Here is a 130,496-nt window from a genome sequence, read left to right as displayed (position 1 = left end):
TTACTAAAATGAAAATTTTCCTCATTACGTTTATTAATATTCATATTATTTATTAATTTGTATTAATATTAAGTTAAGTTTATTCTCATAAAATTGCAGCTTTTTTCCCATTAGTAAACAATTTTTTTCTCTTAGTATTTTGACTTCACTCTGGTAAAATTTCTGTTGTTTTCCATTTCTGCTGTTGTTTTTTTTCTTTTTGGTATAATTTTCCAATTATTTCAACTTTCTTCTTGTATATTTTTTTCTCCTAATATTTTCACTTTATTCTCATGTTATACATTTTCCCCCAACCTAAGTTTAGAAAAATTACAACTTTATTCATTGTTTTTGACTTGAAAAAAATCTGAAATATTTAAATTTTTCTTTATACTATTACTTGTGAAATTACTTGAAGAATTACTTGGCTTTTTTTCCTTGCTGGGTTACAAGTCTTCTCTTTATAAATATTTTGACTTTTGATTGATTTCCCATTTTTGCTGCTGCTGTTGTTGTTTTTTTTTTATTTCCTCGTTAAATTGCATTTTTAGTCTGTGCTGCCGGCTGCTAAAATCACTGCCGCGGGCCGCAAATGGCCCCCGGGCCGCACTTTGGACACCCTTGATATAACTACATCTAATCTACTTTAGGTCATTTTATTCCAACCTTTTTATCTTTTTTTTTTTTTCTTGGCCGACTACTTTTATTGCTTCTATGCAGACCTTTTTACTTGTGTGTGTTTTACTATTACAGGAAAATATATTACATAAAATATTCCTTTGAAGATCTTTCTTCTGATTGGCTAGGAGTGATCACATGGTTCTACTACCTTACTACCTTTACAGTGAAGTTTGTGCAATCACTTCACGATGCAACACTGTATTACTGCAACTTTCCTGACTTTGTGGCTTCTTTCGAGTCGTTTTGCTTATTTCTGTCATGCAAGGTGGCAGTTATCATTACTAACTGGTGGGAGGAGCCATTGCAATACTTACACGACACGTTGTTGTTGATTGAATTATATCACCAGCCACCCTGCACCGCTTTCCTTGTTTTTTCTTCTTTAAAATTCAAATTGAATCCCGTACTCACTGGTTAATTAAACAAAACAACACAATCCCTCCTGACATTTTCATAAAGACATTTTCACTGTGCGGAGATTAACATTAAGCAGATTTCAATCGCTAATTGCCTCCTCTGACGTGGGAGCTAATTATATTTGCATTACGTGGAGAATGCTCCAGCTTATTCCTGCAAGCGGATAAATGATTGGTCCTTGTAAGAGAGTATAAATAAATAAATACATACAAAATTAATGCATTTAGATCCGTGGTTCTCAACTGGTGGTTTGGGAGCCAAAAGTGGGTCGCCCAATGGTTGCGGGTGTTTGCCAGGGAAAATAATATGCCCTGTTTGACCCCTCGGCCCACATCGCGGTTTGAGAAAACGCAGCGGCGTTGCAGTTAATGTTGAGCCACAAGCGGGAACAAATACTGAGCAGAAATGGACAAAGAAAAGGGTGTTTTCAATGCCAAGTTTCGCTTTAAAGCCCTGGCAGATGGCTCTGTCAACAAGACCAAAGTCGTATGTGTTTGTATCTGCTGTCGCTGTGTGGTGAATTGTCACCGGAGTACACCGAATCTCAAACGCCACCTGCTGGACTCAGATGGGAAACTGAAGAATCTAGAGAATGTGCTGGAGCACTACAGGTATTGTTTATTGTCATTTGTACCTTGGTACTCGGCATACGAGTGTCCCAACTAACAAGTGTTTTTTTTCTATAAGAGCCGGCTCTCGGCTGCAAGCTAAAATTTGGATTACGAGCTGCTAGTTACTGGCAGGCTTAGCCGAAGACAGCTGTTTGGTCACCAAAGGTTTGCGAGGGAATTTATTTATTATTTTTGTTTACTGGCGATTTGTTAGTGTTTGTGCTTGAACTGCTGTGTTTGTCAAAGAGGACAGAATAAAACTAGCATGTTTTAATGTAAAAAATGAACAACAATGTGCATAAAGCAAACATATCCCGTCTCATGTTGATAGGTGTATTAAAAACTTTAAAATGATTAAATTATATTTCAAAAGGTAAACTTAATATAAAAACTTATTTCTATCTGCTATTAGTTGGGATTAATCACGAGTTAAGTACGGAGAAAATCCAATTAATCACGATGAAATATTTTTGAGTTAATCATATATGCATATTTGTTAACGCCCCCTTTCTTGTTTGCTAACTTCCTAACAACCTTTGAGACACGTTTCTCCAGGTTACTGGTGTGTGTGAGTGACAGGAAGAAAAGCTCTGCCTCACTTGGGGAGAAGTCGTTTGGCGCCACCTGGTTGGTTTGCAGGTATCAATCTCTAGACCCCAAATATAAGACAACACGTGTTTTTCTTGGGGGGAAAAAATGTCTTATATTTGGGTTTATACAGTTTACTTTATTAATCAAAAAGCTTCACATTTGAATATAATTAGAGGTAAATCTACAACCTTGAGCACACGCGCTTAATCCACTCATAAATGGAAATATTGATTAGTCGTAAATGCATTTATTGAGTAAATATAAGAGTTTTACAAGAATCCACAAGATTGCGTTTCGTCATGCAAATGAGCGTATTAGCATTTCCTCACCGAGAGCTTAATCACTTTGAACTATGGAGTCAGGGCAGACACTTCTTGCATAATAAATCAAGGGGACAATATTATCGCTGGGATTTAAGAGGTGGGAGGACGAGGTGTGTGTGTGAGTGTGTGTGTGTGTGGGGTGTTCATCATAAAAGTGTGGCTCTGACCCACCCTGCATGACGCCTAATTTCCTGTTTCGCATTTCCATTTCCCGAGGTGTTTTAATAAAGCACTTAAAAGGAGCGCTGTATGAAATCTAACGCCTTATATGCTAGCATGTGTGTTTGCGTGTACCTGCAGCTTCTGTCGGCTCCTGGGTGGTTTAGAAAGTGTGTGTCGGATTCTTCCATTTGAAAAAATGGTCCCAAAACATATCAGTGATTCCAGAAGGTTCCCAAGGAGAGCCTCATAGGACTTCATCATTTCTGGCCTAAATAGGCTTTGCTGGCATTGGCTCGCATACATTAACATTCACAAAGATTAAATCCCTCAATGGTAAAACATTTCGGAAGGATATTTTTTTTCCTGGAAATTCTTTTGGGTTTTTTTTTCCTTGCCTCTGTCACCAGAAGTGCTTGCTATGTATGAGGTTCCGAGTTCATATAGAACGTGCTCCGAGAGGTGCTTTGTAGATTTATAGTCGAGACAGACAGTCGGTTTGAGGTTTCTTCATTTAGGGGAGGTTTTCCTTAACTCTGTCACCAAAGGACTTGCCAAGAATGAGGTTTGTAGTCCATTCATATTAGTTTTGATGTGGATTGTATGGAGTTAAAATCATGCCAAAACCTCACAAACGCACTGAGTATGTGGCCAACATGCTAACCACTCGGCCACCGTGCGGCCCACGCTATATACTGTACAGTCCTGTGAAAAAATCTGGAAATACAATAATGGTGCCCCCTATGGATTGTGGTCAAAATGCTTTGGACAGCATGCTAGCATACATGTAAAACAGGTGCCCTCAAAGCTTTAGAATCGTGACACAAATGGTCAATGACTTATTCCTAAGTTGCTAAGTCTCGCCCATGCCCTTGCTTGATGACACCCACATTTTTCAACCAATCCCAATTTTATAGAAATTTGTTTGTCAGTCCCCTAAAGGCGTGTACCCAATTTTGCTGTGATTCGGCTGAACACCCTAAAGTTACAGTGGGTGTCAGGAAGACAAAAAGTTCAAAGCTCGATACTGTATGGCAACTTCCATGGTTTTCTTGATAATAACCAAAATCACTTAAGTTCTTCCATGAATAGCTCTAGCATTGTACTGCCAAAAAAATAACTCTTATGAGCAATTTGTGTTGTCATTGTTATATTTGTCCAAACAAAGGTACCTTTAGTTGTATCAGGCATTAAACTGAACAAGATGCTGAAGAAACAAGGGTGGTCTAATCATTTGTATACTGGGGTGTACACCAGGGTGTGACCTTAGTCCATTGGAGGCACGCTAACACCCCAAGCATATAAATACAGTATAACTTCACATCCTTCTCATACTTTCTGATTTAATTTACTCCCACAAAAGACCGTCACCACCTTTCACGGCATGCTACTAGAACTCCAAAAGAAAATGTCGGGTCATCAGTGTGAACGGCGCCCCAAGGCTACGCATCGTCTCAAAGCATCAACAACAAACCTTGCACAAAACAGTCTCTTTATTCCTCGTTCCCGGCCTGCTCCCTCGCCTCTTTCATTCCATTTATTTATTCAGCTCGACGCATTCCCGTGGCCTGAAAGTTGACATTTCGACGGAGATCCGCGGTATCTAAAATAGCGAGAACCATGCAGTTTCTCATGAAAGACGTTAAAAAGATCCGCCTAACAAATGGATAATAACCACGACGGCAATGTTTTTCTTTTACGGCGCCCTCCAGCATTATTGGTGGCCTTGGTAAAGATAAGCTCATTACTTTTACAGCGTTTTGGCTCGTCTTCGCCAAGGGTACCAATAACTCTGGAGGGCAATATATGTATATATCTTCCTCCTCCAGTCTGACTTATCTCATATGTTTGCAAAATGCATAACCTTTTCTTCGCAGTAAGAATTGAGTGCAAAGAACATGACGTTGTTCATGCTGCAATGAAAGGTCTGTGCTCTCTTCCTTCCGTAGACATCATGTTCAAAAGATGTTAGTTTTAACGTTTAAGAAACCAGAATTGCATGGATTCATTCTGTGGGGTGTCTGTTCAAGGTCCACTCTTGTTTCCTTTCAACACTTCTAATATTTAATGAGCAAAATGTAAAGGTTACTGTATGGAAGGAAAAAAACAGGAATGCTGATTGGGCAGTTTTTTTTTTTTCCCCCAAGTCTCTTCCTCACTCACAACAACACTTTCTCCTTATCCCGCAGGTACACTCACAGCGAGGTGCGTTGATGAACACCACAATTCAGAACAACACAAACGGGTCGTTACAGTACATAGTTGTGGGCCACATACTAAAAAAAATCTACATTTTTTAAACCATCCCATCCATCCATCCATCTTCTATGCCGCTTCTCCTCATTAGGGTCGCGGGTGCATGGTGGAGCTGACATAGCTGACAGGCGGAGTACACCCTGGACTGGTCGCCAGCCAATCGCAGGGCACATATAGACAAACAAGCATTCACACTCACATTCATACCTATGGACAATTTAGAGTCGCCAATTAACCTAACATGCATGTTTTTGGAATGTGGGAGAAAACCCACACACGCACGGAGAGAACATGCAAACCAAGCCATTTAAATATACAAAGAGGTTTTTTATATTTAAAGAAAAAAACAGCCTGCATGTCAGTTTTGTTACTGGCGACAAAGCATATTATTAGTATGAACTTTTTCTCCTGACATTACACTTTTTTGCTGTTTTTTGTCTTACAAATATTTATAGTTTTCTTGTGTAATTTATTTCTCAGAATGTTATGACTTTATTGACATAATATTGTTACTTTATTGCAGGCCTGTCACGATAACAAATGTTGCTGGTCGGTGATTGTGCTGCAAATTATTGTCGATAATCGATATTGTCGACAACATTTTTTTAGACCATTTTTTTCATTAATTCTATGGCATAATAATGCGAGTACATCTTATCAAAAGCAATAAACTTAAATTTCTCAAGAGTATTTAACATTGTAATCAGAATGTCAAGAGCTTTTAAATGAAATAAATTACACAAACATAATAAATTAAACAAAAAATAAATAAATAAATAAAATGGACTCTCAGTCTCTGAGCAAAAAATGCACTTAAACTCACAATCATAACCAAAAACAATAAAAAATAGACCTACAGTTTTTTTTTTTGTCAATAAGACATAAAATCGCATCGAGCGTAACTTTGATTGTTTTGTATTTTGTTGGCATTTGCATTTTAACCGTGGCGTTTTACAGCATCGAATCCCACATTGTTCTTCTTTATTGCTAATGGAATTCACAGCATCTTAACAGTCTGGGGAAATTCAGAGCAACACGGTTGGCCAGAGATTGATGTGAGACCCTGGAGTTGCAGTCTACTTTGCTAGCAAATTATTATTATTTTTTAATGAAAACGAGTTTTCTAAAGACAACATTTTGTGAAACCTTGACAGACTTGAGAGTTTAGATTTTGACCTCCTGCAAAGGTCCCGTCTCATGCAAAAGTGATTTTTGTAATGATGTTCTAACAGTAACGTGTGCCCCAGAGTCTGTTTATGAGCGCCAAACGTGCTGTCACTTGTTTGCACCACTTTTAAGAGAAGAGGTGCTTAAAAGGGCGCTTTTAAGGTTTTGTTTTCATGTCGTCATGTTGGAAAAAGCTCCTTTCTCAGAGACATGATACTGCTTCTGACCTGCCTCGAGCTAGATGAGCCTGCCCCTTGTATATGCAAAGAAGCAGGCTTTGCTACACATGTTAAAATAAAGCTCTGCCAACTGTATACAGTATGTGTTAGTGACATCATATTACGTTGGACAACTGCACTTACAGTCTAAATGTAAAAAGTGGATAAAGTACACAATAGTGCTTCTTGGAGACGCGCTGTCGGAGACAAGCATGGACAAACAACTCATTACCATCAAAGCTTCAGACACACAAAACATTGTGTTCCCTGTAGGGCTGACTAAAAGCGCTTTTAAACTGTCTAGATTTCAGCAACAAGGCTAGATTTTGGACAACACGCTTCCAATAGATTAAGGGGTCAAACCGTGAGAAGAAAGCGGTGCCTTATATACCAGAAATGACGGTAAACTTGTGTATGTTGACAGGTCGCAGCAGTCATGCAATTAAAAATGTCACCTGTTGTGCTTTCCCTTACATTTAACCAACCAAACTAATTGCGTGGTAATTGAACAAGCGCACAAGTCTAATGGTGCTATGGTGCATTCCTACAAAGGCTGAACTCGAAACGAAAACCTTCTCTCTCGCTCATTTCATTAGCATACCATTAAATGGGCGCTCGAGTCCTCGGGGAAAACCATTAAAATCTAATAATATACCTTTACTGGCTTACTCCACTCTCCCTCCCCCAAGCTGCGCTTTATCCATCACTGCTTCATGATGACGTTGATGATATGTTGATTGTCGTCATCGATAAGAATGAGATGACTCTGAAATTAAGTCAGAATGAAGAGGATATACTGTATATAGGGAAGAAAACGTGGCATTTCGGTGACAAGTCTGAAGTCATTAAAAAAAGCCAGGCTGCCATTCATAACTTGAGTGCTAATTATAGGCTAATGTACCGGTCGTCTCCCTACGCCGCGACAAATATGAAATGGCAAGGCATGCATGCATAAACATCACCTAGTACCCCCCGGTCCCTGTGTAAACACACATGGAGAAACACAGAAGGCAAATGGTTTAGGGGGAAAAACACCAGTGACAGAGAAGTTGAAGCTAGTGGTAATGATGCTCAACGCTCGTCTGACGGTAATTAATGCCGTGGTGACACCGGCATCTTGGTGAAAAGAGCACAGGTCTTCTGGGATTGGAAATTGAAGAATATCGTCTTTTTCCACAAGAGTTGGCTTGGTAGTTTTGGGGATTATTAGCCAGATTCTCCTCATCCGTCTCGTCGCTGAATAGGATTCAAGTCTGGTCGCTGTGGGTGTCACGAGAGACCCCGTTCACGAGACGGGACGATAAACGAGATTGGGTCCACAAGAACAGGATGATTTAACTTTACTTTTAAGAAAAGCACCATGAAAAAAATACATGAGAATATATTGCAATCCACTCATTTCTGCTAGGTTACACTCCTTCTGCACTCTGTGTGTATGCTACTGGCCTCGTATACTGACGAAAGGGCTCACTTCGTTCATGCCGTTGTTCTATGGAATAAACATACCAAGGTGCTGAAAGCAATGCACAGAGTGAACCCTCTTCCTGCCTGATGGAGGCAGGAGATGAGGAAAACAGTTCTTTTTCATTTTTTTGTATGATTAATTAATGTATTTATTATCGTCCCAGGCCTGGTGCCCACGAGACAGTTTTCTTCTGAACGAGAAATCTTGTCACGTTGTAATCTCGCGAGATCTTGTGACAACTCTACTGGTCGCACAATGTTCAGGTCCAGACTAGTTGTACGACAATTGGATGCATTTCTGGCACAAATTTGGTGAGCCTGCAGCAAAGTCACGACAAACTCCAAGAGGTTTTTTTCCCCCTCCGTCTCAAAGAGGATGAACAGACCTAAAAACATGTTACTTTATTTATTTGACTTTTAGGCACAGATGGAGCCTCACACAGACTGCTTTGTTTGCTGTTAGCATCGTTCTTTAAACAAGGCAACATGTCTTTCTCTTGGTTTTTCTTCACTTTTTCTTGATGTGACCGTTAAACAGACAGCGACATCCACAGGACTTTTTTTTTTAATATCTGTTGTGATTTTTGACGGACAGATAAAGTTTTAAAGTTTTCGTGATTGCACAAAATTCTTCGTAAAAATCAATTTGTGATTCGCATCACCTTCAGTTCCTTAGGTTTGTCTAAAATGGGTGATGATCACCTGTCTTACCACTGGTCCAAAAGTCTGAACCAAAGTGTCCCAAAACCAACCCAACTATTTGATAGAATCTGCCTCACCATTATTTCCTGTTTTTCCCTCCGTCCTTCACCGAACTCATCATTAGCCATCATTAGACGTCTCCCCCCCCCTCACCTAACTAACCCTCATCATTAGCCACCACCTGCCAGACATTGCATGCGAGTGCCTTCGTTAAGACGGTGGGAGATTGGCATTTTTGCCGTCTGTGGGGCAATTTTATGTCTCTTTTGACACAAGAAACCCAGACTGATGTATTCAGTCCATCATGATACAATCTACACTAATGTATCCCATAAAGTTTCCAGTGGCAAAAGCTGTAAAGGTCAAGTATTAAGAGTACTTTTAAGGGTACTTTACCCTTAAAGGTGTAATCATATGTTTTTTCTTCAATAACTGACTTGTTTTCCATGTCCTTTAACCTGGTTGTAGTGTTTCCTAGTGCATAGGAAACCTGTTTGACCTTGTAAATTACATTTTTACCATTATTAGAGCCCTGTAGACATGAAATAACACCCCTATAGTCACCTTTCTTATTCTCCTATTATTTTTTGTTCACACCTCATTGCCCAATTGTAATGCGCAGGCTACGGGATCACAGCAGGGACACAAGAGACGGCCGCCACTTTAAACATAGCACGCTACCGGGTTAACTACGTAGCCTCCAATTTGTTTATTCTAAACTTAAGAAAGGGTTTCAAACGGAGTGGGGAAGAAGGACAAAGTACACAGTGGTATTTTTTGACAAGAATAGGACATAATCAATCACATTATTAATTAATTTTTGAAAACTCGTGACAGAGTGAGGGAGTGATGTTCGAACCACTTTGTAGTGAGGGACTGTACTAGGACTGGCAAATTCGTTTTGTGGTGGTACTTGGCGTCCAATGTTTTTAAAAAATGCAACTGTCCCTCAAAAAAAGTTAGAGATCAAGCATTTATCAGCAATGTCAGAAAGTAACAAACACTCTCGACAGATTTTTATCAGCAAATGGACTTTGGTCATTTGTCACGAAGATCTCTTGAACTTGGAATTTGTGTGTGGAAATAACCTGAAAGTCGGATGAAGGATTTTAAAGACATGTTGATGGCAGACCATCCCCGTAAATGCGACAAGGCCCGTAATCACGGTGGCGTGGTGAATGTCGACGTATTTTGTCATTGTGTTTACACAATTAGAACCCTGACAGAGTGTCCTTGCGTGCCGGAGAGAGGCTGGTCAATTTAGCGCTAAGTGTCTAATTTGCTGTAGCCTGACAATATATAAAAGCACACCGAGTCAGCAGGCAGTAAGTACTCTGTCTGTCTGTGCTTTATTCCATTTGTAGTTGTGTCCTTCGTTGTTATGAAGATAAAGTTATTGTTTGAATTAACTAAAGAAGCACTCGCAGCATTAGTGCCAATGAAACATGTGAATAATGGCCGATAATTGCTGCTAATATATCGCACCTATCTGCAGAAAGGCTTGTCAAATCCTACTCTTAACAATACACAATTATCATATTTTTTTTGTTAGAAAACAAAGGAAACAAGTACAGAATGGACTCGGTAAATTGTAAGGATCATTGGTAGAATGACTGCCTAGAGTCATGGCAAAAAATGAAGTAGGCAACTTTGCAGATTTCACTTATTGCGGGCTATTTTGGGAACCCATCCTCGCGATAAACAAGGGAACAATGTATTGGCAATTTTTGAGTATATTTGACAGGAGCTTCAGTAGCGAACACTGCAAAAACTGAAATCTAGGCAAAATGTTATTTTTCAAAAAAAGGTTAAAAAAAATAATAAAAATGCTAAAATGACAACAATATAACTGCCATGACAGTCACAACACAGCAGCAACAGAACCAATGCTGTCATTGCAGCTGACGAGTTCATCGTAAACAACCGCACGACAAGTGTAACACCAGCAGCTTGTGTTTATGGGCATGAAACCACCACACAAAAATTGTGTTTTGAGGACAAGACATAATTAGTACAATGACAACAATATAGTAAAGTTGATCAGTGACACTTGAAAAAGTTAGCACATACCCCATGAATGTGATACAGTATATACAGTCCGCGATATATACTTGTAGCTTCCTCGTGGGACAAAAAAATTCACCGCACTGCTTGTTTGTTTTAAAAACCAAATGTCACTGTGGTAAAAAGTCATATTTGGAGTTCAAAGACCAGAAGAGTAGTCAAACTGAGAATGATTTGGTAAGGGAGCGGCATCGAATGATGTAGCCTGTGCTAGCTCAATACGAATCGCGTTATTTTGTTAGCAACCTTACGTGACACAGCAGACATGTAGGATTCACCACCGCATGCCGATCGTTTTTTGGGAACGGCTTTGAAAGGCGTTTATCGGCATACGCCGATCACACGTTTTTTTTTTTCGGTCGATTGATCGGCGCATCTCTAGTCTAATTGTTAGTATTCTGCAATTGTAACATGAATTTATAATTTCCCCCATAAAAAGGGAACGATAGGTAAAAGATTGCACTTTTGGGACCATATTGTCTTTAAGTTTTTGTGGAGTTAAACTAAAAAAAAAAAATTTAAAAAAACTACAAAAGGAGGTTGCCTACAGCCACAGCCAATGTTTTTTGACCTGGCACTAATTAGCAACCCAGACGGTTATTTGCTTTTGTAGCTCACGGGCCCTATGACTTGAGCGTTGGACTCATGATGCTGTCCTTTCACTTTTGTCTGCTACTGCCTCTCCGCTCTGTTTCAGTGTTCCTGGGGCGCAGCCACCAATTGGTTGTTTAGCCTACTTGCTATTTTTGTTCCTGACCTGTTTGCCCTTTGTTTGTACGTACTTTTGCTCTCAGCTTAATGCAGTGTGGCTTCACCCGTTTCCCAGTTTCTTGTATTTGTTTGCCTTCTGTCACTGCCCCTTTTTGTTCTACTTTTTCATGTCCCCGTGTCCACGTTTCGAGCCCTTTTTGTTGCTACATTTTTGTAAACTACTTTTTGTCCTTGTCTACGCCGGGGGTCCGACAACACGGCCTTGCCGCCCTGTGACAAGAGAGGCATTAACTGCCGCTTTTTATGGTATAGTTGACTAATCGGTGCTTTATTTTTGAACAAAATCCAACTCATTTCTTTCAGTTTGTGCAGCTTTTTTCTCATCATATTTGTTATTCAGCCAAAGAATGAATCATCAATCCAGCCAAAAGAGGAATGTCTTTCTTCCTCACCCCGCTGACTTCATGTCCTGCTGAAATTATGTGGTTTGGCACTGCAGGATGTGGTCACACCAGCACTACTGCATACTGGTCCTGCTGGGTTAATTGCTTTTCTGCCTTACTACACAGACAAAAGGAAGAAAAGAGGCACAATTTTGCTTCTTTTCTCAAAAGCAACATTGACAAGCCTCATGAGAGATGTTATAAACACCCTTTTTCGGGGTGGAGTGCCATCTCCGGGTCGAGGATGAGATCCTGCCCCAAGTGGAGGAGACAAAGTGCTCAACAGACGGATTGCTGCGGACTCTGCATCGGTGCATTGTAGTGAAGAGGGAGCATGAGCCAAAGCTCTCAATTTACTGGTCGATCTACGTTCCTACCGTCATCTGTGGTCATGAGCTGTGGGTAGTGACCGAAAGCACAAGATCATGAGTACAAGCAACCGAAAAGGGTTTTCTCTGTAGGGTGGCTGGGTTGTCCCTTAGAGGTAAGGTGAGAAGCACTGTCATCCAGGAGAAACTCGGAGTAGAACCGCTGAGGTGGCTCGGGCACCTGGTCAGGATGCTTCCCGAATGCCTCCCTGGGGATGTGTTCAGGGAACTGTGAAGAGGGAAGCTTGGGCTTCACTGCTTAGGCTGCTTCCACCGCATCTTTGAGTAAACTTTGAGTATGATTTGAGTATCTCAGTGCTGGGTTGAGTGTCCTGGATTTGTTAAAATATGGTAGAACACGTCGAAGTCTCTCTAGAAATACTTTGGAGTAAATGTACTTGACAGGAAGTTACAGCAAAGCAGGGTCCTCATTAGCGGCATGTGAGATGTGCAGCTAATGAGCCTGTTTTGATTACAGACTAACTTCCTTTCCACTTTCTTTCAACTTCATTTGAACACGCAAAAAGTTTTAGCCGCTTCCTCTGCGGTCGGTCGGCGAGTTCCGGCCTGCTTCACATCCCGGCTAATGAGCTTGATTCAAAGTGGGAGCGGCAGGCTGGATGTGGGAATTGGACACCAGGAATGGTTCAGTCTTCTTGAGCAAAGAAGAAAAAGTCCATGAGAAAAGAATTCAGACAGACTGCAGAAGAAGTAAAAGCCATTCATCTGGGGACAAAAAAAACTGCGGTTTGTCATCATGGGTGATGGGGAAAAAAAAAAAGAACCACCGGGAGCAAAAGTAGAATTCACTGACAAAGAAACAAGCGCTCAAACTCAACACAACCTCATTGTCCTTTTTTAAATCACATAAATGGCACAGTGAATGAAATGTCTCATAAACAAATAGTCTTGCCATTATGTTCATGGGAAAGGAAGTTTTCCAAAATGACACAATAATGTTTACGATACAACCAAACATACCTAAGAGTATTTTAACAAGGCCAAAACTCATGCTGCTGATTCGCAACCTAGAGGCCTCCGAGTTTGACTTGGGGGTAAACAGTCAATAAGCCACCCTTGGGTTAGCGCAGGAATAGGGAGATGTCAGAATATTATGAAGGTTTAGAGCCGAATACGCAAGCCTTTTCACAAAATAGCTGAATGTGATGAAGTGGATGCATACACTCTTACAGGAATCCACAATCCCTACGTGAGACAAGAACACGCGTCTTTTCCTTTTCTGTGCGTTCTATATAGCCGCCTCGGGCTGGCAGTTTTTCCACTAATAAGGCACATAATTGGGATTCTGCCTCTTGAAGCCCTCTAAAAAACATCCAAAAACCTCCAACAATGTTTTATATACAGTATAAACAGTATATATACGTAATCATGTAGTAACAGGCACAGTCATGCTAACATGTAATTTACAGTATAACAGGATTACAGTATTTTAGTCATCATAAGTGTTACTGTAACTTCTTTCCTGTACACATGTATTTCACAGAGCACATAGCAACTAACGCTACTTCCCTCAACAATAACAGCATAGAGGCCACGTTCTGTGTTTGCTATGGCAAACTTTGTGAGAGCCGCCACCACCGCAGTCTACTTTGAGAGAAATGAGGATCAGAGCCTTATCTTTTTGAGCCTGAATATACGGAGGATGAGCTACGGGTTTTAGAAGCTGAGCGGGCGAGGAGAGAGAGTGAAACGTCGGAACAGATGGGGGCCGAGATAGTCAGGACTGGCATGACTTGGCGCTGTAAATGTGGGGCTTGCCGAGCCATGCCGACAGATATCGAGTGTTTGTGCTGCACCGAGTGACACACAGTGTCACCATCAATGGAAAGGCTTCATGTATGGTGAGGAGGACACTGCTCCACCAGACTGCATCATAAGGATGAGTTAACGCTAACAAACCATGCAGTGGTAGGAACTTTTTTCCACCCACTCAAAATCAACTGGAAAAGACGCCCCAGGCCAGCTGGACCAGACTGACAACTGTCCTTCGAGTAAGTTAGCATGGTATTGATTCCGAAATGGCCTAGTGGTTAGCATGTTGGCCACACAGTCAGGAGATGGGGAAGATATATGCATGTTAGGTTAATTGGAGAGTCTAAATTGTCTATAGGTATGAATGTGAGTGGCTCCAGCATAGAAAATGGATGGATATCCCAGCTATATACAGTAGTCGATCTAGCCTGCAGGTAAATGGAGTGTTGTTGGCAGTTTTGGGATGTTTTTTAGAGGGCATTATAGGTGAATCCCAATTACATCCCTTCATAGCGTCCTAAGGGAAAGATGTTTGTTCTCGTCTCACATAGGGATTGTGGATGATGGGCAAAATTACAGAAAAAAGTGCAGTTTTCCTTTAAGAAATACAATTCACAACATCACCAAAGTTGACGTTTTGAACTATCTCTCATTCAAGAACTCCAAAAGTATGGCAGCACATCATTTCTTTACATCAGGTTGGAATTAGCCATTATGGCCACGAATGAGAATGTTGGACGTATTGGCGCATGGGTAAGTGCGTATTTGATGGATGTCGATGCATGCGTGAGATCTTTATTGGGGTTTGTGTGTCTGTGTTGTCAAGCAATTTGCTTATAACTTTTTCCATATTCTTCTTCTAAATATTTTTCTGTCGTCTATAACTGGGCATCTCCAGTTGCTTTAATGATGTGAAATGAATGCCTCAGTGTTTAGTTTGATTTTTTATACGTTCAGATTGTGTAGATGGCAAGCAAATATTGTCACTTTGCATACATTTTAAGTGTAAAGTTGTTTTGCTGCAATGTAAACCTGGTTTACAGTCTTTCCAAGGCAATTCTTTCTGTGCTTTCATGAGAATGTTTTGGATTTCCATCAGTATTTTAACTTTGGTTTGGTATAAATTCTGCTTGCTGTTGGTCACTGCAAACTCAAGCGTGTTCATACTCGGCTCCACTAGACGAGGGCACGGGTTCAGCAGCGCCACCGTTCTGTGTTTTTTGATTGTTCCTTCAACTTTGTTCCCCTTTTATGATGGATTATCTGAGAAACTCTGTCATATCTTTTTCCGAAATGCAGCGTTTTCACACTGATTTCACTTGACATCTAACTATGAGCCGATGGCATCCGGGCGTGACGTCACCTGTAACCCGGCAACAGGCGTAGGAAGAGTAGAAAAATTGCACCTGCAAAAATGAACTTGGAAGTAAACGAGTCGTCATTTTTTTCTTGTCTTTTTTTCTGTTAAAGCCTGCATGTGATTGGTCAAAATGTGTGGTGCCGTCCGTGTGTGTGTGTCAACGCTAAGCAGAGGGGGAGGCAGGGGTTAGACACACAACAAATTTTCAATGATGAAAATGAGCAGCAGGAAACAAAAACTGAGGCACTTAGGGTTTCTGAATGCTAATCTTCACTAAATACCAGCAGAAACGTTTACCTGGATGCTGCTTTTTCTTTAGTTTTGCATATTTTAACGTAAGCGACAAAAAACATCTGAGGAGTCGTTTGGGAGCCGAAAGGAACTGTATTGTTGATGTATGTCTGTGTTAAAGTGTGGCCAAGTGATGACTGAATAAGGGGTTAATAGGAGTTCACACAGCAGTTTTCTGCAAAAACAAGCGATGACAAGTTAAGAGCAACTTTTTAAAAAGTGCTTTGGTGTAACCCCGTAGCTGAAAGCCTTGTCGTCCAGCTTGAAAGCCGTGTTGTATCACAACGAGAGCTCGAGTGTGACGTTTGGAGGAAGCCGCCTCGGCCGGGGGAGGACGCATTGTTTGCGGTGCGAGGAAAAGTCGGATTGTAGAGGCGGCAATGTAATTAAGATGAGAGAAGAGATTAAGAGGCGAGCCTGATTGATATGATAACAGACTGCGGTGGCATCTTAGAAAGGCCAAATCAAACCACAACGAGGGGGGATGATGAAGTGTCACGCTCGATGCTTTTACGGGGACGAGGACTGAGCGCCGAACGAGCAGATGCGACTGCAAACACACACATTGTAGGGATAACGTAAAGCATAAATCAGAAAGTGACAAGGATGAACAAACACAAAGCGCGGAACTACATAGCCAAGAGGAGACAGTTTGGGAGATACGGGGGTGGGCATAGATTCTTCTTACGTCCCTTCTACTGCTGGTTCCTGTTCTAATTGTTTTTCATTTGCCTGTGGGGCAGTTATGATAGAGCCCTATGAACTCTGCCTGACAAGAAATGCCCACAGAAACGCATCACATGACCAGGTGTAAGACGTTGCAATAATTGTATTTCTATTGTTTTAGAATGATTTTTCTGTCAATGTCGTTGGTTCCGAAACTAGAATTGTATCAAGCTTTTCATCTGGCGGCGGTGCCAACCAGTAGCATAGATAGAGTATGTACAATTGCACATCGACAGTAGCCAGCAAAGTGTCCCCTTCACTTTCATACCAAGATCATCCATGTAGACCTTTCAAATGCAGGGGAAAACCACCATATTTATTTTGGAGATGCCATTTTTGAGCATGAGTCTTAAAAATGGCCCAGGGTTTAAAAGGTAAGTACGTGAGATGGTAGTTTTTAGCAGCTGGTACTCACAGCACCACTGCTAGCACCAACGCTTCATATTTGTGCATTTGTGCAGTCGGCATAAGCTCAATTCTTACTCAGTGATCTTGGATCGGATTAAAAGCAATACAGCAAAAACGTCCTAAATCACCAACAGATGTGAACATTTTGAGTAGTTGTGGCAACATGGCGATGCTAAATTGGTCTAGAGTTTGGTGTAAAGATGACGACAAAGTGTTGACAAACAGCCCGATGAAGAACAACAAAAGAAACACAAGGTATCCTACAGACACAAATCCCAGACAAAAACAAAACCTCAGTCAGACTCCAATGGCATCATCCCTTCTTCTTCAATCTTTAAGTTTCCAAAACTGCGAGTGTTTGTGTGCTTGTGAGTGACTCCACACACTTTTGGCTGCCAACACGATGCCTGAAGTTGTCATGTATATTTCATGCTTTGTTGGCCCTTGCAGCACGTTGCGCCTTGGCAGCCATCAAACATTCATCCCGCACATTTCCATATCAAGGGACACCTCTGTTCATTCGACTCGGAGCAGGTAACCCCATTATCGCTTTTTTTCCCGTATGTCTCCTTCCCCCCTAACACGCATTCGCCGTTTTGTTCTAACCCTCCTTTGTTCTAATCCTGTTAAAAGCCTCTTTGTTATTTCTTTCCTTTTGTGCTCGTTGTACTCTCACTGCCATAAAGCTTGGAGAAGGTGAACAGTGGATAAGGTGGGTCTTGATAAACAAAAGCACCAATGAGTAGCTGTGTGGTTTTAGTCTAAATGCCTTCCTCCTGTGCTCATCTTCCTCTTCCCCAATCCTCCGGTCACCTGATTTGATCAAAATATGTGTAAAAAATGATAGGTTTCAGGGCAGATCTATCCACTCAACTCCCTATGACATGACAGAAGTGTATGAGGGAGTCCACATTAATCGGGAAAAGGAGTAGGGGTTAGGAGCTAGGGTTTGACCAGCGACCAAACTAACCTTGTTTGGAGTATTGTCAAACTATTTCCTTTCTGCTGCCACTACCAGCTGCAGTCAATCACGATCACGATCAAGAAGTCAATAAGGCTTCTTGGCCTTTGTGACGTTAAAATACATTCTTCAGCGCCACTTGGAAATATTTGAAGTATTGAAGTGAACGTAAAAAGAGAAAACTATCAGCTGCAGTTAATCACAATTACTAACGACAAATGAGAATTTGACAAATATGCAACTGATAAGTGTCTGATGTAGTATAAATCGTATTTGTCTTGTCGCCTTCACGCATACTTTCTTTAGCTTTTTTTTTTTTTTTTCTTGCCATCTCATCGCTCATCTTCCCGATCTACAAGCTGAATGCTGATATCGACACCGGAAACGCAGCATAATGCATTAAAATCGGTTATAGGGTTATATTAGGCATGGGAACTAAAGATTATAGATACAGATTATAGACTGGTTTGGAATTTTCAGGCCATTATGTGTTTTGTTTTGTTTTTTTTTTACGTGGAATTTCTGTACTTTAATCTTTGTTCCTCTGAGTTTCTATCGCTCCCCTACATTCCGACTATTTCTGCAGCTCGCACGTTCCCACCGCAGGCATCGACACGCATCACTTACGCCACACGCCGTACACTGCATACACGGACGCTGCTTCCCTCTCTCTATTCCCCCCCATGGGCGCAGATATCTGACGCTTGGGTGGAGGACGCGGCTCGCTCCAGGGTAGAACACGACCACAGGAAGTGGGTTCTCTACAAGATCCCCCGGTGGGTGTATCAGCTCTCCGCTTGGCTGTACAACACCAGTCGACCATATTAAATGATAAGACAATACCGAGGGGGGGAAGTTCTTCCTCTTTCATCTTATGATGTAACACTGAAAGAAGAATCGCAGGACAACAAGCCTTTTATCAGATACGGTAATTGAAGGTAAAGAGTCTGCTGATTGGTTCTCAGCCCTCATGTGATAAATATCAGTCTCTGAAAAGGACTTTAAATGCTTCAAAATTTGCCATCTGTCCTCAAACTTGGTAGCAACACCACTAATATGTTGATTTTTAACAGTCTGACCAAAAAATATGAGGTCAAAGGTCACATCAATACCCGCCCCACTACTAAACATGACTTTCTCTAAACTTTTTCAAAGCAAATGTCAATATTCTTAAAACATGAAAGCAGCACAAGAACCTTATTGATTTTGGATGTTGTTTCATCAAAGCTATCCTGGGACCGCTGAAGCCAAAGGTCAGACGGGTACACAACAACAGCACAGAGAGCATTATTGAGTTTGAGCGTTATCGGCTCACACGTACCGCTTGGAAGACCGCCGAGGTTAAAGGTCAGATCCGGCAACTGGATAACACCGCAGCAGTTCCGACAGCCGAGCAGGTGCGTTCAAGTCACGTGTGTAGAAAAAAGACAAAGCAAGTCTAGTGAGCGATGAAGGTAAGAAAGCTTTCTATGAGTTTGTGAAATATTTAACACATCTTCTTCCCCACAGTGTCTGTCAGTGTTTGCTTCCCAACACACACTAGCAATCCCCGTTTGTGTGTTTTGTGAAGCTTTCGGTCAATCACGCACTCGTCATACTTGTGACAAAGAACCAGAATAGCCATCAGCGGGTGCTCTTCTGATACCCCCCCAAAAAAAGTAATACAAAAGAGAAAAATAATTTTTGCAAGTAAATATGCAAAGGATAGAAAAATAGAAATCAAATTGGAAAAAATACACCCACTCCTCTGAGCTGCTCTCGCTCAAGAAAAACGATGAAAGGGAGCCTGTCCGAGGTCTGAGAACTTACGGACGAGCACGGTCCTTTAAAAATCGTGGGACTGAATCACAGTTTTTTTGGACAGGGTCCAAGCAGGATTTGTGTCAGCTCTTCTTCAAGCTGTCAGGGATTATTTTCCACTTTATATTCAAGGCTGCTTGATTTGCTAGGCTAGTTAAGCTATTTAAGATATTGGGGTCAAAGGTCAAATCAACGCTTGTATCTTCCAAATGCCAGAAATAAAGCCAATTAAAGATTATTAGACTGTACTTTAAAGCAAGCAACCGTGTACGTTTTATAATCTCTATCAGGCACAATGGCTGAGAGACAGTAAGTGAAAGCTAATACGTATCTCCTGTTTGTCCTCATGTAGCCACAAAACAATGCACACGATCGCACAAAACTTAACACTATACCGAAAAACATACCGGACGCTGCCTATTTTCCACCATTTCCAGTGGTTGTATTTTAACCAACTTTTCATTACAGAATTGTAACCATGTATAGCAGACAAATGGCTGATGCTAAATTGCAAAGCGTTTAGCTTATGTCATATCATGTGGGCGGAGCTTAGCGGCAAAATTTGACCATTCTGCGAAAAACACGAAACTAACTGAGCTGCATGCATTATAATGGACTTCTGAAGCCAATAATAGGGGTGGTGAATTTATCAACCCCTGGGAGATTTGGCAGATACTGAATGTCTATCCGGCCAGGGTACACTAAAAAGTCTTCATCTCTGTCCCAAAACGTACAGAAAACGGGTTATTCCGGTTGGAGACAGCATTGTCCCCATTTAACCAATTTTTGGAATTGATATGTGACATTTTGATAGATCGGTTGCCATGTTTAGCATATGGTATGTCCAGACCCTTTCAAACATGACTGATGAATTCTGTATTTTAAGCTATATTTCCCGGAGTCAAAAGACTTGTATATAAGCCTTTCCTGCAGGTTTCGGCTTCAGGTAATAAACCGTTTGTATGAAGGTCAAACACAGCTTGACTTCCTGCTTGAACCCCCCCACTCCTCACCCCCTACTTTTCACCATGAATAATAAAATGACATTAATGAACTGTGAGTGTGCAGTACGGGCACGTGTTCCACCCTGTTCACATTATGGCAAAAAAAATATGCAAATAAATAATGTATAGTGAATCTTAGCTGCATCAGCAGGACAAGTTGACCTTATCGTGCAGCACTTTGGGTTACGTTAAATTGCTCTCCCTGTGAAATAAAAAAATAAGGTACAAAAAAAAAGAAATACACATTTTAAAATAAATAAATGTACATAAAATTTGCCTGACAAAGATTATTATATTATTATTTTAAGAATGATCTATTTGTCATTTTCATATTATTGTGGTTGTCGTATGCAGCACAGGAGAAAAAAATAGAAGTGATGAGTATGCAGTCGTCAAGTCGTCCCCTCAGAAAATATCCAAGGAGAGCATCTGTTGTCTTGCCCTGGCTTTGTTTGCAGTTTGCTAATGAATTTGCCAGAACGACAGTGAACAAGAGTTCATCAGAGCACATCCCACTGTTGATCCTCCAAATAAACATCACAACGCGGGTGCGGATTATTATTCCAAGCATTAGCAGAGAGCGAGAGAGCGATGCAAGTCAACACAGCAGAGTCAATAGATGGAGGAAAACATGTGAGAGGCGGCGCAATGACACACAGGCAGGGTGAATGGCTGCCATGGATTATCAGCATTCTGTCAGTGTGATGCATGGATGCCATTTTTCTCTGGGAAAAAGAAAAGATGGGAATCCCCTCCCCGCACACACTTCCCCAAGCCCTGGTAAGCCACAGTGTCGATCACAGATAAAGAGCTAAAGGAAAAATCGTAACAAGGAACTGATAAACTTCTGTTGTTTTTTTGTGCAATGTAAAAAGTATAACTTGTAAAAGATGATTGCTTATTTTCTACCCTCGCATTAAAGTTATTAGTAAGCTCAGACCAGCTGGCTCTAATGTTGAACTGAATTTACTTTATTTCCTTATTTACCTGTTTTTAATTGAGTTTTTTTTCTTTTTATTAACGTAATTCATATAATTTTATTTTTATTTACTTTTAAAAAACTAAACTAGCCGTGTGTCGCTGGATGCTCCATATACTTTATTTAAAAAAATATATTTAATAATAATAATTTTAAAAGTTAAAAAATTAATTATTAATGTATTAATATTTATTTTTAAACTTGTTAATTTAGGATAATATAACGGTTCGATGTTTTTTTCATTTATCTACTTAGAGTATACTATATTTATGTAACCGCCAGATGTCCTCATGTTCATATTCTTTATGTACTTAAATTAAATTAAATATGAAAAAAAATATATAAAATACAAACTTTTTTGGTTTTATTATTATATACAGTGCCTTGATTAACATCATTAATCCGTTTCAGAAGGTCCGACTCAAACCAAAACAGACTCTAACCAAAGCAAATTTTCCCATAGAAAATAATGTAAATCCAATTCATCTGTTCCAGACACCCAAAAATGTTAACACAAAACACATTTTATAGACAATAATTCTAGTTTTACATGCATAAAATGATGCAAAAATAATTACAAATGAGAAATGAATGAGGCTCCAGCATACCCCCGCAAACCTAGTGAGAACAAGTGAAAATGGATGGATGGATGGATGACAAATGAATGGACAACTGAACATTTAACATCATTTTTACCTATTTTTGTTGGAACCCCCCCCCCCCCCCCCCCCCCCATTTAACCATCAATTAACAAAATATTATTCTCCTTCAACCACAATTTACAGAAATGTAAAAAATATATCAAACTAAATGCGCGACCACATCCAAGTATCGCGAGATGTCGAGATGGCATAAACAAACCACACGGTATTTTGGACGCTAAAGAAGCGGGCAAATGCAAGCCAAGGCAAAATTTTCGTGAACATTTTGGATGTTAACCGAAAAACATGCTAACCGGGGCGGACCTTAACGGAGGTACCACTGTACTCTGCATTTTTAAGTCATATTCATAGCCAAGATCATATTGACTTGATTTTTTAAGGGAATATTCACTAAAGAGAGTGCAGGAGCCCTATTCATTTTGAATAATATCTGATTCAAAATGATAAGGATGTGCAACCTGCGGCCCATGGGCTATATGTGGCCCACAGGACCATTTGTCCGGCCCAAGGAACTGTTCTAAAAAGATTAAACACATTTAACCTACAGCCTAAACGCTGATACATTAAAAAAAAGCATTCTATTTTTGCATGGCCTCAGAGGACTGAAATGTCTCCTGATAGTAAAACGGTTCCACACTCCTTTCTGTAATTAAGTAAATACCATTTCTTTCAAACTTTTAAAATGAATGACTTGCTAATGACTTTTCATTTGACCATTTCATGCTCCATTTGCGCCTTTGGAGACAATTAAACAATGCTTGGTGGCCACCGCATACATGCAGATCAATCCCGGGTAGTAGTTGTAGTAGCCGCTAATTCGACATTAGCGTGGCCGTTCTGTCTCGCGGCTCTCGAAAATTGGAACGCGGCCACTCGTCACTAATCACCCCCACCGGCCCGACACAGGACCCCTGATGGAAGCTGCTGTCGCACCTAATGGCAGAAGGTGCATTGCGTGTTAAAACGAAGGAAGGGGGTTTGGTGGGGGGATTCCACTTCACAATAATCACAGGGGTCCTATCAAGTCGATAACGGCATTCACAGCAAGTGTCTGTCACCACCGCAGCGGGCAATTTTCTTCCTCCTGCGAGCTTTGTAGACCTATTTCACACCGGGCAAGGAGAGGGGGTGGCGAGTGAACTGGAAATTTCCCAGGAGGGCCAGGACATATTGTGAAACTCTGCCGTATTGGGTTGCATCCAACGGATTGTCGCTCAGGAGAGGGACAAAGATGCAGTTAAGTTTTTGTTTTTTTTCTTCGCAAATCTGTAGGAGGCTCTTCATGTGTGACATGACGGCATCTGCAGAAGACGGGATAAAGTAGGAAGAGCTAAGACCGCATGGTGCAAGTGCGTTGAGTCATTTTTCCTGTTGCTTTTGTGCAATTGACGCCAATCTCAGTGATTGCTGTCAAGCAGCACGAGGCTTTCCGCACAGGGATCCTGCAAAATTGGTGCATCAGAGCCATAACAGGAGACCCTGCATGTATTTAACATTTGAGGATATTTGTGTTACACAGTGGTATACAGTCAGGGCCAGCAAAGCCTTCTCTGCTGGCCTGTCTACATTGGATTTTTTTTGTCCAATCAGATTTCAGTTTCTATGTATTGCCATGTCAATGTCATTTGCCCAGGGCCTTCTGAATCAGGGGTGCCGGCCCACACATACATACTATTAGTAATAGGGCTGCTTCTTTAACCAATCAGATTTCAGATTCGCCTCTCAGGGCCTACAATCATGTCAGCGTTTTTTTGTACTGTGATCGGTTGATTGAACTGTTAAACAAACGGAGTTACGCCCACAATGGCTGACTGAGGAAGAGATTGACATCTCTGGTGAGTAGATGTATTTTTTGTCATGTTTTGTCATGTTTTTAGATCAATTTACATTCTAAACTGCTCCAGATGATGTTGTAGTGTATAGGTTTGGAGCTGTCTAAACCCTTTATCACCAAGTTGTTCCAATTATGCTTGTTACATTTTGCGCCAAATGTATCATTATTATTATTATTATTATTATGTAATGTACCGCCCACCAGTGTTATAATTTCAGGTTGTCAACGTTTTTTTATTTATTTTTTTTTATTTTGCTTGACGCACAATTATTGTGCACACGTTATGTTTGACCCTCGGCCACACCATAGTTTGAGGTAACGCAGTGGTGGAACAAATATTGAGCAGAAATGGACAAAGAAAAGTGTATTTTGAATGGTAAGTTTAGCGTCAAAGCCCTGGCAGATGGCTCACGCAACAAGACCAAAGTTATTTGTATCGTCTGTCGCTGTGAGTTGAGCACCGCCAGTAATTTTTATTGTCATTTATACAGTGGTACCTTGGCATACAAGTGTCCCAACTAACGAGTGTTTTTTAGGTGTGAACCGTCTCTCAGCTGATTTTTTGCTTCGAACCGCAAGCTACAATTTGGGTTACGAGTTGCTAGTTACCGACAGGCATAGCCAAGGACAGCTATTTAGGGGCTAGGTAAAAGTAATGTTAAATGTTCAGTTGTCCATTCATTTGTCATTTGTAATTATTTTTGCATCATTTTCTGCAGGTAAAACTATAATTATTGCCTATAAAATGGGTTTTGTGTTAACATTTACGGGTGTCTAGAACGGATTAATTGGATTTACATTATTTTCTATGGAAAAACTTGCTTTGATTAGAGTCCATTTTGGTTTGAGTCGGACCTTCTGGAACGGATTAATGACGTTAACCCAGGCACCACGGCATTTTGCATTTGCATCCGTAAGTGCTAAAACAAGCGTTCGAGGAAGTTCCAAAAGACATATCGTAAAGTTGTCAAGGTGGAGCAAGATGCTGGTGCTGGTTGGTGCTGGTCTTGCCGCATGACAGACAGATGATGTGCTTGCAAAGCCAGATAAGTATCAGTCACATGCAGCCAGAATCAATACCTTCACCTTTTGGGAAAAGATGAGATTAATCCACAGATGGAATCGACAGAAGCTTTGGGAGATTGCTTAACCATCTGTTTGCAGGTGTGTGTATGTGTGTGTGTGTGTGTGTATATGTGTATGTGTGTATGTGTGTATCCAGTCAGGGGAAAGAGAGTGTTTCTACAGCACGGGCACCAAAAGTCAGCTATGTGTGAAAAGACATTTTGCCTCATTTGGTCCTGCAGGTGACCTTGCCTGGAGCTCAGCTGACCTTAGCTGGCCTCCTTCCTGCTGAGTCATGGTCCCGGTCCAGACAATGGCCTGTGGACTGCTTGGCGAGCCAGATGGCTGCTGCTGCTGCTGCTGCTGCCGCCGCCGCTCTGGAAGATCATTTCACTTGACCTCAGCAAGTATGAAGTTTCTGAAAGAAAAATGAGAACAACCAATAATTTGGAATTTTCTTCCATTTTTCTTTGAACAAGAGCCATAGTAATGTTGATTATGCAGCCTCTTCAATCAAACAGTAGTGGTTTTATAGAAATGTGAATCCTCTCTGCGGGATAATGAATGACGCTTTTAACAAGGGAGTTTTTGGTGTTTTTGTTGAATGGCTTTGTTTAAAAAAAAATGCAAAGCAGCCTTTTTTTATACATCTTAAAGTCTGAATCTCTGCCAACTATCTGTAATTCGGTTAAAGGTCCCCTATCATGCAAAAATGTACCTTTTAATGATGTTCTAACAGTAATATGTGTGCCTAGTGCCTGTTTAGGAGCACCAAACAGGAGAAAATCCCTCTTATCTGTATAGATCAGGGGTGTCCAAACTTTTTCCAACGAGAGCCATGTACTGAACTCGGAGAGCGCCGACCTACGCCAAGCGCCATAGTTCGTATTGCGATTCACACCAAAATAAGAATTCTACATTTTTTGGATCAGTCTTTAATATTTTATAGAACCTGTTGGAAACTTCCAATCGGCATCTTCTATGCCGTTTAGCCTCACTAGGGTCGCAGAAGTATGCTGGAGCCTATCCCAGTGGCTTCCGGCGAGAGGCGGGGTACACCCTGGACTGGTTGGCAGCCAATCGCAGTCTGTTGAAAACTTGTCCGGTATTTTTTCCCCAAGTCCTCTGACCATTGTTTGTGGAGTTATTTATATGCACAAATGCCCAAAATGGTCCTATCTCGCAATGTTAAACAATCCATCCATCCATTTTCTATGCCGCTTATCCTCACTAGGGTCGCGGGTATGCTGGAGCCTATCCCAGCTGACTTCGGGCGAGATGTTAAAGAATCCTTTGAAAAAAACTTTTTTTTTTTTAAATTTTCCAAATATTTCAGCTTTCTTCTTCAATAATCTTTGTAAATTTTCTTTAGGATTTTAGTCACGTAATATTTAGATCCCATTCCCATATTATAACATTTTCCCCAAAGTAGTTTTCTAAACATTTTTACAAGTTGTTGTTTTTCATATTACGACTTCTTTTATTTTTTCCTTAATACTTCAACTCTATGCTGCTAAAAACAACATTATTTGTTATTATTTTCCCTCATAATAGTGTGAGGTTACTCGAAAAAAAAGTCAACTTTTTTTTCTTTTTACAATATGACTTCTTAATATTTTGACTTTATTCCCATGATAGTATAACTTTCCCCCCCCCCAACATTTTCCAAAAATTACAACTTTTATTTTGTTTCTTTCTCATAGAATTACAACTTTTTTTTGTTGTTAGAATACAACTTTTCTCTCAATATTTTGACTTTATTCTTGTATCTTAGTACAGCTGTTTTTTGAAAATACATTTGTGCTTCATTCATTGTTTTGTTTTTCATAATTTTATGACTTTAAAACTTTTTTTAAAAACACATGTCAACTTTATGCTACTAAAATGACGTTATTTTTCCTCATATTAGGTTATTCTCGACTTGTTCTTGTACGATTACAATTTTTTTCTCGTCATAGTTTGACTTTATTCTTGTACTGTTACTGCTGATTGGTTGAATTGAGGCAACTGGACTCGTGGAACAAGACAATCTTTGGGGGAGAGATGTCAGGACATTGTTATAAGCAGACAGTAGGCGGTGACACAAACCTCCTCCTCTGTTTAGAGAGGAGCTGTAAGCTTGATCATTTTGTTTTTCTTTGTTAAAATATAGGCTAATCTTAGCTCACACAGCTATGCTGAAATTTCAAGGCTAGATTTTGGACTTCCAATACACAAATATAATAAAATAGTCCTGTGTAAAAGCAATATAGGGCTTAACTCTTTACTCAGCTGTGAGACAGAATTGACACCTGATTGTCCATAAGGTTTTACAAATTACCCAACATGTCATGTATTTAAAAAAAAAAAGTTTTATTTCTAGCTTGGATGGGCTTTGAGTGTTTTAATAGTTCAAATTGCACACAACCGCATCGCCCGTGCACTTATAAGGTCCTGTTTGACTGCCATTTCCCTTTTAAAGCGCATGAATTAGTCGGATCCCATTAAATGAAAACTAATGGATACTGCTGCTTGGCCTGAAGCCAGCGGCCCTCCTGGGGATGGCGGCTCTATTGCCTCCCAGATAACACATCACTATTCATTTTGCTGCGGAGAAACGCTTGTCGTGGAAATTACACAGCGAGTCGCATCACTCGATTTGAGAAAGACGGGTAAATGCTTGTTTGGATGCTGCAGCGAGCGTGTGTCCGGCGCTTATGAATACTGGCGCTTGAGCTGATGACGCATGGAAGAATGAAAAGTGTTTAATTAACAATGCAGCACACAGGAGGATACAATGTGTGGATGAAGAAGCAGATGTTTGTTGCACACAGATGGACGTATGACGGAACCGTATATCCTATTGACCCGAATATAAGACATTGAAAACTTGAGATTTCCTGTGTACATGCAAACCAACAGGTGAACTTCTTTGTCTTTGTCTTTGTCTTATTATTGGCGTCATTATTGGACGTGCGCATTAAGCGCTTTAATTAGGCACACCTTGCGATGCAAACTACCTTAGTGTTCACAGCGTCAGAGAGTGACGTGAGGCTTGTTTTTCCCCATTGGAGTTAAATGTTGATGTCCAAGCAGAAGCTTTAGTAATTCTATTTTTGATCAACTTTACATAAACGTTTGTCAGATCGACCCAGGTAGATGTTGGGGCTTGTCTGCACCCTTAATCACTGAGCACTTCAATTGACACTCATGGCATTTGGCTCAGCGGCATCTTTCAAGCACCGTCAATCACTGGTCCCGTTTCATAACACACCTAATACATTTTTCTGCAGCTCTTCACAGGTTTTGGGCGAAAACCAACACATATTTAAACAATAAAACCCTCAGCAGTAATTTAACATCAGACATACTGTATTTACACATGTTTTGGCTAAACTTTTTTATCATATAAATACCTGCCTGAAAGACCTTAAAGCCACTGTCTGGTTCAAGGCCGAGACGTGTGTTATACGAGAATCGGCTGTCACGGCAACCGGGGGCGAAAGTTAACCTGCCGTGATGGAACGCTTTAGTGCCGTTTGTCCGTCGGTCGGCTGTGAAGCCTCACTGGAGATGCTGGAGGAGGGAGGAAAAAATAGAAAGAAAATCTTTCAGGCACTAAAACGTGGAGAAGGTCAGATCTCTTTTTTCACACACACACACACACACACACACACACACACACACACACACAAGATCAGTATTTCTAAGTAGTAAGTAAGTGTCAAGGTGTGCAGTCGGCAGATTTGAGGACAACACGATGCACAGTTCACTGCATAGCCAGCAAATAAGCAGTACCATTTAAAAAAAAAAAAAAAAAAAAGGACACAATTTTACAATAAATAAGACGTAATTCTAGGATGAAAAAAAAAGTTGCAGCCATTTAAAAGATATAAAATTTATAACATAATGCGGCCAGTCTGGTACCATTCTAAAAAAAAATAGAGGTTACTAATCACAAAGACCATGACAATAAAGTCATAACATTATGCTACTAAGGTAAAAAAAGAAGTATTTTGGAATAAAAATAACTAAGACCTAATCTGAGGATAAATTAATTGCAGTAATACAAGAAAAAAGGCAATTATTACAAGAGAAAAGTTGTAATTTTACCAGATTACGTTTGTAATTGAATGACAATCAATTTAAAAAAAAACAATAAAGACAAAAAATGTCATAATTTAGGATTTGTTTTAAAAACAAACAGAAAACAAACACATAATTCCAGTATAAAAAAGTTGCAATGATGGAAATAATTGTCATTGTATGACAAAAAAAGCTAATAAAAAAAAATATATGGTAAGAAAAGAAATGACTAAATTGATCAAATTTTCCCTGAGAGATGAAGTCATAATTATACTAAAGTATGGTCAAAACATTTTAGTAAAATGATGTAAAGATTTGAGAGTGATGAGAAAAACATTTCGCTAGAATAACATTGCAATAAGAAGAAATGTTTTACTCGTGTTCATGGTTGCGTTACCCCAGGATGCGGAGACATGACGGTAGGTCGGTAATAGAGTCTTTTATCCACATAAAAGGGAATCTAACAAAGGCTAACAAAAATACTAGGAAGCTCGGGAGCACATAAAGGCTCACAGTGGAAGGCGGAGGTAAAATCATTACAGGAGTGAGGAAAATGCTCACCAGAAGGCAGTAAGGTGCAAAGAGCATAAATCCATGCACCAGAGCTAGATCAAATATATCACAGCAACATGCAAAACACAAATACGTCCATGATCCGGCAACTAGCAAGGAACGATGACTCAATTAAAATAGTGAACACACGTTGCGGATGAAGATCTTCATCACACACACGCGACTGGAGAGGCGACAGTGCGCAGGGACACGGCGAGACACGGAGATTTGCGAGGTCTGATTTTTATTGAGGAGGCATTTTTGTAATGCAAATCTATCACTCTTTTCAACGCATATTGTTTTGAGAAGCCAAACTCTTGACTGAAATGACCCAGCGACTAAGCAGAACTACGTTCCTCGTCACGGAAATCCGACCAGAACTGGAGTCGCGCGACCGAACGGGGTGGGGGGTGTAAGTCACTGTTGATGTAGTCCACTGCTGATGGGGATGTCATTCAACTTCATGTCAAAAAATCCAAACTATCCCTTTAAGTTCAGAAGAAATAAATTAGAGGCTAACTGGTTAGCTCGGCGGCCAAGTGGTTAGCATGTTGGCCACACAGTCAGGAGATCAGGAAGACCTGGGTTCAAATCTCCGCTTGGGCATCTCTGTGTGGAGTTTGCATGTTCTCCCCGTGCATGCGTGGGGTTTCTCCGGGTACTCCGGTTTCCTCCCACATTCCAAAAAAAAAGTTAAGTTAATTGGCGGCTCTAAATTGTCCATAGGTATGAATGTGAGAGTGAATGGTTGTTTGTCTATATGTGCCCTGTGATTGGCTGGCGACCAGTCCAGTGTACCCCACCTCTCGCCCAAAGTCAGCTGTGATAGCCTCCAGCATGCCCCCTAATGAGGATAAGCGGCCGTCTTGAGTCCCTGCACCTTAAGAGTCGTGCAATGTGATGTAACAATGAATAATAGTTGTGTAAAGGGGACTATACGTGCGTTATTTCATGTCTACAGGTCTCAAATAATGTTAAAACCCATATTTAGAAAGTCATAAACAGGTTTTCTATGGTCTGACTACGAAAATATGAAATTTATTAACATCCTTGATCATGAAAATCTATCGCACGGTCGGGTCTGGAACCAATTAACCGACATAAACGAGGGACGACTGTGGATATGTCCATCCATCTATGCCGCTTATCCTCACTCGGGTCGAGGGTTGTCGACGACGATGCCAAGTTGGTTAGAAGTTTCACAAACAGTTACATCACAATTTTCTGAGAAATAATGTTCAAAAAAAGTGTTCAGATATGAGTAAAATTTGATGCATAGTGGAGTAACATCTAGCAAATACGCTAACAAATATGGAGCATATGTACACAAGTAGTAAACGTCGCCAGCATCTAATTTTGAGATCTTTTTTAAATTTTTTATTTTGTTTTAGTCAGTTTTTTTTTTTTTTTACAAAAATGTGTTTTAGATTTTGTCATACTTTTTAAATTTTTTATTTTGTTTTAGTAAATTTTTTTTTTTTTTTTACAAAAATGTGTTTTAGATTTCATCATACGTTTTAAATTTTTTTATTTTGTTTTAGTCATTTTTTTTTTTTTTTTTACAAAAATGTGTTTTAGATTTTGTCATACTTTTTAAATTTTTTATTTTGTTTTAGTAAATTTTTTTTTTTTTTTTACAAAAATGTGTTTTAGATTTCATCATACGTTTTAAATTTTTTTATTTTGTTTTAGTCATTTTTTTTTTTTTTTTTACAAAAATGTGTTTTAGATTTTGTCATACTTTTTAAATTTTTTATTTTGTTTTAGTAAATTTTTTTTTTTTTTTTACAAAAATGTGTTTTAGATTTCATCATACGTTTTAAATTTTTTTATTTTGTTTTAGTCATTTTTTTTTTTTTTTTTTTTTTACAAAAATGTGTTTTAGATTTCGTCCTACTTTAGTCATCCACATTGTTTTAGTCTCAGTCTAGTTTTATAGTCGACTAAATGTCACTAAACACTGCATCCAATGTCTGCTCCCTTAGGCATTCTGCACCAGGCTAATGTATCTTACACATTTTGACAAGAAAACGGTCCATACTCCACACCGCCTTTCCACTTTCAAGCTGTAATTTAAGAGGGCAAAATGGTAAAATGCATAGTTTGCATCCTGCGTGATGGATTTTGTCATTTGGAATGAGCTCTGCAGGGAAACACGTGTCGAACATATTAGCATGAGCTCAGGGTCGCCGCGCCGTGCCACTCCTGTACGTTACGAGCCGTCTAGCAAATATGCAGTGGATGCACACTGTGCCATTAAGGCAGATAGATTTGATGTAGGAGCATGCCCGAGGACACGGCGACGGGCAGGTGACGCTAATAAAGTGCTCCGGACCCAATGTGTCGGAAGGCTCCTTGCGTTTGACCTCCTTCATCTCCGTGATGAATTTGTCCAATAAAGCGGCGCACCAGCTGTGTTTAACCTTAAAAAAAACACATTTACATGACATGTTTATTATGGCGTGTGGTGTAGGGCTGCAATGCATCATATTTTGACCTTTTTGTAACACAAAATAACCAAAATATGACAGTGTTGTTTACAAAAAGAACAGTAGTGGCGATATCATAATAATCTGAGAATTATAAGAAAAAGGTGTCAAAAAAATCCATACAAATATGTAAATTTTACTAGGATAAATAAGTCAATAATGCAAGAAAGAGACTGAGAAAAATCATTAAAAATGATTAGATTATATTGTATTATATTATTTTTTAAATTAATATAATACAACTGTAGTATTTATCATGCTATGTAATATATTGCATTATATCAGATTGATGTTTATTGTCATGTAAATTAATAAAAATTCTGTTCTTGTAATATAAGGTTGTAATTTAATGAGAATAAATATGAAAAACAATAATGATGAAAAAATGAAGTCTTACGAGCAATGTTTTTTTTTTTTTAACAATACACATTTTTGTAAATTACAGTTACAAATGAGGCATAATTGTAGCGTACCAACTCGGATCAATGCAATAACAATTTAAAGAAGTAAAAAAGTAAATAAAAAGAAAAACGGTTGTAATTTCACTGGTCAAAAGTCAAAAGAAGGCAAGGAAAAATGTAATTACAAATGTGTAAATCAAGTAGGTAGTATTTTAATGAAAATATGAAGTATATAAATAAAAAATGCAGAAACAAGTTGTAATAATACAGGAATTCTATTTTCACAAAAACATTTTATGTTTATGTTTAGGGTGCGTCGCAGTTTTTACCAAAAAAAAGTTGTAATAACACAAAAAAATGATCATAATTTTACAAAATTAAAATGAGGACTGTTGAAGTTTAGTTAGTTAATGAGTTAGAAGTTTCCTAATTTTTTCCCCTCATATTACAGCTTCTATAGTTTGGCCCTTGTCCTCCTTCTTAATGTTCTACATGTATTTTTAGAATATGTGGCGGACCATTAAACAACAAGCACCTGGCTGCAAATGGCCCCCAGGCTGCCTTTGGACACCCATGCAGCTCACACAATGGGGGGATGAATGATTTGCAGAATAAATGCATGAAAGCATGAGGTTAAATTGCCTCAACTACCAGTTCAATTAAAAAAACATGTAATGTGTGAAGCTCCAGAGCATCCAATGAGAAAAGTTTGCCCCCTCTTTAGCCATTTCCTGGGTCACAATTTGTCATTTAATTAGCGAGCACAAAAGCAGCGGGGACGTCACCTACCTCGGCTGGGTCATCAATCATGAAAATATGCCAGCACTTTCTGTCTATCCATAATCATCCTTTGCAGGCAGAGAATGGGAAGACAATAAGTCATCTTGCTTCTCTCTCTCTGGAGGTAAAAGGTTGGCCCGCTGCTTCCTGTTGCCATTTAGAGGACATCTATTATGGAGGTGGCAGCACGCCGAGGGGGTCCAGGCGTCCCCAGCAGGAGCCTCCAGCGGGGGAGACAGCGCTGAACTTTGTCTTCCCGCCTCATTCTGGCCCTGCTGTCACACGATGACCTCCAACTTGGTAAAGCGACATGATGAAATAAGGTAAAAAAAGATAATAGAAGTGACCTTTTTAGGAGGGGGAGGTCGTGGATGTACGTTAGCTGTAGGTCAACACTAGGAGATCACAGGCTCAAGTGAAGCATAAGGACACCCAGCGAGAATCCTTGACACCGCCCATAGAGAATGGCATCTTCATACTGCAGGTACACAACAAAGTCAAATAGCAATGTTTAGAGCGGGGGTGTCCAAACGTTTTCCAGGGAGGGCCACACACTGAAAAATGAAAGGATGCGAAAGCCACTTTGATATTTTGTAAGGCAACATGTAGATATGCTAAGAAGTTCGATATACAAGTATTCCAAGACAAAAACTACATCCTAGCTGTGTGATTTACAGTACAGGTAGGTGAAAAAGCGTGTTATTAGTACAAAGTATCGAATTCAAGAAATAACTCATAGCAAAACACCAATGAGACGCCACATTGGTGTTTTGCTATGAGTTATTTCTCGAATATTGATCTCGCTGCCATATCGCCGTCTTTGTCAACAGTCACGTTTTCAGTGAAGGTGAAAGTAACCTTAAATGCTCATTTATCCATTTCATTTGTCATTTATATGCATTTCAAATTGTTTTCCGCATGTAAAACTATTAGGGGTGCTCGGCCACCGATCAGTATCGGCCGATTTCCATGAAAAATCGTGAGATCGGCAAATGCCGATCAACTTTCGTGCAGTGTAGTGTCTTGGTCTTACTTAACATCTTTTCCCTGCCACAAACAACAATCACGTCGGCCGTGTGGAACTTAACTGACAACACATGCCACGCAAACGATCTTGTGAGGACTGCGCTTTTACAAAGCTTAGATACGGTATTTGAAGGCCAAACAGTTGACGTACGTACAGTATGGTGAGTTTTCGAGGCTCACCGTGTCATCACCTTGCAAAAGGCAGCTAACGTAGCCATGTGGCTAACACTCGCGCACAGGCTATGTGTGTGACAGTCAGAAGGCTAAGCTAATAACCCCAGCTTAATAACCTAACAACCCCCAGTAACAATCAGCACCACAATTTTTCTAACTAAGCGCTATAAAAGTGACCAAAACAACACTTTATAATCTAAAAATAGATGAACTATGTGCATTGTACTGGTAGCACAGCGTCCGCTCGCCTTGCTGGAATGTGCAGACCCAATGCAAATATATGCTGTTCCCCCTGCAGTTTAATGACTCCACCCTTTTAAAGCTAATGAGGCATTGTGGTTCCATCCCATCAAAGTGCATTCTGTTCAAATGGCTGCTGCCGCTCAGCTTTTGCAACCTGCGTGGCGAATAAATGACTTTTTTTTTTTTTGCTGTGCCCTGCAGCTTGAAATTTGCTTGAGCTCAGTTGGTATTTGAAATGTGTTTTCCCCCCCAAAACAATATCGATAAACTGGCACAGAGATGGTCGCCAAATGGCAAATTACCTTTGAGCTATAGAAGAAGACGGTCCAAATGAGACTTGCTAACGCTCGTGAATAAGAGAGCCAAGAGGCAGAGATCACCAGATAATATTTCAGGTCCCAGCAGATGGATGAAAGTGTTTTCCATTACAGTTCCAAGGAAATATGTATTTTCCAAGGAAATATGTACCCAACAAAGTGTCCAGTTGGTGCAGCACTTTATAAGGCAAGAAACCATATTTGGTAACTTGAACGTCATCATCGATGACACACACATCACGATATACTGTATATACAGTACATAGTGTTGTGGCGTTGGTTGTGATAAGCATGTCAAAGATGAAAAGAAGGGGACCTATGGTTGAGCCCTGGGGAACCCCATCTGTACCTTAGGAATGGATGGCATTAATATAAGGAAATACATTTGTATTGTGTTTGGATGTTCTTATTTTGCACATAATTATATATTATTTAAATGTAGATAAAGTTACTTAAGTTAAAAAAAATATACAGTATACTTGTATACTTTGTAGTAATTTTATTTAATATTTGATTTCATTGAGTGACCTTTAAATGGCTCTTGCACCTTCTAAAAAAAGTAGCATCTAATTTAAAGATTGATTAACATAATATAAATAAATATATATGGTATGTGTAGAATTTAGCCATATTCCATTATCCATTGTATCCGTTGTCTTCAATAATGCATACTTATTAATAAATTGGTACCTCAAAATTGGAACGCCCTTAAGTTTGAACAATTAAAAATTTCATGCTTTTGTTCTTTAGAACAAACTCACCAAAGTGCTGAAGCCAATGCGCAGAGTGAACGCTCTCCCTGCCTGTTTGGAGGCGCGAGACGAGGAAAACAGACATGCATGCAAATGGCGATATATTGAGACCGGCAAAATGATCAAGTTCATTTTCATTTATTGTGTGATTCATTCATTCATTCATTTGCTATCGTTCCAGTCCTGGTGTCCACGAGACCGTTTTTGAACGAGAAATCTTGTCACATTTTAATCTCGCGAGATCTCGTGACACCCCTACTCGTTAACGTTAAACACTACAGCCGCCAACTAGCACTACTGTGGTTTAAAAAAACAAAAAAAAAGCATGGTCACGTAAGGCAGTATTTGTTTGTTTATGAATACATCATTTAATTGGCAACTTTTTGTAGCCTTGAAAATACATTTTAATGAATTAAATTTGTTCTTAGTAGGGATTAAACTTCTAAACTTTGCCCCTAGCTTTGTTATAAAAGGTAGAGTGTTTTTATCGATTATTATGTCGTAAAGTGGTTCGTGTTGCTGTACAGTTAGCAATGGTTTTCTGGAACAGAGCAATTGCATTTACATGATATCCTGTAGGAGAGAACACACAACGGGAGTGTGTGACTCTTTGATGGACAAGTTTGACATGCCTCATGCCTTAGAAGTTTACATTCTTCTCCCTTCTTCCTCGAACTTGCAGCACTTATCAATAATTAGATCTTTTATCGCCGCCCGAGTTCCCCAAAATAGCCCCAAAACTAATCTCTTTTCCATATCACGTGTCTTTTAGTTTCTGTGTGTTTTGGCTGATAAGGCCACTGTGCTGCGTTCACTACTACCACTACTTCTTGTACTTTTAATCAGATGGAGCTGGCGGCTCACCCTCATTTGCATTCACCTCTGCTGCAGCTCACTGCCGGACGACCCACCCCACGTTCTCACTCGCCTTCCTCATGGTGGGATATGATCCATAATGCATGCTTTCCCACCTCAATGCTACCCCTTCCTACACTGTAGCTGCTTTTGACGTTATTTATTACCTCCACCAAGGAGGTTATGTTTTTGCCTGCGTTTACTGCTGATCTTTACATTTCTGGTGTTGTTGTTGTTTTTCTTTTCTCTTCGTTTTCTTGTTAAATCATACTTTCAGAATGTGCCGCGGGACAATAAAAAACAGCAGCTTGCCCCAAAATGGCCCCCAGGGCCGCACTTCTGACACCCCTGACTTAGAACTACCTAAAAGTCAACCAATCCTGTTTTCTGTCTGCATTAGCTTTTTTATTTTGTTTTGAAATACTGTGGTTAACTTGTGCAGTTAAAAGTTTGAGCCTGGAATGTACTTTTCATTATTTCCTGTGGGATGCCATTTTACATTGTTTTCACAAAAGAACATCCTTTGATAAATGAGTGGTAATCGCTTAAAATAATAATAATAATATAATAAGCTCCATCCTTAGGGTGGGGGTCAGCCGCTAATGGACCCTCCTGGCCGCTGTAACACTCATTAGCATTCATCTCCTGACGGACAGCGAGCGGCGAGGAGGCGTAATCAAAGATGACTGAACGGGCAGATTGCAGGCGGAGGAGTCGAGCAAATGAGACGATAATGAACGCTTCCTCCATTGAACCAAGGCGTCCTCCGGGCCATCTGCATGCAGCTGTTCATAAAACGAATACATGTCACTGCCTCTGATTACTTAAGGAATGTGCGGCGAAGCGACCCGTTTGATGGACATTTAAATAATCCGTCTCAACCTTGTTTAACTGACAAAAGAAGTGAAAATAACATCAAAACGTTGCCATATTAGCAAAAATGGAGCTTTCTGAGCCCATCAGTCACTTCAAACCTTAGATATCCCAAAAATATCCCGATACAAGCGAACCGGGATCATTAATAGTGATATGAACAATTGAGCAGTTGAGCGTGCTTTAAGAGGCCTAAAGCCACCATATTGACCCATATACGTATAAGACAAGCCCTTTTTTGCTACACACATTTTTCGACAGTATTAAAATTTGTATAACTTCTCCTCAGTTGTTTTCTAACTTGCTAACAAAGTTTGACTGGACTTGACTAGTGTGTATGTGTGAGTGAGTGACAGAAAGAAAAGCTCCGGCTTGCAAGTTGTTTGGCGCCACCTGTTGGTTTGCATGTATACATTTTGAGACCCCAAATATAAAAGACAATATAAAAAAAATCAAAGGTAACACATTTTTCAGGGAAGAAATGCAGTCTTACAACCGGGTCAGTACGATAATTGTCCTGTGAAAAGAAGGGCTATTGGACCACATGCTAACCACTAAAATGCTAAACCTCAGGCTAGCTTGGTACTTCCGTATTTTGCTGCTAACGAGCACGTTTTGTTTTTTTTATCAATTTGCCACGTATCGGTTCACTTATTTGTAGGATTTCCTTGGAAACCACACTAAGACCAGCACTGCTAGCTGGTATCAAACTACTAGCTGGTATCAAACGAAGCACACCAAGAGATCCAAAACATACTAGAGTCTGATTAAAACAGACTAAATGTTATGCTCGATCTCAAAGGTAGCCATTTCTAGCTCCCAATGGTGGGATGGTTTAACAAACGAGCCTTCAAACTCTACCACCAAGTAGTGGGGTACGACCCAAACCGGAACCTAAAATGCTTTCTTGCACCTGGGGATAGGGATTTTAAAAAATGGTATTTCCAGAGTTCCATCCGCCGTCACGTTTGTGTTAGATATTGATGCGGAAAACTGGCTGCAATTTCACGGCAGGCGGTGTGGCACTCACTTGATGCTTAACCGCCGACCACTGCGGACCACTTCAATTATCCCCGAAGCCTCGGCTGCAACTACTCCAGTCTTAATCTGTGCAATCTACTGTCCACCTGCCGAGGCAGAGAAAATCACTTGGTTGCAGTCAAAGAAATAACAAGTGATAACAGGTGGAGATGTTCTATCTGCAAATGCATCTCCAGGTTTGTTAGCATGGAAATGTTAAGTGAAACTTTTTGCTTTTAAAGTCCTCTACGGGGTGTTATTGTTGTACCATCGGTTGTGAAACTTTAGGAAATTAAAGCTTCAGCAAGTGGAGACAGAACAACAAATTTAATATTAGAGGAGATAAGAAAAAAAAAAGCTTGTCCATCCTTGTAGACGAGACGTGAAGCGTGGTATAAAGTCAGCCATACTGTGATTTGACCGTCTTCTCAGTTCTTTTTGGAAAGTCTTTCAGTGGCGCATTAACAGCACTTTAACTCCACCTTGAAGGAGAAATTTAATGTTTACTGCCACTCTTGACTTGTTTTCATCCCAACTTTGGACTTTGATCCAGCTTACCCAAGTACAAAAAAAGAAGCCAAACGCTCCAATTGACCGTGCGAATGCTGTTTTCATAGTTTATCGTAAGTCGTTTAAAGGGCAGTCCAATTTGAGGACGTTTTTATTGTTGCAAAACCCATAAACGGTTCCCATTTCCCCTTATCATTGTTCCTACCCACACTGCATGGTGAGCATACAGAGTGCATTGGACTAATTGTTGCAAGATTAGACTTAAGCTGACTCCAAAATCATTGTCATTGGCTATCTATAGCAAAAAGTATGAATCCAAACCTTTTGAGCAAATGATTCTGTTTGACTATTTGCACCATATTATAAAACGCGAGTCACTTAAGTGTAATTCACATGTAAGAGTCATTCCTATCCAATTGAAAACACGCACTGTAACAATAATACATCCAAAACATGTTGAAAAGTCATTGTTTGTTCAAGTCAGAAACTGTCACAATTATGCAAGCTTTTCAATGCAACCATCTATGTGACCATATTTCCTCAAAAAGTGTCTTCCACCGTAAACCCTCGTCACACTTTTTTGGCCGTGCGATTTTTGGCGTTCAACAAATCGCTGCGTTTCTTTTGTTTTGTTTTTCTGTTTGTGGAGAACGTAGTTGTGCTGGCCATGAAGGAGCAATACCTCGACACGCATGGAGGACGTACGAAATATCTGAACTTGCGTTTGCCGTACTAATTACGTATGTGGGGCACATGTGTGGCGCACGAAAACACGTAGGAGTCTGCAGAAAATTTAAAAAAAAAAAAATTGACAAATTTTCCCAAACCAGCAAAACGTACAAAAGACACGAAGACGTACAAAGTCTGTCTTACAACCTGAAAAAAACATAAAGGTTGTGACCTAGGCTCAATGGGCACATTTTTTGTCACTGGGTAGCTCTCAATCTTTACTACAGTGGCGTGCGGTCAGGGCAAGCAGGTGAGGCATAGCTTCTTTCTGAAGAAGACACATTCAGAAGACACATTTAAAGATGTAGTATTCTACACTGTCACTAGATGTCACTAATGTTACTGTAGCAATTAATGCATCGTCTAGTTCTGAGCTGCTGTTTAGAGTGTGGGCTATAGAGGGCAGTGACGTCCTGCGTGCTGGGTTATCCATTCATCCATCCGTCCGTCTTCTTCCGCTTATCCAAGGTCGGGTTGTGGGCGCAGCGACCTAAGCAGGGAAGCCCAGACTTCCCTTTCCCCAGCTGCTTCGTCCGGCTCCTCCCGGCAGATCCCGAGGCGTTCCCAGACCAGTAGAGAGACATAGCCTCTCCCCGAGGCCTCCTACGGGTTGGACGTGCCCTGAACACCTCCCCAGGGAGGCGTCCTGGAGGCCACATGCCTGAACTACCTCATCTGGCTCCTCTCAATGCGGAGGAGCAGCGGTTGTAGTCCGACTTTCTCTCGGATGACAGTGCTTCTCACCTCATCTCTAAGGGAGACTCCAGCCATCCTACGGAGAAAACTAATTCCGGCCGCTTGTACCCGGGGTCTTGTCCTTTCGGTCACTACCCTATTGACCAGTAAATTGAGAGCTTTGCCTTTTGGCTCAGCTCCCTCTTCACCACAGCAGACTGATGCAGAGTCCACATCACTGCAGATGCTGCACTAATCCGCCTGTCGATCTCGCGCGCCATCCTTTCCTCGCCCGTGAACAAGACCCCGAGGTACTTAAACTCCTCCACTTGGGGCATGATCACATCCTCTACCCGCAGATGGCACGTCACCCTTTTCCGAGCGAGAACCATGGACTCGGACTTGGGGGTGCTGATTCTTAGCCCAGCAACTTGACACTCGGCTGCAAACCGACCCAGCATGCTGGGTTAGAGCTTGCTTTTAGGAAGTAAAAGCATCACCTTGCTTTCTTTGTCACAAAATAAATAAAGGTAATGTTCCACATCTGCCATGTTTATTTGCTTATCTGGGTGTTTTAGCCTTTTTATTTGAGGTGGAAAAAGTTACAAATGAGAACTCTTTATTTGTCGGGATCCCCATTAGTCGTGCGCTTAAAAAAAACCCCCAAAAAAACAATGTTGTATTATAGATGTATTTTCTGTATGATTCCAGTCGTTTTTTAACATTCAACTTAAGTAAAAAATTGCAGAAATTTTCACATTTACTGATCAAATACAGAGCAGAAAACTAAAATGTGGCTGCCGCAAGCATCTCCTCTCAGCTTCGTGCGCAAGCCTACTGTCACAGTTGATTCATGGTGCCCACCAGTTTCTCTTTGTCCGCATGTCGCCAATAACATAATGCTGCTGAAACATGGACCATGACTTTTTACAGCCCGTGTCACGTCTTTAATGTAAGCGTGACATCATTATTCTTGCTAATCGGACAATAAAATGCAGAGAAACTTAACACGAGGAGGCGCTGTAGTACTCTCCTGCTGTCGCTGCCGTCCTTCCATAGAGAGGAAAAGCTAGCAGGGTTTTTTTTGACAGAAGCAGCACCAGCTGGAGAGCAGCAAGTCAAATGCATTAAATGCATTTTTATGTTCTGCTGAATCAAAGAATGAATTTGTCATTGCAGATGGAGGGATTATATAGCCAACCTCACCAGAAAGTGATCAGACTTTTACAAAGTATCACAACTTTTCCTGGAGAAGGATAGGGCGCATCTATTTCGTGTATAAATAAAAGGTAAGACCATAAATGTTATTCCATCCATCTTCTATGTCGCTTATCCTGACTAGGGTTGCTGGTGTGCTGGGTACACCCTGGACTGGTCGCCAGTCAATCGCAGGGCGCATGTAGACCAACAACCATTCACTCTGACAGTCATATCTATGGACAGTTTAGAGTCGGCAATTAGCCTAACACGCATGTTTTTTTGGAATGTGGGAGGGAACCGGAGTACCCGGAGAAAACCCGCACATGCACGGGGAGAACATGCAAACGCCACACAGAGATGCCCAGCAGAGATTCAAACCCAGATCTTCCTGATCTCCTGACTGTGTGGCCAACATGCTCGAATGTTATTCAGTTAATATAAAATAAATAAATGGAACTAAGAAGTATTTGAAACATTTTTTAACCAGAAGTAAAATATTCTCTTCATTTTCCCCACCAGCCATGAACCTCACCACATGTCACCGCTTGACTGACATGGCATCTGTAAAGCTGACAGTGACAGTGGAGCATAAAGAGAAAGTGCTGCAACCTTTCAACAGTAACGCAAAAACAATTAGAGACTGTCACAAAGAATGAACGAAACAAATGGATGTACAGTGACAAGAAGAACATAGCATATGCTATCTATTAATATTAGTACATGTGCATTTTGCATTGTTTAAGTATATATTTATTTGGGCAGATAATGATTCAAAAATGATGAAAAATTCAGGCCTAGAATATATGAGAAAATACAGCATACTGCAGCATATAGGAAGTAAATGCACTTTTGACCTGTCTTTCACTCCAGTCAGCTTCCCTCTTTTTCTCCTATTATATGTGTAGTCACAGTCATTGAAGATGTTTTTAATTTATTCTGTAATCTCTCCGACCGGGAGAAGCCTTGATTCGACTCCATATGGCGGGGAGCTGAGGTGGCAGCTGGCAACACCTAATAAAGAGAAAATAGTTAGGTTACACAACACACTGAAGAACCAACCTATGGTTGCTTGCTTACGACACCAAAGAATGACACCAATAAGATGATATAGGATTTAGGAATTTACTCTCACTTTTTGACGTTATAGTCTACTTGCATTGGGGCCAAGTGTGGGCCATGATCCACTAGATCCAGCGGATGGTTATGTTAAAAACAAATAAAATTGTTTTGTAATGCGCTTTACTGCCACCTAAAGGACTGGTGGCACAGTATCGGCCGGCACGTCATTATTTTTCAATAAATCAACTAATGTTAATTAGTCAGCATAATAATGTAAAACAGTTTTGTCGATGTGGTGGCAACAAAGCATTCATTCCATTTTGGTGCAGATCAAAGAATTTTGTTTTTCATTTTAACATTATAGACCGTTGCATTGGGTGGGGCAGTGACCCGCCAGAACCTGCAGTAAAAATATATCAGTGGAAGAGTATTGGGTCAGATGTTGTTTTTTTTAGGATTTTCCCAAAAAAAATGCGATACAGTTCATATTGGATGCCATCAGAACAGTCGTAGAGCGCATGTCGATTTTTTTCAAGATCAATATCCATCTTTGACTTTTGCTTTCGCGTGTTGTTGCGTTTAATGTGACATGTTGTTGTAGTTAAATATTAAAAGGCATGCATTATTCAGCATCCTTCCGCCTTATAGCGGTGCCTTATTTAGCTTGCGTGTGTGCCTAAAGACTAGACCTTAGTCGCATGGGACTTTTTATGAACCCTCATCCACCGCAAAGCTCTTGTCCACAAGAGGGACGCTCATTAGCCGTCATTAAGGATTCATTGTTTCCCATCATGCTTTTTTGCTTTTGTCAAGCCTGAACCCAGCAGGCAGTTTGTGAATGCGGAGAGGTCCATTATCCCTCATTATCATCTCATGCCAGCAGCGCTTATTGTTGCCGGCGTCTTCTCCCGCTTTCACTGTCGCAATGCTCGTTTTTAATCTCTCGTCGACACGCACAATGGGAATCAAGCACAATGGCCGCCGAGAAGGGCGAACTGTATGTGTGCGGGAGATAGAGCGTGAGGGTATTTTGGGAAATGTAAACAGTTGTTAGGGGACACAGTTCTGCTATTTGTCGGACAAAGAGAAAACAAAGGGCAGCGGAATTTACATTTACACATAACAAAGAAAAGATTGAGCGACAAAGTGTGCGTTCGTCTTTAAAGCTAACCTTTTCACTCAGACACAGGTGATGCGATGACGTACAGTACCTTACATGCAAAAGTATTCGGCCACCACTGCCTCTGATATTCAGCTATCAAAAAAAAAAAAGTCGGAACAATACCGTTAGCCGGATTGCACAAGAAATACAAAATCAATTTCTATTAAATTTGTAAAGGCGAAGCACGTGGACACGAGTGAGATGATGCATAGTGTCGTACATACAAAAGTCTTCGGACATCACCGTCTCTGATGTTCTGCAGTCGTTTTGACATCGGAGAGCAGCAAAAAAACAGTAGGACTGATAGAGTAGGCAGGATGAGAGGACCTGGAAAAAGCTTTAGATACAGGGCTGTATTTTTCAACGTTGAAGTGACACAGTTATAAAAAAATAATATGCAGAATCGAATATTCTAGGATTGGAATCAGGCTTTGTTGAAATATGGATAATAATCACACATGAATCTGATATCTGCCCACTGCAACGGAAACGGACAAAACAGCTTTACTGTCAATGACAGTTTGATGTAATCGAAATCCGACAGTCAGTATCTTACAAGTATATTCATGCGTTCATCTACACAACACACCCACAGTGAATAGACAAACAAGAATGGTAAATTATTGTTGCAGACGGCAAACAACTCAAGTATCAAACATATAACATTTGCTGTATTTCTTTCTTAATGTGACGTAGGTGTTGTCACGCCCCGATGATGACACTTTTGGCAGAGGCAGTATAAAGCACGGGTCAAATGTTTGGGGACACTTTTGAATTCTGTTGATTTAACAAGCGTCTCTAAACTTTTGACTGGCATAACATTGCTAAAACAAAATGGTGCCTAAGACTTTTGCACTGTACTGTACATCCATTTGGGACACAGCTGTCACCTATTTATGTCTCGCGAGGAGCTGTAATGCTTCACCTCGGATAAGGACTGATACAATGCTAACACAGGAATCACAATCAGGATGCTAAAATAGGTCACATACTGGACAAAAACAACCGTTGAAATTATGCCAGGACAAAAGATAATGACAGAAGCTCCCATTAGACTGAGGCTAGAATGAGGACGAACAGCCTAAAAAGTGTGAAGTTTTGTAAAAGCAGAGTGCGTTGCTGTGCATAATGAATGGCTCCCAGGCGGCTGTTTACACAGTCTGATGATTTAAGCAGAACCTCAACCTTCAGCACAAAAATCCAGACTCATCTAGGACGGCCGCGAGGGTTTTACTGTGAATTTGTCACATATTCAACAGACCCGATGTAGCCATTGGTTTAAATAGCGCAGATTAATGCGAGCTTCAACGCCCTAAAAGTGTAGCTCAGTTCGCATATTAGACGCATTCCAAATGTCAAACATACGGTTGTTCCAGTTTCTAAGTCAGTGTAGATTAAGAGTTTATCCAAACGCAGAAACAAATACGAATCGTGCCGTACCCTGAAGACAATGAGGAAACCTTTGGAAGATTTAAGACGTCTAAACGTTGCTTTTGATCTCGTTGTGTGTGCTTTCGCTCGGCAAGGCGGCCAAATGATTAATGCATGATTCCTTTCATGCACTTCCTCCCTTTTCCTCAATCTGAACCGCCGCATTAATATGTGAGTGTTTATATGTTTATGCTCCCCTGCTTCCTCTCTTATCAGCCCTGAAATATGCTTATGGGGGAAAAAGTACAGTATAAACTCAATCCAATATCAGTAGCTTTTAGCGAGATTATACGTCAACTGTTAGCAGAACACAGAAAACATTAGCAGACAGATTTGATCAGCTTTCTGGTATGATCCATACTGGACGGTAAAATTTCAAATTGAACTTATTTTTGTGCGACAGTCCTGCAAGATGCCGAAACGTAACATGAGCTAGCTAGCTAGCTGACTTGCTAGCTCAAAAATTTCACTCCAAATGTTCTGACAAAAAATGTATCTTAGATTTTTGATCGCAAAAAGAAGAAATAAGTCAAACAAAAGTCGTACCTGAGACTAATTGTGCAGCTAGTCTAATGCTAGCTGCTAACAGTAGCAATGACGACAACGCTAGGAATGTTGGCGATATTTTAAATCACTAACTGGAATAAAATGAGTTGGGAACAACAGCATTTTAGGCAGAAACTGACCAAACGGTTTGTTTTTGGGCGTACAGTTGTCCCATGCCACTTCTCGGCATCACTCTGTCACAGTTTTTCAAAAATATACTAATGAAAAAATCATGCTGTTTTGTGTTTGAATACGGCCTATTATTAGTCAAAACATGTGCACATTTAAGCTGTTACATATTTTTGCCTAAATTATTCATATTCAGGCATAAAAATGGCTAAATGAACTCCAAATATAATTAACATTCAAAAGACGCATTCAAACACTTTGACCTCGTATTCCATACTAGTCACTAGGTGTTAGTCATGTTATCGGAATGTTTGGTGAGACACAAAATCACCAAACCGGATCGCCGGAACAACAGGCTTTTATTGCAGGTTGATCCCAAAACAGGCTCAATAATCCCTATAAAAATCCCTCATGAAAACATGCACTACTCTTGTGGCGGTAACCCACGGCAAGAACCCCGGACATCACTTCCTGTCCGCCACCCACTCTACTCTCCGAGGGAACAGATTTATAGCAACGCATACGAGCACGAGTTTTATTTACTCTTATTATGTCTACTGTATTGGGCAAAAGGAGTGTAAAGGTGACTATGGGTTGTTACTTCGTGTCTAGAGGGCTTTAATAATAAAAAAAAACTGTATTTAGAAGTTATTAAACAGGTTTTTATATACTCTGACTACAAAAATATTCCATTTATAAATACGGAATCCTACTTAGCAGAAACTCACTTACTACTTACTTTGGTTTAGGATATTTGGTACAATTTACAGTAAATATTATTGCACCACTTGTGGTGTGGAATTGCTGGACTGTTATGTAACTTTTTAGTGTGTTATGTTGTCTAAAAAGTCACTTAACATGTAGCAGATTTTCTGTGCTGGCGTCAAGAAGGAGGCTGGGCTAAAAGGAGGCAGGTGAGAGACCAGGAGTGATGGGTCCTTATCGCTTTGTCACCCGAGTTGCCATGGTGATCGATAGATTCCTGCCAGGGTCGATTAGCGCTGCTGTATCTCTCTCGCTCCTTCCTCATCCATCCTCATTTCACATCGTATAGATTTTTACCTCTCCTGTGTGATAGATTTCATCAAAAATATGCATGCAGTGGCATACTGGAAAGCCTTCCAATGTTATTTTCTTTACCGGGGGGGTGATGGTTATGGATGAAATGCAGATTTTTTTTTTTACTGTCCTTGATAGTGAGGAGGTTAATTCTCCAATGGTGAAGTAGTTGCAAATAGCTGAGCAGTTTACGAGGACCAATTGACCTCAGGTCAAAAGCAGATGTTCCATGGCAAGGTTGCCGTGGTGACATCCGGGGGTGGCGGGTGGGGCTGCGGTGATGCTGCATGGCAGTAATATGCAGCCCCCGTGGTGTCATATTCCATTTTTATGTAAATGATTGCTTTTTCATGAATATTTGGTGTACAGTACTACTTACTCCATCACCTGCACCTTCCTCAGCAGGTGTGTGGGCTCCTTATCACGTTGGAAAACTGCCAAGCTTAGGGATCAGGCTCTGCTTCATAATTTACAATACATGTTGGAATTCTTGTTTCCCCTCAACGAGCCACAGCTCCACCAGCGCCGGCAGCACTCATGCAGCCCTAGACCGTGACGGTACCACCACAGTGCTTGACGGAAAGACAGAAAGCTGCGTCCCTGTTCCTTCTGGGTTGAGTATCGAACCGCAACACATGTTCAGTCCCCCATGCGGCGCGCGGCTTCCATTAGTCAGATTGGCGTTTAAAGTGCATTGGTGTTTATAGGATCACGCAGGCTTAATGGGCAGGTGAACATTGCATGGGTAGAGCATCTGTGAGAGGCCGGATAATGAAGGTTCAGGCACACACACACACACACCATATATAAGGAGGGTCTTAACATCGCACCGAAAACAAGCCTTCAGGAACAGCCGGAGGTAGTGTGATGAGATTGTGAGCAGATGTCGAGGACTGTAAAAGTCACATGCAACATGGTATCAAGGTCAGGGATTTAATCAACTTCTATTACAATTTGATGAGAACGACTGAATCTCTTGCAAAAAAGCAGTATGCCTTAATGTTAGACGTGTCATTATTAAACTGTGCGTAGTCCTCGCTGGTGGATTCCCCATAGACAAACAAGCATTCACCCCTGTGGACACTGAGAGCAGCCATCACCAAATGGCGGACCTCGGCCCGGATCTGGACCCATTGATGGCCCTTTACAGACCCACGACCAATTAAAGTAAATGGGAAATATAATAATAACATATGCTACACATCATGCTCGTAGACCGATCGCAGCTTCGATTTGCGAGGGTAATTACTTAGTTATTACGAAAGTCCAAGTGAAATGTATATAAGAGAAAATGCGTTGGCACTGTGACAACGGCATTCTTTAAAAGTATACATTATTTGAGAAGCTTTGCGTGGAATCTAAGTTCAAAGACAACATATGTATTCAACCCAGCAAACAGCATTTTGGTTTGCAACATTTGAGTTCCAAACAGCTGTCCAGTCAATCCTTACTTAGCTAGCTTTTAGTCCATTGACAAAAATACCAGTGTGAATGCTCAGAGAACCGCACCAAAATGCTACCAAATATATATTTTTATTTTTAGTCCAAACCAGCATACCGAACCATTGAACTCTGCCTAATGTGTTAAAAGGATTTTTTTTGTTTTAGTTTCGATTCCTCTTAACGGCATCATCACCCCGTGCTGCGCTCTGGAAATGTTTGGTAATTGCACTCAACCAGATTATACACAAAAACATCTCTCCTCCAATCAATAGGTTTTATTTACCTGACCCGGCGCTGCACCGCCGCTGCATTGTCTGCTGAAGTGGACTGATGTTTGCTAATTGTTTATCACAAGGCGCTCAATGGCTTTCAGTGGAATGGATGCAGCTAATGGCTTCTTGCGCAAAAGGCCGTCAATCATCCACACAGTGGTGTTTTAAAACAGTCTCTATCCACATGGAAACGCATTCACACGCTGCCATGCGCATGCCAAAGTAATGGCGGTGCTGCTGGCAAGGACTGTAAGGCAATTTTGGCCAATCAGAAGCATCAATGACGTCATTTCGGTTGGTGGCACAATAATAAACATGGCGAGAAGATACTGTACGTGTGGACTAACTGCAAAGTAGTTACTTTTAAGTAGTTTAGTAGTAAATTTATTGAATAGAAAACTCTGAAAATCCGACAGATTTTGATTATCCCGATTATGCTGTGAAGTGAAGTTCATTTTATCGATCAAGGTATTCAGACAGAACACTCCTCTTTCCTTGTAATGTGACGCTGTCATTGTGTGTCTGGCTAATTGTCCTTGTTGAATTGCCTCCATGAAAGTAGCTATGCAGCACAAAACAGACATACTGTGTGTACATAACAGAGCAATGCTTTGAACGTCCTTCAAAGCCACTCATGGCGCCTTTGTCGTCAGTGTAAAGAAGAAAGAGTACAGTATGTTTATTCTTAAACATGCAAAAAGTCCTCTCGGTATGTTTCAAACCAGCAATGCTATGTTTGACATTGCACAAATGTAATATTACTTGGCGTGTGGAAATGGCCAAACAGCCATCCATACACCTAGTATACATTGAAGCTAGGTTTCGAAAGACTTCCCCGTGACCGGATTTGTCCAAACTCTTTTAAAAAAACTTAAAAAAAAAAAAAAATCCACATTTGTGTGACATAGCATAAACCAGTGGCGGGCATTTGGCTTTTCATTGGATGACTACCATGCTCCAGTGAAAAGCGTGTTTTTACAAAGTTTTATTTTTCTTCAGTTAGTCCGGACAACTCCCTGATAAGATGTTCTGGGCATGCCCAGCTGTGAGGAGGCCTAGGACTCACCTGGCCTGGGTGGGAATGCCTTGGTGTCCTCCCCGGTAGAACTGCAAGTGTTGGCTGGAGACCGGGAAGTCTCAACTTCTCATCGGAGATCAAGACCGGGCCCGGGATAAGTGGAAGACAATGGATGGATGGTCTACCAATTGGTCAAATGAGATGTTATTGCAGTGCCATGCCGTGCATTCGGTACCTGGGCCTTCAGTGGGGACTTACCTCTTTAAGCACCAAAGTCGCAAAATTGTGACAAGCAACATTGCTGAATTTAACAAGCCATTTCTGCAAATATGGAGCCTCGTGTAGTTAATACTTGACACCAGGAGATGGCGGACATCTGTAACTTCAATCTGAGCAACATTTGTGGACGTGTTTTTATGCAAAGTGCTGGAGTTTATAGACTTTGAACTGCCGTGTTCGTGCGGAAAGCGAGTCCGCTCGCCATGACAGTCCACACGCAGCATACTTGAGCCGATGCTTTGCTTCACCGTGTTCGGGGTGGCAGGAGTGGCTGGTCGGTTGTCAAACATGGTTAATGGTGAGGGGTGTAGCGGGAATGTAAAAAAACACAGAAATAGTGGCATACGCAGTAGTTTCCGCGGGAGGAAATGTATCGCTAATAGATATGACCTGAGAATACAATGACCTGGATGAATGACAATATCCACAGACGTAATAGATGGGTAGATGGAGTAATGGATAGATGGATGTGGCCATGGTTCGATCCTCGCTCCCTCCACCCAGTCACCCGTTGAGTCCCTGGGCCAACACACTTCACCCACCCTTCTCCAAAACCAGTTCCAAATTGGAACGCTTCACATACCATTGGACCAAGCTGGCGAGGCCAAGAGGGGGGCCATGTTGAATGGGCAGCATGTGGTCTCCTTGCCCTCGGCCCAGGCTTGCGCCCTGTCCTGGGTTGCTACCATTGTCTCTGGAGACACAAGGATGTCTACTAGATAGACAGACATAACCTAAGCTTAGCCTAAGTTACCATGGTGATATAGCTGCTTTAAAGGAGGGCTACCTTCGCTGAACAAGTCCCGCTTTCCACTCAACACAGCTCGCTAACTCACTTTGCACAATACCCCCTTAAAGTGGATATGAGCAGGGAAAAACTAGAAAGAACACAAAACAACTGTAACAACCGCAAAACCACAGTACAAAGATAACACTGGGCAACGCCAAATGCACAGAAGACAGTTGGCATCTGAGTGCAGTCAGGTGAGAACTAATAAAGGCCTGAATGGAAATGCCATGCAGGTGTGAACTCCGTCCAGGAACTCCAAAATGGGCCTTATGCAGAACAGAAAAAAGAGAGCATCAGCACAGGGCACAAAACAGGATCCTGACACTATTGGGAATAGACAAATACAATTTCATGAAACAAATTTAAAAATAGTATTAGAATAGAATTTAAGTTGTACATGTAGTCGTACATGATAATGTTTAGGTCAGCAGAGAAGGCCTTGCTGGTCCGGCAGCCCACAACTGGTCAAAACACCCTGCAAATTACCTTGATGTTTCTTTTAGGGGTGGGGAATCCACGACTTGAGCCATGTGGCTGGGTTATAAAGTGAAGGGCTGCTCCATCAACGTAAATCCCCACCTCATTCAGGCGTTTCTAGGAGAGGAGGGGGGGATCATCCATAATTCATGCCATGGAAGACACGGGACAGATTGAATTGTCACAACTCAGGCTGCTAGACGGCAGGTCGGGCGACAGAGCGTGAGTCATCCTAATCAGGAACAGCGAGGGAAAGGATTAGTGCAATGAATCACAGATAAATAACAACTAGTAGGGTGGGGCGTTTGACTCCATTTCCTTGATCGACAATGGGGAAAATGATCAATTAATTGATTCATTGTTATTCCTCTTACTACTTTTACTTTTTAATGATGTTATAACAGTTATAGCATGAGGAATATCTATCATGTTCCTCACTTGTTTGCTCCACCCGGTCGTATTTGAAATTGTGGATTGTCATGACGTCATGAAGGAAAGAAGGTCCTTCCTTCATGGACACGATACCGCCTCCAACCCATCCCTAGCTCGATGAGCCCATTCAATGTACTCTTAAAATAAAAATAAAAATAAAAATAAACAGGCTTCGCTACACATCTTAAAATAAAGCTCTGCCAACTATCCAGAGGAATTTGGAATGGGATGTGGGATGTGGGATGTGGAATTTGTGAATTTTCTTCAGTGAATAGGTGAACCTAGCATGATGTTGCTGTTAAAATGTGACTGTAATGTTAGCATTGTAGTTCACATAACTGTGCTAGTGTTGCTAACATGTCTCCTGTTCCACTCCTTAACGTAATGTCGGCTTCCAATGCACTCTTGTGGAACCCTCTTAGACTTATTTAAAATTGGTGAATAATACGATAATATGGGACCTTTAGTGATTCAGATGTGTTCAACAAGCATGAAAACAATTACAAAATGAAGTAGTCTAATATTTTCAATCAAAATTGAGTGTTCCCCTGATATATGTACTTCATAGTTTCATCAGTCAATCTTCTCCTTACTCAAAAAAACAGTGATAATAGAAAGACGTTATACCCCCCATCCAGAGCACTTCTGCCGTATTTTTCTGTGAACTGAAGCTTGAGAACATTGCATTCCTGTCTGCAATCTCTCCTCCTGATTGTAGGCTCCCAGCAACATTTCACCACTCATTTTATATCGATGGCCAAAGGTCTCTTGAGGTAAAAAAAAACAACAAAAAACACAGGAAACATGGGTGGCAACAAAATAATAATGGTAAGCAAGCAGAATAAAACGAATGAGAGAGTCAAAGCAGACACAGACACTAAATGAAATAGATGCCTGTTACAGCTGTAATGGAACATCTCAAAACAGTTTGCTATTGATTTCCTGTCCCTTTTATTTCAAGCACACTGTGACATAATCAATGGCAACCAGCCGTCCCGTATTTTTTATACTTGTCGTTGCTAGCTCTTATTATTATTTCCTGAAAACAAAAAGTATCTATTTTCACTTTTGTTTCTGCTCAAACATTCTGCTTGCTATTTTTGTTTTTCCCATCCGTGCTCCTGCAGGGGTGGTACAAGTAATACTGAGGTGGTGCAGAGTGTAATACTGATGCAACAAGCAGGTATCACATTAAATTGCCTTTCAACACTTTTTTTCTTCAAGAATGCACAATAGGAACCCAATGACAACACAGCTGAACACAAAATGCAGTTTTTAAATGAAACTTTTTATGACTAAGGGAGAAAATATCCAAACCTACATGGCCCTGTGTGAAAAAGTGATTGCCCCCTAAACCTAATAACTGGTTGGGGCACCCTTAGCAGCAACAACTGCAATCAAGTGCTTGGGATAACTTGCAAAGAGTCTCTTACAGCGCTGTGAAGGAATTTTAGTACACTCTTCTTTTTAGAATTGTTGTCATTCAGCCACATTGGAGGGTTTTCGAGCATGAAGCGCCTTTTTAAGGTCATGCCACAGCATCTCAACAGGATTCAGGTCAGGACTTTGACTAGGCCACGCCAAAGTTTTCATTTGTTTTTTTCCCAGACATTCAGAGGTGGACTTGCTGGTGTGTTTTGGATCATTGTCCTGCTGCAGAGCCCAAATTGGTTTCAGCTTGAGGTCACAAACAGATTCTCCTTCAGAATTTTTTGGTAGACAGCAGAATTCATAGTTCCATTCACCACAACAAGTCTTCCAGGTCCTGAAGCAGCAAAACAGCCCCAGAACATCACACTGCCACCACCATATTTTACTGTTGGTATGATGTTCTTTTTGACCTGTTAGAGCAGTCATCGCTGTGCTCTTGGGGTAATTTTGGTTGGCTGGCCACTCCTGGGAAGGTTCACCACTGATCCATGTTCTCTCCATTTGTGGATAAGCTCTTACTGTGGTTTGCTGGAGTCCCAAAGCTCGAGAAATGGTTTTATAACCTTTTCCGGACTGATAGGTCAGAGTCACTTTTCACACAGGGCCATGTAGCTTTGGACTTTTTTTCCCCCTTAATAATAAAAGGTTTCATTTAAAAACTGCATTTCGTGCTCAGGTGTACTCCTTTTCGAACTGTGACTTGTAACATGAAGCATTCAATGTATCTGTATGCATGTTCAAAATAAATTAAACCATTTGAGATGAATTTAGGCTTATTTCAAGATCTGTCAACTAGCTTCAGGATACAGCTGTGTTACTTAACACTAGTATGAGGTCATTTTCACTTAAAAACTTAAAAAAAAATCTTATTTTAGGAACATTTCATTTTTAGCTGTTGTAATAAGGTAAAGGCTCAAGTATTTTATAATTTATAATATTACAAATAAGTATTTCCATCTTTAAGGTCCTGCTTATTTTGAGATCTAAAAATCTTAAATCTCGGATTTCAGTCCTGCTTATTTCTAGATATGGACATCTCAATATAGGCTTTCTTCATGTACGGATAATTTCACTAGTTTTTTCCAAAAATCTAGTCTTTTTATCTTATATTTGGCCAGCCAAACTTTTGCAGGGTACAACAAAGTATCAGAAGATTTCCTGGAGAAGGTGGGTGCACTTACTTCGATACAAATGAAAATAAAAACACGTGTTTTCAGTTGATAAAACAAAAAAATATATAGAAATGGGACTTTTGAAAACAATTCGTAATGAGCAAACTCCAATCCCCTCCCTCCATACTGCTGTGTCCTCGCCCTCTAGCGGCAAAGAGCTCGCTCCTCATTCGGCGTCACGCAGCTCCGGGGGTTCTTCCGTACGGCTGCTGTCAGGCTGAAAGTTACCTCCATTCCGGATTGTACAAATAAAGCGTGTGGTCGCCGTTTCCTTCCCGGAGAGATGAGGCGGAAAGAGAAAAGGCTGTTGCAGTTTGCCGGGCTCCTCGTCGCGGCTCTGCTCTTCCTCCCCAACGTCGGGTTGTGGTCTCTGTACCGGGACCGGGTGTTCGACAACCCGCCGGACACGATGGACGGACCGGGCGGCGTACCGCAGATCCAGGTGAGCCGTGGCGACGTCAGGGTGACATGTTCGCGGCTTCTCGTCTTCAGCGAGAGGGTCTATTTTCCGGGGGTAATTTCAGTGTTCGAGTTCTTGTAGGGAAGTGCAGATTTAGGCTTGTGTTTGTGGTTAGCGATGTGGGGCCTTATTTTGATCCGTGTTCGAGTGATTGGTGAGCGGCCACGGCGACTCGGATGTGTCCACGTAAGCTAACACGGAGCGAGTGAAGTTACAATAACACTGACTTCAGGAAGTTGTCAGAGCAGTGGTGGTGGGGCGTTCACAGTCCGCAGTCACAGCATCAAATGCTCCAGTGTTAGCTTTACTTTTTTGCTACCAGATCTCGCCCCCCAGTTCTCCCCTTTTTTGAGGACCCCGCACTCTATACAGTGGGGGCTCATTGTCATAGCGACCCAGCTTGACCAAACAGTGGAGTCAAAATGAGGAATTGGACCCACAGCCTCAAGTAAGAAACAAACTTCATCCAGTTGTCTAAGACATAGTGGCTGGTTGATATGTGACGACCTATCAAAGCAATCCACATTTGGAGGCGGTTACAAGCCCCCTTCAGTATTATTTGCCTTTTGTTTACTGTCAATGCAAAGCGCTCTCTTATGCTAAAATGTTGACTTCACTAAATGGTAGAAAGATCTCCTGAGATTAAAACATAACAAGATTTTGCTTCCAAAAACAACCTGTCGCCGTCACTACATTAATAAATTAATCACACAATTAATAAAAATGTACTTGATAGTTCTGCCGGCCTCAATATATTGCCATGTGCATGCCTGTCTGTTTTCCTCGTCTCCCGCCTCCAAAGAGACAAGGTTTCAGGACCTTGGCGCCTTTATTCCATAGAACAACGACATGAATGGAGTGAGTCCTTTTGTTCCACACGGGAACGGTGTTCTGGTTGACCTGAAACGGTATTTTTTGAAAACGTCTTCCAGAGCGTGAAAATCTGAAAACGCCGGCTTGTCGTTGCCTTGTAGACAGGCAATACAAGAACGATGACGTCACCGACTCACCTCTGTCTCGTCGCCGTCACGTGACCAGAAGTGAGTTGTGATGATAAGCCAACATAATATCTGAATATTTTGATGACATAACTCACCCAAGCCGACATTCTCTGCATATTTTGTTGTCTTATACTCCATAATGACTCAGAGAAGTAATTCCACTTCTCGTGAGTCTAAAAGAGCCTTTAAAAGCAGAAGACGACAGACTTATGTCTTCTTCTATGGTGTGGTGTGTCATGTGGTTCCACCTGTGTGTTTGTTCACAGTGCCACACATACGTGTGCCCGTGTATTACATCATTTTCACTCAGTGATTCATTCCCGTCTGGATGCAACTATCTACGAATTGACACAGTATGGACTAACTTTTTTTTCAACCACCCAAAAAAAAAAATATCAGGAACGTTCCCGTGTGGACAGGGCCATAGCCTCTTTGCCTTAGTGGGTGGAGGCGGGGCCGGTAGCATACACACATAGTGCACAGAGTGTAACGAGGTAGAAATTAAATTGGTAGGTTGCAGTATATTTTCATATATTTTGTAATTGTACTTTTCTTAAAAGTAATGCGAAAATCTTGTCTTGCCTCATTCCCGTAGACCCAATCTCGTGTATCATCTCATCTCGTGAACTGAGTCTCGGCCCTCCATGGCATGAGTTTGACACCCCCGCACCATGTTTACGCTAGTTAAAGATCTTCTGTACAATGGGAGTGATCTGGTATTGTTGCCTATGGTATGGTTTATTTGTTTCGGGCAATCTTAACAAGCAGTTGACAATGGCAGCCGAAGCAACGTTGCTGAGTCATGTGGCGCGACACCGGAAGCAGTTCAGGGTCGGGTGACTCAGAACCCGACCCTGATTCTTCTGATAAGTGGCTGCCGTCTGGATCAGTCAGCAGCAGGGATTCATCCCCAAATCCAGCATCCCCACCGTCACTCTGCTTGAATTTGGTTCCCTGCAGAAAAAGCTCGTTTTCTCAGTTTTTTGGTCAAAATCAGGTGTTTTTGCTGAAACTACCACATGTTCTACCGCTAACCCAAAAAGGCTAGAAGCAAACTTTTTTCTGATGAAAGAAGAGAGTCCAAAGTTTCTTTCTTTGCAAAAACACTGGTCAGAAATCCTCTATCAGGTGTCCCCGACTATTTTGGACCCAGGGACTGGTTCGGACAGCAGCAGTTAATAGCCAGGTGGACATACGTATATATGTATGTATATGTATATATATATATATATTATACATACATATGTAAGGGGGAAAACTTATGATAATTCCAAGGTCCCCTGACTGCTAGGAGGCCCAAAAATGTCTAACTGTGAAAAAATAAAAAAGCCCAACACGGTTTTTCATGGGGCCCAGAATTCCTGGCTGCACCCCTGCTGGGCGCATGGAGACATGCACGGAGCCTCGGCAGAGGTCCAGCTTGGTGAAGACAGTAGAGCCGTGAAACTTAGCAGACAGCTCTTGTATGCAGGCCGCCATCTCTTTTTTTTCCCGCCACCACCAAGTTGGAAATCCAGGGCGCGGCGTCGACACGGTCTATCACGCCAGCGTCCAGTAGCTTCTGCAACTCAGTCGTGATGTCATCACGCAAGGTGAAGTGCCCACCATTCCAATTTTGGTGCATCCATAGCCGTATGACTCCTCATCGGCTGTTTTCATGGACGAGGAAATTGCTGCCTGACCGTGGACTCATTCAGCAGGGACCTGGAGGCAGTAGTGTCCAACAGTAGCGGCATCCAGCTCCAAAGGACACCACTTGAACGGCTTGGCGCAGGAGCCCACTGAGTGGATGGTGGTTGGACCTGGCAGGTGGGACGAGCAGAGCTGGAAAGCAACAGAGTCGTGGGCGAAGGGACCTTAGAAAAGTGATTAAATTTGCACTGGCATCTTTGTTCTGTGGCCAGGCAGGTTGGTGCATGAGTCAGGTGGGACAACACGAAGAGTCGCAATTCCCACAGGGCTGTCGTGCTGTGGCGCCCTGTCGTCCCGCGACGTTCACCTCAACTTCCAGAGACTCACCAGGCACCAAAATACTAGTTTTATGTGTGAAAGGGTTTAGAAATTATGCAAGACTGTAAGTTTTGCCATTAGGATTAATGCAAACAATGTTAGGCTTTAGCTACTTAGTTAACCTACAGTACAAGGATTAGACCAAAACTGTTGGTTTGCTTAAAACTTAACGCTAGCCTGTGTAGTTTTTCAGTCAGTTTAAGTTATAATTCAACATCCCCTCACACTGTGGTTAGCCAACAATAGCAGCTCCTCTTATTCAAATGGGCCCAAATCCGCTGAGTAGAGGCTTTGATGAATGGTGTGTATGCGTGTGTGTGTGTTTCTGTCGGGTGCCGCTGGTGTTTGTCCAGTTGCCTGACTGGAATGTTGGATTTGACTGAGTTCCATTTGTGGCACTCATCAGACCAATAACTGTGTTGATTAGCTCTTATTCGAGTGCACAAGGCCCTCAATATCTTACTTTTAATCGAGGGTAAAGCTAATTGGCTGTCTGAGTTGTTTGCAATGATCCGTTTTTTCTTATTGCGTGCAAACGCCCTCAGGAGTTTACTTATCTCTGCTCAAGTCTGGATTTGATATCTCGCCCGACAAACGCTGTAATGAATGGGATTAATGCTGCAGAAAGCCTGTTACATATTAGCAAACAGCGTGATAACAGCTGTCAAGCTCCGGAGCCGTTTAATAAATTGGTGATTTGGAGATTTAGTGTGCTGGGAACAAACATTTACAAACACTTATATAAGCTGTGACTCACTTTGTTCGACCACTAGCTTTTCATCTGTCCGATAGAGGCATTAAATCCATTTGTTTATGCGTCCAAATCTAATATGAAGTTGCTGCTTTCGTTTCAGGTTATTGTCTCAAGGCTCCACCGTATTAAATTGGCTTAAAATTGATTGTTGCTGTGCAGAGTACAGCGGCATAACCAGTGGAATGCAGTTAGCGGCCAACCAAAGTGATGCTAAACCATCTACAGGTATAAAGTATACTGTTCTTGTATACAATGATAATTTAAGTGCCAGAGGTTGAGTTTATACAGTATATTTTTTCAAATAGTAACCTCAGCACTAATAGACATGCATCATATTTTAATATAGTTAGCATGTTTATTAGAATCGTCTTTAATTCTTATTTGTGGAAAAATGTAATATAAAATATATTAACAGAATCTCCTCTCCCTTAATAAACACCTCCCCCTAAATAGATGTCCTGGCCACTGTATGAGTAAGTAAGGTGTATTTTAGTATATTAAGCTATGGACTAACTCACCCATAATACTCCTGCCTGTCTTCTTTAAGGTGTATTGCACAAGTCTTTGAAGATGCCTATCGAGGCAAAGGTCACTCTGTTTCAGGTGAAACTAACCTGACACGTGCCGGTAATGTAGACCAAGACATGCTTTCTGCTGTGATTTGAAGGGTCGTCTATTTTGGTCAACAGTTTGTCTTATCGAAGAGTTGTTCCCCCATTTACTGAAGGGCTGATGCATGCATTAACAGAAGCCTATATAAATTATTTATTTCCGACAGTCAGCTTTCTGGTGGGTTTTCCTGCATGCGATCAGGTCTTGCAGGAGCCTTGGTAAGATATAGTGTGCTCTTGAAAGGGAAGTTGGCAAAGATTCACAGCCCTGTCACACACACAAATGAGAATCATACGAGCCTCTGTACACTGGAGGCTACATTTATGAGCCACACACTGTTTGGCCGCATTACTGCACATTCATCACTGCAGGACCTTGTGTGTGGCGCCCTCCCTGACTCAACCATACCTATACATAGAAATACTGGATATACTCAGTTATATATTCAAGCCAGTGGAAGGTCACTCGTGGACAGTCTGGTCTTCTGAATGAGCTTAGTTGAAGTAAACAAGATCTGTTTGGACAAGCTATGTCTTTACATTTTTCACTTCTGAGTTACTTGCATCTTCTTGCTGTGTTAGGAGCAAAGTGAATCCCCCTGGTGAGGCAGTGCTTTCGCTTGTTTTTTTCCGGTGATGGATTCCTACCCCACAGGCCCAATGCAAAGCTGATACGTTTGACCCTTCCGGGCTCCCTCAGGCCTTAAACTATGTAAACGGGGTTGGGGTGGGGGTGTTTCTATTTATGTATCAAGCTCACGCCACGGCTTGACTCACTATTGATGCCAAAATAAAGTACTACAAGGCACTATGCCGGGGCGCACGGTGGCCTCGTGGTTAGCATGTTGGCCACACAGTCAGGAGATCGGGAAGACCTGGGTTTGAATCTTTCACTTGGGCATCTCTGTGTGAAGTTTGCATGTGCGTGCGTGGGGGTTTTTCCGGGTTCTTCCCAAATTCATTTTTTTTCCATGTAAATTTTTCAGAATTCCCTTTTCTTTACTTTTCAGACTTATTTTACCAGCATAGAATGTGTACTTTTCTGACAGTAAATAAAATATCTGTTAATATAAATGCAAAAATCCTTACATTTATTGATAAATACATCATTGGCCAATTTTGCCCAGTACTTCAGCTTGGCTAACTTTTGTAATGGGATGTCAGAGTCTGCACACACAAAATCCTCAACACACTGTCATGCCCTGTCGTATTAATATAAGATATTTTTCATGACCCTCTTATTTTGTTTACACAATTAGACAGGATGTAGCAAACTGCACTCTTATTTTGAAGGACGGAAGTGTGTTGTTTGTGTTGGGAATGTCTCTTGATTGTTAAGACAGCTGGGTGCAACAATAAATGTGCCTCCCGTGCTTATTTCACTCAGAACTTGCACGACATCAGCGGGCATTTGAAAACATTCGGTTACATTAAAGCGGTAAAAACGCAGTCTCATACAGCCGGAATCGTACACTCAGCCGCACTAGCATGCTTTGCTAAACTCAGCTAATTTCCATTCAACTAGCTAACCATTCATACGATGTAAGAGAGTAATTTCTAAGATTTTTCGTCAACTTTCGCTGATGTTTCTTGTTACCGTTTCAACATGTTTAGGTCTGGAGGGGACAGGTTGGTGTTTGTGATAAAATTCTGCCATGATTGAGCGGTCCACCGGAGAAAAACATCTCTACATAAACGTTCCTTCTACTCACGAAGACGGCATTTCATTCATATTATGTCAATTTCTGTGAGATTCTGCGTTTAACAGTCGATTCCGTTTTCATTCCGTCCGCAATTCCATTAACACAGAAATCGTAGGGCCCTGGTCTCTATTCCAAGAAGTATGATAAGTAAAGCAGCATCGTCAGGTTTTTTTGCTTTGATAGCGTTTCTTGTCTACACTTTTCAGACACTGGACGTTGTATTTCACTCCACAGTCTCTACTTGGCTTCAGCACTCTGGTTTTCTGGCTATCCTCAGCCTCCCCTTGGATACAATGCGTCTCCTAACTGTGTCCAGTAGCTTGCATATGTTGTTTTCATCGTACTCTCTGTGGTACTGTTATGAAGCAAAGAAATGAGTGCAACTGATCCGTAGTGAGTAGAGCCAAGCCAAGCCAGTACTCTATCCGTCCACAGACCTGAGGACCAGAAATGCCCTCTTCCTGTCTCACAATATTCTTCCTTATTTTACTTGACTTTTCTTGAACCTTGTTATGATTTAAAGAGGACAAGGGATTTATTTAAGACTTGGCCCTCCCAATAAAAAGAATAGTCTGAACCAAATACGTCAGATCACAGTGCCCTTTATGCAGTAATTTGTCAGGCCCAGTTCTTTCTCAGCTTTCCAACAGGAGAGTTTGACCTTCAGTTTTTCCTATTCTGATAAAATGTGATGCTGAATTTCAAGACATTTAGCTCCATGAAAAAAAACAAAAACTTCTTGCTGCACTGTTGACATCACGTGGGAGACCGGGAATTTTCAACGGCAAATCGGAGGCATTTGTTTTTCCCAAATGAGCCGGGGTAAGGTGGAGGCTGCCCCTCCAGGGAGCGCGAATCCAGAGTACAATTTCTGACTGATTTAAGCTGCCCTCGCTAAACAGCACGCATAAATAAAGGTTACCAGAGACAGCACGGGGAAACAAGCAACCACATACTGTATGTCAGCAGACAATGTTGGGCAAGCGGTTGCAATTAAAGACATCACATCAGCTCCTTTTTAATCCTGCGAGGTGAAGAGCAATTAGAGAAACATTTTAGAGAAGGATTTAAACTATTAAGCTTGGATTATGAGAGTTGGTTTTACGCCGCAGACGTTTTGTCATGATGTGAATGTAATACGTGAATACTGAGGCTGAAAACATACAACAAGAGGGTATTACTTTTAGAAGGTACTGTATAAAATAGGTTATGCATTGTACTGTTTATGCTTGCTTTGGTGCACGCTTATCTGCAGTGCTCCCTATTTTACATAACGAAAACTTACCACGTAATTAAATTTCTGCCGCTAATCAAAAACACCTTCTGTCTAAAAATATCTAGCAGCAGCTATTTGCAGACTTCGTCATCTGGTTGTTTCTGCGACAGCAACACATGACAATACATCAACATTGTTTAGTGACCTTTCAGGGTTTTTTTTTTTTTTTTAATATCAGTTTCACAGGCTCAGCCAATACTAATTAAAACCAAAATGAATGAATTAACTGAATTAATGGAATTGCTAGAGAAACTCTAATCACCATTATGCAAATGAATTAGGCAGTTGTTTTATTTTTTTAGGCAGCTGTTTACATGGAGCCTAAAAACGCTAACTTGATCTGAATGATCTGATCTGAAAGTGTGTTTTGTTAGTGTAAGCATGTGTTAGGTTTTAGTTGTTATTGCTGGTCTGTGCAGTCAAGGAAATGTTTCTGTCCGTAACACTTCAAATATGCTCAGAACCTGTTTTTACCGTGTTTGCTAGAAACATAGCATTAAAAACAGTGACTCACTTGTTGGGATCGGCGCTTTTGTAGGGCGAAAATTCCCCCCAGATTCTTTAGTTCTAACAGCTGTGAAATGAGTCTCAAGGACAGTTTCCAATTGAATTCAAACAGGAGTACATCCAAGCAGTTGCAATGCCAGCGCCGGAGAGGGCAGTTAGCTGCCAATGACGGGTTAGCGATGTCCAATGTGCTTTTTTTAATATATATACAGTATATATATAACTTCTATCACAGAGGTGGTCCAATGGGTGTAAACTTCCCTCTTTAGTTGTTTGGGATATTAGTTTAAACTGACTGCAATCAGTCTCACTTTGCACAGCTAATCGCTCCTCAGACAGCGATTAGAATGGTGACATATCTACAAACTGTGTGTTTGTGTGTGTGCGTGTGTGTGTGTGTGTGTGTGTGTGTGTGTGCATGTGCAAAATAGCAATGAGAACAGAGTGTTTGTTTCGGTCAAGATGGCTTTGTGATTGTGCTTCATGTTTCTGCTATCAACAAGCCTTCAACATGTCTTGTTCAAAGCAGAGGGAAAATATTCCATTCTAACACACTATGGCGACCCCTGATGCAAGAATCTTAAAAAGGAAGTACGCTTTCACACAATCTGTAGAAGCTGGCTTTTTTTTTTCCTCCCTGTTGGTCCGTGTTGCTGTTTTTTATGAACAGAACCACGTCTTTTGACCTGGCAATTTTCAGGCTTCAGAGGTAGTACCAGTTGTAACAGATACTAGACACCACCTGTGTATAAGTATGACTCTTGACATTTACTTCTCCCGCCGCTGTCGCCATCCGCCAAGTGTTTTATAAATCATACCAGATGCTGGCGCTGGCATCATCTAGTTATCTGATTGATGGATGCCAGGTCTCTGTGTGAAAGCACAAGCAATTAGGTGTTTATGTATCTGGCTTTGTTGGATCTGGGCAAAAGACACCCAGGTGGATAAATGCCGAATGTACTCCTCTGGTGGGGCTATTTTCCCAGGATCTCTGTGTAAAAGATGCTAGCTGTTGGGATGCATGCACGCTGCAACAGTTGACAACAGCAGCCATTTTATTAGACCTTCTCAAGGAACAATACTCGGGGTGCATGATAAATATCGGGCAAGTGTAAGAAATTATGACGTCATATAGATAAATCCGGTAACATTAAAAAATAGCTTAGATACCTGACAATTAAAAAAAAAAATGCTAAAAAGGCGAGATTACCCATACTGTGCTGTATGTGCGTTAGGCTGAGCAAATCAAGCACTCCTTTTCTCCCACGTGTGACGTGCTGTAAAAACGTGTTGTAAACATATACTGGTCGATCGTTTGGGACCTCCCCACTGCCTCAGCCACCTCGCTCGCTAGGCACACTAAACACTTCACGACGAGAGAAAAAACCATCGACCCTCAACACACCAAACCCCACCAACCACCCGAAACATCCGAAAGGCCATGAAGATGACCACGCCGCCAAAGAAACTAGCCTAAAAGAAAAGCCAGCCTAAAGAAAAGCACGGAGCTCTCTCCCATCGCTGCGGCGTCCTCCACCATCACAAAACCACTCCGAGCTACAGTTTGTACTTCCAAGCCGCCGCTATTTCTTAAATGTTTTGTGAATAGTATTGATGTCATGATACTTGGAAGGGACACCAACTTTGTTTGAGTCATTCCTCCAGGTGTGCACAAAGTTAAATCTAAATTGAAAAAACACAATATATAGAAAAAGTTACCAGTATCGATCTTTAGAAGTATGAAGTTATCGGAATCGGCTTGAAAAAAATATTATGCATCCCTGCTTGGTACCCTCTTGTGTTGCCAGCTATCTAGAGAATAATGGTCGTGTGTTGATAGTAACTCTACACTGCAAAAGAAGCTGAACACTGACTAGTCTAAAGTATATCCATTTCTATAGTATTGCCCCTTGAGAAGATATACTGGTTGCTGAAATATGAGGGGGGTACTCACTGGGCCCTTGTTTATACCTTGTGGAGCGAGGTAGACTAGAGAAGGTGATTGCATCTTGACTGACTGTGTTAAGCCTTAAGTAACATGGGAGATGGAAGGGCTGAAAGTCATTTGCAAAAACAAGTGGAGTTGCTTGCTGCAGACTTAACTGTGTGCTCTTTATTAGTCTGAGCTGAGAGACCACGTCTAAGGATGTGCAGAATATAAAAAATAAAAGCTCTCGGGAGGGAAAGGCGAGCACAAGCAGGTAAAAGAGGTATTTGTTCACAGACTGACCTTGTTGGAGAGCGTTTCCTTCCCAAGCACAAGGCGGACGTTGACTGGCTTGCTGGCTGCGGCTCAGACAGCCCTCGTGCAGAAGCTTCTCTGTATGCCTGTCAGGGTTCTGCTGTGCCCAGATCAACGCCGGGCACCAAACGAGGGACAGGTGCAGCAAGGCAGCCTGTGGTTACGCAGCGAGAAGTCCGTCTTTTAATTACAGCTGCAAGTGTTATGGAGATGACTTTTTTTTTTTTTTTTAATGTTCACATGATTAAGCTAATCCCCGGACACTAATTTGAGGCCCGCTGAGTGCCTCAGTGCTTAGCCTCTCTAAGAGTAATAATAATTTTCTTTTTTCTACTCGAGCAGGTCCGCTTTCAGGCCGAGTGAGGATTGTAACAATTACATTTTTGATTCTATGTGCTATGATTCGCTAACTGACTCCTAACGTTCAAAGAGCTGCTTTTTTCCTCTCTTGTGTCTCAGACCTTGTCAACAAAGAACACAGAAAATCTGCATTTTCGATGTACCTTTCATTTTGCAGCAATACGCTAATACCTAACGATAATCAGGAACACTTGTAATGTAGCTGAGCTGTAGCTCAACTTCCCATCGCAGATGGCATCTTCTTCTTTAGGCATCTGTAATGGCTATCTGTCTTATTGCCATGGTGAATGGAATTCAAGTTGGAAAGCAACAAGGGTCTTTTTGGATGAAACATCTTGCAAGATGAGACTGAGAAGGTTCACATAGCGTACGCATAGTCGACTACAAAAATTCTCTCAAATGATAAACGGAAACGTCTAATATGTATGCATTGAAATGATCAGTCCCTCCGGACCCATGATTGTTAACTGTCCCAAAACATGTTTTGTGAAGAGACAACCATATGATCGCCTCCCGTGCACTGCACTCTATTTTGCCTTATAAGACACGATTAATCGGCAATCAATCCCACGTACAATGTCAGCTTATTGATTATGCCCATCGTAATTTGTTTTTTATCACTTGTCAAAAATATATCAGGTTCGTACCATCCTAACCCTTAAACTACCAGATTTGCAGGAAACTTGGTGGTGAAAGATGAAACCATTACAATTTTGATGCAATTCCAAGTTCAAATTTATAATTTGTGACCATGAAAACGCTTTAAATAACACAGGACATTGGTCTAAGGTCTGCTAAAGGCCATTCTGTCCACATGTACAGTCCCCGTTCCCCCGATTGTCTTTTCCACAGATTACTTTCTTTTGGGCTTCTCATTGGCTACAATAGTTGGGTTAGAGCAGTGGTTCTCAATTATTTTCTGTCATGCGCTCGCTGGGGGACAGAAACATTTTCAGGCCCTCGCCTTGATTTGAAATACTATTGAGAAACTGATAATATCTATTTCTGTCTGTACTGTACAGATTGAACTTGATACTGAAACCAGGAAAATGGCATAAAATGGAGAGCTGTGAAGCATACAGGTTTGTAAGCTGAACATCGCACTATTGCTATCGTTAAATCTGACACTAGCAATTTAGAGGAAAGCAGTGTGAACATTTAACTCTTGTTACCTTTGTAGTCATGAGCTGCAAAATATTCCTGAGAACGCTTTCTCCTCTTGAGTGAAAATGTTTTCCTTTATCTATCGCAACCACTTGACCCAGTGCTTACAGTAGTTTATCTTTCAAAAGGGAAACTCTGCAGTTTCCGAGAGTCCCCGAGTGTTTTTGTGGCATTTTAAATGCAATCTATTGTGGGTTTTTGTGCATACCAGATAAAGACAAAGCAGTAACTTTCTTTAATTTTTTTTTTTTTACATTATTGCACAGCAGTAAAAGTAATGAGGTTGTTGCTAGCATCCTCCTTGTCATGGTGATGTATCCAAACCTACCAAGATGTACTCATTTTTTGTACACTGCACGTATTTTGACGCTTGAATATGCTTGTACTCTTATGCTTGTGCTCTCCGCTACTCTCCAGGTGCACATTTTGTTGCATTTTACCAGTTTCAGTTTTGCATAGCACAACACGAACCTCCAAAAAAAAATCTCGAGCTGCGGCGACATAGACTGTCAAAGCTGTGATTTGTCGGATTGTAGCGCATTATTTCTTGTCTGTATATGACAGACAGCTCACCGCCGCAAACACCTTCTCCCCCCAATTTTACATATACATTTGCAATAAAAATCACTGTTGTGATGCATTGATTAGGTCCAGCTGCAATAACACTCCCCTTCTCTCTGAAACTACCGTTCGCTCTTTACTGGATGAAGGAAGCCAAAAAGATAAATAGTCGACAAGGTGAGAATGCTAACAGTTGATGTTACGTCCCACACTCAATCTTGACAATCAATCTCAAATCCTGAGCTATAACAGCAGGGGTGTTAAAAATGTGGCCCTGGGGCCGTCTGCGGTCTTCGTTTGGTGAAACTCAGGGGTTTTTTTTCAGGGTTGGCAGGTGGACTTTATTTTTTTTTATGGACTTTTTACCGGGGTCAAAAATGTACAGCTATGTTCCCAAGCTATAGGATACAATCCTAGAGTTCTTTATTCAGTCAAATACAAAGGTGGGCCATTGTTTTTGTCGTCTAGTGCATTTGTCATATCCTTTCATCACTGTTTCCACCAAGCAGTACAGTTCGGTTAAGTTTGCCAACGACGGCATAAAGGAGACTGATTGATTGATTGATTGATAATGGTCTACAGCTAATCAGGAAGCAGAGCACAATGGGGGGGTTGTCCCTTACCCAAAAAGAACTGTTGTGGCCCTATATTTGGCTGGCTATTGCCTGCTGTGGGTTCCTAATTGCTCATACAGGCACTAAACACACTGACTAGGTGGAGCTGCACATATCTTCAACATGACAACACCCTCTACTGGTAGCAGTCGTAAATACAATAACAGACATACCACAGAGCACCAATAGATCGCTCTAATACACTACAAGGACGCATAAGTCAATGCTGTCATGCTGTTAAAAAAATGTCTAAATTCAAAATTGCACTTAAAAAAACAGCGAAACAGCGAATCCGTGAAAGGTGAACCGCGATGTAGCGACGGAACTCTGTATGCACATTTTGCAGTGTTTCCAATGTAAGGGTCCCAAAATATTTGACCCAGCTCCTGCCTACACACCCCACAGTAGAAATGCAAGGCTGATGAGGGCTGACCTGAGCCTAATTGCATCCAGGCAAACTCAACTGTACTCTTTGGTGGAAACGTGGCTATACTGGTACTATACTTTTGTATGAAGCCTCCACTTTTTTTATGCAGCAGCCCTGCAGTGTCATTTTGCTCCCCTGATGCACCTTCCATTAATCCTTCTTCAAAATAGCTTGAAGAATTGGTCCCCCCCATGCTATTAATCTTCTGTCTCCCTGTGTAGTGTGACACAACATAGATGTTCCTTTTAGTTCAGATCTCTTCAGAGTTTAACTGAGGCGAGCCAGTCTAGTTTTTGTATCTCAAACTTTTTCCCAGCAGCCTGGACTGTGGTCTAGCGCTGCTGAGCAGCTATTTGAAGATTGACGTGCTGTCCCTGACAGAAAATTACTGCATTTCTTGCTCCGCTAGACCGTGGCCCTCCTTGCTTTTACTGTGAGCTGCTCACAAAAACAGCAGTGGATGTCACTGTTGGTACTTAGGAGGCTTTGATCATTACACATGGACACACATACACACTTTTCCTCCTGCACATTTTCTCTGGCGTTCATTTGAGATGTAAAATGATGCAGGAAGCAGAGGCTCTGTGGGCGATGCGAAGGTAAATAAAATTATAGAAGCTGCGGAAATGGTGGGAACAGTGTGGGTGCCATCCAGTTCAGTATCGTCTCTGCACACAGTAATGAGCAATCTGCAAATGAGCTCTTAGGTTCTTTTCACCTTTTGTTTGTATGCACATTTATCTTGCTGTCTTAAAATCCTGAGTGGAAATGCCAGAAAGCAAGAGAGGTTCAGCAGTGCTTCCTACAGGGCAGCATGTGGTGGGGTCATGGGGGTAGATTACGTCATTGCCTAATTGGCATAATTGGCCATGACGCATGTGCATGTCATTTTTAGTCCCATTGTGAATGTGTTTATGAGGAGGGCTAACAGGTAGTGGTGAGTATAAATCACTGAAACGGGTGTATGGTGTTGGGGTTCTGGTCCGAGAACACCAAGTCATCAGATGTACTCATCACCTTTTAATTGTGGACTTTGAAGTGTACACACGGTGCAGTAAGTTAGCTAAACTTAATGCCCACATCTTACAGTATATGCATGTAAACTGAGTATTAACATAAACAATGGCAGCAAATATACTTGTCAATTAAACTGTAACCTTAAATCAGCATGTGCAGGTTAGGTTAAGTTAGTTAATTCGTTTAGCTGTCAGATGCTATTTCCTAAATAAACACAGCTGTCATTCCGACTATAATGATGTCAGAACATCACAATGAATGCTTCAGATACAGGACTCCAGACTTACTTTTTTTACGAGGAGCACAGTGGCCCCAATTTAAAATTTACGGAGCACAAGCGGAAGATTTAGGGGCGCACACTGAACTTGACTTGCAAAGTAAATATTCACATTACTCTCATTGTATGACTGATAAATGATTGAACAATAAATGGCAACTGTCTTCTCACCACCCTGTGTCTGTTCCTAGCTTCTGGAAGGCCCCTCTAGTGGCGTCATATACTGTACATTATAACTTCAATAACGCCCTCTTTTCACACATAAACCAATCACAGTGGCCATTCATCCCCGGCTCTCACACACATCAGCCTGCCTTCTTCTTCATTGGTGTTCATCGCCTTTTTCGTCGGTTGGCAAACTGCGCATTACTGTCAACTACTGGGCAGAAGTGTCGAGCAGAAGTTTGTCAGCAACAAAAAATATCCAATAATAATAAAACAAAATCGTCAGATTCATTGTGAAGCTGAGCGCTGTCTGCCGCGCTCCTGTAGCGTTCCCTCATGAAAGGAAAGGCAAACTTAGCTGGCTAGTTCGCTGCTGCCAGTGAGTGACAACCAGGCAAAGTGTGTAAACAAAGAAGCCAGAAACGTGAAACGGCAATGAGATTGAAAGGTGAGCGATCACACACGCAGGCATCGATAGGATTAGCCTGTGACAAGCTATCATCAATTGACTCCACAAATGACAGACTATTTCTCATTCTCATGGTAATAAGAGACAAAGTGCGTCCCTTGTCAACTCAATACGGGATGTGCACTTCTATCTGGTTGCACATGCACGAGTAGATGAAAAATTTACTCACAATGTTTCAAATTTTAGTCGTAATATATCGCTTAAAGCCTTAGTAAACTCATCTGCGTAACTGCAATAACTTTTCCGAATGCTATACACTAGTGTACTTCACTAAAGAAACGTAAAGGTAGATAGGTCACATCATCTACCTGCAGGAATTTTTAGCTGGGTAATCTTTTCTACTGTTGTTGTGCCTCTTTATTTTATTTTGATCATGTCTGATTGTGGTGTTGTTCAGAGGTGAGCGGTATCAGTGATGAGTCATACTGCCCCAAGGTACGAGGTAGGGACCAAAATGGAGTTGTTCCAGTTTTAGTATACCTCCTTTTGTTTTACATCCTAATGTGAATTATGAGTTATCATCTCTTGGCCTAGTTGTCCACAGTAGCTGTTGAACCGTTCCGTTCCACTGATTTTTGTTCCGTCTAGCCAGCGGTTGGAACCAGTGCACTGCCCTGTGATCTGCCCCCTGGCTTCATGGACTGACGCTAGCGGGATTAGGGCCACTGAGACAACTGAGTTGCAGATCATTATGTAAGCCACATCTGTCCTCTGTCCCCTATCCCCCAAAGCTAGCAGCAATGCGAAGGGATAATGTCCTGCTTTACAGAGAAGAAGCCAGGGGAAAGAGTGGCGGAAAGACATTGAAAGGATGATGTTGGGTTATCATGCAATGACAGAAAAGGTGACCAGCCAAGTACTTTTCATTCCTGAATGCTGCCATTGTTGTTGTTGCACAAAGCAGAATCCTACAGGACAGAATTACAGGGTCTGAGCAGATGTAAGGGCATATTTTAGGATAATCACTTAAACAAAGCATCCAGATTGTTACACTTACCACTCAACTGGTCCCAAAGTGTCATCTTATTGTCCGATAAACGCCTTTCAACGGCGATCATAAAAGCCGATCACCTGTGGCTAGCAGTATTGCAGCCTACAGTGATCCTTTTGTGCAGTGTAGTGTCTTGCCCTAACTAACGTCTTTGGCAGCGTCGTCCTCCCACTTTCTTTCAAAACAATAACAATCATGTCTGCCGTGTGGAACTTAACTGCCAACACACGCCACGAAAAACGATCTTGCGGGAGTAGCACGTTAAAAAGCTTTAATACGGCATTTGAAGAACAAACAGTTGGTGGAGTACGGTGAGTTTTCGAGGCTCACGGTGTGATCATCAGTCAAACGGCAGCTAACGCAGCTATGGGGCTAACGCGCGTATGTGTGTGACAGAAGGCTAAGCTTATAACGCCAGTAGCACTCATTATAAGTCAATTTAAACATGTATAATTAATCAATGTGATCGGTATTGGTATCGGCCAATCAGCTTTCCTAGTTATTAGTATCAACAGTTCTGGTTTTCTTATTACATTATGTCTTTTTGCTCTATTTTTTCACTTTTGCAGTGTTTTTGTTTATTTTAATTCTACACTATGCCACAGGCCCATAATAAAAACCAGCTGCAGTCCGCAAATGGCCTGCAGGCCGCACTTTGGTTTACGTATTTCATCAGGAAAGCAAAGTGAAATGACGGAAGAGGTCTCCAGGCTCTGTCTTCTTAGCACTATCGTGAGTCATGACTCCCACTCGTCAAAGGCTGGGCTGCACGCTTGTGGAGTTGTTCTGCACGCTTGCACACCTCGCCTTTCACAGCAGTGCTAATGCACACACCCCGGGCTTGTGGAGGTGCCCTGCATGTTTGGATCTCCGCTCCCGCAGAGAATACTTTTGCCTGTCGTGACCGCTTGTATTTGATGGCCGAGTAAATGCATGATGCAAGAAACACTTCCTGTTTTTCACTTTTCATTCGTACCTCTACTCGTTAAATATAGCCACAAAGTTGCTAAACTGGCAACAACGATCCCGGCTGCTATGTCCCACTATAATGTGTTTATGAGCAGATGAACAGGCAGCACCAAATTTATAGCCAAATTAATTAAAATAAATACAAAACAAGTAAATGTATGTATGTATGTAACACTGATAGTTGGGGGTCTAAAGACTTTAAAGGGATAGTTTAGATTTTTTGACATGAAGTTGTATGGCATCAGCAATGTGATGCATCAGCGGTGACTTTCCCTCCACTTCATCCCGTGAGCTGAGTTCTGGTTGGTTTTTGGTGTTTAAGAAAGTAGTTCCAGCTGGTTGGTGGGGTCACTTAACTAAAGCGCTTTGCTTCTCAACACAATATGCGTTCAAAAGAGTAACACGTTTGCATCACAAAACCGTTTTCCACGAAGACGTCACACCACACAATTGTTCTACGTTATTTTCTCTCCCTTCGTATCACTGCGCGCTGCCACTTGTCCATTGCTGTGTATGTGATCGGCAGTGTTTACATGCACGGATGACGGCCGCTGTGATGCGAGAGGGTTAAAGTGAGAGCTAGGCTTGAGTGGTATAGAGTGGTAAAAGAAAATACCTAAAAAAAAATGGTAGTTGTCTGGGCTGTAACAGCAAGAATGTGTCTGAATCGCCCTATATATTCCATCGCTTTCGTGTCACAGACGTTGCTATTAGGAAACTTTGGCTTCTTGCCAAATGTGGGAATCAAAGTGGCCAGGACGAAACAGCTTTGTGTGTGTAGTGCACACTTCAGCAAGGCGGATTACCTTCCTACACGCCCAAGACAGATGAAGAAACATGTTTGAAGAGTTTTACTGTAGATGCCTCCTATTACCACCTTGTTTACAAGCGAGCTATATTAGACTCGGAACAGGCTATCAAGAATCAGCTAGTAACATTGGGTGCAGCAAATCACCAAATGTCATATTACCAGTGAAGCCGCTACATAAACTAATATTATATGACGACTGTTATTATTATTATTATTATTATTATTATTATTATTATAGTCAGCCAGGTGAAAGTGACATCGTCTCCACCTTTTTAAAGAGTATGCTTCCAGTCACACTATATATGTTAGCCGTATGTGACTTTCTAAAAAAAACACTGACATAGATGTCCAGTGTCATTTGAAAATCCATCAAAATAACACGGAAAAAAGTGAATGTAGGTATAGTTACTCGCAGCTACAGCTGTGGGTACAGCTTCAGCACTTCTCTGTCCCTCCTCTCTGCCGATGCCTGTTCCAACTCCATCTGACGAAGTTCAGCATCTGTGTATTCCAGTTGATAAAGGTAGCCCTTTGGCCTTGTGCTAAAAGGAAAGTCGCCATCACTTGTTCCGTAGCCAGGCGTGTTTACTTTCACTATCCCAGCAGTAAACACTGTGAAACAAGTGATGCAAAGATGTGCAACACTTGACAGCTGGCGGCAGCGCGCATTGATACGAAGGGAGAGAAAATAACACAGCGATTATGAGGTCTGACTTTTTCGGGATTTTGTGATGCAAATGTATACTCTCTTATAGTTTTGAGAAGCAAAACTCTTTAGTTAAGTGAACCCACCAACTAGCCGGACTTACTTTCTTAGGTATGTTGTCATACAACTTCATGTGAAAAAAAACGTGTCCCGAAAAAGAGGGGTCATCTAATATTCAGAGTCTTATATTTGGCAAAATTTGGCCATATTCTATACTGCATATATTTCTGTACCCACAAAGTACAGTATGATTAAGCTTTGTTTGTGCCCAGGCAGAATCCCTAGCTTGTTATTGGCATTGATGGCTGCTAAGGTAAACATTGACTCACTGTTTTCTCCAGGATGCACACTACTACAAGGGGAGTAACATGAAAGTCTCCAAACAGCCCTTTTCACTAGAATGAAGTAGAAATTTTCTGCCGGCAGAAAGCGGGGAAAGTAGCCATCTGTCATGGCCTTTGTCCAGTATCTCTGGTCACAGTGGAGCTGTGGATAATGACTTGTGTCAGGAGATGAGAGGCTGTGAGGCAGCCCTGCAGGGGTGCGCTTCCAGGGAGGTCTGGAGGATGCCTCAATCTCTGCTTGGCCAACCTCAACGTGTACAGCAAAAGAGCCGTGGAAGTGGAATCCCATGGGGTGCCGGTGGGAGCTTTGGAATAGATCCACTGACAAAACTCCCCAACTGGCTTTTTCTAAAACTACGTGTTTCTCTCATAAAGAAAAGGGAAACTCGCACTGCAGTCAATGCCTGAAGTTGTTTTCTTAACTCTTTTGAATGTTTTATTCATGAAGGCTTTTTTTCCCTTTGGCCTTCACCTCAGATTTTGTGCTGCTTGTATTCGCTGTGCTCCCACTCATTTGACTGATCATTTATCCAGCACTCATTTGCTTTACACTTGCAGTAATGAATCCTCTTGGAAAAGTGTAGTTTGCCTCAATGGGGGGGGAGGTTAATGAAGTAATGAACTACTTTTTTTTTCTGAAAATGATCCTCCTGTAGGTCATACAGATAAACAAAAAACACGTTTCCCATGATGCTTAGTGTGCAACTTCAGGCAGTACTGACATGGACGAGTGAAGTGGAAGCTAATATGACGTTTTGAAGTCTTGTGCAGCGATCTTTGACGCATTTTAAGTAAGTTTGATTAAGTGTAGAATTACTCAATGACACAATGCACATTGCACTCACTCATTATCTAACTAAGTCTCTGTCAACTATTAAATACCTTATCAGTTATTATCTAATTATTATTACTATACTATACTTTACAGCAGGGGTCACCAACGTTTTTTCTTGCGAGAGCTACTTTTTGAAAATGAAAATGGCCACGAGCTACTCATTTTTGTAGAAATGATTTTCATACCTTATTTCAACCCAAACAAATAAAATATGCTTGTTTTACCAAAACATTAACAAAATGCTGGTATCCACAACTCACATATGTTTCAGAATACGTTTCTTTCTAGTGTTCTCACATTATTGACTGAAAACCTGAATGAAAAGCAGGCCTGCGGGCACCTCATGTGGTGCTGTGGTGCTTTGTGGGCTGGCTCTTGGGGGGCTGGTCTTGGTTCTGCCCGCCCCTGTGGGCCCGGTGGCTTTCTGGTGGTGGGTGCTCGGCCTGACTGTGTGGGGATGAGCTTGCTGGGTGGTTGGAGGCAGTCCCTCTCCTTTCATGCACTCTCAGTGACAATTACACGTTAACACATTTGCACACATTTATATACATGAAGACATGCACACATACAGAGATACCTGTACACGTACATACGTACTTCCCCACATAACTCACTGAGTTAACCAGGGTGTTATTATGTTGTTGGTTTTATTACAGTGACGGTGATGTCGGCAATGTGACTATAGTTTTTACAATTGTGTGCATTACAGTTAGTGTCATTCTGATCACTATCATAGTTAATAACTTCATTAATACTGTTTTAATCTGTTGTAATCTGTTTTCTTTTCTCTTCTTCTCTATCCCCTCCTGTTCCGGTCCGGCCGCTCCAAATTTGCGCAACAACAAAACATCAAAGTCAAATAAATTCTGTATAACGGGGAAGTGTTTATCTCACATTTAGATCAACAATACTATCAGCCCTAATGGCTGGACAGGGGGAAAAAATAGTGGGTGTGGCTTACATACCGATGTGCTCGGTAGTCCACAAATGACGGTATTCAAAGTTGTATAATCAGTAGACAAACGGTCACTGACATATGGGCTGTTAGTTGCTGGGTTCCGCCCATGCTGCTGCAACGCATTTTAATGTGCATGTCAGTGCCCATTACTTGAGCAATTTCAAGTCAATCCGATGTACGGGGGTCACATGCACTTCCTGTGCTGTATCTGAGAGAAAAATATGAGTGCAGGCAACAGGGTGGTAGGTGTGTACGTGTTGACAAATATTAAGCCTTTTGTGTGCAGCGCTTCACGAGTACAATGAATGTACTCGTAATGTAGGTGTGGTTTACCTTCGTTTAGCTCATGAAACAACAGCTTCAGGGAGGTTTGGCCATCTGTCAACTTACCCGACTTCATGGTCAAAGACTAGACTTCATCCTTTCGGGGGTGAAGGTTGCCTGCCGTGGTGGCCTATTTTTAGACAAAGCAGGTTGGTGGCTTTGGTTTCTGCATGACGAGCCAAGACAAGGAGAGCAAATGGGCTTGTCTGTGAAGTGTTTGAGGAAGAGAGAGAAAGGGTGGAGGACAACGAACAGGCCGAGCTGGAACAGCAACAATAGATAATTGCATCTCTGCGGGTTTGCGTTGCAACTAGAGGGCTTCCTTTGCTCACCTGAAGCGTCTGTCAGTGCTGAGCAGGAGGTCCGGGAAACAGAAAGGTGAGGTAATGACCTTGACACGGTTGTCCTCGTTTAGTTTACAATGTCAGAGCTGCATTTCTTGTCTTTGAGCTCTTCCAGTTTATCTGCTGCTAAGTTTGACAAATTCCACAGTATTACGCATCATCTTCTTTCTCCCCACCAAGTTTCAGTATTTAATTTTAGAAATTTACAAGGCTGTAGGCTCAGGGCAAAAATGTTCTCATAATGAATGCATGAGGCTGTATGAATGCAGGCGAGAATATGAATTTTTATCGTGCAGAAAGAAACAAATGCATTTCTCTTTTTCACCAGGTGATCATTCATTCATGGAAGACAGTGGTATTTCCAGAGCGTCCAACCTTGAAATATGAACGTCTACTCTGAGAACTTTTTGGGCAGTCTGACCACGCCTGGTACAACAAATTGTGGAATTTGAAATGAGAGGATATATGCAGTTTTTTGCATATTTTTTGTTGTTCTACAAGTTTACCCCAAGAATGAATGAATGTTTCTTTGCCATGGTGCTGTTGTATCACTGAATAATGTCGCTTACAACATCTGTTGATGGTCTAAAACCTCTGGCGGTGGCGGCTGTGGGGACGGCACCAATCCTGCCCTACGCGAATGAATAGCAAACATAATCTGCTGTCGGGCGGATTACCCGGCCACCACAGCAGCATAGAAATGAGGTTCGAGGCAGCCATCGTTTCGGAGAAGCTTTTCCTAATCCTTAAATCCCCCCACAGAGGTCACCAGGAGGAAACTGGATGACCACTCACCGATTTTGACTGTGGTTGCGTTATCCCAATACAGATGTTGTCGGCATCTCCAGGATGATGTTTTTGCCTGATGAATTTGATTACAAAGGACACAAATTAAGTTTAAAACCAGAAATGTAAATGTATATTTTTTGCAGAATCGCTAAGATGTAATATTTTACACTGCATTCCAAACTATGTCACTAATTTGCCGTAACACGTATTTTTTGATACACATTGCAGTACATGAATATACATTAGGGGTGGAACGGTACAGTTTTTAAGGTCACGGTTCGGTGCAGTCGGAACAAAATGCAAAAAATAATACTCCTTAGCTTTTGTGTCTAATAATTTTTAAAAAGAAACATAAATAAACTGCAATCTGCTGCCAGGCAGTTCTCCAATAAATGCTCAAATTCTCAAATAAAAAATACTTACGTTTACATTAAAGATGCTAAAACCAATGTAACCATGCAACCATGTGCTCTCACAGCCCAAATGGCTTCCTCATTGGTCTGGTCCACAGCAATCTACCAAACTGACTAAGAATCAGCTTTCCAATTCTTGCTTGATCCTCAAAACAACGGATTATCCTTGTAATAGTGAACAAATCTTATCTTGTTGTTTTCTATTGCCAATTCCATCTTCGACTTTGGTCACATTTCACCTGACTGGGATGCACACAAACAATTGTGCCAATCTCTGTGCAAACACTGATTGACACCTGGCCTTTTGTCATCAGTTAAATGGCCACACTAAAAGGCTGCATTAAATTTAATGAGGAAGGGTCACTCTGCCAGGTGACACCCGCTGGATTGCTCTCAGCTCGTCACTTCCTCTCCTTCTACTCTAAATTTGTAGGTCTGATTTTTGCTTGTCGCGTACAAGACGGCGCGTGTGCAGGCAGCCCGAGTGTGTCATGTCCCTCTAACGTCCTACTGGGCGCTTTGTGCCGCTCCTTGAATATTAATAGAGCGTAGATGGGCTCTGAGTAGAGCGATTTGATGGCAGCGTGGAGGTCTTGATGATGGTGATTAGAAGAGTCGAGGAAGGCGAGACGGCAGTATGTAATAAGACACTTTGTTTTCTTCTGCCTCATCAGTGGTGGATCATGGGGCTGTGAATGAACAATCTGATGAGCTGGCTGATATGGAAACACGTCATTTCTGTGGTATGCTAGCCTGGGGTCACAATATTGTGTACGAAAATATGTCCAAATGTTAACTAGTGGAACAGTGATATTGTTTTGGCATATTTACCAGGGCTTTCGACTAACCTTCCTTTGAAATCATTGCAAAATAGAGTATTTTTCATTGCAAAACATACAGTCGCATGTACACCATATTTGTCCATTATATTGTGGAAAGACCTACCTTTTTTTTTTCTTGTACTGCATATTCCTTTTCGTTCAAAAGACAGCTACGTTTTTATTTGAGCTGACCTGTTATTGAAAACTGACTGTATTCTAGAAGACCTTTTATGGAACATATAGATTTACATTTGGGGTGACACAAGATCTCACGATCTGTTCAAGAAATGTCTCGTGGGCACCAGGCCTGGGACGAGAATAAATTAATCACACAATAAATGAAAATTAACTTGATCATTTTGCCAGGCTCAATATATTGCCATGTGCATAAGTGTCTCTTTTTCCACTTTTTTGCACTGGTTTCAGCACCTTGGTGCATTTGTTCCATAAAACAATGGCACGAACGGAGTGAGGCCTTTTGTCAGTCATACAGTCGCTTTGTCTGGGTGGGTGGAGGCAGGGCCGGTCGTGTGCACACAGGTAATGTAGTAGAAATTAAATGAGTAGATTGCAATATATTGTCATGGTTTTTAAAAATATATTTTCATTGTACTTTTCTTGAAAGTAATGTTAAAATCTTGTCATGTCTCGTTCTCGTAGACCCAATGTCGTGTATCATCTCGTGAACTGACACCCTAATATACATTTTCATAAACAACTGGAATGCCCGGTGTGAAATATTTTGGCCATCTGCAGTTCTGCATTTCTAGTTAGTCGACGATCCCAGGACAAGAGCAAAGTTAGCTAATTTTGACATAGGACAGGTTTTATCTTAGTGTTCTGCAAACAAGCTAACGGTAAAAATGTGCAGAACATTAGTGTTGCATGGATTGGAATCATCTTTAAGCTGAATGAAATATTCAAAGGCATCGCTAGCTGCGCCCTTTCTGATGACAAATGTTATTTTATGTCTTTGCGCTAACGTGATTTAGTTGGAATATGTGTAAACTTTTATTTCGACAAAATATCGGCATTACAATGTATATTTAAGGAAAACTGCACTTTTTTTGGAATTTTGCCCATAATCCACAATCCTATTTCCTATTTCGACTATAAAGCCCTAAAATACTTGAAAAAGCTTAATTTAGGCAAAAAAGTTTGCGTGAATATGCATATTTTTAAACTAATAGACGATATTAAACCACGAAGCAACAAATTAATAAATGTATTTTTGAAAAACCGTGACAGAGTGAAGCAGTTAAGTTTGGACCGTGAAACACACAACATATATAAATGACTGCTAAGATAAAAATGGTATTTTCATTTCTGTTACATCACCTGTCTAATTAATACATAGCCCAAAAAAACTGTATTAAAGTACGTTATCAAATTCAATAACATTTCAAAATCTTCATAAGCAAAACACCTTTTCCTCCTCAGTTACAGTGACTTTCTTTTCCAAATTATTGTGCAGTTGCTAAATGGTCATTTGTCAAATTCTGCATTAATACCGTATTGTGAGTTACTCTGTGATTCCCACTCCGAGTTTGCGTTTTCAAAGGAAAAACGTCCTCCTTCGTTATGAAAGCGGCGCGTGCTGTGATTTTAAGGCTTTTCCGAGCGCGCCCATATCCCCCCATCTGTTCTTCAACATGATTCAGACTTTTTCCGACTCATCCTCTTTTACTGTCCGTCTCGATTACGTCCTTTGCCTCTGAGCGCCCACCCACGCTCGCTCCAAACACGTGTGCACATTACCTAAAAAACTTTCTTCTCCTTGCCGTGTGTTTCAAGGTCTTGTCGAGCGGCTACAAAAGCCCCAGAGGAACATCACGGGCGACGTGCGCTGAAATTTTAATCAGGGGAAAATGGGGCAGCACATTCTAGCATCTTTTTTAGTATAAATTTTCACAGATGGACTCTTTTTGCTTGTCTGGTCCTCGTGTGACTCACAGAATGCATCCACCCTTGACAGAGTGGAGGAGAGTGGAGAGGAGGTAAAACAGGACGGGGATGCTTGGTTTCTTCGTCGTAGCGTTGGGGGGCTGTGAGAGAATGGTGAATAATGGCCTGCACGCTCATCTGCCTCACACAAACTGCCTGACATTGAGTCGCAATTCAGGCTTTTCTGTGTCAGAGTGACCCAGACCCGGATGGGTACAAAGAGAAGTGCTTGATTAGAGCAACTGTGGGGCGTTTTGTTGGCTGCGAACTTCCTGGAACTGGTTTTCAAATTTGACTCTTCTAATGATGATGTCGGTATCAACGTTTGAGCGTTGTGGTGTGTTGCGAGAAACTGGTATCGATGTAATATGTGTGAGTATTGCTTTGATCTTTACATTAGCAGCAAAATGCAACTAAAATCTCTGTCATTTTCTCTGTATTAGCATTATTAGCATTAGCATAAATAGCTCAAAGAACAAGTAGTACACATGTTTAGAGATGGTTATTAACAAAATGTCCCTGATTTCTAATGGAGAAAATTAACAATCAATTGTTGCAGGATCACCCCCCCTCCCCAGGCTACAATTAATTGAACTTTTGCGTAATCTCGTTCTCTGATTGTTCTGAACTCCAGTTTCCATGCCAGTATTATATTGAGTAGATTGATTTCATTAAAAATGGACTGTTATGTGATTACTGCCATTACTCACACACAAGCAGGTTGATACTGAAAAGGCAACTAAAATCCCTGCATTTTTTATGTATTATATAAAATATAATAAAATTATATATATATATATATATATATATATATATATATACACACACACACACACATGTGTGGTGTCTAATCCAAAAGATATACAGTATGACAACATAATAGACATTTTTTTTTTTAAATGTAACGTGATGTAGTGTAAAAAAAATGTATAATTTGAAGTCTCACTGACAATTACTACTGTAGAGCACACACTCACACACAGTTTTGTTATTTAGTGTCATATTACCGTGAACCAGGAGACGGGTTAATAATTCATGCCAATTCATGCCACGTTAGTCGTGCCATGTGTATTTAAAGCACCGGGCTAATTGCCACTTCACGTTGAACTAATTATTTCCGCCTTGTGCTATGATCCTGTAATTCATGCTACAGCGTAAGTGAAAGTCCCTTAGCATGTAGAATGACTAAGTGGATGAACAAATAAAAGCTGCCGTCTCTGCCTTTTTTCTTTTTGCATGTTGAGTGGCAGCTTCTTCTCATGATGTGTGCTGCTATGTACTGTATACAAGGCCTCCGCTGATTTGTGTGTCGCGGCAATTGATATTCACCTCACTAGGTCGCCAAGCGTAAAATAGAAGAGTACACTTTGTGTGGGGAAGCTCTCGGCGGAGCAGCGAAAGGCTGCTGCTTGGGAGAAATGTCTTCACTGTCACAGATATTGTCATGAAAGAAAAGCCTGGAGTCCAAAAGAAACCTGAGTTTATCTCAGGTTTCTGGATGGATGGTTCAACCTTGCACTCAAAACAATATCTTTCGCCATTAAAATGTGTTTTCCCCCAAAAATGTAGGATTAGGGTGTACTTTTTTTCATTCAAAACTACATAGTTTTGTTCAGAAAACGAATGGATTACAATTCATTTTCTTACATAAGTTGACTCAATTCTTGCAAGGCTAATTTCTATAAACATTTCTATAATACTTTTAAAGACTATCATGTATTTTGATAGTTTGATTGCATGCAAATATTGACCAAAATGATACGAAAACTTGGTTGTTTTTCAGCATGCAAAAAAAAGCCTGTATTGGTTGCAAAAAATAATAAATTCTATGACAGAAGTGTTGCATTCAAATGTTATTTTTTTTTGCCATCAAACAACAAATTAATAGCTATGATTTGGCTGAATGCATGTAATGTCTTCATTAGTTTTTGTACAAAATCGTACAAAATTCTTGTGAGGGTGCATGTCCTCACTCACCACTTTGTGGTTCGAATTTCGCGGCTTCACTTTATCACAGTTTTTCAAAAATATATTAGTTAATAAATCATGCTGTTTAGGAACAGGATGATTTTTTGTATATTTTTTTAATATACAGCCTATTATTAGGGGAAAAAAATATGCATATTTAAGCAAACTATTGTATTTTTTGCCTACATTAAGCGTTTTCAAGCATAAAAATGGCTAAATGAACTAAAATACAACCATAAGACATTCAGAATACGCATTCAAACACACAAACACCACACTTGATCGCGGTAACAACAGGCTTTTATTGAAGGTTTGAATTACACCCGGCACAATAATCTCTCATAAAAAATCCCTAAGAAAAACGAGTATCGTTGCGGGCGTAACCCACGTCAAGGTAAAACTCAACTCCGAACGCCCGACGCCACTCAGCTCCCTTAGGGAACACATTTATAGTAAGACACATAAGCACGAGTCATATTTATGTGTTAAATGGCTTATTTAGTCTTGATTATGTAAACTATATTGGGTAATATAAGTGTAAAGGTGACTATAGGGGTGTTGGTTCATGTCTAGAGGGCTCTATAAAGTTGAAAAACGTATTTAGAAGGTCATAGACCAGTTTTCTGTACCCTAACGATGAAAGTGTTTAATTTATGAGTAAGAAATCCTACTAAATTCACTTATCACGGTCATGTCTGGAACCAATTAACCGCAATAAATGAGGAATTACAGTTTTGTTGTAAATGATGGAGAATGTCAATTGTAAGGAATTGATTTTGGATTAATCACATCTTGAAGCTACAACTCTACTCTGTGTGGATTTAGTTTGTTGACATGCAAAATTGGCATTTTATGAAGTTTTAGGCGTTATCATCAGGAGCCTGCATATGCAAAACCGAAACATTCTTCGAAAAATGTTGGGAGAAATAAACGCCCGACATGTTGCTTAATACACATTCAACATACATAGTTTCTCTACAAATTTTTGAGCAAAAACGTACAAAATTCTTGCGATGCGAGAGCTTGAAGACCCCCATTGGTTAGTTAGCTTGTTAGCAGGATTACACAAAAACTTGCAGCACTGATTCCGATGAAACTTTGTGGATGGATGGTACATTTGCATGATATGTTTATATATTATTAAGCACCCAAGGTAGTTGGGTACACAAAGTATACAAAGTTATTTGTTCCACGGAATTAATGTTGTGTTGTTACATGCAGGGGTGTCCCGATACAACTTCTTCACTTCCAATGCGGTACCGATATTGCAGCCTTGAATATCGGACGATACCGAAATTGATCTGACATTAACACAAATCATCCATACTTTTGTTATTTATTTTGTACTGTGGAATGTTAGAAGCGGCTTGATCAAGTGATATTACTCAGAGTTAGTCCACAACAGTAGGTATGAGAAAACTGACCCACTTACTTTCTTTGTGCATGTGGGTGCAGTTTCATCCACAACGTAGTGGCAGCTGGGAATAATATGACGAGGTTTGAAGTGCTCAATCAAGCGTTTAAACCCAACATTACTCACCACACAACAATACAACAGGGGCTCGCTCTTTTCTGTTCTGCTAATGACTTTCTGCCGTCCCTTGGGAGTTTTCCGTGTGATGCCTCATATGCGCGATGAGGTTTGTTGTATTAAACTTTCCCAGTTTTGTGCCACCACTCGTGCCTGCATGTGCAAGTTCTGCACTCAGCTGCAACGTCTTTTTACTGCCACACCGCTGACATCACTCCTGCGCCGTTGTTGTGATCACATGGGCTCTATCCGGTCGCTGCTGGATAGTCGTGCTGGAATTGACTGCTTGTATCGGAGTGCCAATATCAGAGATTTGACATTTAGGCCGATATAGTCCAGTATTTCTTTTTTTGTTTGTTTGTTTTTTTTTTGCTCGATCTCAATATTGGATGGTAGCATCCCTGGTTACATGCTTATGTCTTTTTTTCTTTTCAGAGTTTGAATCGACTACGGAAAGACAATCAAGTTGGACAAGATGGCGTTTCAAGGAAAGACTGGCACGACTACGAAGCAATCAAAAGGGATGCCTCCAGATCGGGTTAGTCCCTTGTCAGCCATGGCTCATATATGTTTGCTTGTCTAATGTAATGTAAACATTGAATTGAATCCTGCAGCTCCTTACTGTATGTTGACTGACTGAAAACGGTTTGATTCAGGTAACGGTGAGCAGGGGAAACCATTCCCGCTCACGGACGCCGACCGGGTGGACCAGGCCTACAGGGAGAATGGCTTCAACATTTACGTGAGCGACAGGATCTCGCTGAATCGCTCCATCCCTGACATACGCCATCCAAAGTGAGTTGTAATGACATACGACAATGTGACATTAAGGAGCGGGGCAGGATGACACAAATGTTAGGAAGACTCGTAGGGCTGTCTTCGACTGAGGATGTTCATAGTTGAATCTGATTTGTTAGATTTTGTCCGTTGTTGACTAATCATCAAATGGCGATCCCTGCAAATAAACAGATCTCATTTGGGACTTTTTCCACCTCAAAAGAAAAAGGCTAAAACACTCAGATGAACAACTAAACATGGTAGGTGTGCAACAACACTACCTTTTTATATCAATAACAACAATTCAACAAAAGTGACACACGGTCACTTTTGGCAAGTGGGCATACTACACATCAGCAAAGTGCATATAAAATAAGAACAACGTGGCTTGAAAATGCCAAAGCTCTCAGTTAGCAGCCTAATTTATTGGATTAAAATCCACAGTCGGGATATAAAGTGAAGTTGGCATTACAGTCTTACCCATTTGAAATAAGTTGGTTGCGTGGTTTGTAAGACGCTGGTGACACAAGTTGCACTTCACTTTCTTGTGTCATCCTTAACCTTTTCAAAATACTTCCACACGTTGGATGATTTTTAGTAGCCGTTATGAGCCAATAAGTCCGTCGATGGTTTTCCTAGCATTCAACGCTGGCGCTCACCTCTGCTCTTTTGGATTGGGCCACAGAAGCGGGTGATTTTGTGAATGTGTGGTAGGTATTGGTCTTCTGTTAAACACACGTCACTTTAATTGACAAATTAGGCTGATTTTGCATAAAAATAGGCCATTTATAACAAAAAAAGACATTCTACGTAAAATGAGTGCTCAGCAGCAGCCGTGGGCACCCCCATGTAGTCATGACCTTTTCATACAATTCAACGGTGTGATTGATAGTCGAATCAGACTCCCCCAAATCGAATCGTCAAATTGTCAGTTTTTCTCAGACATCCCTAAACACTACGGCGCTAACATTAGTCACATTTTAGCATCATGCTAGCTTGGCCTATTTGCCGAAGAATGACTTGATGATTAAATTTACAGCACCCACATCAGTAGCTGTGACAGGTAGGCGGCAGAGCTCCAGGCTTTATTTTAAACCATGACGTCATGGAAACCCGGAACTTCGAAAGCGACTGTTGGAGCGTTGCTTCTCTCAAACGTGAGGGAAATGATAGATTTTTCTCATGTGTCCTCATAAACAGGATCATATTACTGATAGAACGTCATTAAAGATCTATTTCGCACAAAAGGGGGCCGTTAAATGTAATACTCACCACACAGCACAGTCAAAGTAATGTCAATGCAGTCATTGTTGTTATTTTTGAAAAGTGGCACATCAGCAGGTTTTGTGGACCGTGCACCAAGATCCAGCCAAAAAACATTTGGTTTCAAATGTTTCTAGTAGTGCACGCAATAACCCTGGGACAAAATGGCAATTTTTCTACAACACAATAAATCCTGTGGGGTCAATATGAGCAGTTTCTTGTGAATGGATGTAGGCCACAGAGGACTGCAGGTTTAAACAGCAGCCAAGCCTGCAGCAAGCAGGTTATCTCAAAGATTGGCACTCCATCAAAAAAAAAGAAAAAAAAAAGAAAAGAATCTCCCAGCTCGTCTTCGGCGAGGTTGACAAGCAGCACACTGGCGCAGAGATGTTTTTAGGAATGTGGTGCGACACATGTTAGACGTCCTCCCATGGATCCATAGAGTCTCTTTTCATTCGATGCAACTAGGAATTGAGTTTAAAAAAAAAAAAAAGTATACTTTAAAAAGTATTTTGATGGATGGTTATGGTTATATGCTGGAGTAAAAAAAAAAAAGTATGTTTCCATGTGGTGTTTATTTGCACAATTGTTATTGATCTAATATTGTGAAAGAATTTCACAAAGAAGAAATGTTAATGCCAGTATTGTATAGCGCTTTGTTATTTGTAGTTGTTATTCCTACGTGGTCGATCACTCCCATGTCCCACAAGGGCCCTTTATGAACAACTGTCCCAACTGCGTTTTTACCAAGGACACGTCACACCACAGACTGTACGAAACTGTTTCTTCTTGACATTGTTTATTATCACTTACCATCAAATTGTTTATTAGCACTTACCATCAAAATTCTCATCCATGGAGAAAGTGTGAAGAAGTGTGACAGTACGGGAACAAGTTTTGTTCTGTTGATGGAGTGATGTTGTAAGGGAAAAGCTGAAGCTTTAAAGGACACCGTGCTGAAAATAAACATTTAAGCGTCACTATCTGTCCTGCAAAGAGTAGCGGACCTGCCCTGATTTTGTCACCGTTTAGCCTTCAGCGCTTTACCGCTTCTTCCTGACCTCAATGTGGGGAGCCACTTTCATTTTTTTTGCCCCCCAAGATCCTCCTCCTTTTTACTCCAGTAATCCTCCAAACACCTTTGCACCTTTGACTTTTTCCAAAACGTTTTTATTAGACCATTTGTTTGTCTAACCCAGGGGTACTTCCATTTTTTCAGCGTGTCCCAAATATGTACCTCCTACTATGAATATTGAGAAAAAATATAGATTTACAATATTTACAAATATGAGTATATATGTACGTTTATATCGGGGGTGCACGCACTTTATCAGCATGCAAGTTACAAGTTGACATGATCTATCTCTTCCTGAAATCAAACTGGTAAACTGTGAAACTACTATACTAAATACTAACTAGTATTTTACATTCCGTTTCAAAGTTTACAGGTAATCAAAGTATTTGATATCATTCAATAATTCACAATTCAATTCAATATGGCAATAAAGATACTGTAATTACACGTAATGACTATGTGTACGTAACCTCAGTACCGGTAGTATGTCAATCAAAATAGCGACGTAGCGTTCGCTAGACACACAGTTCATGTATTACGTCCAGTTAGCATTTGCTACCAAACATTACCGATATACAAGAAGTTAAAATGATTATGCAAAAGGCAATGAAGCCGAAGTCAAGGCAACATATTAAAAAGGTTTTGGCAATGGGCACATTTTCCAGTTAATCAAGAAATAATAGTTGAAGAAACGGAAGTGTAAAAAACACATATTTCTATAGTGGAGTTCAGGACGCAAAACAAAAAAACATCAAACAATTCACTTTTTTTTTCTACATAACTAGCTGCTACAAGTGAACAGATAAAACTAACCTCAGTTCTGAGAGACGAGGGGTAGTATTAAATAAGCTCTACTCCTTTTCGGACATGTGGAATTGTGCAGGTGTAATCATGCGATATTTACTTCCGCCAAGGAGGTTATGTTTTTACTGACGTTTATCTGTTTGTTTGTTTGTGTGTGTTCAAAATAACATGAAAAGAATTCTGAATGGAGTTGGATGGAATTTTCAGGAATTGTCAGAAATTAGATTCAGAAGAACTGATTAAATTTGGGGGGTTAACTGGGTCACCATCTGGATCCAGGACTTTTTTAAGAGGATTCTTTAACATTGCAAGATAGGACCATTTTTGGCGTTTGTACAGTACATATAACTCCACAAAAAATGGTTAGAGCACTTGGGGAAAAAAATACAGGACAAGTTTCCAACAGGTTCTACAAAATAGCAAAGACTGATCCAGATAATGGAATAATTCCGGTTACTTTGATCCAGAATATTAAAAATAGGGGACCTTTTGGAATTTTCATCATCTTTCATCTTATAAGAAGCATAAGTCATAATGTAAGATAAAATACGTATATGTCATAAATCTATGATACGTTGTGTTTGGAGATAAAGGTTTGAATTTTATGAACACATTTTTTTCCAAAGAAAAACCGAACAAAAACTGAAGGATTCCTGCATCTTATTTGCATTTACATGCATCTTTCTGTAGTTGTAAACAAAAGCTGTATGCTGAGAAGCTGCCCAACACCAGCATCATCATCCCCTTCCATAACGAGGGCTGGTCGTCTCTGCTGAGGACCGTCCACAGCGTCCTCAACCGCTCTCCTCCGCAGCTCATCGCCGAGGTCATCCTGGTGGACGACTTCAGCGACAAAGGTACGTCTGACACAAAGGTACAGAAGCCATCAGAATGATATCTGCTTTTTGCTGCTTCTGTTTCCACCCACAACAACTTGGAATCCTATCTTGCAATGTTTATACTGGAATATGAATGTGTTTTCAACAGATATCAGCTTGCCCTCTCTTCACTCTCCGCCCTCCCGCTACCTTCCTCAGTCGCTCTCGCCTACGCTCGCCTCCTTGCTTTGCACAAGCGACTCAGCCAAGCAGAACACTGACTCACACAAGAACATGCAAACACCCGAAACTCTCTTTCTGTCACCCAGAAGGACCTGGAAGGAATTGTGTATTAACTGTCTGACTATTAATGTTATCAGTACCAACAATGGTTCCGTCAAAGAGCCCACAGTCTATGTGCAACATGATTTATTACGGTGTTTTAGGCGTAGTCTGAAAAAAAAAAAAAGTAATATTACCAGGATAAAGTTAGAATATTACAAGAATAAGGTCGGGATGTTACGAAAAAATTGGGGGGAAAAAAAGCCAGTGTAAAAGCCGCTTTACTCTTCACTTGCACCACTCTGTGTGTGCACTTGCCAGCAGCCCCGCCTCCACCCACTGGGACAAAGAGACTGAATGACTGGCAGGAGGGTTCAATTATACGAGTACATGCCCTAATATTACGAGAAATAAGATGTAACTTTACGAGAATTTATGTTGCTTTATTAAGAGAAAAAAACGAGGGAAAGGCTTCTTGAGACGTCATCTGTACTTCTGTGAAGAAGGTGTTGGACGTTTCGCTCCTCCTCCAAACAGCTTCGTCAGCGAACTAACTAAGAGAAAAAAACGTTTTTTTTTTTATTTTATTTTTATGTGTGTGTGTTTTTTATATCTAGACTATGTTGAAAATAATCCTCACAGTCCCTTTTTAGTCAATGTTTCCTCCCTTCTATCTTGCCCCATTTAGGCCATCATATGCGTCGGCTGTGTAGTAGTCAGCCCATCTTTTCCCGGGCTGACGCGGCCAAAGCTCCTAAATCTGAGCTCCTGATCCATCAAGAGTCAAGTTATTACTGCGACCGCTGGCTGCCATGTTGCAGCTCTTACGGCTAATCTCTTGCCTCCGCTCACTGCTACTACTTTACTGGAAGCTTTTGAGGTTCTAGCAATAAATCAAGGAAGAGTGTACTCTTTTTTTTTTTTTTTTTTTTTTATTATTATTACTCACCCTGTAATCCAACAAACATAAAAGAAAAGATCATAAAAGAGATTATTATTTTAAAAGTCACACTCAAGGTAAATGTGAAGCTGTCCTTGAACTATTTGGAAAAGAGGCATGACTGTGGGCTGTTTTGAAAGCTACGAAGATTTTGAAGATTTTTTTTTTTTTATCCCCCAAAGACCGAATAGTTTGAATACAATGATTGGTATTTTTTTTCCGCACGCAAGTTACTTGGCCCGTGTGACACAGCAGACTGGGTAAAGCGTTACCAACTGGTTGGAGTCAGATGTCACTCAAAAGTTTAAAGTTAGAGTTGCTTATGTAGCAAGAATTGTTTTGGTAGCACAAAGTTGCTGATACATTCTAACCGAATGTGGGATCAATAAAATGTGGGAAGTTTGCACATCTGACGGAAGTGAAAAACTGGTTGCCGAAGGAATGAAATGGAGCAGCAGCAGTGGAATTCTGCGTGAAACCAGTCAGACCTGCTAAGCCACCTCGCCCAGGTATGACAAGCGCCAACCTGGGAGAGGAAGGAGGAGGTCAGCTCACTCTTCATTAGGCTGTAATTGAATTTCCTGCAGCCCGTACAGGGAGCCTATTCACGCCTCGCTCTCCCTGCAGGGGGAACCTTGGCTTCAGCTTTCCAACCTCCCCCCGATCCTTTCAAGGTTAGCTCGGGCTAATGGGCAAGTCCTCTCCACAGATTCCTTGTCTCAGCATCTGTCATCTTACATGTCAGAGCAGCAGGGACAGGATGTAGAATCCCCGTTCAGGAGTGTTGATGAAAGGACTCGAGCTGTCCCAGTGGGAAAGTTGACCCAGAGACAATCCAGTCACGCTTGCCTTGGTAGTGTCAAAGGAAACACTATAGAGTCTATAGTCTATATAGAGTCCTGAGCCAAAACCATGCTTGTTGGGCAATGGTGGAGCAGATTCGCCATTGCAACAGTTAAGGTTACGCCACTGGAAATGACAAAACTAACGCTAAGATTAACAGTGTTGCTGTGTCTTGCAGTATTATACTTTAACGCAACATGACATTTTTTCGCTACCCTCAGAGGCTATTCACATGGAAATGTTTTCAGGTCAAAACGGCAAAGTATTTTATCATTTCAGCCTCTCATCCACACGGAAATGGCGTTCTGGGTGCCCTGAAACTGTGTTTTTTGAAAACGGCTTCCAGAGTGGGACAGTCTGAAAACGTCGGCTTGTCGTTTCTGCATAGACGATATCTGAATATTTCGAGTGTCATGACTCACCGTAGTCTACATTCTCCCAGTATTTTTTTGTCTTATACTTCCAAAATGACGCACATGTAATTCCACTTTGTTGGAAGTCTAGACGAGCCTTAGAAAGCAGAGGACGACGAACTTAAGCGTTCCTTCACACGTATGTGTGCCTTGTGTATTACATAGTTTTCACTCAGTGTTCCGTTCCCGTCTGGATGTAATCCTTTACTAATCCGGAACAGCGTGGACGCAAAAAAAAAAATTTCAACCCGCCACAAGAAAAAATCTCAGGAGTGTTCCCGGGTGAACAGGGCCTCAGTCTCCTCACGGATCCAATTTGTCTCCTTACCAACAGCCATATGACCTCGTTCTCCTCCAGTGTTGCTGTTTGTTAGCGTGTCATGTTCTGACTGGCGTGTTCAACGCAGCGTGATTTTCTTTTATAGTTTCTGTTCTGTTCCTGTGGAGTGGAGCAGTGTCCCGGTCTTCCTTTTCCAACTTTTGCCACCTTTGATTTAAGTTTTCAGTTTACAGAATATCTCATTTTCATTTCCTTAAAGATTGTTATGGCTATGTTGCTTCCCTTTTCCCAAGAACAACCTGGTTTTAAAGGAAATCTTGCCCATCATCCACAATCCTTATGTAAGACATGAACACACATATCTTTCTCTTTTCTGTGTGTTCTAAAGATATAACAACAGCTAAAATCAGGCAGCTAAGAATGCATGTAATGGGACACACCTATTCCGCCTATAAAGCCTTCTGAAAAAAACCTCCAAAAACCGCCAACAAGTGACTAATAATAAAACAAAGTTTTGTCCTTAAATATGTAAAAGGTTTTTTTTAAGCCTTTTTACAAAATTAAAAAAATGCATATCCACGTGGCCGCCGGCATTCTTTGATTTTAAGTATGCGGCCCTCGGTGGAAAAAGTTTGGACACTCCTGTTTTAGACATTCATGTCTTTGTCAAATCTTACTCAGTTTAATCAAAACTTGCTACATATGTGCAGGTTTAGATGTTTAGATGTAATGGTAATCCAAGTTTTATCCAGCATTAGGCAGCACTTGAACACAGCACTTGATGCTATCATCACCCTTAGTTGTACTGCAGTGATGTAGGATGATATTACAAATTCTATTGGATACAAAAGAAATGATTTAATGCTCTTTTCCATGTCCCACTTTTAGTTTTATGAGTACATTATTTAAGTCCGTTTAAGTGTCATCATGCCTCCATGGCCTCAGGATGAGAAAGAATGTTTTTTCTCAAGAGGTGGACACCAAGCAAAGCACCATGCTATCTTTTTTTCCCCCGAATACTCCTGCTTAATTGAAGTGTATTTTGGAAATACACTGTTCTCCGGGGACGCTTCATTAGCACCTGTTAAGAGGAAAGATGGAAGATGAAAGCCATATTTGGATAGCTGCCTTTTAATAAATGCTTGCTTGTCTGAGGATTAAAAATTAAAGTTATCGTCTTTGTGGGCTAAACTTTTGTCCTACATTAAGTCTTCTTCTCTTGGTTGAAAATTTAGTCTCAAATTCACTGGGTGTTTTGAGCACAAACGCAATAACCTAACACATCCTTGCAATGGTTATTATTGTTTCTTTTAATTGAAGCTTAAATTAAGAACGGGAGCTGTTCCCCAAGGACGCGCATTTGTATTCGTAATTGTGGAAGTCTCTGCCAGCTTAATGGGGGCCATTTTAACAGCAAAACAATTACAAATGCAAGTTTAACTATTAAGCAACAGAGAATAAAATGAGCAACGAGAAAAGAAAAGGCCAACTGGGCGGCATTTCAGCTCGCGACATTTAGTATATTATGTTTTAATGGTCGTCCCCTGGAGCATGCTCAACGAATCAATCAGGAAAGATGGGGAAATAAGCCGGATACTGGATTATGATTGTTGTTTTAATATTAACGACACACGCTCCAGTCGTCCCTATCTGCTTTGCTGAGGCAATAACTGCCACAATAAGTTAAGTTGGCAATAAAATTGAGCTTTTATATCCCTGAGCTTGCTTTTTATATCCCTTTGTGGATACATCCTAATTCTCCTTTTTTCCACTCTCGTTAGCCATTGAATCATTTAACAGAAGTGATTCAGATTAAATATAACTCAAGACAGATTTATTCATCTCATCTAAGCGCATAAAAAGGACATTGGGGAGCTTTTTGTACGTATGGCGATTGCGGAGGAAGCACAGTGAAACCTGCAAAAAGGCAAAACAACGCAGAATTAGGTCTCACAAGATCTGTTGATGCTTTGTGTGACGTTATGCATGATGGCGACTTGAATTGTAAAGGCTTTGTGGATGGTTTTTTTGTGTTCCTATTTGGTGACAATTATGGTTGACTTAAGTTGTTCTTCTTCCTTTTGTTGAGGATGAGCCGTATTTTGGTGCAAGTTTTGCAAAAATAGGAAAAAGGAAACCGCCACTGAACAATGTTATTCCTTTAGTTCTCGCTGAACTAAACATGAGCAGGGTATGCCGAGTTCTCGTGAGATTTACTCCGCCTCGCTTAACGTTTTAACATTTTAACATTTTTGGATGTCTATTTTTCCCCCTCTGCTCACGTTCTTCATGCCTTTTTGAGGAGGCCTTCTCATGGAATAGAAAAGGCAAAGAAAAGGCACAGCACAACGCAGAGTAAATCCCTTATGATAGCTGAACTGAAGTCTTGCATGATTTGCTGACGTCTTGTGCGATATTATGTTTTTAAGTTTAAGGTTTAAGTTTTCGTGCAACTTTTTTCTTGTTCTCGTGTTGTGACATTAAAAAATGTCACAAAAACTCCTGCAAAATGTCAAAGAAAAAGAAAAACTCCAGACAGATGTCCTGCAATCATAGTTTGCTCAGCCAAACAAAAAACAGAACAATTTAAATTATCAGTGAATTGAGATCTTGCAAGATTTGCCAACCTTTTTGCGTTTTGCATGACCATGATTCAAACTCAACTTGTGCTAGTCAGATGATTCTTTTACCCCAAAATATGAGTTTGAATTCCGAATTACTGGACTTTCTTTGCCGTGTTCTTTCATCCCTTATTGCAGGGGTGGCCAACCAGTCAGAGATCAAGAGCCACATTTTTTACTGTGTCACCGCAAAGAGCCACATCATTCCCTCCTCACACGCATACCTTTGCTCAGCCAGATTTATGTGACTGTTAAGTTCAGTGCCTTTCGGAAATTCCAGGTCGATGTTGGCGTGGAGTGAGCTGAAGATTTGAAGCTTCGAAATGCGATAGAGACGCCTGACACAAAAGGCAGAGTGGCGTGTCGTTCCGCTCAACAAAAAAATATGAGCTCTCCCACTGTGGTAAAAAGGTCCCGTGTTCATCCACGTATTTTCGTTAAACTGTGCTTTTTTTCCCTGCCATTTTGAGAGCGAATTTGACAAATTATTTTCTCGAAAGATGGCGATCCGACTGGGAAACTTTGAGCTATTTTCATTCAATGTGCATGCTAGCGAAAATACCGTAATAAATTCAAGCAAGGCGCACACAACCGTATTAAACTCAAGCAAAGTGCTAACTAAACTTCGATATGCTTTCATGCCATGTATCATGATAAGTGAATTTCCACAAAGTAGGATTTCTTATATATAAATCAAGTATGTTTGTAGTTAAAGAAAAGAAAAATTGTTTACGTCTTTCTAAATACGGTTTTTAACATTATTAGAGCCCTCTAGACATGGAGTAACACCCCTGTAGTCACCTTTACACTTGTATTACCCAATAAAGTAGACGTAATAAGAGTAAATAAGCCATGTAAGACATCAATAAGACTTGTGCTCATGTGTGTTACTATAATTGTGTTGCCAAGGGGAGTCGTGCGGCGGGCGAACAGGAAGTGACGTCAGGGTCCAGAGCTGAGTTTTAGCTTGGCGTTGGTTACACCCGCCACAGTAGCGTGTGTTTTCATTAGGGATTGTGCCTGTTAACTCAAACCTGCAATAAAAGCCTGTTGTCCTGGTGATCAAGTCTGGGGCTTATGTGTCTCACCGATACGTAAAATTTGCTTTAATAGGCATGTTTTTACTCATAATTGGCCGTATTCAACCACAAAGCAACATGATTTATTAATTTATATATTTTTGGAAAAAGTATGAGAAACTGCGAGATTCAAATTGCAGGATACCTTTTTAATAGAAATTCATTAAAGGCAAAGCCAAGTTTTCTCCACATCCTTTGGACTTCAACTTGCCTTATTCAACCTGATGTCATGGACCAGGGCATTGTCTTAGCCAAAAACTTTCTTCCCCTTTTCCATTTACTTCACTGTCCTTGCTGTCTTCCAACAAAAGGAGACACCAAGTCCTAAGACCCTCCTCAGCAGGTCCCGAGCTTGGCAGGCTGCAATGACTCCCTCAAGGACTAACACGGCCCACAGGGATATTTTCTTTACAGCATTAGTCAGCGGCAGTGATTTAGAGGGAACACAACATCGGCAGTGCTCGTGTAAACAGTGACTAACAGTGACTGTGTTGCTACTGGTCTGCCTCTGAAGTCACTTGATTTTTCCTTGGCTAATACTTCCACTTCAATTTGTTTTCCCCTTTTTGGCAGCGGTAATGCAGTTACTGCTTGAACTGGATAGTGTTTTTCTCTTGTCTGCACTTACTTCCACTGTACTTTGACATGATCAAATAGCATTGACTATTGCCATCTTGCGAGATGAACATGCTCTAATCGAAAATGTCAATCCAATCTGGTCGCCATGCAGTTTGTTCATATTTTTCATTAGTAGTTTTAATATTAAATAATGGAAATGCCCATCCCTAATTACTGGAATAGTAATCTATAAAAATTAGGGCTGTCAAAAATAACTCGTTAACGGCGGTAACTAATTTGTTTCATTAATTACGTTCAAGAGTAACTAACGCAAGCACGTCTCTCAGTCTGACGCTGTTTTATAACTTCATTCTGACCTGAACACATCAACAGCAGTACATTTCCAGCAGCATATACTGTATGTATCTCCAACTCACACACGTCTCTAGTCCGTTCCTCCTGGGAACCACACTTCCTCATTCTCATTTCAAGAATGCCAGATGCCTTCAGGGACACGGCGAGCATCACGAAAACAGCGTTAGAATGCACGTGTGTATGTGCGAATACACAGGAAGATAAAGAAAAACATGAAGTGGCTATTCTTATCACTCACTTCGTAACTCCTTTCGCGGATGTACACTTTGCCACATTTGAGTATGCTGGGAAAATACACTGAAAACAAGTACATTTTCGTTAAATTACGTGATGTCTTTGAACGCAACCCCTCACTGCTCATAATAACACGGTTTAAAGTGTGATTCAGATGTTCTGCTACTATTAAAGAGACTAGTGTTAGACAAATAGTAGATTTTTTTGACTTGTGTGGTATCGTTTAGCTTGATTGACATATTCAGTTCACATGGAGCTGTTAATACATACTGTCATTTATCTTTCTGTTCAGTAAATACAGTAAAAATGGGAATATTTCAGGTGTAGTTGCTCATGGTGATTAATCATGATTAATTCATTTAAAAGCTGTGATTAATCTCAATAAAATGTTTAATCATTTGACAGCCTTAGAAAAATTCGTATCAAGATGCAATACAAAGGTGACTTGTGTCACTTTTTTGATGGTAAGAAGATAACCAATGTAAAATGTAACAAACATTTATTAATGACAAGTTACAACATGTATAGCGACAAAGGAGTCTTCCTAAAGCCTCTTTCACACAGAGTGAAATTTAAGAGCTGATATCTGGCAACTGCTGTGGTTTTCTTGATAATAAACAAAATCTTACGTGAATAGCTATAGCATTGTACTACCAAGAAAATGTAACTCTTATGAGCTATTTTTGTAATCATTGTTATATTTGTCCAAACAAAGGCACCTTTAGTTGTATCAGGCATTAAAATGAACAAGAAACTGAAGAAACAATGGAGGTCTAATCATTTGTTCCATGACTGTAGATGCTTGTGTGACATTGTACATGACGACAAAAAAGGATATTTCCCGTTACTGCGTGTGCTTTCACTCGGCACACTGCGATCAGGTAATTCGATGACGTCAGGCTTATGTTTCCCCAAAATTGTAGTGGAATTCCAAATTTCACAAACTTGGGGAAATTCAACTGTTGCTGTTTGACAGTAGAAATGCTGATTGTCTAATCATACATGTCAACATACGGATCAGCAGGCTTTAAAAAAAAAAAAAAAAAGACAATCCTCACCCTTATAAGACGACCTCAGTCAGAATTCTCCTGTTGTAAACATACGACTGTGCTTCAAGGCTGAGGAATTGTCCTCTCCTTTCATCAAAATAGGGCTTTCATCACTTTGCGCGGCGACTGCAAAAGTGCACGTGTACGACGTCTCTCCTCATTGCCTCGGTCGCTCTTAAAGCTGTGTGTATTTCGCGTGAAGGGAAAAGGAGAATGAGGAGGGGGGATCTTTAAATTCCCTCCAGACTGGCTTATATCATCACAGACACTCCCGTGGCATCCTTTTTTTTTTTTCTTTTTTCTTTTTTTTAATGACGGTTGCAGAAAAGCAGCTTCAAAATGCTTGCAGCCTGGCAGCCAGAAAGAGGAAAGAAAAAATATGTGACTGAGTTCACAGGAGAAGCCGAATATTTTGGAGGGAATAAATTAGCAGCTTCTCTCTTTGGTAATGCGCCAGGCCTCGTGGGAAGCAATACAGCGAGTTGAAAAGAAAAGCTCTGGCTGTCTTATTGGATCTCACTGTAATTGGAGGTTAATTGACACGTCTATTGTTAGTCCAGTGGAGATGGCTTGGGTGAACAAAATAGATTATCAACATGTTGCAACATGATGAATCGAGGCGTGGTGCATTTCCGTCCACGCTGTCATCTTGGTTGCTTGGTTTTACTGGCACTTGCCTTCAAAGCTAAGCAGTAATCGCTCATACCGCCATTTATTAATGGTAATCACCACCTTGCCTGAAACAAATTAAAAATACATATACATCAATGCCTAAAACTAAGGTGGGCCCACTCACGCATGAGCGCAAGGGCACAAGCCATGTGCACAATATACTGTGTGTGTATGTACTGTATATAAAACAGCAAAACTCAAAATAATAAATCCAAGCCTTGGATCACCTATGAGCACACAGGCAAGTGCAATGTACAGTAAATGTGTTATATAACATGTTATATGTGCAATCGCTCCTCTCGCCAGTTAATGATAACCGCCACCTTGCATATTACAAATAAAAAGATTTGATGGTTTACATCAAAATAACAATTTATGTACAAATATAACACCATGAACTATTTATCATTTTCACATTTGGAACTGAACTGTGTGTGTGCATGCGTGTGCGCATGTGTGCGCGTGTGCATGTGTTAAAATTTCCCTACAATGCGTAATCTTTGGCACGCTACACTCCTCCACGCTCTCTCACTTCCTCCTTCCTACCATGTGTGATTCTTCCATTGAAATGATCTCTGCCGAGTTCTTATCAAATGCACTTCTGCCACCTTGTGGCCGTTTTTATGGCTTAAAAGTGCTCTGCAATGTTAATGCATAAGTGCAGAATTGCATCAACACCTCTTTTTGCCTCTCATACAAAAAAAGGTCAAAGACGTTGTTGGGATAGGGCGTTCCGGATTAGAAAAACGTATAAATACGTCTTTGGTATTGAAAGAGTTAATGCAATTATTTCAGCCATCAGTTATAAATAAGAAACCCCACATTTCACAATGAAAATAAACAGAAAGATTGAAAGTAATTCTCATGACCAAAATCCAAGTTATCTTTTGTCCCACATGGGGACAATGTAGACGTGTCACACAACTGATGCAGTCATTTCACCCTCCAGTTATTAATGATAAGCCCCACCTTTCACAAATAAACAGACAGACTCCTAGTAATCCACAAAGTCAGAAAGGTTGTGGTAATAAAGTGCTGTACTATGGAGTAATAGTACGTGCAAACATGTGCCGCAAGTACAGAGCAGTGCGAGTTGCTGATTCGGACTAGAGAACGCAAACTATCGGTGTTAAAGCACCCTTGAAAGAGTCTTCACGAGTGACCCATGTGTCCATGTCCTGCACCTCACATTCTAATAAAGACTAATGTGTTTCCTGACGTCGGCCCCTACTCTCAATTAGCATGATTTACAGCCTCGTTGATTGTCCCGTAAACCAGTCAAACTGTCTCCCAATTCATTCATCTTAAATTAACCATAAATAATTAGACACTATAACCTTTCCTACGTCCCCTGATGTGCTTGAACATGGATTGAAATGCTTCGTCCCTTCTTCCTGTCAGGGAGAAAGAAGGTTATGCGGGATTCCGCCCATGCATGTTGAAGTCTAGCCGAAATCGATCTCCTAATGAGCTGTTGCTAATGGCCCTGACCTATGGCCGCGTTATGAAGGTGAAGTCTTACTCTTTTCATTCTGAGGGGTGGCATCATCAACACTCATTGCTTTTCTCCTGACAGACTTGTTTGTTTGGAACATTGGCTAACAAATGACATCATTATGATGGCGGTGATATTGAGGGCATCACTTTCGGACATTTAGGGGTTTTGTCAGGTAGGGAATCCCAAATAGGATCTTTGGAATGAAGTGTGTGACTTTGAGAATTGTCAGTCCGCTCCTGCGACTTGCTGATTTTATTTTAGGACACGGTACGGTTTGGTTTAGTTTGTTACGGTATGGTTCGGATCAGTCAATGTCTCTGAATCCTCCATGCATCCATCTAATGATTATTGTTACCAAAGTTACCACGGTTATCAATATTGTTATGATAATGTTCAAATTTGCTAAAGATATGTTTGACTGTACAGTGGAACCTTGGTTAGCATCATTAATCTGTTCCAGAGGGTCCGACCAAAGTGTACTCTAACCGAATACATTTTTCCTCATAAGATCTAATGTAAATCCAATTAACCCTTTCCAGAAAGCCCAACATGTTTTTTGTAACATGTTTTTATAGTTTTATATGCAGAAAACAATTCAAAATGCATATATTGTCAATACTGTACATATAAATGATGACTGAAAGGGCTAAATGAACATGTAAGGTTACTTTTACCTTCCAGGGTCTCTCCTAGGATTTTTTTGAAGCTGTGGTGATGAGCCGCCTGGGAGGCAGACTGTCGCTGGGGCAGCATTATTTTTTTTTTACTGTCTTTAATAATGTCAATCTTAAGTCAGCATTAATTAACTTTAAATGCATTTCTCTTGGTCTTTTCTTCCTCTCCTTATCTGTCAAGTGCCAACAGGGCAGACAGGTGGTTCCAGTGCACGTTTTTCAAAAGAAAGTATAGTGAAACGTTTTTATGATAGTTGATATTGATACTGCATTTGATATATTTGATATTTATATACATTTAGAATTGTTTTGTGCATGTAAAACTCTAATTGTAAAACTATAAAAATGTGTTTTGTGTTAACATTTTTACACTTGTGGCATACATGTGTTAAAAGAACAACAGTGTCAACCGCTGATTACATCTTAGACGGGCAACGGAACTGACTTCCGGTTCCTGTTTCCATGTTGTTTCCAAAAGAAACCGTAATCAAATGAGTACCGTAGAGAATTGAACCACCTGGTGGAAAGATATTAGCTAACAATTAGTCACATACAGAATATCATAGGGGAGAGACATGTATTGGTAGTGAAAGATTAGAAGATTTTGCTTGAGGTTTTGTTGGTTTTGGCGGGTCCTGCTGTCCCTTGGGATCAGCGATGCCTTCCTCCGAGAGACAAACTGCTGCCAAACAACATCAAAACGAGGAAAGACAAACCAAAGAAGACAGAATGAAACGATGAGCGTTCCGAGTTTAAACCAGACGGCCTGTCATTTTAGCAGCGGGAGTTTATCCCTTTAAGGTTTTTGAAAAAGGACTGCTGCCTGTCCTCCATCCTGTCCTCTGATATTCAGAATCCAATTAGTAGATGTGTTGTGTGTGTGTGTGTGTGTGTGTGTGTGTGTGTGTGTGTGTGTGGGGAGGGCACCGTAATGACAGCGGGGCAATTGTAAGAACTGCTATCAGGGAGGAACACTGACGAAGGTAATATTTTATTAATGAGGGCTCTGTCTGCCTGCATTCTGCAAATAACATCCCAAGTTTTTAGGAGTTTTTTGATGATGCAGAGAACTTCATCATAAAAAATCTCATCACTTTGGGCCATGCCATATAGTTGGATAGAACATAAAAATATCCTTATTCCATTATTCTCATCCACAGAAGTACATCACTGCTTGAAAAAAAATCCCTTTTTATTAACAATTGCCTTCTCTCTGGCAAACAAGAGAAATGAAATATACCTGCATCCTGTTCTCCGCACTACCCAGCCTTACTTTCAGCTTTTCTAAGTGCTTTTATGAGAGGAGATAGACCACAACGTGGCTCGTCGGGGCCCCCTGTATAAACGCTCCCTTTATTAAATTACTGATTTAAAAAAAAAAAAAAAAGAAGAAGAGGAACGGGTGGTTTGTTTGTTTTGGACTGTCGGATTGACAGTTATAGCACATAATATTCAGAGAATGAAACATGACCTCCTGATGCGGTGATGGAGCGGAGGGGTTTACAAGACAGTTTGCTCCCTATTGCTATTACAGCATCGGTTCTGTTGCTGCTGTGTTGTGCAATGTACTAATAAATTACCTTGTGTTTTTTCTTTCTACTTTCTGATGCACTTCAAATCATTATAAAAGTTTAAAAAATACAGCCTTGCAGGGTGTTCAGATACAACTTTTTTACTTAATACAGCCTTGAGTATCTGCTGATACTGGTATCAATCCGATTCAATATCAGCATCATACATACTTTTCTTAGTTATTTTCACTTGTGGAATGTTAGAAAAGGCTTGATCAAGTGATATTACGCAAACAGAATACAGTCGTAGGTATGAGGGAAAACTCACTTTCTCAAGCTTTGCGGATGTTTCGGACGGCGTTGGGAGACCGGAGGTTTGTTTGGCGAGGATCTTCATGGTGTTTTTTGTGGTTCTGCTTCGGATACGTGATGGGGTTGGTCGTGTTGGACTTGTTGAACTGTGCCACCGCAGGGGACCTGTGCATGACAGGATTCGCACTTGGCTGCAACGTCTTCTTCTGACTTTTGACATCCCTCCTGCTCCTTGCTAACTCTGTGATCACATGGGTTGTATCCGGGATAGAGCTGCTGGATAGAAGTGCTCCAGCAACTGATATCGGAGATTTTAGATACAGGCCGATATAATCCGATTTTTTTTTTTTTTTGCTGATTTCAGACTGATAGTCTGCTTCTAAATTAGCACCCCATCCTCATTGCGGTTTCGGTAATAAGCTATGATTCGAGCATATAAGATCTACTGTATATGATGCAATGATTGGAATAATAAATTCTTTTACTACAGGCATTTGTTGGTTAAATGTTTTTTTTAGGGTTTTAGAATTGCATCATGGACGGGATCAAATACTCTCCTGCACCAGGACCTGTTGCTGCAGTTTTCCCACCTGTGCTTTAATCTTTGCTGATACTGTTTATGTATGCATCCTTTTTTCAATGTCTTAGAGTCTTAATGACTGTAGTAAAAAGTACAGACCCCCAGATTGCAAGAAAAGTTAGTGAAAAAGTTTCCCAAAGTATTTGAGTTCTGATATAGAAAGTCAAATGGGAATAATTTACTCTTGAGCAGGTGCTGCTGCCAGATGTCTTGTTTTACGACGGTAGTTGGCGTTTTTATCTTTTGTAACAGAGTAGTAAGGTTTTATTAAAGGTCTAATTCACTTGACGTGGTAGGTTTGAATATTTTAGTGACATCGATCTCCCTCTGCACAGAACACCTTAAGACGGCGCTGGAGGAGTACATGGTCCGCTTGCCCAAAGTCCGCATCCTGAGGACCAAGAAGAGGGAGGGTCTAATCAGGACTCGGCTGTTGGGGGCCGCTGCCGCCAAGGGGGAGGTCATCACCTTCCTGGACTCACACTGTGAGGCCAACGTCAACTGGCTACCTCCGCTACTCGGTAAGTCTACTCTGATGTTCACAGTGTATGGAGAAGAAAACCGACTTGAAACCACGAAATGTCCTTGAATACCATTGACAGACCGACACAGATTGTCTATTCAACGGAGCAGCACAACAGTAGTGTTGCTTACTAGCAAGCAGTCTGCAAATGCAGAAACCTTTTCGTCAAGAAAAACGCAGATGAATGGCGCAACAGTGGGGCAGTGCAGTCAAGTAGGGAGCAACAAAATACACAAGCCGTGAGTTTGAGACCCCTGCCCTTAACTATGATGAAGGTGAGGCATCTAATTCTCCAGCTGTTATCATTGAGGACGTATCCGTATTGTACTGAGCAGCCAGGACAGAGGTGTGTTTACGACTTTCCCACTTTGTTCTATGGTTGTCATCACAATTTCACTTAGGCTTACGATCCTTCTCTGGTGGCATTCATATAATAATAGAGTATAACATCTAACTTTGGACTGGTACTGTAAGTGTAACAAAAACAGCTATAAAGCATAACAGACCAAAGTCTCTAAGCTAAGGTGTTACATGGCATGGCTCTGGATTTGTGTGCGGTTTTTGCAGCATTGGAGGGCAAATTCGGAATCATTCAACTGACAAACCTGACTTTACAGGTTTTACTGTTTTCTGTAAATCCAGGCTGCCTGGTAGCAATCATAAAGCGACAATATGTGGTATCCAATCGGAAATTCTCACACTGTGCTCCTCAGACCGCATCGCCCAGAACAGAAAGACAATCGTCTGCCCAATGATCGATGTCATCGACCACGACAACTTTGGCTACGAGACACAGGCGGGCGACGCCATGCGTGGTGCGTTTGATTGGGAAATGTACTACAAACGCATCCCCATCCCTCAGGAGCTGAAGAAGGACGACCCCAGCGAGCCCTTTGAGTGAGTTGCGCTCATTTATTGATGTTATTGATGACTTAAGTCGGTCCTTCAATGTGGAATTATTGTTGCAGGAACATCAAAGATAAAGCAAAACATGCGCCGAATGCCATTGATGCTTGCTGAACTGCGGTTTTGCGCAATAAGCTGGCATCACACGTGACGGCGATTCAAGCGTGGAACTTTAGAGGCATATTTAGGGCCTGATCAAATCCTTTCACTTTTTTTCCCAAATTCCGTTTAAATTGTTTTTTTATTCCGTTTTGTAAAAAAGGTTTGTTTCTACCTTTTTCCATTCTGTAGTAATCAGCGGTAGAATATCGGTAAGTTTCAGGAAAAATATCAGTTCCCAGCGGAAAAAGGGAAACATTTCAAGCATAACTTTCACTTTGACACTTTTTAAATCAAAATAATTTATTTAAAAATATACCACTATGAAGTGTTTACAATTTCCACATTTGGAACTAAACTGTGCGCGAGCGTGTGTGAGTGTGCATGCACAATGTGTAACCTTCTGCATTTTACACTTTGACGACAGCTATGAAAATTAAACGAGACTCATCTTTCTAATGCATCTCAAATCATTTATTCAAATTAAAGTTGATTTTGTTATTATTGTTACGTCTTAAAATAACACAAATGGTTCTTCTTAGTTCTTTCTACACTTACACGAGAATTAACAACGTTAAAAAACAAACCATTGTTCGGTTCTTCATCTTCTTTTTGCACGTGTACGCCAGTTAAGAATGTAGAAAAAATGAGATGCAATGAGACGACACCTCCATCATTTGTGATTAAAGCGTTCATTTAAAACAGACAACACTTCCTTTAGACTCTTTGGATAGTGACAAGGGTCATCACACTTGAGAGGAAGATTTAAACTCAGTGGTCCTTGAATATTCCCATCCAGTGTTTAGATTCATTAGAACGGGTCAAGTTGATGTCTTCCATTTTGGTCATTTCACATTGAGGTGGGGGTGTCGAGGCCTGAGAGAAAGAGGTGTTGAGAAAACGACATGAGAAATAAAACGCCACACACACACACACACACACACACACACGCACACACACACGATGGATCTTTTTTTTCCACTGAGTCAATGTCAATCAGAATGAAAATGAAAATCTTTGCGACTCAAATTGGATTTGCACTGATGAAGGTCATCTCGTCGGGCAAGAAGAGAAGACTAATTCAAAAAATGAGGATTGATTCCGACCATTATGCAGCTCCTTTTCTTTCTTTTTTTTGTATCCTTTCGTTTTTCTTATCTTCCCGTTGCACGAGGCGATGATACCTACTGTATTTTCCCCGGGGGACGAAGAACACTGAGGAATGTCGTCCAATTAATCCCTTAAAATTTCCTCAAATGTGACCCCATGCTGACTGTAGTAATGGCTTCATTTTAGCTATTTTAAACTCTGTGCTTCACAAACAAAATTCCAGTTAAAGTCTTACAGATGGGTTTATCGTTGTTTTGTCTCACTGCACCATGAGGCGATGATGCTCTCTTTCCTCCCAGGCTTTGCCTTTTAAATTTCCCAAATATATATAGATAGATACTTTATTCATCTCCAACAGCGGAAATGAATGTGTGAGGCAGCATGTACAAATCACAAACAATACAATAATAAACCACACAAAAAAAACAGTGCAATCGTCCCTCGCCACTTCACAATTCAATTTTTGCGGCCTCACTCTATCATGGTTTTTCAAAAATATATTAATAAATCATGCTGTTTTGTGGTTGAATATCGCCTATTATTCGTCAGAAAATGTGCATATTGAAGCAAATTTGACATATTTTTGCCTAAATTAAGCATTTTCAAAAATGTCTAAATGAATTAAAATCCAAATATAACGCATTCAAAAGACGCTGTGAATGATATGTAGTATTCTACACTGGTCACTAGGTTCAGTAATGTAAAAACAGGCTTTTATTGCAGGTTTGAATTATTTCACAACAGGCACAATTATTATTAAAAATCCCTAAGAAGACACAGGCTACTGTTGTGGCCGTAACCCATGCCAAGCTGAAACGTAACTCTGAACACCCGATGTCACTTACTGTCCACCTGCCACTCAGCTCCGCAAGGGAACACATTTATAGCAACACACCGGCTTATTTATGTCTGAAATGGCTTATTTACTCTTATTATGGCTACCATATTGGGTTATACAAGTGTAAAGGTGACTACAGGTGTGTTAGTTCATGTCTAGAGGGCTGTAATAATATTAAAAAATGTAGTTAGCAGGTCGTAAACAGGTTTTATATGCTCTAACTACAGAAATATTCCATTTAAAAACAAAGACTAACAAAATTCACGTATTCACGGTCGGGTCTGGAACCAATTAACCACAATAAATGAGGGATTACTGTACCACAATATCAGTCAAACATGGTGAAGAAACTGGATTTGATAACTTCCTTGCTTCGGTTATTGGAAGTCGTTTGCTTTAGACAGACATCCTGTCAGTTAAGACAACAGTGACCCAATGGGTTAAGAGTGTCATCACTGAGTAGGTTTAGCCACCTTCAAGGAAAACCTTCTCTTGCTAGAAATGGGAATCAAACACAGAAAGGTGAAATAAATGTAACATTTATCACAAAAGTCAGGATACCCCTGACATTTCAGCAAGCATTTTATTATCTACCACGGCCATTATTAGTATTTCCTGGTTATCTAGCCTCCAAAGACCAATAAATGTAAGTCTAATAATGTTTACCATCTTGCAGGTCTCCAGTGATGGCGGGAGGGCTGTTCGCTACAGACAGGAAGTGGTTCTGGGAGCTCGGCGGGTATGATACGGGTCTGGAGATCTGGGGAGGAGAACAGTATGAGATATCCTTCAAGGTAAAGAAACATGTTGGTATTTTTTTCAAAAAATATTGGCAAAATTGAAAGTAGTCAATATTCTGTCAGTGGCTCCACCCTTCATATTCACCTGAAAGCATGTGCAAGCGTTTTATCGCTATCGCTATGCCTCTATGTTGTGGCTGGGAGATATTCTCCACGAATGTTTCAGCGCTTGTTGCCGTCAAAGCCAAACAAACTGAGCTGCACAGGAGACTCCACATCAATCATGCTCAAAAACGACTTATTAGATTTGTGCTTTTGTTTGGTGTTTCAACATGAATTATTCTTTAAGCGGCGGCCACTTGGTCAGCATGCTTAGAAACCCTCCGCCCCCCCATCATCCTGAGTGTCCTGTCACAGTAATTGAATTGTGCTTTGAAAGAGCAGAGCTTGTGTCATCTCACTTAATCAAGCACAAAGGCCACCCTTGGGGAGTCTGATGTGATGGGACGGATGCTGCGGCGCAAAAAAGCAAATGTTGTTTGTTCCCTGCTGTACAATTGTTTGTTGGGAGTAGAAATGGAATGTCCCCACTGTCAAATTTGCTCCACTTTCTACTGTCTGTTTATATTAACGTATGCCATCATGGCTAATGATGTGGATGTAGCTGCAGTGTAGACAGGAACCCAAACCTAGAATTTGGGAAGTAAGTGTAGTGGGTATAGTGAGTAAAGCATCGGGGAAGACCCAGGACATGTTGGAGAGACGATGTCTCTCAACTGGCCTGGGAATGCCTCAGGATCCGCCGGGAGGAGCTGGACGATGTAGTTGGGGAGAGGGAAGTCTGGGCTTCCCTGTTTAGGCTGCTGCCCCCACAACCCGAACTCGGATAAGCGGAAGAAGATGGATGGATGGATGGAACACCCCTGGGAGGCGTCCGGGAGGCATCCTAACCAGATGCCCAAGCCACCTCATCTGGCTCCGCTCAATGCGGAGGAGCAGCGGTTCTACTCCGATTCTCTCCTGGATGACAGTGCGGCTGCTTGTACCTGCAGTCTTGTCCTTTCGGTCACTACCAAAAGCTCATGACCATAGGTGAGGGTAGGAACGTAGATCGACCCGTAAATTGAGATCTTTGGCTTCTGGCACAGCTTTCTCTTCATCACAACGGACTGATGTAGAGTCCGCATCACTGCAGATACCGCACCAATTCGCCTGTCCATCTCGCGTTCCATCCTTCCCTCACTCGTGAACAAGACCCCGAGGCACATAAACTCCTCCACTTGGGCCAGGATGTAATCGCTGACCCGGAGATGGCACTCCACCCGTTTCTGGGCGAGAACCATGGACTCAGACTTGGAGGTGCTGATTCTCATCCCGGCCACTTCACACTCAGCTGAGAACCGATCCAGTGACAGTTGGAGGTCACGGCTCGATGAAGCCAACAGGACCACATCAACTGCAAAAAGCAGAGACCCGATCCTGCAACCACCAAACTGGAACCCCTCATTGCCTTGGCTGCGCCTACAAATTCTGTCCCAGAAACCCTGACTGGAAACGGGTCCGACTTATTGCCGGCAATGAGAACCAAACTCGTGGCCACGTGGTCAGCAAATGGGGTCTTGTTGGGCAAACTCCCATGCACCGTGCATTTTTAGTATCATATAAAGATGTAACCATTTTAAGAATATGTTTCTTTGTGCAGGTGTGGATGTGTGGAGGTCGCATGGAGGACATCCCGTGCTCCAGAGTGGGACACATTTACAGGAAGTATGTCCCTTATAAAGTTCCTGGAGGGGTCAGCCTGGCCAGGGTGAGTCTCATCACTTTTTGCTGAAAATCTTCCCACGACAAACATGACTGTGTTCTTGTCTTGTTAACGTGTTTTCTGTAGCAACCTATAAAACTTAACATTACAGCAGCATGCAGTGATTTTGTTGAACGTGTTGAAACATCCACTGGTGTCCGTCATGCAAAGGCAGCAGGCAAGTTCTTCCACCCAGCACATTCTGTAGTTATACAAGCCAAGACCTTCCAGACAGATAATGCAGCGTTTGTGCGGGTCAAGAGATCCACCTTGCCACCTTCTGGAATGTAATCAGTGCAGAGAGGGATGGCAGGACTGAATGGGGAGACTTCGCCGCCAGTTGAGCTGCAGGCAATGAACCATGCTGTAGTTTTTTTTTGTTTTTGTTTTATGTGTGTGTTTGTGTGTGTGTGTGTGTGTGTGTGTGTGTGTGTGTGTGTGTGAATGACTGGAGGCTTTTTTTTTTTTTTTACCCCTTTTTCGCATCTGTACCTTCCAAGGCCAGAGGATTTGTATTCTTCCATGCGAGGCTCACTCACTCACTCACTCACTCACTCAACCTGTGTTCTCATCGCCGTCCCCAGGCTCCAAGGCTGGCTTTTCTTCTTTCTTTCTTTATTTTTATTCGACTGCCCTGAATGGATGAATGCTTTGCTATTATTGCTCTTGCGTCAGTCTTTGATGCTTGCAATTGTCAGAGCTGAAAAACGTGTGCTGAAGAAGTCATTCACTGCTTGTACATCCACCTGCGAGTATTTTTTTGCCCCTTCCTTTCACTTAGTGCAAATGGTGCACAGTGCCAGAACAACATTCAAATTGTAGCTTATGTGTCAAAAGGAAAGTGAGAACCGCAGTCTTTTTATAATCCAGTTCAAACTCGAAAAAGTTTGTCGAAAACATTAAAAAAAAAATGGTGGAAATTGGAGTGAGGTTCCCCAGGCTGGCGAAGTTAGCGCTTTTGCATTCTGCCAACTTTCATACATTTTCTATTATACTGTAAGGAAAGGAAGAACACTTGGGAATGGTTTAATTTAATTTAACTTTAAAAAGCTAACAAAGTTTGTTGTAAATGTTGCTATAATGTAGAATATATTTCAAAACAGATGATGGAGATTGAAGCAAGGCTCCCCAGTGTGGTCAAGTTAGCACTTTTGCATTCAGCCAGTGTTTGTATATTTTGTATGAAAGACTAAGTTCTTGTTTGTATATTGTTATTCTTGTTGTGAGTGTGCACACTCAGTTGTGATATTTTCTTTAGTGATTTAATCCAGGAAATCGGAGTGAGTTTCCACAAGCTGGCCAAGTTGGCGCTTTTGCATCGGGCCAACTTTTTCTAGCCATGTTAGCACTTTGCTTGGAAATATTTTTTTATTTATTTTATGTTTATTTATTTGGAGAATTTAAATGATAATTACAAAATGTTTAATTATGATTGATTCATTGTAGATATTTAAAGATTTGTTAGTAAACAAAAAAACAACAAAATATAGTAAATATATACAAAGTATTTCACTGTTAATTGTATCATTGTTACATAATTGAGATTCATCAATTGTATGAAAAAATTCTAATTCAGACCCAACTCGTCTGCTGTCAAGGCCTTAACAGCAGAATTGAAAACAGGAAGTGAAAGTGAAAGAAGCTCAGTGTTACTGTGGCCAGTTTGAACCAAAATAAGTAACAAAGTTTGTATTGTAAGACTCGTACTCGATAGACCCACGACCCAAACTGGTGGAAAGTGAATGGATTGAGGTTCCTCAGCCTGGTGTAGTTAGCGCTTCAGTACGTTACCATTCTTTAGCAACTATTAGACTTCTTCGTTATTGTCGATGGCACACATTTTGCTCAACCAAAAACTGGATGTAAAAATTTACAATTAATTGCTAATTTATTGCTAATTTTGTTATCTTTCTTCATCACAATTTAGCCAACTTTCATTTTCGGCTACACTTAACTTGATACCAGCCATTTTTCAAAATTCAACCCCTTCAGTACCGGCCATTTTAGACTATTTTGACAGATTTTTCAAGGCACACAGAATATTGTGTTCTATGGCTATGTAAAACATGGAACCTATCCAAAAAAAAGATTAGACTGCCATCTTTCATCAGAAAAAAAAGTTTTCCTACCTTTTTCCGTTGTTTAGTAATCAGCAGTAGAACATTGGTAAGTTTCTGAAAAATATCAGTTCCCAACAAAAAAGAGAGAAACTGATTTTTGTGAAAAGATACATTTCAAACATAACTTCACTATGACACATTTTCTTTACTTTGTGACAACTCAAAGATCTGAACAACTGTACCACAACATAAACAATACAAAAAATATTTATAAAAATATACCATAAAGAATTTACAATGTTCACATTTGGAACTAAACTGTGTGTGTGTGCGTTAAAATTCCCCTACTGCACGCTACACTCCTCCACGCTCTCTCACTTCCTCCTTGCTGTCGAGTGTGTATACATGCAAAAGATCCATGCCGAGTTCTTATCCAATGCACTTCTGTCACCTTGTGGCTATTTTTATGGCTTAAAACTGCACTTACAGTGACATCTTTTGCGTCACCACCTCTTTTTGCCTTTAGCGCAAAAACCCCCCATAAAAGACGTAAAAATACATCTTTGGGAGCAGGCGTCTTTGGTATTGAAAGAGTTAATGATAACTCCCATTTGTTTGGAATGTATTTTATTAAAGGAAATGACGTTTCTCTGATTCCAGAACCTGAAGCGAGTGGCAGAGGTGTGGATGGACGAGTACGCCGAATACATCTACCAGCGTCGACCCGAGTACCGCCACCTGTCTGCGGGTGACATGACGGCGCAGAAGGAGCTGAGGAGCAGCCTGAACTGCAAGAGCTTCAAGTGGTTCATGAATGAGGTAGCCTGGGATCTGCCCAAACACTACCCGCCCGTGGAGCCTCCTGCCGCTGCGTGGGGGGAGGTAAGTAAGCTGAATTAACAGGAAACGCTCCACTTCCTGGTGTACAACTTCTCTGCGTGTTTGTGTGGTAGATACGGAACGAAGCCAGCAGCATGTGCATGGAGACGAAACATTTTGTGTCGGGCAACCCCGTACGCCTGGAAGATTGTGTCAAGGCGCGGGGTGAGGTGAGGTGGGGAAACGGACAGGTGAGTATTCAAATAAAAGCAAATGACCGTAATTTCCAGTGTATAAGACGCACCGGTGTTTAACTCGCACCCACTGATTTTGGAGAGAAAAACAGATGTGTACATATATACACCGCACCAGACTTATTAGCCGCACATGTCCATGTCATAAAATGCCATACTGTGGCGCGCACGAGTCTGTGAGGACCAGTTAGCTCCTTACTTGACAGGAGCCAATCGTGAGCGTAACTCAGAACAAGCTTACCAACCCATCGGAAATTGCAGGAGGTCATCACTCAATGTCTGGCTCACAGGTTCATGTTGGGTAGAAGGCTAAAATCATCACACAGCAACTTACCACTCAAAAGGGCGCAAAAAAATATACAAGACAAGTACCAATACGAGTTTACAATAAAAAAAACTTTTTTTCAACTATTTTAACTTCTTCCTGTGTCCACCAGAGGGAGCCCATCACGCCTCCCTGTGGAGCTCCCTCTGGTGGACACAGGCAGCTGAACGAATAATTGCAGTGCCCCAGCAGCCATGGCCAATGAACTGCCTTGCGGGGAAGCAATGCATGATGTTAGTTGTTGTTTTTCATTCTAAACGTGTCTATTTGTGCTTGCCTTGTATATTTCTTATCTACCTTTTGAGTGTTCAGTTGCTGTGTGATGAATTTAGCGTTCTAAGATGACACTGGGGGTCATACTGAGCACTGGCCTCCTGCGATTTCCGATGGGTTTGACAAGCTTGTTGTGAGTTCCCTTATAGCTCGTGATTGATTCGCGAGCGGCACAGTAGTAGTTCTGAAGTAAAGGAGAGGTCACAAGATTAGAACATGGCCATAAATTAGCTGCACCAGCTGCAGGGTTCAAAGTTTAAGAAAAAAGTAACGGCTTATATACCGGAAATTAAGGTAGTTCTGATTCATTGGTCTAAATCCAATTCATCTCTTCTAGAAAACCAAAACAGATTTACTTTTACAATCATAGTTTTGATTTCAAATCTTCGTTGGGCATCTCTGTGTGGAGTTTGCATGTTCTCCCCGTGCGTGTGTGGGTTTTCTCCGGGTACTCCGGTTCCCTCCCACATTCCAAAAACATGCATGTTAGGTTAATTGTCCATCGGTATGAATGTGAGTGTGAATGGTTGATTGTCTGTGTGTGCCCTGCGATTGGCTGGCAACCAGTCAGGGGTGTACCCTGCCTCTCGCCCAAAGGCTCCCACGACCCTAATGAGAATACGCGACAGGAAGATGGTGTCCGTGTGGTGTCTCGCTGCCACATCTTGTCTTTGGAAACGGTAGTCTTCACTGTGTTAAAAGTAACCTTAAATGTTCATTTCGACCTTTCATTCATCATTTATATGCGTGTAGAATTGGTTTATGCATGTAAGACTGTAATTATATGATTCTAAAAACCTCTTTTAACATTTTTGAGAGTCAACCACTGATGACATCATAGACGGGCGGCATATCTGACTTCCAGTTCTGGTTGCCACTTTGTTCGCTAGCTAATAGGATGCTAACAAGGCAGGATGTTTTCTGATTTTAAAAAGATATATATGAAGATTACAGATGGACCCACACAGTGTATTAATAACACAACAAGACGGGCGCCATATTCTATGCTAACGGGTGAATGCATGCGAACTGAGGCAAAATTGTGGCTTACATTTTTCACGTGAACCAGAAGACATACTAACGCGAACCGAGGTTCTACTGTACCAAAGCTAAAAGCTGTACGAAAAGATGCGATCCACTCTGTTGGCATGGTGAATTTGTTTGTTTGTTTGTTACGATTCATTCATCACAAATACAAAAAAGTCCAAGCGTATGAAAAAGTAAGCAATGAGTTGTTTCCAAAATGTCACACGTTTACAAATATAAGAAGTGAGGATAATTGTTTTAAAAACATGTCCTGGCAAATTGTAGATGGGAGAGAAATAGCACAAAAGAAGTGAAATTGCTGAAATAATGTGTGTTTTGTTTGTGATTGTGGTTGACTTTCCTGAAGTGTGTTTCAGAGGCATTGTTGATGCATTGTTCTTTTGTTGATGCAGTAAATTGCCCCTCAGGTAATTGTGTTCCTAGCGCTTAACACACACTTTATTAACTTTACACGGTCCTCAAGGAGTGTGTTTGTTGCTGCACGTCACGGCCGAGATGTGTAATCACCAGTTTATAATACAGCCCTAATGGATTGTACGTCTCTTTCTGTCCCCACTCCTCAAACGCTGCAACGGCAGCTCCGACACTTTAATTGCTTTCAACTGCAGATGCATTGTTATTTAATCTATGTCACAGTAGTCATCTTTGTTATAGCGCCACCCAGGAATGGATTAGCCGCAAATCACAGGAGGGCCGTCTGGCAGCCGTCCTTGTCGTCGTGTTTTTTTTTGGGGGGGGGAGTTTAAGAGTGGAGCAAGTGGATCAGGGAAAGCTTTAAGCCAGGAGTGTTCAAACTCCTGGCTCCATTTTGATATTTTGTAAGAAGTTTCTAGATGAGCTTTGTGACAGAAGTGAAAAGGCCTATTATTAGTACCAACTTCACTCTTTGCTCTTTTTTTCCTCTATTTTTGCCGTTGTTTTTTTTATTTTCCAAATGTTTCAGCTTTCTTCTTAAATCATCTCTGTAAATGTTCTTCTCTTAATATTATGACTTTATTCTCATAAGTTTTTGCCTTATTCCCAAAATATGATATTTTTCCCCCCAACCTAATTTATTCAAGAATTACAACTTTATTTTGTTTGGTTTCTCATAATATTACGACTTTTAAAAAATAGCCAATTTTTTCCTTAATATTTGAACTCTATGCTGCTGAAATGACATTATTTTTCCTCATAATATTACAAGTTTATTCTTGTAAAATTGTGACATTTTTTCTCTTCAGAATACCAGTTTTTGTAAAATTGCAGCTGTTTTTTTTTTTTTATTCCTGCTGTTGTTTTTTTTTTTTTTTATTAATTTAATTATTTTGTAACTAGTTATGTTCTCGGAATTTTTTTTCTCATAATTATGACTTTGTTCCCAAAATATTGTGACTTTATTTTAGTAACATTATCGCTGTGTACACAACCTCATTTTTGAAAAAAATGTATTCGTTGTTTTGTTTTTCAGAATATTACGACTTTACAAAAAGTAAACACCTTTTTTCTTTAATATTTCAACATTCTACTAAAATTATGAATTCATTATTTTTCCTTATAACATTACATTTTTCTCATAAAATTACGACTTTTTCTAGCTAAATTACAACTTTTATCTTTTAATATTTTGACTTTATTCCTGTAAAATTCCAACAGTTTTTTTTTTATTATTTTTACTGCTGTTTTTTAATTATTATTGTCCAACTAATTCAAATTCTTGCATATTTTCTTCTCATAATAATGGCTTTATTCCCAAAATATTTTGACTTTATTCTCGTAACATTATCACTTTTTCTGCAACCTAATTTCCAAAAACTGAAACTTTATTCATTATTTTGTTTGTTTTTCCCAATATTACAACTTTTTAAAAATAACGACTTTTTTATTCAACACTTAATACTAAATACTTTAACACTTACTTACAACATTATGCTCCTAAAATTACATTATTTTTCGTCATATTATTACAACATTATTCCTTTAAAATTGCAACTTTTTCTCACAATATTTTGGCTTTATACTTGTAAAATTACTGCAGATTTGTCCATTTTTGCTGCCGTTTTTTTCATTTATTTCCTTTTCTTGCCAAAGTTATATTTTTAGAACGTGCCGTGGGCCAACAAAACAGCCACGGGCAGCAAATGGCCCCCGGGTCGCACTTTGAACACCCCTACATTATCAATGTAAAACTTTTAGTTTTTTCCATTCATTAATCATCTTCTCAAAATCTGTCATTTTAATGAAAGGAACTGTGACACTGTTTGTGGAATTACTTGTAAATGTAAGAACTACAGCTCCTCGTACAGTTGGACATGTCAGTCACGTACGTCATTTTATGTACCTACGTTATATGCATATGTCTTACCTACTAGACTGAAATGAGTGCCATATTTAATCAAATATTTATATATATAACTATTATTATTAAATGACATAATGTCAAACATACTTGCAGGTGTTCACGTTCGGCTGGAGGGAGGACATCCGCGTGGGCGACCCCATGCACACAAAGAAGGTTTGCTTCGACGCCATCTCCCACAACAGCCCCGTCACGCTGTACGACTGTCACGGCATGAAGGGCAACCAGCTGTGGCGCTACCGGAAGGTAAACTACACTTGTTCATTGTACAGTGACTGTAACTGTCGCCTGCATGAGAAAGTGAAAAGTAAAATATTTTCTACAAGTCCATTGCACAACGCAGCAGCAAGAGAACCAATATTGTAATAGGGGGAGGAGCAAACTGCCCAGTCAGCATTAATAGCGCTGATGAGTTGATTGTAAACAAGTGTAACACACGTGAGCGTCACGCCAACATGTGAGTAGCAACACTCATGATACTTCAAATGCAGCTACTGCCATCTTGGGAGATAATCAAAAGCACTTTAGGAGGTTGCCTACAGCCACAGCTGTTAATGGGCAATGTTTTTTGACTGAATCCTAGTTAGAAACCCCAGCAGTTATTTGATTTTGTCAACCTCACACCTGGCAACTACAGGACACTCGGTGGATAATCCAATAGAGGTGTTGATTGAAGCATATCGGGTACATAGCGTCCCTCACCACTTCGTGCTTTGAATTTCATGGCGTCACTCTATTATGTTTCTTCAAAAATATATGAATTAATAAATGCTGTTTGGTGTTTGAATATGGCCTATTATTAGTCCAAAAAATATGCATATTTAAGCAAATGTTGCATGTTTCTTGCCTAAATTAAGCATTTTCAGACATAAAAATGGCTAAATGAACTAAAATACAAATATAAGGCATTCATAAGACTCATTCAAAGACACTGGGGATATGTAGTATTCTCCACTGGTCACTAGGTGTCAGCAACATTACTGTCATGTTCGGTGAGACACACAAGCACCAGAGTTGATCACCGGAACAACAGGCTTTCAATTTCTAAATAAGGAATCATACTTCACGGAAATTCACTGATCACTGTCGGGTCTGGAACCAATTAACCGCAATAAAGGAGGGTTCACTGGACTGCACCGTAACCACATCTTGTCCTTTCTTCCTGTTTCCGTCCACTAGGATAAGCGCTTGTATCATCCCGTTAGCAACAGCTGTATCGACAGCAACGCTAGCGAGCGCCGCATCTTCATGAACACATGCGACCCCACCTCCCCCAGCCAGCGGTGGCTCTTCGACAAAACCAACAGCACCGTGCTGGAGAGCTTCAACCGCCAGGCTGCCGACTGAGCTGCTAGCGTCTGGCTCCCACGAGTGGGAGGTTTGATTGATGGGGTTTATTCCCTGAATGTACCCACATTCCTCTCTCCTATTTCCCTGACTCTTTCCCGCCTTATTTGCAGCCTTTCTTCACCACCAAGTTCCTTATTTGAACGCCTCCAGTTTATCTCCACGTCTTCCACCTCTCAAATCCTCTCGTGTCCCACCACCTCCGACACCCAACCCCCTCCGCTGGATTGGGGGCGGGTGGCGTCACGGGAGACCAGGGTGGTGTCGCCTGTTCTTTGTCGCTCAGCCAAAATGGTTGTGACACGTGGGTGAAGCGGGGCAGAACCACTCTGAAAATTACCAGGTGGATTGATGCGCCCCCGCTGACCATTGCCCCCCAACTTGATCTAATCTGCTGTCCATCACTTTCCTCTCTTCTTTTCTATTTTTTTACTTTCATTTTTCGTACATTTTCAAGCTGCTATCACCACTTTTACAATATATGTTGCTGCTCCCCTGTTTGCTGAATGAGTGCACAAACACGGGGGCTCGAAATGGGCGGCGGCCCCAACTCCAGCTCCATTTGGCGTGAGGCTGGCCTGCGCCCACCCAGCTGACATCACTTTTAGCATAGAGCGCAATCAAGGGGTCATCATCCAAGACGAGAGGTGGCACCCATGTAGCTCCCCCCGGGGGCCGGTTGGCGTCCTGTGGCAACTTTTATGCACTTGTGATAAACTTGAATGAAGTCTTAGTGCCTTGTTGAAAATTTTAGCTGTGTGTGTGTGTGTGTGTGTGTGTGTGTGCATGTGTGTTTGTGTTGGACAAATACCCAGAACACGGGAGATGCTTCTAGTGAGTTGAAACTGTTTGGACCGTGACTTTGCCGAGGGAACCTGAAGGCACCGCTCACCTCCAAGACTGAAATGAGTGACTAAAACTATTTTGCTTAATAGCAAACCACAACCACAGCCTTTGACCTTTTCTGAAGGAAGTTGCCGATTTAGCTTCCCTACCTGTTCACTCCAAAATATATTTATAGGAAAGGGATTTTTCTTTATTTGTTTTATGCTGTCTTCTCTTTTTGTTTTGGTCCTGTGGTTCTTCTTGTGATCCTTAAATGTGAATGGGTTTTGGGGGGGGTGACGGGGAGTTGGTGGCTTAATATGCACTTTTGGGCCCTTTTAATCACTTCTAGGGAGAAATCCCTTGTGGAAGCTCAAAAAGAGGTCTTATTAGGTCCAAATTAGCCAAAACATGTTGCATATTGTTCAACTGGTGCTAATTTCTACAGCGAGTTAAATGAACATTTTCAGCCCATGAAGGAGACCCATGGAACTCTTCAAAAGTACAATTTAAATATTGTAAATTATTTCAACTGTTTTTGTTTTTTGTAGTATGAAAAACTAAATTCCCCTCAATGATCTCGTCAAAGCTATGAAAAATAAGAATGAATCCTATTTTTCTGTGTTCGTGTCATCATGTGACCAACCCACATGTAGCCAAGCGTACATTTTGTTTTTGTACGGCCGTAAATTAAAAAATCTTTGTCATTTTCTACTGATGTTGCAAGTGCAAAAGTTTATTTAGATATTTAACAATGAAGCTGGAATTGTATGATATTTTTGCTGAAAATTGTTTAAAAAAATAAATAAATAAAAGGTTTCTATATTTGGATGAAAATCGTACAAGTCTGCTTTTTTATTTTGAATACTTGTAGATGAAACTTTACTGTTTCTCATGAGAATTTAGTAGGAAATGGAACAAAACCTAATCAGCACTGCAATGATTCATCAGCTGCCTCTGTCCACCAGAGGGAGCCACAGGAGACTCCCTCTGGCCAGCCATGTCCAATGAAATTTTTTGCTGGGACAAAATGCATGATGGGAAGTTGTTAAAATTGTTGTTTTATGTTAAACTCGTATTGGTACTTGTATTGTATCTTTCTTTGCTACCTTTTGAGTGTTAAGTTGCTGTGTGATGATTTTAGCATCCTTTGTAAGAGGACACCGTTAGTCAGACTGTTATATCGAGTAATGACCTCCTGCGATTTTAACCAACATTTTCCTTCAACAAAAAATGACTTCTAATTGTCAAAAGTTGTCGGATTGTTGGCCGAAGCACTGTTATTTACAAAAAAAAAACAAAAAATGTACAAGTTCGACATTGACACACCAGTCAGACTAGATCGGACAGCTGTAGTCGAGTTCGTGCTCAAAGACTTGGTGGGATACGCACCAGTCAGACAGGCTAGATAGGACCCAGTCCAGTTGCGATCGTCTGACATCTAAAATTTCTGCATATTTCCGTAATGCAGCACATTACAAGCTTAGCGTGCTAGCGAACGGTAACTCCGAACATGTGCAGGCACTAGAAAGAAAGTAAAAAGATGTCGACAAGCCCAGTCGCATTAATTTGTCGTAAATATTAGGATGTTTTCCGAGTTGATTGCTTGCAGACGGTGATGACGGAGCACCAGCTGCACAACCGAGCGGCTCATTCCAACCGGCGTGGCGTGGCGGCCGGCGGCGTGCAGCTTTCTAATTTCCTCCTCTTGTCACTTCTTATTACCAGTTTGCTATGACTTTAATCCCCAGTGGCGCACAAACACACTTTTTACCTCCAAAGCGTTAAATCCCCTAATCGCTTCCTTCGCAGAATAAAAGCTGCTTTTTCCAAAGGTGTGAGGTGATAGTGCTTTGGGTGTTGCCGGTTTACGAGTGGTTGAAGTGATACGGCTTTTAAAGAGCGATTCCAAATGTCTCAAATATCCCCTCATTTTCTTTCCATCTGGGTCTTAAGCTTGTTCAAAAAAAAAGAAGACTACGAGGGAACTTGCAGAGCTTTTAGGCAACATCGTCCAGGAGCATCAGGTTAGCTGAACCACCACAAAATATAATACCCGTTTCTGTATCCTACTGGATCGGATTTAACCCCTTTTGCACAGCCTTAAAAGACAGGGTTTTTACTGTGTGAAAGTGCACACGACTGTGGCAATATCTCACTTTGCTGGGTTCTGTATACAAGGCACACGCAAATACAGTAACTGCCATAACGTCTGTTACGGCTCTGATGCACCTATTTTGTGGGATCTCTCACTCCTGTTGCACAGCCCTAAAATCCAGATTTGTCCTCGCTTTTTGATGTGTTGCTGTGTGAAAGCACACACAATTGCCTCAAGATCACCCTTATACTTCTATGGCTCTGATGCGGCTATTTTGCAGGGTCTGTAATTCTTTTCACAATGCCCCAAAAGCCGCCTTTTTCCTGGCTTTTTGGCATGTCGCTGTGTGAAAGCGCACACAATGGCAGCAATGTCACACATTGCTGAGTTCTGTATAAAAGGCAAATAAATGCTTACTGTTACGGCTCTGATGCGGCTCTAACCTGTTTCACACAGCCTTAAAAGACAGGGTTTTTTTCTGGCTTATTGATGCATGACTGTGTGAAAGTGCACATGACTGTGGCAATATCCCATTTTGCTGGGTTCCGTATAAAAGGCACACGCACGTACAGTAAATGCCGGAACATCTGCTACGGATCTGATGCACCTCTTTTGTAGAATCTCTAACACCTGTTGCACAGCCTTGAAATCCAGCTTTTTACCTGGCTTTTTGACATACGGCTGTGTGAAAGTTTCCTTTATATTAGTTATGGCTCTGCTGCGGCTATTTTGCGGGAGCTCTAACCTTTACCACACAGCCCTAAAAGCCAGCTTTTGTGTTGGCTTTTTGACGTGTTCCTTGTGTGAAAGCGTACACAGTTGTGCCGATTTCTCTCTTTGCTAGGTTCTGTATAAAAGGCATGGGAATACCAAATAATGTAATGCGGGTGTTTTGTGAGATCAAAATTAGCGCAGTCCTAAAAATTGACTTTTTCCTGACTTTTTGCCTTGTTGCTGATTGAAGAGCATCACCATGGACTAAGTTGATCAAAGATGCGGAACACACGATCTCAGGCCTATCCCTCTCTCATTAGCATGCAGACGTCCACCTCTCAGTCCGCAGCGTCCACCCGCTAAGGGCTAAAACTTTATCCCAACCACTGTTTTAACCAGCCGGGACGATGATGAATGCTGTTGTCATGTCTCCGCACAGCCGCAGGCCGAACAAGAGGAATCAATGCGAAATCGCCGGAGACTCATCCTCATTTGCTGGTGTCCCCGGCATCACAATGGGCCCCATTCATCAGTCAGGACCCGACACAAGAAATCTATTTGCCATCAGTATTTCACAGAGCGGGAAGCTTCTGAAAATGAATCACCCGACCTTTTATCCGACGGACACTGGGAGACATTTACGTCGTCCCACGAAAGGTCACCAGGGGTCAAACAGGGATCAATGTTTGCATACATGATTGTCGCAGATAGCAAGTCACTTACGTTAACGTTGTAACCATAGAAACCACAACAACTCTAGTCTAGTTCTACAGAGGTTATTGAAGGCTTACATGTGTCAGGTTTTGATGTTAATTAATTAGAAATCATGGAAATGTCCAAATATTTTGTACATTTATTTATTATTTAATTAGCTATTGTATTTTATATTTACATATTTTTGTTTATGCATTCATTCATTTTCTATGCCGCTTGTCCTCAGTAGGATCGCGGTGGTATGCTGGAGCCTATCCCAACTGACTCTGGGCGAGAGGCAAACTGGTGGCCAGCCAATCGCAGGGCACATATATACAAACAACCATTCACACTCACATTCATACCTACGGACAATTTAGAGTCGCCAATTAACCTCACATGCATGTTTTTGGAATGTGTGTTGGGCAAATTACTTAAAATAAAATAGTTTGATTACTCCTTCATGAATGTAATTAGTCACCAGGGAAAGTAAAAACCTTCAAATATGTAAAATAAAGTAGTAGTAACGCTAGTAGCGCTAGTAACACACACAGCATTTGGCTCACCATCAAATTAGATTGAGTGCATGTAAACTGGGACTTCACATACACGTGGGAAAAACGGGAATCCGACAGTTTTACTGCATGGAAACGTATTTTCCATTTTGTTGAACTACAGTGATGAGTTCACGGAAAGCTGTTTGTTTAGCAGTCAGTGTACGATTGCTTAGCTGTGTAAGAACACTCCCATCATATCGGTCTGTTTTTTGCTCACGTGAAGGCTAGCGTTCTGTCTCATCTAATTGGGACGTTGGGGAAAAAATGATGACCTCATGCTGGCTGGACTCAGGATGATACAGGAAGACGGCAATCATATTAAGAGGCAACGTCCATGGAGGGTAGATAGATGGTTGGTTTGTTAGCTGCTCTGTGGTTCTTTCATTGATTTGTTTGTTTGTTATTTATTTGACAGGGACCTTGCACAATTTATACTGCACAGAGCAGAGAGAGCGTCAAGACAATTTTCATCGTATGAATATTTTGGTTGGTTTGTTCGTTTGGTGCTTTCGTTGGTCTTTCATTCAATATTTGGTTGTTGGTTCATTTGTTTGTTGGTTTGTGTGTTGTAAGGTTCGTTGGTTTGTTTGCTAATTCTTGAGGTTGCAGGTTGATTGGTTAGTCCTCTCCTCGTTGTTGGGTTAGTTTGTTAGTTTGTTGGTTTGTTTTTTTCCTGGTTGTTCCAATGTTGATTGTTTGTTGGTTAACCTTTTGTTGGAGGGTTCATTTGTTGTTCGGGAGTTGGTTGTTTCATTCATTGGTTTAGTCATTGGTTTTGTTAGTTGTGTTAGTAGTGCGTTGGTTTGCTGGTTGATTGGTGTGACTGAAAGGACAAGATGGTGGGTACAAGCGGTCAAAATGAGTTTTCTCCCAACGGTGGCTGGGCTCTCCATTGGAGACAAGGTGAGAAGCACTGTCATCTGGGAGAAGCTCGGAGTAAAACCACTGCTCCTCCGCGTTGAGAGGATCCAGGCATCTGGTCAGGATGCCTCCCAGACTCCTACCTGGGGAGGTGTTCAGGGCACATCCAACCGGTAGGAGGCCTCGGGGAAGACCCCGGACAAGTTGGAGACACGGTCTCTCAGCTGGCCTGGGAACACCTTGGGCTTCGCCAGGAGAAGCTGGACGAAGTGGCCCGGGGAGAAGTCTGGGCCTCCCTGCTTAGGCTGCTTCCCTTGCGACCCAACCACGGATAAGCGGTAGAAGATGGACGGATGGACAGTTGATTGGTTAGTTCCCTCATTGGCTGGTTCTTGAATTCCTTGGTGCGCTCGTTTGTTGGTAGGTACTCTGGCTTGTTGTTTGTTTGGTTGGTTGATTTATTCATTAGTTTGTTGGTTGGTTGGTCAGTTTGCTTGTTGGTTGGTGCATTTGTTGTTTAGTGTGTTGGATAGTTAATTTGTTGGTGTGTAATTAGGATAAGCGGCATAGAAAATGGAGGGATGGATAGATTGGCTTGTTGTTTGGTTGGTTCAGCTGTTTGTCCGTTGTTTGGTATGTACAATGGGTTGTTCTGCCAGTTAGTCAGTCATGGCCCAATAAAGTGTTCAATTTCCCATGCAGTGAAGCAGTGAGATCTCAGCGCCATTTAAAGCTTCCATTCTCCTCTCTCACAGATCCATCTGTCAGGAAAGCAGGGGGATAAAGACAAAAAAAAATTGAAAAAAGTGGACGTTTCAAGTCTGATTGATGGACTTGTCACCGTCAGAGGGAAACGTTGCAGGAGGACGGAGGAGGTTGCAGAAGCGCAAACAGTGTTTTTTTTTTTTTTCTCTTGCATTGGCACCACCATATTTTATTCATACTAGTCACGTGACGCAGGTCTCCATGTGACCTTGTGAAGTTATTTTTTCCAGTTAGCACAAACATTTCAAAGTTGCTGCCTTATTACTGAAGCGTCACTCGTACGAGATAAATCAGAATAACGATGATTTCGGCCTTTGTCTTCATACCAACACTTCTAAGCATGAGAATCAAATGATTTGTTTGATCACACAGCGCTAATTATTCTCACATCTCACTGTTGCCTTCCTCTGCAATCTTGGAAACAGTCAACTTTAGGAGCTGTAGAATGAATAGATGGTCGAAAAACAGAGGCGGTCTTTTACAAAGCGTTAGCTGCGTAAAGTAGCTGACATTTTGCTTAATTGTGACGCATTTTTAAATTTCCTGTCTGACACAATTCTTATGATCACAGCACTTTTATTGCAATATGTTTCTGACTAATATGAAGCTATTTCGATAAAGTCAACATAAAGAAAAAACACCCTGGCTAACGTTTGAACTAGTGGAACCTTTAAAGCCAAACAAAATTCGCAATTCGTACATTTTCTGGTTAAAAATCAGTCTCTAAAGTTGCACAAAACTTTGGCGTTTGAGTTGGCCTGTGTGTTGTTTCATCTTCCAAAAGCCACACACACAAAATAACGACATGAGAAGAAAGTCGTGAAATAAGAGACGTAACCGTCATGTGAAAGCGTTAAGATGTTGACCACACGTGTATGCTTGCTGTTTTTAAGTTTTTCAGTAGTTTTTTATGCTTGTTTACACTAAAATTGTTTAAAAAAGAAAAAATGTGAGGTGAAACAAGAATGCAAATCATCTTTGCATTACGTCTTACGTCATTTATCGTGCACTCGTATTTTTACGGTTGTATGATCATACTGTCGCTTTAAAAAAAAAAATTTGGGGGGGAAGTGGCTTTGTTGGGGTTTTTTTATATGTGACGCACAGATGTGATACATTTTTCATTGGATAGCGACCCACCAGTATATTCCTGTTATTGATGGATTAAAAACACAAAGGTTACTGATGGATCTTTATTTTTAAAGAAAACTGTCTATTGTCCACAAAAATTAACTAAAAGAACAGAAACAAATACCATCAAGCATAGATGACCATGACCTTGTTGACAATGAAAATAATGAAAATGTAGTGAGACGTGTAAACCTTGTACTTTTTAATGCAGCGAAAACGCGTCAAATCGTCTTGTAATACCACTTTTCGCCTGTGGGGGCAATAGTGAGTGTTTCACTGGAGGTTCCGCAATAAGGTGCAGCAATAAACAGTTCCAGTGATTAAAACCCACCTGCAGTGTGGAAAGCACAAAAAATAAGAGTCTATTTTCATCACCGGACCTCTGAGGTGGTGGAACGTCTAATCCTGGCAGCTGAGGCGACGCCGTCATTTAAGATCTCTGGTGTCAAAAGTCTGTTAGGGCGGCTGGGCTGCCAGCTGCTTCCCAAACTGATGGATAAGCTGCTGTGCAGGACAGAGACATTCATTAGTCCCAATTCTGTGGCTTGGGGGCTTTTTGTTGCTTATCATCAAGTACACCTGCACCATCGCATGAATACGAGAAAGCATCTCCCTTTTTTCGTCTCCGCGCGAAGGTGTGATGAATTACAGCTAATATGTAGCCTAAGCGCCACTGTAATGCGCTCGTAAATCTGACGACGGGAGGACGGCGGCGATAAAGAGATGAAGAGTAACGGCTATAACTTTTTAGCTTGCTGAAATAATTCAGCCCAAAGACACGTTGAAATTGTGTTTTTCTTCTTCTGCTACGAAAAAATAATGAGCCACAGCTGGATTGGATTGCAGCGAGGGGACGTTGATCAGCATTTTTAGGGAGACAAAGGGGGGAAATAATATAGTTGTTTTTTTGTAGGGGTGAGACTTGGGTTACATGAGTGCTTAATCATTGTTATTTCTTAAAGCAGTAGGAAGGATCTTGACTGAAAACAGCAGCTATGATGCTACACCGGCTCGTAATGAGGAGGAAAAGATCTCATGTTGTTGCCATGGTGATGGATTCAAAGGACAGGTGAGCTATTACTTTTGTCAGCCCAAAATATTGAAATATTGTTTATTTTTGCAAAAAGAAAGTCAAGGTGAGTTATGTCCTTGGATATCACAGAAACATACAAAAATGCTGATTTTCAGATACACTTTAGTATGAAAAAGTGTTTGCCCCCTTCCTGATTTATTTTTTTTTGCATGTTTGTCACACTTAAATGTTTCAGATCACCCGACTAGTTTAAATATTAGTCAACGAAAACACAACAGAACACAAAATGCAGTTTTTAAAGGAAACCTTTTATTATTGAGGGAGAAAAAAATCCAAACCTACATGGCCCTGTGCGAAATTGACATCTATCAGCCTGGAAAAGGTTATAAAGCCTTTCCTCAAGCTTTGGGACTCCAGCGAACCACAGTGAGAGTCATTATCCACAAACAGTGGTGAAACACAAACAGTGGTGAACCTTGCCAGGAGTGGCAAGCCAACCAAAATGACCCCAAGAGTGCAGCGACAACTCCTCCAAGAGGTCACAAAAGACCCCACAACAACATCCAAAGAACTGCAGGCCTCACTTGCCTCAGTTAAGGTCAGTGTTCATGACTCCACCATAAGAAGGACACTGGGCAAAAACAGCCTGCATGGCAGAATTCCAAGACGAAAACCACAGCTGAACAAAATGAACATTAATGCTTGGCTCAATTTTGCCAGAAAACATCGTGATGATCCCCAATACCTGTGGGAAAATACTCTGTGGCCTGCCGAGACAAAAGTTGAACTTTTTGGAAGGTGTGTGTCCCATTACATCTGGCGTAAAAGTCACATAAGATGACAGATGAGTCTCCCCAGCGCTGTAAGAGACTCATTGCAAGTTATCACAAACGCTTGATTGCAGTTGTTGCTGATAAGGGTGACCCAACCAGGTATTAGGTTTAGGGGGCAATCACCTTCCCACACAGGGCCATGTAGGTTTGGATTTTTTCTCCCTTAATCATAAAAAGTTGTGTTGTCATTGACTAATATTTACATTTGGGATAGGCTCCAGCATACCCCCGCCACCCTAAAGAGGATAAGCGGGATAGAAAATGGATGGATGGATGATGATTGGAAACATTTAAGTGTGGCAGACAAGCAAAATAATAATAAATCAGGAGGGGGGCAAACACTTTTTACACAACTGTAAATGATTAAAATAGCAGGAAACATTGCCATCATATACCAAAACCCACCCATCTATTTTTCTATATTCCCCACATTATACTCACCCACGCAGTCCAGCTCTGAACACGCCAGGGCTCGAACACGACAGTTGAGTCGAGTAGCGCTACCTAACGAGTTAAAAGCCCTGGGCTGCCAACTCTTTGTCCGGCGCAGCTCTTAAGGTGTCAGGGAGTGAGGTTTACACAGCATACATTGCACGGTCACACTAGCTGGCATCCGTTACATACTGAATGTGTCGCTGTGGACAAGCAGTCAGCTCTACAAGCATCCTGTCACATTCTGCGATGCGTTGAGGGACCACTCGCCCTCCAGGTGCTTTCAACAACTGGGTCACATATCTAAAGCGCGCCGGTGTTCCTGTGCTTTACTCTCAGCAGGCGAAGTGTGTTTGTGTGTCCTTTGGCGCCTGTCCGACACTCTGCTAAAACATGTTTGAAGAAACATGATGTCGACAAAGAAAGGGGTTGTCCAATGACTGTAACTTCAAAGTATTTTTTTTACGGCCGTCAAAAACAACACATTAACGGCGGTAACTAATTGACAGAATTAATTACGTTAAAATGTTTAGCATAATTACCGCATTAGTATCTTCTCTTTTATGATGGCGGACGGAGGCAAGTGTGGCTTCCCTGCAGAAGCACACGGAGTCTGACGCTCGTTTTTTTTTTGTTTATTTTAACTTTATTCCTACCTTAACACATCAACAGCAGTGCTCAATTCCAACAGTGCATACTGTATGTGTCTCCAACTCACAAACAAGTCTTTCCGTTCATCCTCGGAACAACACATCATTCTCTACCTCGAGGTGCATTCACAGACACTCCGAACTGCGAACATCAACACCGCTACTTGTCTGTGAGGAGCTCCTCCATTTCCTTCAGGCAATTTTCTGTTCTCCACACCAAAAAGAGCAATGGCTAAGATGGCCCAGTTTATCTGTGTAGGATGAACGTGTGGCGTCGCTCAGTTTGACTTTTCTTACGAGTGAGGGAGCAACGTTTGAACCGCGATGTAGCGAGGGACTGTATTTGAGAAGTAGTTACAAATGGTGATTAATCATGATTTATTCATTTGTAAACCGTGATTAATCTGATATACAAATTGCAAACATTTGACAGCCACAATCTTAACTGTACCGACGTTCCTAACAAGAAGAATGATTGGCAGCTCCATCCATTCGGGGCAATAACCAGCAGGAGGCTCCTCCATCTGAAAAACTTCATTTTATTTTCATTAAAACGTGATTCCCAAGCAGCACCTGGCACTCTCGGAGGTTTTAGCAGTGATGCTAATTGGACCTCGTCTTTGGCGCTCTGTCTTCCCCGAGCACGTCATCCAATGTGGGATGATCAAGGCCTCAATTACAGCAGATGCATGGCATGCAGCAGCAGCAGCGCTAATAACAATGTTGCCTTTCAAAGCAGACATTCGGATAAAAAAAAAAAAAACACATCAGTGGGGAATTTGCATCGCAGTTAAGAAAGTTTATCAAAAGATGTTGCTGTCAATAGTTTGTAGTTTTCTGAAAGACACACATAAACATGTACAACATAACAATCCTGTTGATAACTGCATACACCTTCCTAAACCACTGCATACACCTACCTACCTAAACCACTGCATACACCTTCCTAAACCACTGCATACACCTTCCTACCTAAACCACTGCATACACCTTCCTACCTAAACCACTGCATACACCTTCCTAAACCACTGCATACACCTACCTACCTAAACCACTGCATACACCTACCTACCTAAACCACTGCATACACCTTCCTACCTAAACCACTGCATACACCTTCCTAAACCACTGCATACACCTACCTAAACCACTGCATACACCTTCCTAAACCACTGCATACACCTACCTAAACCACTGCATACACCTTCCTAAACCACTGCATACACCTTCCTACCTAAACCACTGCATACACCTTCCTACCTAAACCACTGCATACACCTACCTACCTAAACCACTGCATACACCTTCCTACCTAAACCACTGCATACACCTACCTACCTAAACCACTGCATACACCTTCCTACCTAAACCACTGCATACACCTACCTACCTAAACCGCTGCATACACCTTCCTAAACCACTGCATACACCTACCTAAACCACTGCATACACCTTCCTAAACCACTGCATACACCTACCTAAACCACTGCATACACCTACCTAAACCACTGCATACACCTTCCTACCTAAACCACTGCATACACCTACCTACCTAAACCACTGCATACACCTACCTACCTAAACCACTGCATACACCTACCTACCTACCTACACACACGTTATGAAATCTTTGCTCTGTTGACATCCGTGCTTACAGCAGAGGAAGTCACCATGGCAACACTTCATTGCCATTGACGGCTTGGACCAACATGTAATTGAACGCTGATAATAACTACAGCTTGTATGAGAGTTCTGACGAATCCCGCTTTGTTTCATGAAAATTCAAAGGTGAGAGGTCAGCGGCGCGATAACAAAGCCGGTGAAAAGTGGTGCTGACAAGTGAAGAGAACGTGAGCGTTGAAGTTCCGCGCCCTGAAGACATATTTTCTGATAATCTAGCGATGCGCACGCTGATATGAGATCTGTGAAGAAGAAGCGTTATCCAGTCATGCGTCTAAAGAGATTATTACAGGTCACAGGTTCAAACAGCTTCTGCAGTTCATCATTGTTGTGCTTGCTGTGAGCCGCCCTAAGCTGCCGCTGGTCTGCTTTCAATCTACCACCTCTGCCTCTACCGCTTTCATTTCTTTCATTCATCTTCTTCGATCCGTCTCTGCTATGCTGGCTGTGGTTAGGAACCCAAGATGTGAGGCAGGAGCAGCTTCCAGTAAGAAAAAATATCTTTACTCTAATTCAAGCAACAAGAAGGAGACGGGGAAAAAATAACTCCAACACGAAGTATCAAACAAAGGACAAAGCACCGAGGCTGGATGAAAAGTACAAAATGTAAAGCGCAGCACAAGGACTGGGATTAAAAAGTACCAGCATGAGATATAATAAATAATCATTTCAATAAATGGGTAAATAAAAATAATAAGCTATGAACTGGCACCCTTTTGACCATTGGTGTCCAAAGTGCGGCCGGCTCGTTTTTTTTTCCCCACTGGCCCTTGGAATATTGTAAAAAATAAAATTAAAAAAAACGGCAAAAAGGCACAGTGTAAAGAGAAAAGGCTGAATTGTAAATACTATTATACATATTATTTACAAATAAAGTAAGTAAGTAAACATAAAAATGTATGTAATCACATCATTTAAATAACAATACATTAAATAAAAAATGTATTGATTGTTTGTTGTTTAATCTTATTGAAATTTTTAAATATATAGTATTGTTAAAAAGGTATATATAGTAAAGTAATTTGTATAAATAAATAGTTATTATATTTCATTATATAAGTTATTTAAAAATGTAAAATATAAAATATTATATATATATATATATGTATGTATGTATATATGTATATATTTTATATATGTATGTATTTTATATGAAAAGATATATATGTAATAAGCTAAGTTATTTTAAAATGTAATATATAAAATATTATATATATATATATATATATATATATTTTATATGAAAAGATATATATGTAATAAGCTAAGTTATTTTAAAATGTAATATATAAAATATTATATATATATATATATTTTATATGAAAAGATATATATGTAA

The 130,496-nt window shown here is 41.0% G+C and overlaps 1 protein-coding gene across 4 annotated transcripts; it reads left to right on the top strand.

The window, feature by feature from the left end:
* Positions 1-22,198: 22,198 nt before the first annotated feature.
* Positions 22,199-118,566, top strand: LOC129169335 (polypeptide N-acetylgalactosaminyltransferase 10-like). 4 transcript variants are annotated; one of them, XM_054755684.1, is made up of 15 exons: positions 22,199-25,424; positions 33,429-33,604; positions 84,180-84,282; positions 84,401-84,539; positions 88,354-88,520; positions 102,738-102,923; positions 103,639-103,822; positions 106,555-106,672; positions 108,321-108,428; positions 108,535-108,600; positions 108,723-108,773; positions 111,143-111,364; positions 111,436-111,552; positions 115,635-115,784; positions 116,718-118,566. In XM_054755684.1, the coding sequence occupies exons 1-15, from the start codon at positions 25,313-25,315 to the stop codon at positions 116,883-116,885; spliced, it is 2,067 nt and encodes a 688-aa protein (XP_054611659.1). In that variant the 5' UTR covers positions 22,199-25,312; the 3' UTR covers positions 116,886-118,566. The 4 variants fall into 4 exon arrangements, with proteins under 4 accessions (XP_054611659.1, XP_054611660.1, XP_054611661.1 ...); XM_054755686.1 differs by lacking the exons at positions 22,199-25,424; positions 33,429-33,604 and adding an exon at positions 54,539-54,820 and having other exon boundaries at positions 116,718-118,565; XM_054755685.1 differs by lacking the exons at positions 22,199-25,424; positions 108,535-108,600; positions 108,723-108,773 and having other exon boundaries at positions 33,451-33,604; positions 116,718-118,564.
* The last annotated feature ends 11,930 nt before the right edge of the window (positions 118,567-130,496 follow it).

This window comes from Dunckerocampus dactyliophorus, chromosome 16, assembly GCF_027744805.1.
Source record: "Dunckerocampus dactyliophorus isolate RoL2022-P2 chromosome 16, RoL_Ddac_1.1, whole genome shotgun sequence".
Classification (NCBI taxonomy): domain Eukaryota; kingdom Metazoa; phylum Chordata; class Actinopteri; order Syngnathiformes; family Syngnathidae; genus Dunckerocampus; species Dunckerocampus dactyliophorus.
Note: the sequence above shows the minus strand (reverse complement) of the source record. Positions and strands in the feature narration are given on the sequence as shown.

Bases quoted from the DNA above. Each gene is read 5' to 3' on its own strand.
- LOC129169335 (XM_054755684.1), top strand. From the start codon at position 25,313: ATGGTCCCGGTCCAGACAATGGCCTGTGGACTGCTTGGCGAGCCAGAT. The intron at 33,605-84,179 runs GTAAAGCGACAT...TTTTCTTTTCAG, and splicing joins ACACGATGACCTCCAACTTG to AGTTTGAATCGACTACGGAA. The intron at 103,823-106,554 runs GTGAGTTGCGCT...ACCATCTTGCAG, and splicing joins GACCCCAGCGAGCCCTTTGA to GTCTCCAGTGATGGCGGGAG.